Source organism: Oncorhynchus gorbuscha, linkage group LG19 (genome assembly GCF_021184085.1).
Source record: "Oncorhynchus gorbuscha isolate QuinsamMale2020 ecotype Even-year linkage group LG19, OgorEven_v1.0, whole genome shotgun sequence".
Taxonomy (NCBI): domain Eukaryota; kingdom Metazoa; phylum Chordata; class Actinopteri; order Salmoniformes; family Salmonidae; genus Oncorhynchus; species Oncorhynchus gorbuscha.
In genome coordinates this window covers 50864173-51008351 of record NC_060191.1, presented here as the reverse complement: position 1 = coordinate 51008351, position 144179 = coordinate 50864173, and the positions used below count along the sequence as shown (strand labels likewise).

The window sequence follows — 144179 nt, the reverse complement described above, 5'->3', positions numbered from 1 at the left end:
AGGAGGCGCTCGGTGAGTGGGGGGTACTGTCATGTTTGTCATTTATTATCATGTCTTGTCCCTGTGCTCCCATGCTATTCGTTTCCCTCTGCTGGTCTTATTTGGTTCTTTCCCTCCTTCTATCCCTCTCTCTCCCCTCCCTCTCACTCTCTCGCTCTCTCTTCTCTCTGTCGTTCCGTTCCTGCTCCCAGCTGTTCCTATTCCCCTTGTCTCTGACGTGTGGTAATGATAAATAGTGGTTTAATAACCTACAGTTTTCATGTCTCTGACATGTGGTAATGATAAATAGTGGTTTAATAGCCTACAGTTTTCATGTCTCTGACATGTGGTCATGATAAATAGTGATGTAAAAGCCTTTTCTTGACATTTTGTTTTCATTATTGTGATAGGTTCATGGTTTACTGGTACGGCGTACCCCCGCTATTTGTTTTGCCAGGACGCCACACTGTATCACCTTAAGCCTCATTCACATTACCCATAACCACTCCATTATGTTGCGCCGGATGTCATGCATTTCAATGGAGACATCCACAACTGAGTGAAAACGCAATGCCCCCTTGCGGTTGAAAACACATACTTTGACATTTTACTAACTTTGCGTCGACTTCAGTGCTTCGAAGAACAGGAAGTTACCAAAACACAGAAGAAGATGAAAATGTGGTTTTCAGTGATGGCTTTATGGGATAGCTAGCAACTTGTAAACAATTGCCCATTCCTAAGTGAGTACTATTTTAATAGTAATGTTAAATATTACACATGACCTGTGCCAATTCCAGGGCTTTCAGAAAGTATTCATACCCCTTGCCGTATTCCACGTTTTGTTGTGTTACCGCCTGGATTCACCCATCCACACACAGTACCCCACAATGACAAAGTGAAAACATGCTTTTAGACATTTTTGCAAATGTATTGAAAATTAAATACAGAAATATCACATTTACATACAGTGGAAAGAAAAAGTATGTGATCCCTTTGGACTTACCTGGATTTCTGCATAAATTGGTCATACAATTTGATCCGTGCTTCATCTAGGTCACAAACAGAGAAACACAGTCTGCTTGAACTAATAACACACAAATAATGATATGTTTTAATGTCTTTATTGAACACACCGTGTAAACATTCAGAGTGCAGGGTGGGAAAAGTATGTGAATCCTTGGATTTAATAACTGGTTGACCCTCCTTTGGCAGCAATAACCTCAACCAAACTTTTTCTGTAGTTGCGGATCAGACCTGCACAGCAGTCAGGAAGAATTTTGGACCATTCCCCTTTACAAAACGGTTTCAGTTCAGCAATATTCTTGGGATGTCTAGTGTGAACTGCTCTCTTGAGGTCATGCCTCAATCAGGTTGAGGTCAGGACTCTGACTGGGCCACTCCAGAAGGCGTATTGTCTTCTGTTGAAGACATTCTGTTGTTGATTTACTTCTGTGTTTTGGGTCGTTGTCCTGTTACATCACCCAACTTCTGTTGAGCTTCAATTGGAGGACAGATAGCCAAGCATTCTCCTGCAAAATGTCTTGATAAACTTGGGAATTCATTTTTCCGTCAAAGATAGCAAGCTGTCCAGGTCCTGAGGCAGCAATGCAGCCCCAAATCGTGATGCTCCCTCCACCAGACTTTACAGTTGGGATGAGGATTTGATGTTGTTGTGCTGAGGCTTTTTTTCTCCACACATAGTGTTGTGTGTTCCTTCCAAATAACTCAACTGTAGTTTCATCTGTCCACAGAATATTTTGCCAGTAGTGCTGTGGAACATCCAGGTGCACTTTGCAAATTTCCGATGTACAGCAATGGTTTTTTTTGGACAGCAGTGGCTTCTTCCGTGGTGTCCTCCCATGAACACCATTCTTGTTTAGTGTTTTACGTATCGACTCGTCAACAGAGATGTTAGCATGTTCCAGGGATTTCTGTATGTCTTTAGCTGACACTGGGATTTTTCTTAAGCTCATTGAGTATTCTGTGCTATGCTCTTGAAGTCCACTCATAGTTGTGCTCATCCACTCATAGGGAGAGTAGCAACAGTGCTGAACTTTCTCCATTTATAGACAATTTGTCTTACCGTGGACTGATGAACATCAAGGCTTTTAGAGATCCTGTTGTAACCCTTTCCAGCTTTTTGCAAGTCAACCATTCTTAATCTTAGATCTTCTGAGATCTCTTTTGTTTGAGGCATGGCTCACATCAGGCAATGCTTCTTGTGAATAGCAAACTCAAATTTTGTGAGTGGTTTTTATAGGGCAGGGCAGTTCTAACCAACATCTCCAATCTCGTCTCATTGATTGGACTCCAGGATAGCAGACCTCTGACTCCAATGATCTTTTGGAGAAGTCATTAGCCTCTAGGGGTTCACATACATTTTCCAACCTACAGTGTGAATGTTTAAATGATGTATTCAATACAGACAAGAAAAATACAATAATTTGTGTTATTAGTTTAAGTACACTATGTGTGTATATTGTTGTGACATATGAAGATCAGATCAAAGTTGATGACCAATTTATTCAGAAATCCAGGTAATTCCAAAGGGTTCACACCCTTTTTCTTGCCACTGTAAGTATTCACACACGAGTAAATACATGTTAGAATCACCTTTTGCAGCGATTACAGCCGAAAGTCTTTCTGGGTAAGTCTAAGAGCTTTGCACACCTGGATCACACAATATTTGCACATTTTTATTTTTTGAATTCTTCAAGCACTGTCAAGTTGGTTGTTGATCATTGCTAGACAGCCATTTTCAAGTCTTGCAATAGATTTTCCAGCCGATTTAAGTCAAAACTATAACTCGGCCACTCAGGAACATTCAATGTCGTCTTGGTAAGCAACTCCAGTGTATATTTGGCCTTGTGTTTTAGGTTATTGTCCTGCTGAAAGGTGAATTTGTCTCCCAGTGTCTGTTGGAAAGCTGACAACTAGGTTTTCCGCTAGAATTTTCTATTTACGACATAAAGTTAATTTCTTTGACACATTATTATTTATTGTTTTACTTTAGTGCCATTTATTGCAAACAGGATGCATGTTCTGGAATATTTTTATTCTGTACAGGCTTCCTTCTTTTCACTCTGTCATTTAGATTAGTATTGTGGAATAACTACAATGTTGATGATCCATCCTCAGCTTTCTCCTATCACAGCCATTACACTCAACTGACTTAATTTTTTACAATTAATTTGTAAACATAAAAAAACTGAATTCCACTTTGACATTATGTGGTATTGTGGGTAGGCCAGTGACAAAATATCTCAATGTAATCCATTTTAAATTCAGGCTGTAACACAACAACATTTGGAAAAAGTCAAGAGGTATGAATACTTTGTGAAGACACTGTATATTTATTATATGACGGTTGCCTCCCGTTTAAGTTGATTGTGAAGGTAATGACGTTTGTTTTTGATGATAGGCGGTCGTTGCTATGCTGGTATCTTCAACCTAGCTAAGTGACAAAATGGTGTCGAAGCAGAACACTGGCTCTTCTCCTCTACTCACCTCTCCCAGTGATGCTGCTGTGGTACTCAGGCATGGCTGCCTCCCACATTAGCGGGCAGATCTGCATTGATTTTGTGACAAGAACACCAGCTCTGCTCTAATTGGCTAAGTACGTCTGCAGTCCTCCTGGCTAATTGTGCGAGGCTACAGCAGCAATAAGATATGCTACTGGGACCATCATCACACTCCCAGCTACAGCCAGACACATCTGCCTTGATTTTATACTAACTTCTCCAGATCACTCTGCGGTTTCACTAAATGACATCTTTCAGGTCAGCGATAAAGGAAAACAAGGAAGGAACAGCTTTGGCATGTCGAGAACATGGATGTCCATTACCTACCACAGCTCCAGAGGTCCTTTACTTAACACATCCCCCCCCCAAACAATAAAACACAGCTCTGGATGTCCATTACCTAACCCAGCCCTGGATGTCCATTACCTACCACAGCTCCAGAGGTCCTTTACTTAACACAGCCCCCCCAAACAATAAAACACAGCCCTGGATGTCCATTACCTACCACAGCTCCGGAGGTCCTTTACTTAACACAGCCCCCCCAAACAATAAAACACAGCCCTGGATGTCCATTACCTACCACAGCTCCGGAGGTCCTTTACTTAACACAGCCCCCCCAAACAATAAAACACAGCCCTGGATGTCCATTACCTACGACAGCTCCAGAGGTCCTTTACTTAACACAGCCCCCCCAAACAATAAAACACAGCCCTGGATGTCCATTACCTAACCCAGCCCTGGATGTCCATTACCTAACCCATTCCTGGATGTCCATTACCTAACCCAGCCCTGGATGTCCATTACCTAACCCAGCCCTGGATGTCCATTACCTACCACAGCTCCAGAGGTCCTTTACTTAACACAGCCCCCTTAAACAATAAAACACAGCCCTGGATGTCCATTACCTACCACAGCTCCGGAGGTCCTTTACTTAACACAGCCCCCCCAAACAATAAAACACAGCCCTGGATGTCCATTACCTACGACAGCTCCAGAGGTCCTTTACTTAACACAGCCCCCCCAAACAATAAAACACAGCCCTGGATGTCCATTACCTAACCCAGCCCTGGATGTCCATTACCTAACCCATTCCTGGATGTCCATTACCTAACCCAGCCCTGGATGTCCATTACCTAACCCAGCCCTGGATGTCCATTACCTACCACAGCTCCAGAGGTCCTTTACTTAACACAGCCCCCCCAAACAATAAAACACAGCCCTGGATGTCCATTACCTAACCCAGCCCTGGATGTCCATTACCTAACCCATTCCTGGATGTCCATTACCTAACCCAGCCCTGGATGTCCATTACCTAACCCAGCCCTGGATGTCCATTACCTAACCCAGCCCTGGATGTCCATTACCTAACCCAGCCCTGGATGTCCATTACCTAACCCATTCCTGGATGTCCATTACCTAACCCAGCCCTGGATGTCCATTACCTAACCCAGCCCTGGATGTCCATTACCTACCACAGCTCCAGAGGTCCTTTACTTAACACAGCCCCCCTAAACAATAAAACACAGCCCTGGATGTCCATTACCTACCACAGCTCCGGAGGTCCTTTACTTAACACAGCCCCCCCAAACAATAAAACACAGCCCTGGATGTCCATTACCTACCACAGCTCCGGAGGTCCTTTACTTAACACAGCCCCCCCAAACAATAAAACACAGCCCTGGATGTCCATTACCTACGACAGCTCCAGAGGTCCTTTACTTAACACAGCCCCCCCAAACAATAAAACACAGCCCTGGATGTCCATTACCTAACCCAGCCCTGGATGTCCATTACCTAACCCATTCCTGGATGTCCATTACCTAACCCAGCCCTGGATGTCCATTACCTAACCCAGCCCTGGATGTCCATTACCTAACCCAGCCCTGGATGTCCATTACCTAACCCAGCCCTGGATGTCCATTACCTAACCCAGCCCTGGATGTCCATTACCTAACCCAGCCCTGAATCTTCATTACAGTAACACAGCCCTGGCGTGTCCATTACCTAACCCAGCCCTGGATGTCCATTACCTAACCCAGCCCTGGATGTCCATTACCTAACCCAGCCCTGGATGTCCATTACCTAACCCAGCCCTGGATGTCCATTACCTAACCCAGCCCTGGATGTCCATTACCTAACCCAGCCCTGGATGTCCATTACCTAACCCAGCCCTGGATGTCCATTACCTAACCCAGCCCTGGATGTCCATTACCTAACCCAGCCCTGGATGTCCATTACCTAACCCAGCCCTGAATCTTCATTACAGTAACACAGCCCTGGCGTGTCCATTACCTAACCCAGCCCTGGATGTCCATTACCTAACCCAGCCCTGGATGTCCATTACCTAACCCAGCCCTGGATGTCCATTACCTAACCCAGCCCTGGATGTCCATTACATCTAAATCTTAAAGGGGGGGTGAGAGGGATTACTTATCCTATCCTTAAGGAATACCTAGGATAGGATAAGTAATCCCTCTCACCCCCCCCCTCTTTAAGATTTAGATGCACTATTGTAAAGTGACTGTTCCACTGGATGTCATAAGGTGAATGCACCAATTTGTAAGTCGCTCTGGATAAGAGCGTCTGCTAAATGACTTAAATGTTAAATGTAAATGCATTACCTAACCCAGCCCTGAATCTTCATTACAGTAACACAGCCCTGGCGTGTCCATTACCTAACCCAGCCCTGGATGTCCATTACCTAACCCAGCCCTGGATGTCCATTGCTTAACCCAGCCCTGAATCTTCATTACAATAACACAGCCCCGAATCTTCATTACAATAACACAGCCCTGGATGTCCATTATCTAACACAGTCCTGGATGTCATTACAGCAACACAGCCCTGGATGTCCATTACAGTAACACAGCCCTGGATGTCCATTACAGTAACACAGCCCTGAATGTCCATTACAGTAACACAGCCCTAGATGTCCATTACAGTAACACAGCCCTGGATGTTCATTACTGTAACACAGCCCTGGATGTCATTACAGAAACATAGCCCTGGATGTCATTACAGCAACACAGCCCTGGCTGTCCATTACAGCAACACAGCCCTAGATGTCCATTACAGTAACACAGCCCTGGATGTTCATTACTGTAACACAGCCCTGGATGTTCATTACTGTAACACAGCCCTGGATGTCATTACAGCAACATCACCCTGGATGTCATTACAGCAACACAGCCCTGGATGTCCATTACCTAACACAGCCCTGGATGTCATTACAGCAACATAGCCCTGGATGTCATTACAGCAACACAGGCCTGGATGTCATTACAGCAACATAGGCCTGGATGTCATTACAGCAACACAGCCCTGGATGTCATTACAGCAACACAGCCCTGGATGTCCATTACAGTAACACAGCCCTGGATGTCCATTACAGTAACACAGCCCTGGATGTCCATTACAGTAACACAGCCCTAGATGTCCATTACAGTAACACAGCCCTGGATGTCCATTACATTAAAACAGCCCTTACCTCATGATAAGCTGTAGACCACACTATCTACCAAGAGAGTTTACATCTACATTTTTTATAGCAGTATATTTACCACTAGAAACTGATGTTGGCACTAAGACCGCACTCAACGAGCTGTATAAGTCCATAGGCAGACAAGAAAATGCTTATCTAGAAGCGACACTCCTAGTGGCCGTGGACTTTAACGGAGGCAAAATTAAATACGTTTTACCTCATTACTACCAACATGTCTTTTGTGCAACCAGAGGGGAAAAAAACTCTAGACCACCTTTACTCCAAACACCGAGACGCATACAAAGCTCTCCCCCGCCCTCCATTTGCCAAATCTGACTAAAGTTCTATCCTCCTGATTCCTGCTTACAAGCAAAAACTAAAGCAGGAAGCACTAGTGACTCGCTATATACGGAAGTGGTCAGATGACACGGATGCTATTTTGGACTACAGGACTATTTTGCGAGCACAGACTGGAATATGTTTCGGGATTCATACAATGGCGTTGAGGAGTATATCACCACAGTCACCGGCTTCAATAAGTGCATCGACGATGTCCCCACAGTGACCAGTACCAGTCAAAAGTTTGGAAAAACCTAGTTTTTCAAGGGTTTTCTAATTTTTTAAACTATTTTCTACATTGTAGAACAATAGCGAAGACATCAAAACAATTACATAACACTTATGGGATCATGTAGTAACCAAAAAAGTGTTAAACAAATCAAAATATATTTTATATTTAAGATTCTTCAAAGTGGCTACCCTTTGCTTTGATGACAGCATTGCACACTCTTGGCATTCTCTCAACCAGCTTCATGAGGTAGTCACCTGGAATGGAGGCATGTCTTGTTAAAAGTTCATTTGTGGCATTTCTTTCCTTCTTAATTCATTTCAGCCAATCGGTTGTGTTGTGACAAGGCATGGGTGGAATACAGAAGATAGCCCTATTCGGTAAAAGTCCATATTATGGCAAAAAAGCTCAAATAAACAAAGAGAAACTATAGTCCATCATTACTTTAAAACATGAAGGTTAGGCAAACAGGAACATTTCAAGAACTTTGTGCAGTCGCAAAAACCATCAAGCGCTATTATGAAACTGGCTCTCATAAGGACCACCACAGGAAAGGACGACCCAGAGTTACCTCTGCTGCAGAGGATAAGTTCATTAGAGGTACCAGCCTCAGAAATTGCAGCTCAAATAAATGACCGGTGGGAATCTGTCCTTTAGTCTGATGAGTGTTAATGTGAGATTTTTGGTTCCGTAACCGCTGTGTCTTTGTGACGCAGAGTAGGTGAACGGATGATCTCTGCATGTGTTGTTCTCACTGTGAAGCATGGAGGAGGAGGTGTGATGGTGTGGGGGTTCTTTGCTGGTGACACTATCAGAGATTTAATTAGAATTCAGGTCACACTTAACCAGCATGGCTCCACAGCATTGTGCAGTGATACGCCATCCCATCTGGTTTGCACTTAGTGGGACTATCATTTGTTTTTCCACAGGACAATGACCCGAAACACACCTCCAGGCTGTGTAAGGGCTATTTGACCAAGGAGAGTGATGGAGTGCTGCATCAGATGACCTGGCCTCCACAATCACCCAACCTCAACCCAATTGAGATGGTTTGGGATAAGTTGGACCGCAGAGTGAAGGAAAATCAGCCAACAAATGCTCAGCATATGCGGGAACTCTTTCTCAATTGTTGGAAAAGCATTCCAGGTGAAGCTGGTTAGAGAATGCCAAGTGTGCCAAGCTGTCATCAAGGCAAAGGGTGGTTACTTTAATGAATCTAAAATATATTTGGACTTGTTAAACAATTTATTTGGTTACTACATTATTCTATATGTGTTATTTCATAGTTTTGATGACTTCACAATTATTCTACAATGTAGAAAATAGTAAAGATAAAGAAAAACCCTTGAATGAGTCGATGCGTCTGGTATTGTACATATCCCAACCAGAAGCCATGGATTACAGGCAACATCCACATCGAGCTAAAGGAAAGAGCTGCCGCTTTAAAGGAGCAGAACACTAATCCAGACGCTTATAAGAAATCCCGCTATGCCCTCAGACTAACCATCAAACAGGCAAACCATCAATACAGGACTGACATTGAATCCTACTACACCGGCTCTGATGCACATCGGATGTAGCAGGGTTTGCAAACTATTACGGACTACAAAGGGAAACCCAGCCGCGAGCTGCCCAGTGAAGTGAGCCTACCAGTCGAGCTAAATGCCTTTTATGCTCGCTTTGAGGCAAGCAAAACTGAAGCATGCATGAGAGCACCAGCTGTTCTAGATGAGTGTATGATCACGCACTCCGATGTGAGCAAGACTTTTAAACAGGTCAACATTACCAGGACGTGTACTCAGAGCATGCGCGGAAACAACCGGCAAGTGTCTTCACTGACATTTTCAACAACTCCCTGACGGAGTCTGTAATACCTACATGTTTCAAGCAGACCACCAGTCCCTGTTCGCTTTCTTTAGAAGGTAACTTGCCTAAATGACTACCGCCCTGTTGCACTCACATCGGTAGTCATGCTTTGAAATGTTGGTCATGGCTCACATCAACATCATCATCCCGGAAACCCTAGACCCACTCCAATTCACATACTGCCCCAACAGATCACACAATCTCAATCGCACTCCACTCTGCCCTTTCCCACCTGGACAAAAGGAACACCTATATGAGAATGCTGTTCATTGACTACAGCTCAGTGTTCAACACCATAGTGCCCACAAAGCTTATCAATAAGCTAAGGACCCTGGGACTAAACAACACCCTCTGCAACTGGATCCTGGACTTCCTGACAGGCCACACCCAGGTGGTAAGGTTAGGCAACAACACATATGCCACACTGATCCTCAACACAGGGCCCCTCAGGGGTGTGTGCTTAGTCTCCTCCTTTTTCACCCACGACTGCGTGGCCAAACATGACACCAATACCATCATTAAGTTTGCTGACGACGCAACAGTGGTAGGCTTGATCACCGACAACGATGAGAAAGCCTATAGGGAGGAAGTCAGAGACCTGGCAAGGTGGTGCTAAGACAACAACCTTTCCCTCAATGTGAGCAAGACAAATGAGCTGATCATGTACTATAGGAATAGGAGGGCCGAACATGGCCCCATTAACATCGACAGGAGCTGTAGTGGAGCGGGTCGAGGGTTTCAAGTTCCTTGGTGTTGACACCACCAACAAACTATCATGGTCCAAATACACCAAGTCAGTCGTGAAGAGGGCACGACAACACCTTTTCCCCATCAGGAGACTGAAAAGATTTGGCTTGCGTCCCCATACTCTCAAAAGGTTATACAGCTGCACCATCGAGAGCACTGGTTGGATCACCGCCTGGTATGGCAACTGCTCGGTATCTGACCGTTAGATGCTACAAAGGGTAGTGCGTATGGCCCAGTACATCACTGGGGCCAAGCTTCCTGCCATCTACTAATACTAGGCGGTTTCAGAGGAAGGCACAAAAAATTCAAAGACCCCTGTCACTCCTGCTACTCAATGTTTATTATCTATGCATAGTCACTTTACCCCTACCTACATGTACAAATTACCTCGACTAACCTGTCCCCCTCACACTGACTCGGTGGCGGTACCCCTGTATATAGCCTAGTTATTATTTTATTGTGTTACTTTTTACGTTATTTTTTACTTTAGTTTATTTAGTTTAAAAAATTCTTAACTCTATTTGTTGAACTGCATTGTTGGTTAAGGGCTTGTAAGTAAGCATTTCACAGTAAGCTCTATATCTGTTGTTTTCAGAACATGTGACAAAAACAATTTGATTTGATTTGGCCAAGAGTAGGCGGGCCTTATTTGCATTAGGCTCCACTCAGAATCACTGATGAGGAACATGGGTGGTGCTAGATAAGGAAAGAGAATGATTGAGTGAAGGAGCGAGGGAGGGAGAAGAAACAGAGACAGATAGAGAGAAAGAGACATTGGGGAAAGAGTGGTGACGAGCCATGAACAGAAGGAGAAAAGTTGTCAGGGAAACATATGTGGAAGGAAGCTAACTTGCATTAACTAGTTGGAAGGAGAAGACTTAAATGAGGTTTCAGAGAGTGTGAGTGACAGATATTATAAATGGGAAGATAGATGGGAAGACTCAAAAACAGATAGAGAGAAGGAACAAACAAGATGGTTAAGAAGATGTAACTTCCATCTGAATTTTATGGCATGGGAAAACATCACATCTATCTCGTGTAGGCTAATGAAGTTTCGGAGAACATATGATAAAAATGTCAAAATAAATGTTCAGACTGTTTCCTTTTCCCCACTTGCTCCCTGAGGGTTTGAGATGGAAATGCAAGTTCCACGTCACGTCCCCACAGTGAGGTCACGAGGCGGCAGGAAGAGACCCCAACAAAACAAACATCCTCATCTGTAAGGTGAAATGCTTCTTGAGAGCTGCATGAACATGGTTAGATCTTACATTTTTTGAGGTGCAAAACTCATCAAGGCAAAGGGTGGCAACTTTGAAGTGTCTGAAATATAAAATATATTTTGATTTGTTTAACACGTTTTTGGTTACTACATGATTCCATATATGTTATTTCATAGTTTTGATGTATTCACTATTATTCTACAATGTAGAAAATTGAAAACAATTAAGAAAAACCCTGGATGAGTATGTGTGTCCAAACTTTTGACTGATACTGTATGTACTCTTAAAATCGAGAGCTTGGGGCTATAAGGATTAGGCAGCATTTTTGTCAAAAATGAGTTGACATATCCTTGTTCTGTTCAATGTTATCTAGCTATATATTATTTTATATCAGGGTTTCAAAAACTCCTGCACGTTTAGATTTTTGCCATAGCACTACACAGCTGATTCAAATAACCAACTCATCATTTTTATTTCACCTTTATTTAACCAGGTAGGCCAGTTGAGAACAAGTTCTCTCTTACAACTGCGACCTGGCCAAGATAAAGCAAAGTAGTGCGACATAAACAACAACACAGAGTTACACATGGAATTAACAAACGTACAGTCAATAACACAATAGAAAAGTCTATATACAGGTGCAATGAGCTGATGCTTAAAGTTAGTGAGGGAGATATGAGTCTCCAGCTTCAGTGATTTTTGAAATTCATTCCAGTCATTGGCAGCAGAGAACTGGAAGGAAACGCGGCCAAAGGAGGAATTGGCTGAAATATACCTGCTGGAGCGCGTGATATGGGTGGGTGCTGCTATGGTGACCGGGGAGCCGAGATAAGGTGGGGCTTTACCTCGCAAAGACTTATGGATGACCTGGAGTCAGTGGGTTTGGCGACGTATATGAACCGAGGGCCAGCCAACGAGAGCATACAGGTCGCAGTGGTGGGTAGTATATGGGGTTTTGGTGACAAAATGGATGGCACTGTGATAGACTGCTTCCAGTTTGCTGAGTAGAGTGTTGGAGGCTATTTTGTAAAATCATCAAGCTTTGATTATTGAATCAACTGTATAGTGCTTGGACAAAACCCAAAAGGTACACGAGTTCCAGAAACAAAGCTCTAAATATCCCAACCCATCATTACATTCCAATGAATACAATATAAAAAAACATGACACCATTCAAACCAATGAGGGTTCGAAACGTTAAAGCCAATTATCTCAAAATCCTCTTCTTGCAGAGAACCTTACAGGCCCAAGCTCACCAAATGTATTTTCTAATACCTTTTTCTGGAGGTAAACATCTTATTAACAATGCTCTCAATGTTGTGGTAGTGGGGCTCTGCCCTGAGGCTGCTCTTTAATACCAGACCAGAGAGAGAGACAAGTCCACACCATGCAAGCAAGGGTGACTTTAAGGTCCTTACGACAACTGGGATTTGCCAATTCTGAACTGAACACAAAACTTTCCCACTTCACACATTCCCTTGTATGCTCTTAGTCTGAACCCACAGTTGGTTAAGATGTGTACCCATAGACCTACAGAGAGTACTGCTAGCTGCCTCGAAGGTCCAGTCTCCATCTGTGCTCTCCTGTCCTGTGCTACTTGCTGGCCCAGACACTGTCCCTCTGAGGCCCTGAGCAGCAAATGCCACTTTTCTCCAAATGTATGTGTCTATCAACCTGCCTTTGTACCTCACTTTATTCAAAACACAAAGGATGAATAGGGGGACAAAGTTGGAATCCATCTCTCTCTCTCTCTCTGCCCTCTCTAGCCCCAACCTAGTCAATTAAATGCAGGCTTGATCAAACAGACTTTGTCTCCCTGCCACACATGCATAACAACCCCCTCTAGAATGAAGGGGAAGGGCTCTGGCTTAAATTCATGGTGAGGAGCGGATCCAGAGAAGAAAGCTGACATTTGAGGACAGGCGAGTGTTCTGCCCATAGATCCAATGACACACACACAGACACACACAACCCAGTGCGTCCCACACTGCTGCCCAGCAGTCAATTAGGAGCGTACTCTGTGAAAGCGTTTGATCTGCTTTTAGAAGCCCTGGACAGGGCACTCACACTATGCAAGTGTACACATACACACTCCTGCACGTGTAAACATGTCAACATGAGCGCATGAACACACTATATTGTCCCCAGGGAGCTGAAGGTTTTTCTGCCTGTTTTATGATAGACAGCACAGCGCGTTTCAATAAGTGCACAGTATCTCTTGGAATGAGTCCATGTGCTTCACACATTTTACTGTAGACCTAGATCTATCCCTTAAAAGCTATAAAGAATCATAAAAACTAGAGGAATTTGACAGCAATATACACAATGCCAAATGCATACACATTTCATCCTGGGTTACTAAAAGGCTACATTTATTTAAGTGAATACCCACTGTAACCATCTATTGCAACAAACAGAGTCAAGTATGGGTTGTGTAGAATGCATTATTAAACTAACTGCATATTAAAGCCAATAGAAATGGGTGTGACCTTAGAGTCCAATCTATTCTTGGACCGTCTGAAGAACAAGAGGGCACACTGATTTCACATAGCAACTGTCCAAAAATGATTTTACGTGAACCATGCAATTAGAAGATTCCAGATGCAGTGGAGTGATTAGTGTCATGATATCCAAGCGGTCGGTTCGTTCTATGGTTTCCTGGGGATTACGGATTCTCAATGCAGCTCTATCTGTGGAAACCCAGACCTTTTCTCCCAGTTAATCAAGTTAAATCTGTGCAATCCAATGATGTTTATAATGTCCTTACCAAAAGTAGGCTGAAACAAAAAGAAGAATGGGGGCTGTGATGCTTTCTCCTACATCTGAAGTACAAGAAGGCAAACTGCTGACAAAGCCTTTTCCTATGTGTTGCCGATGTCTCTTAAGTCGTAGCTTAACGGAATCATTAGAGTTTGAATGTAGTCGTCTCTTTACATGCCTGATTAGAAAGTAGTTGGAAGTGAACAGGCATATTAGATATCACCCCATAGAGATCCTATAATAGATTATTTTTCTGTGACTGCCTCAGTGTTGAAACTAGAAAAGGTTGCACTAGGTGTAAGCCTATTCTCTATGACAAGGTTGACTGATTTTCATGACTATTTTCAAGAAAACATTCTACAGTGTTTGAGTGTCCGAAGGTATACCTCAAAACTGGACAAAGCCACAGATTATCCAATTTATTGACCAGATACTCATGTGGCCGCTCTAACAATGAAAGAAATGTCTTCAAAGATGGAAGGCCGGGAAGCAAGATCAGGTGGGACCATTCTAGCCAATGAGATGGCTGATATGCATGTGAACAGGCACAACTCCGATATAAAATGTTTTTTTTTCTCAAAGTTGTCAGGATGTCACGCATCCTAATTATATCAGTACACTCGTAACAACCAAATCATTACGAAACTTCTATTCAATCAAATAAGTCACACCTAGAAAATAAGCCATTACATTTTTTTGTTTATCAAATTCAACACTCTCCCATTGACCTTCATGCAAAAACTATTCGCTTGGTCAAATGGGCGAGTATAAGAGAGTATGATTTCAAAAGCCAATGAATCTAAATCAGTACTGATGATGACACAGGTGAAATGAAGCAATTACCCGTCTACATTTTTTATTGTAGCTCACTGATATCATGAGAAGCAGGCAGATGCCCCTTGCATATTTGGAGGCTTAAAAATTAATATTTGTTTTTTTTGTCAAACTGGAGTGCAAGTTATAACCACAATTGGCAGCCAAAACAACGGTAGCTCATCTGAATGGAAAGCTTCTCCTGAAAGTTTATCCTCATACACCCATTTATGATAGCAGGGTGGTTGCTTGCATAATGAGTGTCGCTTTTTAGCTCAGCCAATCAGAACCTTGGAAATATTCCCAGGAACTCCACAGTGGCTGCAGAGCTGTCAGATTGGAGTTAAGTGCCACAGATTGTAGTAGGTGGTGAAATATGAAGAAATGAAACCATGTACTTTAAAAACAATTAACTGAAATGTCCTTGTTGAATATGTTGAAGAGGATAGCCTAACTCAGGATATTTTTATTTTGATGAAAAGCAAAAGAATAGGCTATACATACCTGTGATTAATTGATAGCAGGTAATTGCATAAACCCAATGAGTATAGCTGGGCAATATGGACAAAAATCCATATTGCGATAAATTGCCTGAGGCATTAACGATAAATAGAATGATAAGTTTAACATGAATGTGCACCAATTTGTTTTTAAATGATCCTTTAAACTACTACTAGTTTGATGGTTGTAGCCATCAATTGTCCCATTAACAATCACCCATATTAGCAAACCTATTTCAATTCAAACTTCACATTTCTCTAGTATAGGCTCCTTATCATAATAAACAATATCAGCAAAATGCCTGCGATAAGTGATTGGTATGGTCCGTGTTGATAATATTCGATTTATCGTCCCAGCTCTACCCATGAGTCATGTTGTTTACAAGGAGGATACATTTTTCAATGACACATTTCCACAGCATTCAAGAACATGTTAAGTGCAAATCTTTAACCCTCTTTTACAAGAGTCCATACTCCCTGTTTGTTGTAGGTGAGGCGTATGTGAATACAAACCATTGCAATGGAAAATCTGTTCTCTCTATGGGTCTTTAACTGTTAAGATCAACACAAAACACCACAAGCTGAATGCATATATGCATCATTGCTACATCAACTAGGGTAGCAAGGCTAACACACATGGGCTAAAATGAGTAGACTCCCTGTGTGTCTGGGTTTATCTCTATTCCTCATCTCCCTCATCCCGCTCCACCCTCCCCAACACAGGACATGGGGTCCTTGACATAATGACGCATGGGGAGGACATAGGGAGACACCCGGCTTTAAAGACATAATCACCCCACTGCTGTCAGAGATCAGGTCACACACACCCCCCACCTCTACTTCTCCCTTCACACGCCTGCCCGGTCCACTTAGCATTTTGTCGGTGTGTCAGCCACACACACATTCTACATGACAGAGGGTCGACACTTACACCGCGCCCCAGTGACTGCGCTCATCCGCTACCTTCGCCCCGGGAGGTGGGAGGTCCTCGTTCTGCCATTCACCACAACCCAAAATATGCTGTGACTGTCTTTCTGCCCCTCCAGCAGATAAGAGCTCCAGGGGTCGAGAGGAAGATGGTGGTGCTTCGACACAGGAGGCCAGGCCTAATCAGAGAGAGCTACGAGTGACTGAACCTAAATCAAATCAAAGCAAATGTTATTTGTCACATACACATGGTTAGCAGATGTTAACGCGAGTGTAGCTAAATGCTTGTGCTTCTAGTTCCGACAATGCAGTAATAACCACCAAGTAATCTAACCTAACAATTCCAAAACTACTACCTTATAGACACAAGTGTAAAGGGATAAAGAATATGTACATAAAGAAATATGAATGAGTGATGGTACAGAACGGCATAGGCAAGATGCAGTAGATGGTATTGAGTACAGTATATACATATGAGATGTGTAATGTAGGGTATGTAAACAAAGTGGCATTGTTTAAAGTGGCTAGTGATACGTTACATAAAGATGCAGTAGATGATATAGAGTACAGTCTATACATATACATATGAGATGAGTAATGTAGGGTATGTAAACATTATATTAAGTAGCATTGTTGAAAATGGCTAGTGATATATTTTACATCAATTTCCATCAATTCCCATTATTAAAGTGGCTGCAGTTGAGTCAGTGTGTTGGCAGCAGCCACTCAATGTTAGTGGTGGCTGTTTAACAGTCTGATGGCCTTGAGATAGAAGCTGTTTTTCAGTCTCTCGGTCCCAGCTTTGATGCACCTGTACTGACCTCGCCTTCTGGATAATAGCGGGGTGAACAGGTAGTTGCTCGGGTGGTTGTTGTCCTTGATGATCTTTATGACCTTCCTGTGACATCGGGGGGTGTAGGTGTCCTGGAGGGCAGGTAGTTTGCCCCCGGTGATGCATTGTGCAGACCTCACTACCCTCTGGATAGCCTTACGGTTGTGGGCGGAGCAGTTGCCGTACCAGGCGGTGATACAGCCCGACAGGATGCTCTCGATTGTGCATCTGTAGAAGTTTGTGAGTGCTTTGGTGACAAGCCAAATTTCTTCAGCCTCCTGAGATTGAATAGGCACTGCTGCGCCTTCTTCACGATGCTGTCTGTGTGGGTGGACCAATTCAGTTTGTCTGTGATGTGTACGCCGAGGAGCTTAAAACTTACTACCCTCTCCACTACTGTCCCATCGATGTGGATAGGGGGGTGCTCCCTCTGCTGTTTCCTGAAGTCCACAATCATCTCCTTAGTTTTGTTGACGTTGAGTGTGAGGTTATTTTCCTGACACCACACTCCAAGGGCCCTCACCTCCTCCATTGAACTGACAGAGCACAGCTAGAAACAAAATGGAGGAGCACAAAGAAGGGGTTACATGAGCCCATATCATTATTCATCACTTTGGCTGTAAAGATGGCAGACTCCAGCCTCAGAACAGACAGATATGAGTGGGCCAAGGGGATTGTTCAGTCATTTCTATATTACCATATGTCTGTCAGTAGGGGTTCTGCAGATAGCCAGTGAAGCATTCTCCAAAATTCCTACAGAGTATCAGAGAGACAACTCTCTCTGGACCTCCTGGGCTTTTCAAAGAGGGAGGTCAACACAATGAGAGCGTTCCACTGACTCCAGTACACTCCTCCTTCTCTACCCTTTATTTCATGGACCCCTGACTCCACCAGCACTAGGATTAACATCCTCTGCCCTGCGTTCAGCTAGGGGGAAATGACTTACTCAAAACCCCTCCATGTTTCTGCTTTCTTCAAGTCGACAGTGGAAAATGAGTAAAACATCTTTTGTCGTTTACAAAAGGCTGAAGTAATGTAAAGTAAGGTTGCAGTGATTCATCTTCAATCTTTAAAGAAAATGATGAGAACTCATATTACTATTTAACTATTTAAACAACAGTAGACTTGATCAGAGGCAGAAAAAGGGAATAGAGCCAGTGGGCCTTCAGCAGTAGTTCTGCATGGCTAGGCTCTGCTTCAGGCTATTGACTTCCATGAGAGGAATGTAGTGGGGAGGACATAGGGCATTAGACTAATGAGCAAAGTGGCCAATGTCCCAGAGCACTTCTCCATTCCCCAGGGGGAGACAGTCAACATACAGTTCATACCCACTGACCCTCAGCTTCTCTCCCCCTCTCATCTCTAAAAAACAGATGCTTATTCAACAAAGATAAACATACACAGTACACATAGGCACTCACACACATAGAAAATAGCAGAGGCACTTAAAAGCAAATCAGCCAATCAATATTAACGATAAACAGCTATGTGCTATGACAGGCCTTTTCTAATCCAGCCAGTAAAGGCCTGGTTAATGAGAGGGCATTTAGAGCACAGACACACATACACACGGCTGGGCATATCCAAACATCCGGCGACTGCCAGTAAACAATGCCAGGACCAAAGCAGAATTTTGATCAGCCTGGCATGGTCACACTGTCTCCATACAACAACCCTCTAATCAAAGGACCAAAGCCCAGGGGTGAGAAAAGGTTCGGGGGGGACCCTGACGCTGGCACTGGAGCTCCATTCCCATTTAAGAGGACATCAGTGGGTCAGTAAGGTTCAAAACATCCAATCAGGAAGGCAATTACAGTGTTATTACAATGTATTAGTTCCGTTGACACTGTTAGTAGTATGGGCTGTCCTGAATGAAAGCAAACAGGTTCAGAATGATAGGATGGTACTGTGTGTTTCATAGACTTGATACGGACTCCCTGACAGCGTTGTTGTCTTTGTGTCAACACAGTGTTCGAAAAGGCTTTTCTATCTCTGTCTTGTTCTTATCTGCAGTGAGCCATCACTGTCTTTTTTGTTTACCCTGCCCTCGTCTTTCAACCTTTCACATCTCTCCGACTCGGTTCATCCAAAATTGACTCCACCCACCCACTCTCTCTCTGCTTCTCCTCCCCCACTTAAAACCTAACAACCCATACTTCATCCTCATCACTCTATTTCTCCTTAGCCCATAATCCATTGAAAAGCCATCTTAAGACATAATCAATTACAGCCAGATCAATAATTGTTGTCAGAGGAGAGGATCTGGTGACAGGGGTCATTGAATTGTCAGTTAGACTGGCTGTTTGGTCCTCTCAGGCCACGCACTCAGACAGGGAAAGATCTCTGTAGTACAGCCATCAACAATAACAAGCAAACACTACACACACATATTTATTTACAGTGTTTTTCTGCAATGAATGTATTTCAGCAGATGACACATTTCAAATCAATTATCATAATTCATCTTCTAAATGTTGACTTGTAGGCTTACCACCACTAAAGCTGTTTTGAATAATTCTCACTTTACAGCTCCACTACACATAAAGAAGGTTTATTTCTAAAGGTTCATTTCTTACAACAGCCACAACAATTATTTAGGATTGTAATTAAATCATATTTACACTTGTTGTCAGAGAGAAGTGTTACCATGGTGAATAGGAATATATATATTTTTTAAAGAACATAGCTCTCGTTAGACAGCATGGCCTTTTGGTGTTTTGAGCAATCATATTCCATTGTAGTTCATTTTTCAGCAGTGTGTTTGTTGCAATGTCCCACACCTGCCTGGCAGACAAAGGGGAAGTAAACATAGTTGAAATTCTACTTTTATTTTCTATACCTACAGGTAATCGTTTATCATACAGTGGAAGTTTGCATACTTAGATTGGAGTAATTAAAATGTGCTTTTCAACCACTCCACAAAGGTCTCGTTAACAAACTATAGTTTTGGCAAGTCGGTTAGGACATCTACTTTGTGAATGAGTAAGTCATTTTTCCAACAATTGTTTACAGACAGATTATTTCACTTATAATTCACTGTTTCACAATTCCAGTGGGTCAGAAGTTTACATACACTAAGTTGACTCTACCTTTAAACAGCTTAGAAAAGTCCAGAAAATGATGTCATGGCTTTAGAAGCTTCTGATAGGCTAATCAACATAATTTGAGTCAATTGGAGGTGTACCTGTGGATGTATTTCAAGGTCTACCTTCAAACTCAGTGCCTCTTTGCTTGACATCACAGGAAAATCTAAAGAAATCAGCCAAGACCACAGAAATAAAATTGTAGACCTCCACAAGTCTGGTTCATCCTTGGGAGCAATTTCCAAACACCTGAAGGTACCATGTTCATCTGTAAAAACAATAGTACGCAAGTATAACACCATGGGACGACGCAGCAGTCATACCGCTCAGGAAGGAAACGCGTTCGGTCTCCTAGAGATGAAGCTACTTTGGTGCGAAATGTGCAAATCAATCCCAGAATAAAAGCAAAGGACCTTGTGAAGATGCTGGAGGAAACAAGTACAAAAGTATCTATATCCACAGTAAAACACGTCCTATATCGACATAACCTGAAAGGCCGCTCAGCAAGGATGAAGCCACTGCTCCAAAACCGCCATAAAAAAGCCAGACTACGGTTTGCAACTGCACATGGGGACAAAGATCATACTTTTTGGAGAAATGTCCTCTGGTCTGATGAAACAAAAATGTAACTGTTTGGCTATAATGACCATAGTTATGTTTGGAGGAAAAAGGGGGAGACTTGCAAGCCGAAGAACACCATCCCAACCGTGAAGCACGGGGGTGGCAGTATCATGTTGTGGGGGTGCTTTGCTGCAGGAGGGACTGGTGCACTTCACAAAATAGATGGCATCATGAGGTAGGAAAATTATATGGATATATTGAAGCAACATCTCAAGACATCAGTCAGGAAGTTAAAGCTTGGTCGGGTCTTCCAAATGGTCAATAACCCCAAGCATACTTCCAAAGTTGTGGCAAAAAGGCTTAAAGACAACAAAGTCAAGGTACTGGAGTGGCCATCACAAACTTCTGACCCACTGGGAATGTGATGAAAGAAATAAAAGTTTAAATAAATCATTCTCTCTACTATTATTCTGAAATTTCACATTCTTAAAATAAAGTGGTGATCCTAACTGACCTAAGACAAGGAATTTTTACGAGGATTAAATATCAGGAATTGTGAAAAACTGAGTTTAAATGTATTTATCACCGCAGCATTCCATGAAATGACAAATGATGTGGTTTTGGAGAAGCGTGATTTAAGTAGGAACATTGGCTAGAGGCTGGGAGCTAGCGAGGTGTCTGCTCCAGATAATTGCCTGATGTCTTTCAGGAGAACCAGGATGGCATCTAACGTCCTGCAGCTTGACAACCTGTCAACTCCCATTCACAGGGAACCAACATATCTCCAGGTTGTCGTTCCTAATAGAAAAGGAGAAGTACAACAAAAAGGTCTGTTCTCCTACAGACCTGCAGCCCACCTGGTTAAGTGGCATTACTCAGTGGCTAGTTGTCCCAGACTCCTTCAGAGGAATGCACAATGTGGATTGTTTGGAGATGGAATGGAATCCCAGCAGAGCTGAGGGAGAGTATTAAAGATTCAACATGCTGTCAACTGTGCCAATGTTTGTGTAAGGCTCAGTCTCTAAGAAGTCATGGGGGCTTTTATCCAAATAGACATTGACAACCCCTATTGACTATTCTGAGTATATCTGTCCAGCTCTGAAAAGGGCTGATTATTGATTTATACAGAATCCAGAGACTGTAGCTTCACATGACAGTCATGCTACATTACACCTCTCATCCTGATTCTAGGAAGATATCAAAGGAGGGGAGTTGAAAGCCCCTGAATAGAGTTAGAAGTTTGATATAATGTATGGCATGCCATCAAAAGACACTAGATGATGATTGGCACCTTTGAAGGCCTGCACGTGTTACAGGCTACAAACCCTACATCTCTATCTGAAGGCTTAATGAGGTTCAACATAATCGATATGTCTTTTTAAATCTCCAGTGGCAAAGTGCTCAGTTTACCTCAGGCCTTTAAAATTGTACCGGAAGCTCAGAAATATATATATTTGTATTCCTCTCAGAAACACACGGTCTCTCTCTCTTCCACTGTTCTATTTCTTCACTGCAGTAGAACAACAGGCATATTTAATCCTGGGAGGTTGAAGTATTGCCCTCAGTGTCACACATCCTTGGCTGCTCTTCTGTCTTGTCTCTATCTGTCAGGGTACGGTGCTCGGCTGGGGACACAGTCACCCCTCCACATCCACCGGAGCGTCCGGTGGGAGGGGGGCTGTCCAAGGCACCAGCGCTGAGAGGCATGAAAGGGGGATTTAGATGTCGCAGCACCCGCCGTTGCAGTGGGCTTTAAAAGCCCCTGAGTCAGACCTGGCGTTACATTGCCCTTCCGGCCGGCTCACCGAGGTAAAGTCCCCAGCACGCCACCGCTTAGACGACATCCTCACGATCAAAGGTGACATATCTGCCTCTCGCTCGTGTTGCATTCCAGGGTCTCAGAGTCTTAGTGATGTGGGGCTTGTGGCTATACACCACGCTTCAGTAATCTACAGACATCCCCCACACAAGCATGAATGCACGCGGGCACACATACACGTACCCTCACACACACACACACACACTTACCCCCCCCCCCTGCATGCGGGCAAAAACCCACACACTCCCCCCACACAAACACACACCCTACAGGCGCTTCATTAGCACACATCAAAGACCTGCCTGGAAACACTGGGGTCACTAATAGCCCAAACAGGGACTTCAATTAAGCAATTCCAATGGGGGGCTAGCTAGCCTGGCGTAGACCAGTGGAGGCTTCAGGGGACAGAGTCCTCCCATGCTGCTTTGCAGTGTTATCTGTGTCTATACAGACCTGCATGCAGCACCTAAAGCCCCTCTGAAGGATAGTTCTGACATCGCATAGCATCCTCTCTTTGTAATTATAGCACTTCAGAGTTTATGATACTACATACTAGCTACATTTTTCCTCCTTAATGTTTGTCACAAAAGCATTCCTCCCTTTGCTTCTCTCCCTTCCTTATTATATGCCCTGAGTTTGTTGTTTTTACTAGGGAAATGTGAGGCACAATGGTTGGTAATTAATGATCTAGAATCATGGCTGTAGGGTAAATATCATCTGCCTAGCGAGAGCAATTGACTTGGCTGAGTTAAAGAGGCATCTGGGTGGTGGGTTTGCTCTACTGCACCAGTTACTGTAGTCTCTGTAGGTTTTCTTCTCTCTCCTCTCTTTGAGTAGCAATAAAATGGTAGTCATTTAGAACGCTGGGGAGGAATAATTATTTCATGACTCCATATAAGCCTATGGCATCTCGGTAATAACTTGAGATGAGGTTATATCAGTGTGGGGAAGTACCGTTTCAAAATGGCAGAACATTAATAGAGGGAGTGGAACCTCCTAGCTTCTGTGTAAATACTTTTAGGAGGATTTGTTTAATTGAAAATCTCCATCCTTCAGTCTCCACCTGCCTGCCTGTCTTGCCTCCCCCCTCACACACACATGAAGGACTACAGGACTTCCTCACATTCAGCCCTGTCTTCAAGGGTCTGTAGAAAGATGACAAAATAAAAATCTGCAGCAGGGCTTGTGTAAAGCTAGATGTGCAGGCACTCTGTCAGCCAGCAAGACAGTACAGCCCTGAACACCCAGACTCCCATTTTCTTCATTTCATTGCAGAAAAGGTTGCACTGACAGTGAGTAAATAAGCTAAATGTGTGTGTGTATTGTAGAAGGCAGCAGGATAAATTACCCACAGGAGCACCAGGAAGCCAAGATCACTAAAGACAGGGAAAGGAGCACCAGGAAGCCCAGATCACTAAAGACAGGCCAGGGAGCACCAGGAAGCCCAGATCACTAAAGACAGGGCAAGGAGCACCAGGAAGCTCAGATCACTAAAGACAAGGCAAGGAGCACCAGGAAGCCCAGATCACTAAAGACAGGGCAAGGAGCACCAGGAAGCCAAGATCACTAAAGACAGGGCAAGGAGCACCAGGAAGCACAGATCACTAAAGACAGGGCAAGGAGCACCAGGAAGCACAGATCACTAAAGACAGGGCAAGGAGCACCAGGAAGCCCAGATCACTGATCACAGATCACTGTGGCACCCAAATTACTGCATCTCTAATGGAACCCTATTTCATATATAATGGCCTTGCCCTATGGGCCTTGGTCAAAATAAGTGAAATATATAGGGAATTCGGTGCAATTTGGGATGCACCCAGAGACAGGGTAAGGCCTCTAGCTCTCCCCAGGGCCGGCAGAGTTTCAGGGATTGAACCTGGACTGCTTGACATGGAAATAAAAACAGACCAGCATCCTGGAGACATACAGACAAATGCGCTCCTTTTCTGAGTCTAAGTCCCAAATGGCACCCTATTCCCTTCTACACTGTGCAGTACTTTTGACCAGAGCACTATGGGTCCTGGAAAAAGTAGTGCACTAGGAATAGGGTGACATTTGGGATGCACATCAAGACTTTATTGGTACATAAATCAAACAAATCGGTATGACTAGATGAGCTTCTGATCAGTTCCCATAATACTGTGTAGACTAGAGAGACTGTGTAGGGACAAACTCAAGCCTTTGAATGTGTGCAAATAGAAAAAGGTTGGCAAAGCTAGCAAATGTTCTGCAAATGTACTATTCTGTCTCTGAAGCCCACATGAATAAACCCAGCCATAGTCTCTCCCAGTCTCCCAGGACCAGCAGGCTAACCCTCATAACTAGAATAACATTGCAGGGAAAAACCCTTCGAAAAAACAAAACTACAATGTGTGAGAGAGACAGAGGGCAGGGGTGGAGAGGGTTGTGAGAGAAAGGGGGATCTGTATTGATGTGGAACAGCTTTCTCTCCAGTTGTGGTGTCCTCCCTACGCGCCCACACCCATGTCCCAAAGGCTCACACACTCTTTGGGCAGGAGGGGAACCCACTAGCACCACCAAACAATTAAAGGCCCTTAAACAATGAGAGGGAAAGAGAGGAAGGAGAGGAGAGAAAGAAGGGCAGCCAGCTAGCCAGCCACAGAGGCAGCATGAGAGCAGGGCCTTGTTATATAACCAAACAGCCTGTCCTAACCTCCACCAGAGGGACCTAAAAATACCTGTTTTTAGACAGAGGGAGGGGTGTGTCATGTCTTTACTGTCATTAACTGAAGACTGATAGTTTTTATCAAAGATTCTCTGTAATTAGTTATTAGACTGATTAATCATGTAACCGTAATTACTAGGAAGTTGGGGCACCAAGGAAATATATTCAGATTAAAGTTATAATTTCCTAAAATAACTTTTCAAATATTTTATCTGATCAATTAGTCTTCGAATTAATTAATTATTTACTTTACCTCACGTTAGTCTCATTCCAAACGTCGTAAATTGTTGGTTATCTGCACGAACCCAGTCTTCAATATGAGTCATCCATACATCAATTGTCTTAAATCATTTATTTATTACTAAGTAATTCACAGAAATGCATAAACAAACAAACAAACAAGGTAAATGTGGTTACATGAAATGATAGGAGATGGCGGCTTGTTAGACAAAAGGGGAAGTGGGGGTCGACTAAGAAGTCACTACAAAGTGATAATTATAACAATTGAAATACTAATCCTTTGCACATGAACGCTCACTCATTCGGGAACAATTGCAATCAATATATATATTTACACTCAGTGTGTCGTCTTGATCGCTGGTGAAAAGTTCGTTTATTTTGTTGAATTGTCCGTCTCTTTCCCTCTCTGTCGTGGTTATAGTGGATAGTTCCGAGTGATCTTCATTTGTTTCGTTATAGAATGGATGTTTCGGCGGTTGTCGTTCTTCGCATTCAATGATACCGTATTCCTAGCTGCAGATTAGTAATTAAGATCAAAGACTTGTTCTTATTCTGTCTGTGTCGATAGTCTAAGAGTTAAACCAAGTGTTATGGTTAAAAGACTCAGCAATGGTCTACAACCTTTGTCCTCCTAATGGAGAAAAACATGGTCTGCAACCTTAAGCCATCTCGCAATTGAGGTAAGCTCGGTCTACTGATCGAAAACCCGAGTGGGGGTTTTATTCGGAAGGGCCGAAGAGGGCTGTCCCAGGATGCCTGACCCTAACTGGGCTCACCGGCAGTCCTCTGATTTAGTTCAAATCAAAAGAGAATTGTATTTTTCTTAATTAAACAGTCCAAAATCATATTACACAATTATACAAACAGTATCATACTCACTTATTCATCTTATACAACAATTAGATATAAACCTCGTATATGAGGATTATATTATATAAACAGCTTTATGGTAATGTAGTCACATCGTCTCCCATGAACTTCCCCAAGTTGTGACAAACGGACCAGTTCATAGCTGGATTCTTCACCGATCTTTTATACTTTCTCCGGAACATGAAATCTGTTCGTACCTCAAGTTCAGTGAGGTGGAAGAAATTCCTTTGTTCTCTCTGAAAATTTACGCTCTCTATAGTGTGTGTCCATGAGGAGATTCTCAGGAATTTACGATGTCTCTCTGACCACAGCAACCTAGTTGAAGGAGGCAAGGGGGAGGCAGGGAGAGGGGGATGGGCTTGCTATACCCAAAGAGGCCAACGTCATGACAGGTGTGAAGAGGAGAATGGTGCAAACTTTGAAGCAGACAGGCAGGTTGGGAGGGATGGAGGGAGACAAGCAGGGAGGTAGACAAGCAGAAAGTAAGACAAGCAGGGAGGGAGAGAGGGATGGAGGGAGAGAAGGTGGTGGAGTTGGTGTGAGTGTCTAATAATAGTAGTCATCGGTGGGGTACTGGTGCACTTTTCCAAGTCATTTAACGTTAACGGCAGTAAGAGGGAAGGTGATAATAGATACACATCAGGTGGTACGACTCGCTGTTCTTCATCCTCCCTGTTACATCAGGGAAAAGAGAGACATTTCAGAGGAAAGCAGGAGAGTGGGTGTATGTCTAATATTCCTCTACTTGTCAATGAACTCTGACAGACCAAAGCAGTATTCACACCATGACCTTTCTGCTGTCTAATCACCTGTTATCTTGACACTTCAATGAGCTCCGACAGACCAAAGCAGTATTCACACCATGACCTTTCTGCTGTCTAATCACCTGTTATCTTGACACTTCAATGAGCTCCGACAGACCAAAGCAGTATTCACACCATGACCTTTCTGCTGTCTAATCACCTGTTATCTTGACACTTCAATGAGCTCCGACAGACCAAAGCAGTATTCACACCATGACCTTTCTGCTGTCTAATCACCTGTTATCTTGACACTTCAATGAGCTCCGACAGACCAAAGCAGTATTCACACCATGACCTTTCTGCTGTCTAATCACCTGTTATCTTGACACTTCAATGAGCTCCGACAGACCAAAGCAGTATTCACACCATGACCTTCCTGCTGTCTAATCACCTGTGTCATGTCTTTGGCATCATTAAATTGAAGATTAATCTTTATCAAATGACTCTGTAATTATTATTATGCGATTAAACTGATTAATTATGTAACTGTAATTAACTATGAAGTCGGGGCACCAAGGAAAATATTCAGATTACAAAGTTATAATTTTCCTCATATAACTTCTCAGATATTTTCATATCTGATCAATAGTATTCTGATTAATTAATTTTGCTTTACCTCACGTTAGTCTCATTCCAAACGTCGTAAATTGTTGGTTATCTGCACGAACCCAGTCTTCACTATGAGTCATCCATACATCAATTGTCTTAAATAATTTATTTATTAACTAACTAAACAATCATAGAAGTGCACACACAAACAAAGAGAGTAAATATGGTTACATCTACTCAAACCTCGGCCCTCTCGTTATCTAGGTAAGCTGGTCTGCAACCTTTGTTCTCTCGTAATTGAGGGAAACATGGTCTGTTGAGAAATTCTCAAAGGGGGGGGGGTTTATTCAGGAGTTGCAGAAAAGGGGCTGTCCCAGGATGCCCGACCCTAACTGGGCTCATGGGCGGTCCTCTGATTTAGTTGAAATCAAAAGGGAATTGGAGTTTCCTTCATTAAACAGTCCAAAATCACATTACACAATTTTACAAACAGTATCATCCTCACTCATTCATCTTATACAACAATTAGATGTAAACCTCATATCTTGGGTTGTTATATAAACAGCGTTATGGTAATGTGGCCTTATTGCCTCCCATGAGTGTCACAAAATTGTACCAAACGGACCAGTTCGTAGCTGGATTCTTCACCGATCTTTTATACCTTCTCCAGAACATAAATGTTGTTCGGACCTCAAGTTCTGTGAGGTGGAAGAAATTCCTTTGTTCTATATGAAAATTCACTCTCTCTATACTGTAGCCATGAGATAATCTCCTCCAGGAATGTAGACCTCTCTCTGACCACAGCAGCCTGAGAGGGGGATGGGCTTGCTGTACCCAAAGAGTGCAAAGTCATGACACCTGTTATCTTGACACTTCAATGAACTCTGAGATGATATCACTCCTCAGTATTCATTGATGAGCAGCTCCTTATTCAATGCAATGAGTCATCCAATTAAAAGAAGCCCAGACAAGGTCAGCTACACCTGTACACCCAGAAATACACCACATTGGTTTTCAAAGGGCCTTGTGTCAGCTTCAACAAAAGAGCAACATGAAACTTCAGTTATTTTGAAATACGAAGTCTTATCAGGCATAGCGGTTTCACTGATGTGCCAGACCTTTGATGTCCTCCCATTTGTTCTACAATTTTTTCTTTGTGATGTATGATTTATTGTGCACCTCAAAAATCTGCCTGCGCCATCCAAAAGCACTCTCTGACCATGTTCCTGTAACAGCCAACAGTTGTTGACAGGATCAGGATCCAAACACTGCATCTGTTAAACACAAGCATGCGCACACACACACAACAGCTTGTGATGTTTTAATCTATAAAACAGGGATGACCAAATATGATGATCTCGACCAGACTGGAGCTGAACAATAGACAGCCATGTGTTCTCCCTCTTAACTCTGGGTAAACATTTACCTCCAGTACCTCGCAACCCGGTAAGTGCATTCTGTTCAGCACAGCACACACACACACACACACCCCCATTCACACACACCACCCATTTAGAAAAAGGAGACTCGTGCTTTTGCTTCTCATGCTTTTGTGACTTTACCTTCAGTAAATATAGACCCTCTACTGGAAGCAAAGGAGACAATCAAGAGAGGGAGTGAGGAAGAGTCATTGTGATTGAATCCAAAGAAAATGTATTTCTTAAGAATACTAGCACTGGGAAAAAATGACAGGCAGGGAAACAGGCAGCAGAGAAAAATTACAACAGCAACTCTCTCCATCGCTATCAGCATGTTTTATTCATTGGCATGGCCTTATAATCTAGTGCTTGAGAAAAGCAGACAAAAAGCCCCTATCTATAACCAAATCCAATTAAAGTGGAAACAGGATAGGAGCCAGAGACACATTTCTATTTACAGATTCAATCTACAGCGCTTTTGACAAGCTACAATGGATTATTACTTTATTTGACCACAACAATAATTGCGAATATCTGCTTTCCACCTGCCACATTTGATTGTCAGAGAAATGTTCTGCACTCACTTGAGGAAGCAGGCAGGCAAGTAGATAGAGATTCTGCCAACTATCTTTCCTCTCTCTAAACACAGGCCTTGGCTGGGCAGCTGTTCTAGTGTTGAGCTGAAGCCAGTGCAGCAGGAATAGATCCCAGCGCAGAAACATACAACACTGCTTTTTGACTGTAACTCCAGTGTTAAACTGGTGTATACACCCTTATGTAATAGTAGAGAAATTGACATACTTGGTATTCATATCCCTAAAGATATAAATTTACTTCCAAGACTAATTTCAATAGTAAGTTATCCAAAATAGACAAGATCTTGCAACCATGGAGAGGTAAAAACCTGTCTATTTATGGAATAATCACACTGATTAACTCTTTAATCATATCACAGTTTGCCTATTTACTCATGGCGCTGCCTACTCCAGAGAACTTGTCTTTCAAATTAGATGACAAAATATACTTACATTTATTTGGAATGGTAAACCAGACAAAATGAAACGTGCATGTTTATATATTGAACATGAGTTTGGGAGGCTGAAATGATTCAATATAAAAGCATTGAACGTCTCACTAAAATCTTCACTCGTACCAAAGTTATACTTAAACCCAAAATGGTTCTCCAGTAGATTATTAAGAATAGTTTATCCTCTGTTTAAAAAGTTCAACTCAAATATACAGATACACTACCGTTCAAAAGATTTGGGGCACTTAGAAATGTCCTCGTCCTTTAAAGAAAAGCAAACATTTCTGTCCATTAAAAGAACATCAAATCGATCAGAAATACAGTGTAGACATTGTTAATATTGTAAATAACTATTGCAGCTGGAAACGGCAGATTGTTTTATGGAATATCTACGTAGGCGTACAGAGGCCCATTATCAGCAACCATCACTCCTGTGTTCCAATGGCACGTTGTGTTATCTAATCCAAGTTGATAATTTTAAAAGGCTAATTGATCATTAGAAAACCATATTGCAATTATGTTAGCACAGATGAAAACTGTTGTTCTAATTAAAGAAGCATTAAAACTGGCCTTCTTTAGACCAGTTGAGTATCTGGAGCATCAGCATTTGTGGGTTCGATTACAGGCTCAAAATGGCCAGAAACAAAGATCTTTCTTCTGAAACTCGTCAGTCTATTCTTGTTCTGAGAAATTAAGACTATTCCATGCGAGAAATTACCAAGAAAATGAAGATCTCGCACAAAGCTGTGTACTACTCCCTTCACAGAACAGCACAAACAGGCGCTAACCAGAATAGAAAGAGGAGTGGGAGGCCACGGTGCACAACTGAACAAGAGGACAAGTACAATAGTGTGTCTAGTTTGAGAAACAGACGCCTCACAAGTCCTCAACTGACAGCTTCATTAAATAGTACCCGCAAAACACCAGTCTCAACGTCAACAGTGAAGAGGCGACTCCGGGATGCTGACCTTCTAGGCAGAGTTCCTCTGTCCAGTGTCTGTGTTCTTTTGTCCATCTTAATCTTTTATTTTTATTAGCCAGTCTGAGATATGACTTTTTCTTTGCAACTCTGCCTAGAAGGCCAGCATCCCAGAGTCGCCTCTTCACTGTGTGTAATTTCATAGTTTTAATGTCTTCACTACTTTCCCAAAATATAGAAAATAGTCAAATAAAGAAATGCGCCATCGGTAGGAACCACAGGGATGTGTGCACACACACACCCAGGTACTAGTGACTGGGCACCAGTCAGGGTCATGAATCTTGAGAGATAAACACAGCATTCCATCCATTACAATTACAGCAGCACCCCAAAGGGCCTCCAGCCCAACGGTCTCCATGGTGTCAGGGCCATACTGGGGCCTGTGGGCCTTAACGCTTGGTTTCCTCAGCTCAGCACAGCTCAGCACAGCATGCATTACCAACCCACTGGGGCTCACCATGCACACGCTTAGAGGAGGAGAGGAGAGAGGAGAGGAGGAGAGGACACATGGAGCATCACAACAAACAAGGACTGGGGCTGTGTCCCCCAAATGGTAAACAGAGAGCTTCACAATGTGCAATTACTGCCAAAACAATGGTAGCCATCAGCTGACTCATACTCACTCATACATACACTGCACTAAAAGTTACATTGTTCGTCTATTATCATTAGATTACTTTATTTCGCCATTTCAGGGTCTCAATTAGAGACCCATTTTAAGATGAGACCGATAGATGATCAGATTAGATTTATTGGGGTCTTGGACTCAGTGATCAGATTTCCCATCCAGTTCAGTGCAGAGTGGACAGTCAGCCATGGAGCAGATTGTATTTCTCTAATGGCCCCCATTACAACGGTTTCTATGAATATATTTAATTGACTCCACGGAGAGTTAACAGTTTCTTACCCAGCATGAATGCCGAAGTGCTTGTCCTAGAAACAGACCATTCTTTCCCCTGAGTCAAATACAAACGTCTACACATGAATGCACACACACATCAGCACACAATTTTCTTATTCTTCACGTTCTCCACACACACTTGGTCCAGTGTGACACTCTGAATGTGTAAAACTGTTTCAGCAGTCAACCTTTAGCTACGTGAACACATGGACCCCCCTCAGTGACTGGTACGGTTTACATAAATGGCAATACTGTTCCCCTCATCCAACATGTTGGTAAAATGTCACCATTACTTAACACCAGCTAAAAGAAGGCAAAAAAACAACCGTAAACCTACAAGCAATATATTTGTAAATGCTCCAGGGGTAACCAGGTTCATACGGTTCACAGTGCTCCATCTATTGCATGGAAAATCAGCGGATCAACTGATTTCTCCAGTTTAAGTGTCCTCTACAGGTGCAGAACACAAATCTGAATATTTACAATTCATCTCACAAATCAAAATCCTCAATAAGAACCGAGACTCATCAAATTCCATCGGAGTGAAAGAGATGAGCAGCACCAGCGTTGGCAGTCAAAGGTTCTCACCAAGCAGCTGTTGATAACAGTGTGCAGCACTGCTCTACAACTCTATCGTATCCACCCATCACAGTATGCTTAGCCAGGCTGGGAGCACTGCACACACTATCTATAAAAGTCAGCCTTGTCACAGTTAGGAGGGCAGAACGGTACATGCCTTCAAGATAATCGGAGCAGTTTGCCATAGCAAAGGCTGTTTGAGGTCTTAACCAGGTTAAGATAGATGTCCTCTCTAATCTGAACCCTGTGAATGGAGGGTAGGGGAGGCCATGTCCCAGGCAGCCAGACAGACAGACAGAAGCAGCCATGTTGGTGTTATACAGGTCCCACTCCACCATTCTGTCTATTCTGTTCCACGGAGACTTGACGTCTTAGCAATTTGTAAGTCGCTCTGGATAAGAGCGTCTGCTAAATGACTCAAATGTAATGTAAATGTTAGCAGGGATATACAGTGCCTTCAGAAAGCTTTCAGACCGCTTGACTTTTCCCACATTTTGTTACGTTACAGCCTTTTTCTAAAATGGATTAAATAAAAACATTTCCTCAGCAATCTACACTAAATACCCCATAATGACAAAGTGAAAACAGTTTTTTTTTTTACATAGGTAAGTATTCAGACACTTTGCTACGAGACATGAAATTGAGCTCAGGTGCATCCTGTTTCCATTGATCATCCTTGAGATGTTTCTACAACTTGTTTGGGGTCCACCTGTGGTAAATTCAATTGATTGGACAGGATTTGGAGCCAGAGCAAAACCAAGCCATGAGGTGGAAGGAATTGTCCATAGAGCTCCGAGACAGGATTGTGTCGAGGTACAGATGTGGGGAACGGTACCAAAACATTTCTGAAGCATTGAAGAGTCTTGGTGGTTCCAAACTTCTTCCATTTAAGAATGATGAAGGCCACTGTGTTCCTGGGTCTCCAAGAACACAGCAGCCTTCATCATTCTTAAAAGGAAGAAGTTTGGAACCACCAAGACTCTTCCTGTCTGATGAAACGAAGATTGAACTCTTTGGCCTAAATGCCAAGCGTCACGTCTGCAGGAAACCTGCTGTGGGGATTTTATTCAGCAGCAGGGACTGGGAGACTAACATATAGTCACTGCATATGTATTCACCCCCTTTATTTTAGCAAATCTAAATGAGTTAATGAGTCAAATTTGGCTCAACAAATCACATAGTAGACTCATTCTGTGTGAAATAATAGGGATTTTTGAATGACTACCCCCTCTGTCCCCCATACATACAACATCTGTAAGGTCCCTCAGTCAAGTACTGAATTTCAAGCACAGATTCAACTAAAGACCAGGGAGTTTTTCAAAAGCCTCATAAAGAAGGGCAGTGATTGGTAGATGGGTAACAATAACACATAAGACATTGCATATCTCTTTAAGTATGGTCTAATTAATGGTCTAGTTAATAATGATGCTGTGGTTGATGTATAAATCACCCTGACGCATCAAAGATTAGTCATCCTTGTGAACTGAGCTGCAAGACAGGAAGGAAACTGCACAGGAATGTCACAATGAGGCATTTGGTGACTTTAAAATAGAGTACAATGGCTGTGATTGGAGAAAACTGAGGATGGATCAACAATATTATAGTGAGTCCACAATAAATTATCTAAAAGTGAAGAAAATAATGCAATTATACAGAATAAAAATATTCAAAAGCATACAAGGCGCTGAAATAATACTTTGAAAAAAACACATGGCAAAGGAACACACTTTATGTTTGGGGCAAATCCAACATCACTGAGCAACTGCCTCCTTATGTTCAAGCATGGCAGGGGCTGCATCATGGTATGGGTATGCTTGAAATCAGCAAAGACTGGCTAGTTGTTCAGGGTAAAAATAAACAGGATGGAGCGAAGCACAGGCAAAATCCTAGAGGAAAACCTGCTTCAGTCTGCTTTATACCAGACTCTGGGAGAGGAATTTACATTCCAGCAGGACAATAAATTGATGTCTAGCCATGATCCCAAAAATCTTAACAGTTTGAAGAAATTTGAAAAAAATAATTGTTAAGTATAAATATTTCACATTTCAGGTGTGCAAAGCTGACTTACCCAAGAAGATTCACAGCTCACTAATCACTGACAAAGGTGTTTCTAAAATGTAATGAGTCAGGGGGGTGAATAATTAGCTATTGAAAGGTATATTAGTATTATATTTTTCATGAATCGTAAAAAAATGTTTTTTTTACTTCTTCCGCTTTGAGAGTATTTTGTGTAGATCACTGACCAAATGTTGAATTAAATCCCACTTTGTAACACAACATGTGAAGAAATCTACATGTGGGGGGAGAGATGAATACTTATTACAATATCCACTGCAGCTCACCTGCCAACCCCCAGGTTCCCATCTGTAATGCCCATCTGTTGTCAAGGTAATTGTTCAGTGGGAACTACTTCTGAATATTACACACAAATGTCATTCAGTTTAATTGAATGGCAGTCGGCCAATGTCTGTCATGCTAACAAGTGTAAAATCTATTCTAAAAGTGCATTAATATCTAATTTTCTATCTAATTGGAAGTCTGCATGGCATAATGGAAATTGGAATGAAATAATCTAGCTAGGTGTAAACGGCTGGCATCTTGTGACGACTCCTCAGGGTAAGCTTGAATGAAGTGAATTATTCGTTCACCATGTTTTAAATGAGTAGTCTACATGCAGGATGTAAGAGCTATTTATAATGTGATAGACTTGACTCCCCAAAGTCGTCAAAATGTGCTTTGGTTTAATAGTCGGAGTGCCTCCCTCTCAGCTGAGTGTTCGTGCGTCACGAAATGAAGTGTTTGCGCTCAACGACAATCACGGGCTCACCACTCACAGAGCCCAGAGGCTGTATCCATGGTTACTTGTGTGACTGACAGTCTGGGAGCCGGGGGGGATTCACAAAGAGATCTGCTCTGCTTTGACACTAGTTCACTTCGGAACCAAAAGACAACAGCCACATCCCAGCCAACAAATGACAACGGTGTTACATGGTGGAAACCTCTAGGAATTCCTCCTAGGGGAAAACCACCACATAAAGAAGTAGAGGGTGTCAGTTGAGGTGGGGGGAGGAAGGGGGGAACGAAGACAAGATCGAGCGATATGAGGCACAGCTAAAAATAACCATTTTAACAGTGGGAAGACTGCTTTAATCCATCTACACACAAGGGGCCGAAGACTCAGCGTTCAGCGGAAACGCGATGGTTATCAGAAGAAAAACGGGGAAGAAGAGCTTTATTGATGTTCTGCTTTAATACAACATGGAAGTCAAGACTGCAGGAGGGAATCTGAGGCACATCTGAGCTCCACCTCTGGAGATCGATGTAAGTCCCAAATGGCACCCTATTCCCTACATAGTACACTACTTTGGACCAGAGCCTTATGGACCCAGGTCAAAAGTAGCACAGGGTAAAGGGAATAGGGTGCCATTTGGGATATACCCAGATACTGAATAAATATTTTAAAATGCAGCAACAAAGAAGCAGGCTCCAGACACGCCCCACGGCCGCCACCCCACGCCCTTCTCTTTAAATGGGCTGAGACCTGGTTAACCCGCCTGCTGTACATGGTTACATTCAGACATAGTGCATTCTAACACATCACATTAACCTGGACCCTTTATTCATATCTGTCAAAAGAAAAAACTGAAAATATTCATTTAAAAACACACCTGACGATTGCATCGCGTTTGATCACAAACAGGTTTATTTTTATGCAATCACCTGACCCAATAGATGTAAAGAAAAATGTCCAAAATATTTTAACTTAAGAGATAATGAAGTTAATGTCAAAAGGTCAACCATGCATCTACATAAATACAGTGAAGAGCATCTCCAGAAGTCTGCCTGCTCTGTGAGTGAGAGTGAATGGGCAGGTCCAGGCCAGGCATAGTGACGGTGGGAGCTCGCTACAGCACAGACCCCCTCTACTTATACAATACACACGTCCGACTTACGACAGACCACACAACAATGATTTCTGTGGTTAAGACCGTCCCATCTGAGTCTCCAGCCCTCCTCCTCCAAAATCCCTCTGTGGTTCCATTTTATCCACCACCCAAAACGTCAGCCGTTTCAGAAGACACCCCCCCCACACAACCCCATAACACAGAAGGATATAATACTGCCCCAGCAGCACTCACTCTAGATTACTGGTTGGTCCAAGAAAACAAACTACCAGTACATTAAGCATAAAAAACATATTCAAAGTTCGGTACATGGACACAGCTCAATAAAAAAATTAAAAAAGTATAGAAGAGTGACATTTTAGGTTGCGTCTGAAATGGCATGCAATTCCCCGTGTAGTGCACTACTACATACGGGATAGGGTGCCATTTGGGATGGAACGTAAGACTGGTTCACAGTCAGCCTGGCAGGTTGGGAAGAGCTGCAGATCAGAGGAAAGAGCGTGTATGTAGCCGAAGGGGCAAAGCGATCGTTCTTATTGGGTGGCAGCCATCTTCCTGATGTTCATGATGAGTCTCTTGCTGTACTCCTTGTGGTCCACAGGTTTCACTTCCATCACCGTGGCCTTGATCCGGGACTCGTCCTAAAGAGACAGGGGAACACATAGAATAGATGTAACATGGTGTCACCCTCCGTGGCCTTTCCTACACTAGCTACCTCTCAATTATCTCTCCTTCCTCCCAAAGTGTTAAATCAGTGAAGGGAAGTGAGTAAGTTAAAACTAAATGACTGGTCCAAGAAATGTGGTGGAAATTTCCTATAGCCCATATGCCTACACCAATCTAATGCTTTTAGAAATGTTGGAAGTAGTATATTATTGGGAAGCACCCACTGTGTTCGAGATAAGACGAACCAACACAAACCATGGCCATGTGGAATAGATAACCTGCTGGGTATAGGCGAACAGTGGCCATTCAACTATTAGAATCGTTGGGAAATTAACAGAAAAACATGGCTGATGTTCTGTGGTGGGAGGAGATAGCAGCCTGGTACCAGAGAGATTAGCCTACTTCTTTAACACATTAGAAGAGTTGATATTTTAATAGCCTGTATTTAAAATCATCAACTAAAATCTGCTGTCTGGCATTTAGATGGATGATGCAACCTCCCTGCACTGCGACGGATTCTAAATGTTTTCACCCCCTCCGCATCCGTCTAGACTAGAGAAGGTCATCCACCTGGTCCATCACTCTTTAAACAGGCGGCTACAGTCACCTGCTCGTCGCAAATGGCACCCTCTTCCCCTACATAGTGCACTACTTTTGATCAGAGCCATATCACTCCTGGTCAAAAGTAGTGCACCATGTAGGGAAAAGGGTGCCATTTGGGACGCAGTCAGTCACTTTGTCTCCATTAATCGCTCTGGAACCACTAGAGGTAATCTGGAAGACATGTTCCTGTCAATTGACTCTCACTCCTATTAGAGCCTAACAAGAAATCCCATCCTTCTAGCAGCCCTTACATAACACAGGGTCATATTCATAAGCGCACACTGTAGTAAAACGTTTTCCAACGGAAAGCTAATATGTGCATTCTCTCTGTCTCTCTGTCTCTCTGTCTGTCTCTCTCGATTTCTCTCGATTTTCTCTTCTCTCGAACTCTCTCGAACTCTCTCGAACTCCACAGAACAATCCTCAGGCATGGGTATTTCTATTTAACTAGGCAAGTCAGTTAAGAACAAATTCTTATTTACAATGACGGCCTACCCCGCCCAAACCCGGATAACGCAGGGCCAATTGTGCACTGTGCTATGGAACTCCCAATCACGGCCGGTTGTGATACAGCCTGGAATCATAGCTATGCTGCTGCTAAAATGCTAATTGTACACAGCGGACACAAAAGATCAAAATGCTGCAATCAATTGACAATATAGAATTCTCAGAGAAGAAATGCCCATTTCCTGTGCGGAGTGAGCATTGTTCTAGACTGCTAATGTATGTGCAGGTGGCAGGGCAGGGTGCAAAGCGGGGCGAGGGAGTGTCATGGGGTGCGTGACAGAAGGAAATGAGGGATGTTGAGACTGCGGGCAGTGAGTCAGGCCCACACAGCCATCCAGACACGAACGAATAAGACAAAAACACACCACAGGCTTAGTAGCCTGGACTGCCTGGCCCTAAATCACTAACAGTTCTGCTAGAGTACAGCAGCTACAACAGTCAGCCTCAACAGACCCACAGCACTGTGATTAACATCTGGCTAAAACTTTAGAGAGCTTCTGCTGCTTGGGGCTTGGCAGTCTGAGGAAGAAGAGAGGTGTTGTAGCACCTCTCTCTCACATGGGCTTGGAAAAACTTATGGGAAAAAAGGACTCTGTGCTGTTATCTGCCCTGTGGTTACGTCTCACTCCATTGGGTTCATCTAAAAAGTTAGTTATGCAGTCTGGATGTCAGTGTATTCATACTGGCCTGTCTGCCTTCTCCAACCAGGGCCAGATAGAACGCTTGAGAAAGTATACAGTAACCTTATGGTTTAGTGGATGACCTCGGGCATGTGGGGTTTGACTTCTGCAGACATATGCAGCCTGTGGTCCACTGAACACCTCACATTTACAATAGCAGATATTACTGTAATATTATGTTTTACAGCAAAACATTTTATGAACAATGGTTTGAATTTTCCACTGTTCGTTAAATAATTTGAGTGCTAGCTGCAGTGGATATCTTCTCATTTCTACAGCAAGAATGACGTAACCATGGTTGCATTGTGTCTGTTAACTTCTTGGTGACAGAGGGCAGTATTTTCACATCCGGAGAAATGCATGCCTTCAACTGCCTGCTACTCATCTCCAGAAGATAAGATATGCATATTATTAGTATAGAACACACACACACACACACACACACACACACACACACACACACACACACACACACACACACACACACACACACACACACACACACACACACACACACACACACACACACACACACACACACACACACACACACACACACACACACACACACACACACACACACACACACACACACGCTTAGGTTGGAGTAATTAAAACTCGTTTTTCAACCACACCACAAATGTCGTTAGCAAACTACAGTTTTGGCAAGTCAGTTAGGACATCTACTTTGTGCATGACAAGAAATTTTCCAAACAATTGTTTACTGACAGATTATTTCACTGTATCACAATTCCAGTGGGTCAGAAGTTTACATACACCAAGTTGACTGTGCCTTTAAACAGGTTTAAAAATGCCCAAAAATGACATCATGGCTTTAAAAACCTCTGATAGGCTGACATAATTTGAGTCAATTGGAGGTGTACCTGTGGATGTATTTCAAGGCCTACCTCTAAACTCAGTGTCTCTTTGCTTGACATCATAGGAAAACCAAAAGAAATCAGCCAAGACCTCAGAAAAAAAAAATTGTAGACCGTCAAGTCTGGTTAATCCGTGGGAGCAATTTCCAAACGGCTGAAGGTATTATGTTCATCTGTACAAACAATAGTACACAAGTATAAACACCATGGGACCACACAGCCGTCATACCGCTCAGGAAGGAGATGCCTTCTGTCTCCTTGAGAAAAACGTACTTTGGTGAAAAGACCTATATCGACATAACCTGAAAGGCCGCTCAGCAAGGAAGAAGCCACTGCTCCAAAACCGCCATAAAAAAGCCAGACTGCAGTTTGCAACTGCACATGGGGACAAAGATTGTACTTTTTGGAGAAATGTCCTCTGGTCTGATGAAACAAAAATGTAACTGTTTGGCTATAATGACCATAGTTATGTTTGGAGGAAAAGGGCTTGCAAGCTGAAGAACATCGTCCCAACCGTGAAGCACGGGGGTGGCAGCATCATGTTGTGGGCGTGCTATGCTGCAGGAGGGACTGGTGCACTTCACAGAATAGATGGCTTCATGAGGGAGGAAAATTATGTGGATATATTGAAGCAACATCTCAAGACATCAGTCAGGAAGTTAAAGCTTGGTCGCAAATGGGTCTTTCAAATGGACAATGACCCCAAGCATACTTTCAAAGTTGTGGCAAAATGGCTTAAGGACAACAAAGTCGAGGTATTAAGAGTGGCCATCACAAAGCCCTGATCTCAGTCCCACAGAAAATTTGTGGGCAGAACTGAAAAAGTGTGTGCGAGCAAGGAGGCCTACAAACCTGACTCAATTACACCAGCTGTCAGAAGGAATGGGCCAAAAGACACAAACTTATTGTGGGAAGCTTGTGGAAGGCTACCCAAAACATATGACCCAAGTTAAACAATTTAAAAGGCAATTCTACCAAATACTAATTGAGTGTACGTAAATGTCTGACACACTGGGAATGTGATGAAAGAAATAAAAAAGCTGAAATAAATCCATCTACTACTATTCTGACATTTCACATTATTAAATTAAAAGTGGTGATCCTAACTGACCTAAGACAGGGAATTTTTACTAGGATTAAATGTCAGAAATGGTGAAAAACTGAGTTTAAATCTATTTGTTCCTAGGCTGTCATTGAAAATAAGAATTTGTTCTTAACAGACTTGCCTAGTAAAATAAAGGTAAAAAAAAAAAAACACATGAAAAGGGCATCAGTCTCTCAGACGCAGCAGAGATGGTGGGGGTGGTCTAGAAATGGTCTCTCCTCATTCTCTACCGTCTAATGAGTGACTCCCTCAGGACTCTGCTCTAGACCCCCAACTAACTCAGCCCCACCTCTTCCTCCCCCCTAGCACACACACGGCTCTCTCAGGCTCACACACACACACCGCACTGCAGTTCCACAAGGGAGTGTGACAGTGTTTGTCAAGCGATTAGTGTTGGTCACATCTTGCCAGAAAGGCAGAATTTGTGGGCAAAGCGAGGCGAATCAGGCTGCCGCTTGCTATGCAAATCCATAGCACTTCTCTGCTTCTCCTTGCGTAGTAGTACTGCACTGGGCCCACCATGGGTGGGATTTGGATGGAAGAGCTATGAGAGCTTGACATGGTTTTATGTCCGATGTGCCCTCTTTACTAGTCACCCAGACAGACAACCAGCGGACACCCAGACAGACAACCAGTTACAAGGACTAGGCTGTCTGGGCCAAGAGAGGAAGGTGAGAGGTAGGGGAGGAGTAAGAGCACTGTACGACGTTATAGCTGGGTTACGATCACATATAGGCCAATCGTACTTACTTATTAACTATTATAACTTGAAACAAAATTCTGACTATGCTTCTCTCGCCTGATTCCTCAAACAATGATCAAATATATTGGCAGCAGAGATGGCTGAGCTGTATCTCTTCTATCAACACAAAATCATGTCTCTACTAGTCTGTCTGTGGTCAGTACAGCAGGTAGGTAGCCTCTGGAAGCGCTGAAAGGGACTTCGTATAATGAATCCAGTACCTCCGGAAAGTATTCAGACCCCTTGACCTTTTCCATATTTTGTTACGTTCCAGCCTTATTCTAAAACGGCAATCTACACACAATGTAATGTTTGCTAAAAAAATACCTTATTTTCAGAAGTTTTCAGACCCTTTGCTACGAGACACGAAATTGAGCACAGGTGCATCCTGTGTCCATTGATCATCCTTGAGATGTTTCTACAACTTGATCAGAGTCCACCTGTGAAATTCAATTGATTGGACATGATTTGAAAAGGCACACACCAGTCTACATAAGGTCCCACCATTGACAGTGCATGTAAGACCAAAAACGAAGCCATGAGGTCGAAGGAATTGTCCATAGTGCACCGAGACATGATTGTGTCGACGCACAGATCTGGGGAAGGGTACCAAAACATTTCTGCAGCATTCTTAAATTGAAGAAGTTTGGAACCACCAAGACTCTTCCTAGAGCTGGCCCGCCGGGATAACTGAGCAATCGGGGGGAAAGGGCCTTGGTCATGGAGGTGACCAAGAATCCGATGGCCCCTGTGACAGAGCTCTAGAGTTCCTCTGTGGAGATGGGAGAACCTTCCAGAAGGACAACCATCTCTGCAGCACTCCACCAATCAGGCCTTTATGGTAGACTGGCCAGACAGAAGCCAGTCCTCAGTAAAAGGCACGAGAGCCCGCTTGAAGTTTGCCAAAAGGCACCTAAAGACTCAGACTATGAGAAACAAGAGACTCTCTGGTCTGATGAAACCAAGAATGAATTCCTTGGCCTGAATGCCATGCGTCACGTCTGGAGGAAACCTGGTACCATCCCTACGGGGAAAGCATGGTGGTGGCAGCAGCAGCATGCTGTGTGGATGTTTTTCAGACTGGGAGACTAGTCAGGATCGAGGGAAAAATGAACGGAGCAAAGTACAGAGAGATCCGTGATGAAAACCTGCTCGCTCAGGACCTCAGACTGGGGCAAAGGTTCTCTTTCCAACAGGACAACGACCCTGAGCACATAGCCAAGACAATGCAAGAGTGGCTCCAGGACAAGTCTCTGAATATCCTTGAGTGACCGAGCCAGAGCCTGGACTTGGCGAGACTTGAAATTAGCTGTGCAGCCACGCTCCCCATCCAACCTGACAGAGCTTGAGAGGATCTGCAGAGAAGAATGGGAGAAATTCCCCAAATCCATGTGTGCCAAGCTTGTGGCGTCATAACCAAGAAGACCCAAGGCTGTAATTGCTGCCAATGGTGCTTCAACAAAGTACTGAGTAAAGGGTCTGTATACTTATGTAAATGTGAACTTTAATTAATTTTTTTATAAATCTGCAAATATATTGAAAAACCTGTTTTTGCTTTGTCATTATGGGTATTATGTGTAAATTGATGGGGGAAAAACAATTAAATACATTTTAGAAAAAGGCCGTAACCTAACAAAATGTGGAAAAAGTCAAGTGGTCTGAATACTTTCCGGAGGCACTGTCATTAGATGAGAAAACAATCTCCAATGACTGATGCAAACTGCTGCTTGAGAAAAAAAAAAAAAACTGCCGGTAATTTCCCCTGTCCAACACTACTGCTCTCATGATGCTAAAGTACTGACGCTGTAGTAGTGCTGGTAGGAGTCATTAACCATGGCAACCAAGAAAGAAAAACATGGGCTTTTTGTCAATTAGTGATGGGGGGTGGGGTAATCGATAGTTACCTATTTGAAGATATATATTATCGTTTTGACAATATTGCAATATCATTTTTCCACCGGCTGTACTTGTACCAAAACTCCTTCATAGCTTGTTCTCCATCTTTTTAAATAGGGGAACAATTTGTTTTCAGCACTTTTATTCCCATGACTGAGTCTGGGTCTCTTGTCCCTCTACAGCAGACCTATGGTGAGCAATATGTTTGGAACATTGAGTTGCAATAAAATCACAGAACCAAAATGCATTTCGAATCGTGAGTACAACAATACATATGGTTTCGGCACCAAAGTATCATGATGCTATCGTATTGTGAGGGCCCTGGCAATTCCCAGCCCTAATGTCAATACGAGAACCTTACATTGATCATCCTACATTTATTTTTTATTTAACTAGGAAAGTCAGTTAAGAACAAATTCTTATTTACTATGACGGCCTACCAAAAGGCAAAAGGCCTGCAGGGACGGGGGTCTGGGATACATAAAAATAAAAAAAAATTAGGACAACACACACACATCACGACAAGAAAGACAACACAACATAAAGAGACCGAAGACGACAACATAGCAAGGCAGGAACACATGACAACAGTGTCATGATGCTGGCCTGGGGGTAGGTTTATGACAGTCATAAATACCCCCCCCCCCTTTCCTCTCTCTACCCTACTGATGTGACTATTGAAAATCCTTTGGTTAACATAGAGATTCTGGGAACATCAGAAGGTGGGGTAGGGGAAATGAACCATAGTTTGATTAATCCGACCAGTTGAACACGTGCGTTGGTACTTAATGAATATGTCAGTTCGGTTGTCATCTGAGACAGACATTCTCATCAATGAAAGGATGACAAATGGTACAGTGGAAAGTCTACACATTATAGTTATCAGATTCACATGGAATTGTTGTGCAATTTAAATGTTTGAATATGAAAATATTTATGAGGAGATGAAATGTGATTTTAGCTTCCAAAATGTGAGAATTGGGTTTTCATGAGTGAATTAGACTTGTCTCAGTGGCCCTCCCACGTGAAGAGACATGGGTTATAAAACTATGAAAACACACCCTTCTCCCTCAACTTTATAAGCCCTTGACGAAAATATAACTTCCTGTTCTGAGGACAATGGCCCATGCGTTAAAAAGGATTAACATGTGCAACTACAGAACTAAGCCAACCTCAGCGTGAGCTTTGGTTGTGAATGGTATGAACTGTGAACTCTTATTCACTAAAGTAGTGAGACATCCTAGCCGTTGAGTTAGCAACAGCAGCTGTCAGCATGGGCTAGGAAAGGACAGACAGAGCATCCCTTCTACCACACAACGACGACACTGCAACGTATTCTGTTCACAACCAGAGACACTCTTCAAAGGACAAAGGACTGTTGGGCAACACGGCCTTCCATCTACCACAAACCTATTGAAGCGCAGCTCAGAGCAAATATTTATTGCATTTTCCTTTTCCAAATGGGTGGTAATTTAGAATGCATAGGATATTGTACTTACGATAGCACAGCTTCTCCCTTTGTTCCTCAGTCTTCCTGCTCTTTCACTCAAACCAAATCCACTTTCCTTTGTGTTGTCATATCTGCTCCGTCCGCTAGGGACGTTTTCCTTCATGACATAATTTCTAATCAAGGTATGATTCATTCTGTGTGATTAGTTAGGTATTTAGTAAATAAATAATTAAACCCAATTTGTATTGCTGATTGAACTTGTTAGCCAGGGTTCGTGAAGATAACCAATCATTTATAACTTTCAGATGAGACTGAAATAAGGTGACAATTAATATTGACTGCTATTGATGTAAAATATTACTAGGTCTTTAAGAGTTTATTCGAAAGTTAACAGCTCTATAAATATTATTTTGTGGTGCCCCGACTTTCTAGTTAATTACATTTACATGATTAGCTCAATCAGGTAATATTAATTACAGAGAAAGGATTTTATAGAATAGCATGTCATATCACTTAATCCGGCATAACCAAAGACACGACAACAGCATGGTAGCAACGCAACATGGAAGCAGCACAAAACAAAGTACACACATTATTGGGCACAGACAACAGCAGAAAGGGCAAGAAGGTAGAGTCAACTATATATCACGCAAAGGAGCCACAAGTGTCCATGATTGAGTCTTTAAGAGATTGAGATAAAACTGTCCAGTTTGAGTGTTAGTTGCGGCTCATTCCAGTCGCTAGCTGCAGCGAACTGAAAAGACGAGCGACCCAGGGCTTGTGTGTGCTTTGGGTACTTAAACAGAATGTGACTGGCAAAACAGGTGTTGTTTGTGGAGGATGAGGGCTGCAGTAGGTATCTCAGATAAGGGGACATGAGGCCTAAGAGGGTTTTATAAATAAGCATCAACCAGTGGGTCTTGCGAAGGGTATCCAGAGATTACCAGTTTACAGAGGAGCATAGAGTGCAGTAATGTGTCCTATAAGGAGCATTGGTGGCAAATCTGATGGCCGAATGGTAAAGAACATCTAGCCGCTCGAGAGCACCCTTACCTGCTGATCTATAAATTACATCTTCGTAATCTAGCACGGGTAGGACGTTCATCTGAATGAGGGTTAGTTTGGCAGCTGGGGTGTAAGAGGAGCGATTACGATAGAGGAAACCAAGCCTAGATTTAACATTAGCCTGCAGCTTTGATCTGTTCTGAGCGAAGGACAGTGTATTGTCGAGCTATACCAAGTACTTGTATGAGGTGACAACCTCAAGCTCTAAATCCTCAGAGGTAGTAATCACACAGGTGGGGAGGGGGGTATTCTTCTTACCAAACCCCATTACCTTTGTTTTGGAGGTGTTCAGAACAAGGTTAAGGGTAGAGAAAGCTTGTTGGACACTACGAAAGCTTTGTTGCAGAGCATTTAACACTAAATCTGGGCAGGGGCCAGCTAAGTATAAGACTGTATCATCTGCATATAAATGGATGAGAGCTTCCTACTGCCTGAGCTATGTTGTTGATGTAAATTGAGAAGAGTGTGGGGCCTAGGATTGAGCCTTGGGGTACTCCCTTGGTGACAGGCAGTGGCTGAGATTTTCTGACTTTATACACTTCATGCACTCTTTGAGGTAGTTAGCAAACCAGGCCAAAGACCACTCAGAGATGCCAATATTCCTTAGCCGACCCACAAGAATGGAATGGTCTACCGTATCAAAAGCTTTGGCCAAGTCAATAAAAATAGCAGCACAACATTGCTTAGAATCACGGGCAATGGTGATATCATTGAGGACCTCTTGAAGCTAGGGGGCACTATTTTTATGTTTGGAAAAATAACGTTCCCAAAGTAAATGGCCTATTTCTCAGGACCAGATGCTAGAATATGCATATAATTGACAGCTTAGGATAGAAAACACTAAAGTTTACAAAACTGTAAAAATATTGTCTGTTGAGTATAACAGAACTGATATTGCAGGCGAAAGCCTGAGACAAATCCAATCAGGAAGTGACTCTTATTTTGGAACCTATGTGTTCCTATGCATCCCTATTGACCATTGAAAGGGATATCAACCAGATTCCCTTTTCTATGGCTTCCCTAAGGTGTCTACAGCCTTTAGACAGTTTCAGGCTTTTATTTTGAAGAATGAGCGTGAACGACCACATTACGTATGTGGTCAGGTGGGGGCTCTCAAGAGTGAGTTTTGCGCAAAAGAGAGGCGGCCATTGTGAAAAAGCGGCCGCAGGGAAAAGCCAACTGTCCCGGTTGATATATTATCAAATATATATTTGAAAAACACCTTGAGGATTGATTATTAAAAAAACGTTTGCAATGTTTCTGTTCGATATTATGGATATAATTTGGAATTTTTGTCTGCGTTGTCGTGACCACTATTTTCGGTGGATTCCTGGGCATAACGCACCAAACTAACAGAGGTGTTTGGATATGAAAAATATCTTTATGGAACAAAAGGAACATTTGCTGTCTAACTGGGAGTCTCGTGAGTGAAAACATCTGAAGATCAAAGGTAAACGGTTCATTTGACTGCTTTTCTGATTTTCATGACCAAGCTTCCTGATGCTAAGTGTACATAATGCTATGCTAGGCTATCGATAGACTTACACAAAAGCTTGTATTGCTTTTGCTGTAAAGCATAATTTCAAAATCTGAGACGACAGATTTTGCTATATTTCACTTGTGATTTCATGTATATGAATATTTTCTAGTAATATTTTTTGACTGTTGCGCTATGCTATTCAGCGGTTGCTGATGACAAATATACCGGATCCGGGATGGGTAGTTCTAAGAGGTAAAATGTTGCAGTGACACATCCATAACCTGAGCGGAAACCAGATTGCATACCATAGAAAATACTATAGACATCAAGAAAGCCAGTCAGTTGCTTATTGACAAGCTTTTCCAACACTTTTGATCAACAGGGCAAAATAGAAATAGGCCTATAACAGTTAGGATCAGTTTGATCTCCCCCTTTAAATAAAGGACGATCCGTGGCTGCCTTCCAAGCAATGGGAACCTCCCCAGAAAGGAGAGTCAGGTTAAAAAGGTTGGAGATAGGCGTGGCGATGATCGGGGCAGCAACCTTAAAGAAGAAAGCGTTTAAACCATCTGACCCGGGGGGGGGGTTCAAGTTTCAGGAGCTCCTCTAGCACCTCGGAGTCAGTGACTGCCTGCAGGGAGAAACTTTGTAGCGGGGCAGGGGGAAAAGAGGGAGAAGCATCGGGGATAGTTGCATTAGAAGGGGTGGGAGATTAGGAAATGTTGGACGGCAAGGAGGCATGGCTGAGTCAAATAGGAATCCTGACTTAATGAAGTGGTGATTAAAGAGCTCAGCCATGTGCTTCTTGTCAGTAACAACCACATCATCAACATTAAGGGACATGGACAGCTGTGAGGAGGAGGGTTTATTCTCCAGGTCTTTTAACCGTTTTCCAGAACTTCTTGGGGTTAGACCCACAGAGAGAGAACTGCTCCTTAAAGTAACTAACTTTGGCCTGATTATTTGTGAGGATAACATCAAGAAGAGTAGCATTTTCTGGGTGTTTGGGAGTCATACCTTGTGGGATTAGTAATAACCTGAGAAAGATTTAGGGAGTCCCATTGCTTTAGGACTTGGTCAGGTGGTTTAAGCATGTCCCAGTTTAGGTCACCTAGCAGGACAAATTCAAACTTGGTGTAAGGGGCCAGGAGAGAGCTTCGGGCAGGTAGGGTACAGGCCAGTGCTGATGGAGGACAATTAGCACCCAGCAACAGTCAGCAAAGAGATATTGGAAAGTTTAATTCTTAAAACCAGAAAATCTAATTGACTGGGGACAGACTTGGAGACAACCGAGCTACATCAGAAAACATTCTCTACAACCTAGCTACACAACTCAACGTAAAAACAAACCTTGAAAAAAAAAGAAAAAAACAGAAAAAAAAACACTTCCTTTTTTTTTCTTAGGAAGAAAAATCCGCAGATGTGTTTTAAAACTTCTTGTCGCACTCATCCCATTAGCGGGATCATTTTCGTCAACATCCGCTGAATCACAAAAAAATATTTAATTTCCATGAAATCACAAGTGCAATATATCAAAACACAGTTTAGCTTGTTGTTAATCAGATTTCAAAAAAGCTTTACAACTAAAGCAAACTAAGAGTTTATGTAAGGACATCTCTCTCAGCAGACAAAACATTACAAACAGCAAAGTAGATTGGTCACGAAAGTCAGCAAAGCAATAAAATGAATCTCTTACCTGTGATGATCTTCGGATGTTTGCACTCACGAGACTCCCAGTTACACAATAAATGTTCCTTTTGTTCCTTATTTTTTTACATAAAAAAAAAACTCCATTTGGTTGGCACGTTTTGTTCAGAAATCCACAGGCTCGAGCGGTCACGATGGGGCAGACGGTAATTCCAAATAGTATCCGTAAAGTTCGTAGAAACATGTCAAAAGTTTATACATTTTTTATAATCAATCCTCAGTTTGTTTTTACAATAGATTATCGATAATATTTCAACCGGACCGTAGCTTTTTCAATAGGAGAGAAAATGTCTGCTCTAAGCTGTTGCACATGCAAAACTCTGCTGGCACCCAGCCATTCACTGACCCGATGTGATTGTTCTCGCTCATTTTTAAATAAAAGGCTGAAACTATGTCTAAAGACTGTTCACACCATGTGGAAGCCGTAGGAAAAGGAATCTGGTTGATATCCCTTTAAATGGAGGGAAGGCATGCAATGGAACAGGGAGCTTTCAAAATAAGAGGCACTTCCTATTTGGATTTTCCTCAGGTTTTCGCCTGCAATATCAGTTCTGTTATACTCACAGACAACATTGACAGTTTTGTAAACTTTAGAGTGTTTTCTATCCTAATCTGACAAATATATGCATATTATAGCTTCCATGCCTGAGAAATAAAATAGGCAGTTTCATTTGGGTACGTTTTTTATCCAAACATCAAAATACTGCCCCCTATAGTCAACAGGTTAAGGAGACATTGGGTTGAGGCAATGGTCAGGACATCCTTGAAACAGCAGAATCCTGTAAGCTCCCGAGGCTGAGCTGGCTGTGTCGTGTTCGCTCTCTCCCCAGCACAGCAATGGTGTGACAGATTGTGGTCTCGACTCTTCTGTTGTTAATGGGCCTCCCTGGCAAAGCTCCAACTCTCCCTGCTCACAGTCCCAACCCAATCAATTATTTTATGCTGTGCCCTCAAAACAAGGCTCCATCTGTGTAGTTTCCAGAAGAGGGTGACCACAAGTAATCTGTGTGCACCTTTCACATAGCCCCTGAAAACGAGCCGTCTAAAGAAAACACACGGTCTGTTCTGTGGGCTCTTTCTACAGACGAACGGATGGAAGGAGAGGGCAATAAGAGGTAAAGGGGAAGAGGCGGTAATACAAACAATGTAAGGAGAAATGTCACAGCCAACTGCTAATATTTGTCAGGCCGACTGGAATTTCAATGTCAAACAGGTGAACATACTGTACAATACCAGTCAAAAGTTTGGATACACCTACTCATGCAAGGGTTTTTCTTTATTTTTGATTATTTTCTACATTGTAGAATAATGGTGAAGACATCAAAACTATGAAATAACAAATATGGAATCATGTAGTTACAAAACAAAGTGTAAAACAACAAAATATATTTTATATTTGAGATTCTTCAAAGTAGCCACCCTTTGCCTTGACAGCTTTACACTCTCTTGGCATTCTCTCAACCAGCTCCATAAAGTAGTCACCTGGAACACATTCAATTAACAGGTGTGTCTTGTTAAAAGTTCATTTGTGGAATTTATTTCCTTCTTAATGCGCTTGAGCCAATCAGTTGTGTTGTGACAAGGTAGGAGTGGTATACAGAATACAGGCCTATCTGGTAAAAGACCAGTCCATATTATGGCAAGAACAGCTCAAATAAGCAACGAAAAACGACAGTCCATGATTATTTTAAGACATTAAGGTCAGTCAATAAATGTTCACTTTTTTTCCCAGTGCAGTCGCAAAAACCAGCAAGCGCTATGATGAAACTGTCTCACGAGGACCACCACAGGAAAGGAAGATCCAAAGTTACCTCTGCTGCAGAGGATAAGTTTGTTACTTGGGGTGGCAGGTAGCCTAGTGGTTAGAGTGTTGGGGCATTTTACCGAAAGGTTGCAAGATCGACTCCCCGAGCTGACAAGGTAAAAAGCCGTTCTGCCCCTGAAAAAGGCAGTTAACCTACTCTTCCTAGGGCGTCATTGTAAATAAGAAATTGTTTTTAACTGATTTGCCTAGTTAAATTTTAAAAAATACAGTTACCAGCCTCAGAAATTACAGCCCAAATAAATGCTTCATAGAGTTCAAGTAAGAGACATCTCAACTAGAGGTCGACCGATTATGATTTTTCAACGCCGATACCGTTTATTGGAGGACCAAAAAAGCCGATAACGAATAATCGGCCATTAAAAAAAAATGGTATTTCTAATAATGACAATTACAAACATACTGAATGAACAGTTATTTTAACTTCATATAATACATCAATAAAATCAATTTAGCCTCAAATAAATAATGAAACACGTCAATTTGGTTTAAATAATTCAAAAACAAAGTGTTGGAGAAGAAAGTAAAAGTGCAATATATGCCATGTAAGAAAGCTAACGTTTAAGTACCTTACTCAGAACATATGAAAGCTGGTGGTTCCTTTCAACATGAGTCTTCAATATTCCCAGGTCAGAAGTTTTAGGTTGTAGTTATTATAGGAATTATAGGACTATTTCCCTCTATACCATTTGTATTTCATTAACCTTTGACTATTCGATGTTCTTATAGGCACTTTAGTATTGCCAGTGTAACAGTATAGCTTCCGTCTCTCTCCTCCCTGGGCTCGAACCAGAAACACAACAACAGCCACCCTCGAAGCAGCGTTACCCATGCAGAGCAAGGGAAACAACCACAGGCTCAGAGCGAGTGACGTTTGAAATGCTATTAGCGCGCGCTAACTAGCCAGCCATTTCACTTCGGTTACACCAGCCTCATCTCGGGAGTTGACAGGCTTGAAGTCATAAACAGCGCAATGCTTGACGCACAACAAAGAGCTGCTGGCAAAACGCACTAAAGTGCTGTTTGAATGAATGTTTACACGTCTGCTTCTGCCAAACACAGCTCAGTCAGATACTTATATACTTGTATGCTCAGTCAGATTATACGCAACGTAGGACACGCTAGATAATATCTAGTAACCGATTTCCGATTGTTAAGAAAACTTGAAATCGGCCCTAATTAAAATCGGCCATTCCGATTAATGGGTCAACCTCTAATCTCAACATCAATTGTTCAGAGGAGACGTGAATCAGGTCTTCTGCGTGAATCAGGTCTTCATCGTTAAATTGCTGCAAAGAAACCACTACTAAAGGACACCAATAAGAAGAGACTTGCTTGGGCCAAGAAACACCAGCAATGGACATTAGACCAAGATTTTGGTTCCAACCACCGTGTCTTTGAGAGACGCAGAGTAGGTGAACAGATGGATTTCCGCATGTGTGGTTCCCACCGTGAAGAATGGAGGTGTGATGCTCCTTTGCTGGTGACACTGTCAGTGATTTATTTAGAATTCAAGGCACACTTAACCAGCATGGCTACCACAGCATTCTGCAGTGATAAGCCATCCCATCTTGGGACTAATAATTAGTTTTTCGACAGGACAATGACCCAACAACTCCAGGCTGTGTAAGGGCTATTTGACCAAGGAGAGTGACGGAGTGCTGCATCAGATGGCCTGGCCTCCACAATCACCCGACCCCAACCCAGATGGTTTGGGATGAGTTGGACCGCAGATTGATGGGAAAGCAGCCAATAAGTGCTCAGCGTATGTGGGAACTCCTTCAAGACTGTTGGAAAAGCATTCCAAGTGAAGCTGGTGGAGAGAATGCCAAGAGTGTGCAAAGCTGTCATCAAGGCAAAGGGTGCCTAGTTCAAAGGGTGCCTAGTTCAAAGGGTGCCTAGTTCAAAGGGTGCCTACTATTTAACACTATTTTTGGTTACTACATGATTCCATGTGTGTTATTTCATAGTTTATGTCTTCACGATTATTCTACAATGTAGAAAATTGTAAAAAGAAACTCTTGAATGAGTAGGTGTGTCCAAACTTGACTGGTACTGTATAAAGAAGCGGCTTACATGCAAATTTCAATAAATTGGCATTTTGTAAAACCTCTGAACAAGATGTGTGTGTCTGTTATTTTTCCTCCCATCTAGACGACTGGAATCGAACCAGACAACCTGGTATGAAGTAAAAAATGTCTGTTGGGCTTGGGAGGTATACTGGGGCCGTTGGAAAAAGCCACAGGCTGGTATTTCAATACCGTCAATAGCATTGAGACTTTTCTTTTACATTTTTTAATACTGGTTGACTGAAGTAAATAGTCAATTTGTGCAATACGTTAGGAGATATAGAACATTGCGTTCTTCATTTCACCTGTCAGATTATGAAGCATACGGTAGTCCCTAGTCACATGGTGTTTGTATACAGCATGTGCCAGGTGATCTAACTACAGTATGGAATTCACAACAGTTGTGCATTTGGTTTGCTAATTTAGTATCTTGTTAGCTATCTAGCTAAGTGGTTAGCTTCTTCTAAAATCAAGCATTCGCTTGGTAACAGCACCCTTCCTGAATAAACAGCTTTGCTGGCTAATATTTGTTTTGTGCATACAGCAAACAGTGTAGCATTTTTTTGTTACTTGAATAGTTTAGGTCAGAAAATGTACAACATGTTCGCAGTGTGCTCATTAGCATTTGGTTAGCATTCTATATGGAATTGGATTACAGAGTATTAGTTGGGTTTGAAAACAGCACCTCGTGTGTTCAGTGTCAGTATTACTGAATATTCCGGTATGGGTATTACAATCTGGATACTGCCAAAGTCTAATGTCTATTGGTTGACAAATATTTAAAAAAATATTAAAAATTGGGTGATACTGATCATAGCTATCAAAAATAACGTTCCCAAAGTAAACAGGATATTTTGTCAGGACAAGATGCTAGAATATGCATATATATAATTGGCAGCTTAGGATAGAAAACACACTAAAGTTTACAAAACTGTACAAATATTGTCTGTGAGTATAACAGAACTGATATTGCAGGCGAAAGCTTGAGAAAAATCCAATCTGGAAGTGACTCATGTTTTGAATGCTCTGCGTTCCGATGCATCCCTATTGAGCGGTGAATGGGCTATCAACCAGATTCCTTTTTCTACGTATTTCCCAAGGTGTCTACAGCATTGTGACGTAGTTTCACGCCTTTATGTTGAAGAATACACGTAAACGGCTACATTGCGCAAGTGGTCACCTGATGGGTCTCAGAGTGATTCTTGCGTAAAATACAGAGGTAGCCATTTTTCCTCTCGCTCCTACTGAAAAACCAATTGTCCCGGTGGATATATGATCAAATAGATATTTGAAAAACACCTTGAGGATTGATTATAAACAACGTTTGCCATGTTTCTGTCGATTATTATGGAGCTAATTTTGAATATTTTTCGGCGTTGTCGTGACTGCAATTTCCTGGTCGATTTCTCAGCCAAACGGGAAGAACAAACGAAGCTATTTCGCCTACAAAAATAATATTTTTGGAAAAATGGAACATTTGCTATCTAACTGGGAGTCTCGTGAGTGAAAACATCCAAAGCTCATCAAAGGTAAACAATTTAATTTGATTGCTTTTCTGATTTTCGTGACCAAGTTACCTGCTGCTAGCTGGACATAATGCTATGCTAGGCTATCGATAAACTTACTCAAATGCTTGTCTTGCTTTGGCCGTAAAGCACATTTTGAAAATCTGAGATGACAGGGTGATTAACAAAAGGCTAAGCTGTGTTTCAATATATTTCACTTGTGATTTTCATGAATAGGAATATTTATATCTGTTGCGTTATGCTAATTAGTGTCATCCCGTTCACGGGATGGGAGTTACAACAAGTTTAATTATTTTTCATTTTTCAAATGTATGCAATTACATTTTAAAGTGTCTTTGAAGATACATTTTCACTTGGAGCAAAATTTGTGATATTTTTTTTTTGTGTGAAAAAAATAACAATACTTTTTAATTTTACATTTACATTACATTTAAGTCATTTAGCAGACGCTCTTATCCAGAGCGACTTACATATCTTATATCTGAAAAACAATGCATCGGCCAATAAATTGCAACCAGTGTAGCCTCCCAAATATAAGTATTGTATCAGACCCAAAAATCCCATATATGTCAAGCGATACTTACATTGTAGGTCTCCAGCTTGACTCTGTTGCGGAAGATGAACGTGTGGAAGTTGGCCTGCTGAAAGATCTCCTCGAAGGCAGCTTCATTCTGCAGGAAAATTAACAAAATGTGATCAATTTAACTTTAATGACATTTCAAAAACTTGTCTTGTTTCCATTAAAAGGCCATTGTTTTAATCAAGATGGCAGGTTCTAAATCAAAGCCTCTTCCCATAGTTTTAAAAAATGATTTTTTTCATGTAGGCTATATGAGAGCCTACAGAGACCACAGGGTACAGCAGCCTGTTCATGCAGAGCAGAGGTAGCTGGAGCTGGTCGCTCGACAGTGCCTGGGGTTCAGCACCTCCCCAGGCCCTTTCCTCAGACCAGGCAGACAGGGAGGCAGACGGGTGGGAGAGTAAGGCTCACCGAGTCTTTGAGTTGCCCTAGGTAAGCAGCGTTCTGTCCCAGGATGGCTTCAGCACTCTCCTGGAAGCAGGTCACCCACTGGTTGTCCCCGTAGTCTGCTATGTTGGCCTGCAGGACGAGAGGAGGAACATAGAGACAGACACATGGTAGGAGTGAGTATTGGGGAAAGTCAAAAGGGAAAGGTCATCTGGGCTTTATTGATCATAGGTTGCGACACACATGGCACCCATTTCCCTTTATAGTGCACCTACTTTTGACCAGAGTGCAATGGGCCCTGGTCAAAAGAAGTGCGCCGCATAGGGTGCCATTTGGACGCAGGCAGAGTCTATTTAAAAGGTAGGCTTCTCAGGGATTTGGTACTCTGGTTTATTGTTGTGTATGAGGTCACGTTGCTACTGAATAATCAATGTATTGTCAATTGCACAAGTTTATATTGCTGGGAAAATCATTATTATAGAACTCTTCTGTTCTATACATTTGACAGGCAGGGAATTCAAACACCAGAAGATCCAAGGTGTACGTGTGATGCGAGCTGCGCACATTGGTAGCATATTCACAGCTTATGATCCAGCTCTGTGGAGAAAAGCAATATGCTGACTGGCGAGAGGTGCAAAACAAAAGGCACTTATTTTAGATGTCTGGCTGCAAGAGCTTGTTTGCTGACTAAATGAGGTAGTATTTGAATGCTGCTATTTTAAACAAACAGAGACAAAATGCCTCAGCATCAAGCAACAGCATTGAGGGGAAAATAGAGCAATTAACGCAACATAATCCTGACTTACACCCAACAAAACAAATAAAAATGAATCCTAAATAGCCAGCCACTATTTGACGCTTGCAGCAGCGACAGCAGAATGGATTAAATAATAATCTTCTTCAAACACGACTGTAAAGAGATCTGATGGAGAGTTAGTTAAGCACCGTGAGAGAAGAAGTACCATAAGGGAGACTGGCTGGAGGCCTATGAGAAAGAGAAGAGCAAAAGAAAGGAGAAAGAGCGAAAGGGAAAGAGCACACGAAAGAGAGCAAGAAAGAACGAGCGAAAGAAAGGAGGGGTGAATGAGAGAGCAAGAGTGAAAGGAAGAACAAAGACAGAAAGCAAACGTGTGCGTGCCAGAGAGAAAGAGGGAAAGAGCACACGAAAGAGAGCAGGAAAGAACGAGTGAAAGAAAGGAGGGGTGAAAGAGAAAGAGTCATGAGAAGCAGTAGATGAGTCCCCCAGAGAAAACCCTCAGCCACAGCCAAACCCATAACCACAGCAGCCACAGCCCCCACCCTCAGGGACCTGTGAGGATAGGAGAGAATGAAAAGAAGCCTAGGGGACGGGGTCAGGAGAGGGCAGGTACCCTGTAACAGTGAGGGTGAATGGGGTGGCAGAGTGGGACTCAGCGTGTGTGTGCATGCGCAAGTGTGTGTGTGTGTGTGTGTCATCTTTGTGACTGTGAAGCCAGAGAGTTTAGACAGACAGAGGTAAGTCACTCACAGAGAGGATGAGTCGGTACTTGAAGTTGGGGAACTCTTTGTCACACTTCTCACAGCGGAACATGCCGTTCTGCTGGTCCACCACCTTCTTACTGCAGTCCTGACTAGGGCACGCCTGGTACAGACAGTTCTCCTTACGGATGTACACTATGGTGGCGATGCAGCTGAAGTAGTCTGCCTGGAGGGACAAACACGCAACATTCCTGAACATACTTCTTAGTTGTTTTAAAAATGTGTACACCAGATGTTTTGTGGAAGACCATATTGCAATACATGAAGCTGAAGTAGTCTTCCTGGACACAAACACAAAACATAACAGAATTCTTCTGTCAATCGTTCTGAAGCGTAGATATTTTGTGGAAGGCAATATTGTAATGGACAATATGTGCAGGCTTGCTCCATGATTTCTATGTAAAGGTTGATGCCATTACATTACACGGCACAGAACTAACAACTGAGAAGCATAAAGAGCAGATCTGAGAGAACATCAACAAAAATATTCAAACTGTATTAAAGAGAAACATTACTGCAGTGGGATGAAAAAATTACAAATCAACTGCAACCTGCATAGCATAGCTCCAAACACAAATGCAAAACAGCAAAGGCAGGCTGCTTACTTTCAACCAGGGCTTATAGGCAATACCACATGGTAATACCTCATTATGTAAACACACGAGAACCTCTGAAGCCAAGCGCCTTCATCAGTCAGTCATTATGATTCATCCAGAGGACAAAACAGGGTGTGCTCTTGAAAAAATCATAACACTTCCTTACACCCCAGGAAGAGTTGCTGCTGTTTTGGCAGCAGCTAATGGGGATGCATAAAAATACAAAATAAAGACCTACTGTAGGATTACAAAAGAATTTTAATAACCTGGACATCCTGACTCATATTCATGGAGGGGAACATTGCCTGGCGTACCGAAAGGAAAGTAGGGGACAGGAAACAGGACATTTCTGCATGGTGCACTTCATTGTTCACAATCTAGATGGAGGTCCCAGGCAAAATCTTAACCTCCAGTTTTTGAAGGAAATAAATAGAAAAACAAAAGGGAATGTTTCTGCTGTAATTGACCCCCCCCCTCTCTCTACAAGCTAACTGCTGGCCTCTTTAAAACTAGCACATTTCCCCCAACATCAGACAACCCCTAACTTCAGACACTAGTGGTTGGAGGATTAAATCACTTCGAACTCAAAATTGAAATGTCCTGGAAAATAGCGGTACATTTTGCGACTAAAGACAACCTTCTAGCTAGCTGACCACCAATTTCAATTTATGTAAGTTAGGTTCAGAGTTTTCCAAAAAGAGATGTATATGATAACTATACACACGTCTTTTCAGTTCACTGCAGCTAGCAACTGGAACGAGCTGCAACAAACACTCAAACTGGACAGTTTTGTCTCAATCTCTTCAAAGACTCAATCATGGACACTCTTACTGACAGTTACGGCTACTTTGCATGATGTATTGTTGTCTCTACCTTCTTTCCCTTTGTGCTGTTGTCTGTGCCCACTAATGTTTGTACCATGTTTTGTGCTGCTACCATGTTCTCATGTAGCTACCATGCTGTGTTGTCATGTGTTGCTGCCTTGCTATGTTGTCGTCTTAGGTCTCTCTTAATGTAATGTCTCGTCGTGATGTGTGTTTTGTCAGATAAATAATCTCTATCTATCTAGAGATATATACAGTGCCTTGCGAAAGTATTCGGCCCCTTTGAACTTTGCGACCTTTTGCCACATTTCAGGCTTCAAACATAAATATATAAAACTGTATTATATTGTGAAGAATCAACAATAAGTGGGACACAATCATGAAGTGGAATGACATTTATTGGATATTTCAAACTTTTTTAACAAATCAAAAACTGAAAATTGGGCGTGCAAAATTATTCAGCCCCTTTACTTTCAGTGCAGCAAACTCTCCAGAAGTTCAGTGAGGATCTCTGAATGATCCAATGTTGACCTAAATGACTAATGATGATAAATACAATCCACCTGTGTGTAATCAAGTCTCAGTATAAATGCACCTGCACCGTGAGTCTCAGAGGTCCGTTAAAAATCGCAGAGAGCATCATGAAGAACAAGGAACACACCAGGCAGGTCCGAGATACTGTTGTGAAGTTTAAAGCCGGATTTGGATACAAAAATATTTCCCAAGCTTTAAACATCCCAAGGAGCACTGTGCAAGCGATAATATTGAAATGGAAGGAGTATCAGACCACTGCAAATCTACAAAGACCTGGCCGTCCCTCTAAACTTTCAGCTCATACAAGGACAAGACTGATCAGAGATGCAGCCAAGAGGCCCATGATCACTCTGGATGAACTGCATTTAGAGCTTTTATCTACAGCTGAGGTGGGAGACTCTGTCCATAGGACAACAATCAGTCGTATATTGCACAAATCTGGCCTTTATGGAAGAGTGGCAAGAAGAAAGCCATTTCTTAAAGATATCCATAAAAAGTGTTGTTTAAAGTTTGCCACAAGCCACCTGGGAGACACACCAAACATGTAGAAGAAGGTGCTCTGGTCAGATGAAACCAAAATTGAACTTTTTGGCAACAATGCAAAACATTATGTTTGGTGTAAAAGCAACACAGCTCATCACCCTGAACACATCATCCCCACTGTCAAACATGGTGGTGGCAGCATTATGGTTTGGGCCTGTTTTTCTTCAGCAGGGACAGGGAAGATGGTTAAAATTGATGGGAAGATGGATGGAGCCAAATACAGGACCATTCTGGAAGAAAACCTGATGGAGTCTGCAAAAGACCTGAGACTGGGACGGAGATTTGTCTTCCAACAAGACAATGATCCAAAACATAAAGCAAAATCTACAATGGAATGGTTAAAAAATAAACATATCCAGGTGTTAGAATGGCCAAGTCAAATTCCAGACCTGAATCCAATTGAGAATCTGTGGAAAGAACTGAAAACTGCTGTTCACAAATGCTCTCCATCCAACCTCACTGAGCTCGAGCTGTTTTGCAAGGAGGAATGAGAAAAAATTTCAGTCTCTCGATGTGCAAAGCTGATAGACATACCCCAAGCGACTTACAGCTGTAATTGCAGCAAAAGGTGGCGCTACAAAGTATTAACTTAACCTGTTACTCCTACCCCCAACTTTTTCAAACATTCTGTTAAAAATCGCACAACATTTCAGCGCCCTGCTACTCATGCCAGGAATATAGTATATGCATATGATTAGTATGTGTGGATAGAAAACACTCAGACGTTTATAAAACTGGTTAAATCACGGCTGTGACTATAACAGAACGTGCGTTTCATCGAAAAGCGCAGGAAAATCTGATCACTGAAAATGGGAAAATATATCCATGCGCCACTAGAACCCATTGTTGAATGTGATCCACATTAAATGGGGCCGAGCTTGCAATTACTTACAGCTTCCACACGATGTCAACAGTCTTGTCATTTGCCTATGATTGGTTTCTTGGTCAAACGGACACAAGGTAGCGCCTTTCTTCCGGTCTCCGGTTGAGATTTACCCGGACATTATTTCCAGACGTACAGCTATAGAATATACATCGCCTCGTGATCAATTTGATCGCTCATTAACGTTTACTAATACCTAAAGTTGCATTACAAAAGTATTTCGAAGTGTTTTGTGAAAGTTTTTCCTTGATCACACAGTCTTCATAAATCGATATCTAGGCTATATATGGACCGATTTAATCGGAAAAAAAGACCCAATAGTGATGTTTATGGGACATCTAGGAGTGCCAACAAAGAAGATGGTCAAAGGTAATGAATGTTTTATATTTTATTTGTGCGTTTTGTGTAGCGCCGACTATGCTAATTATTTTGTTTACGTCCTCTGCGGGTTTTTGGGGTGTTACATGCTATCAGATAATAGCTTCTCATGCTTTCGCCGAAAATATTTTAAAGATCTGACTTGTTGCCTGGATTCACAACGAGTGTAGCTTTAATTCAGTACCCTGCATGTGTATTTTAATGAACGTTTGAGTTTTAACGAGTGCTATTAGCATTTAGCGTAGCGCATTTGCATTTCCAGATGTCTAGATGGGACGCCTGCATGTCGGGTAGGAGCAAGATTAAGGGGGCTGAATAATTTTGCACGCCCAATTTTTCAGTTTTTTATTTGTTAAAAAAGTTTGAAATATCCAATAAATGTCGTTCCACTTCATGATTGTGTCCCACTTGTTGTTGATTCTTCACAAAAAAATACAGTTTTATATCTTTATGTTTGAAGCCTGAAATGTGGCAAAAGGTCGCAAAGTTCAAGGGGGCCGAATACTTTCGCAAGGCACTATATATATATATATATATATGGCAATCATTGTAAGTAAGAATTTGTTCTTAACTGACTTGCCTAGTAGAATAAAGGTTAAATGAATAAAAATATATAAAAATTTTGTGGGACAAGCTGTATATTATAATAGACCACACATCATTTAATATCCAACTTTTACCTAAATTATTCATACCCATGTAAATGTTAGTATTACATTTATCTACTTTCTCAAAACACTTAATCTGTAAAACAAATGAATCAAGTGAATACCTCAGAAATTAAAGAGTCACTCACCACAGAGAGAGAGAGGGAGAGATGAGACCGATGAAAAATGTTCCTCCTGACCCCCCCCCCCCCCTCCAGTCTTTGTCACAAGGCTTTACATACGCAGGCAGTGTCAAGGAATCGGGAGGGAGCGGGCTGTGGACGGGGTTAGCCATGCTGTCGAGAGGGCAAGCCGGTGTTGTGGAAATTTGAGATTGTGACAGAGACTTTGTGACAGGGACAATTAATTGCTGCTGACTTGCGGAGGGCCTTCAGAGGGTCGACCTTGTGACCCTGTGTCTCCACGGGCTGAGCAGGAGCGGTACCAGGAGAGGACAGACTGTGCTTGAGTCAGCTCCTCATTTCAGACACTACAGGCTGAACTAGAGCCCTGGGTCACACCTCTACCTTCCTCTCTCCTAGTGCCAAGAGAAATTGCCTTAACCCAACAGGATAGTCTGGAGGACTCTAATGAAGGTCAAGGGAACTAGTGAATCAGCAATGCTAATACTGGTTAGCATATAGTGCCAACAGCCTACTCTACAATGAGATGGTGAGTATGTTTACATGCACACTAATAATTCTATATTAAACCGATCATGGCAGTAGGCAGAGTATTGAAACAGTAATGTAAACACCTTACTCTGCTTATCTTAAAAATCGACAGAAGGCCAAAATCGAAGTAAGCATATGGCGATTAAAACACTTGGATTTCTGAACAACTTTGCAAATGATTAAGACATGTAAATAGCTTAATTGGCGTTCCAGTGGTGTATTTGATCTGTGCCTGTGCCAGCACCGGTAGCACAAGCCACCCTCTTATTTGCGAGTGAAGTGAGTTCAGAAAAAACTGAAAGCAGTCTTAGAAATAGTTCTCACATACAAACGTTACATGTTCGAACTCGGAACCAAAAAGATGTCGCAAAAATAACATTGTCCCTGTGGTAGAATATTTATTTCATTGGCGATTTCCTGAATTTATCAGAAGTCCCATCAGGAAGCCTGATGTCAGAAGGGTCCATGTAAACAGGATTATTAGGGAAATTGTTATTCTTGCAAGTAAACGTTTTAAACTATTATATTAATCTGACTAACCATAATAATGGCATTACTGCAGTGCATGTATCCTACAGAATCTACTTTACAATGTGAGGGGAGTGTCAAGTAACTGGTTAGCCTATATAGGTGTCCATACACTTTACAATGTGAGGGGAGTGTCAAGTAACTGGTTAGCCTATAAAGGTGTCCATACACTCTACAAAGTGTCAAGTAACTGGTTAGCCTATATAGGTGTCCATACACTCTACAATGTGAGGGAGTGTCAAGTAACTGGTTAGCCTATATAGGTGTCCATACACTTTACAATGTGAGGGGAGTGTCAAGTAACTGGTTAGCCTATATAGGTGTCCATACACTTTACAATGTGAGGGAGTGTCAAGTAACTGGTTAGCCTATATAGGTGTCCATACACTCTACAATGTGAGGGGAGTGTCAAGTAACTGGTTAGCCTATATAGGTGTCCATACACTCTACAATGTGAGGGGAGTGTCAAGTAACTGGTTAGCCTATATAGGTGTCCATACACTCTACAATGTGAGGGGAGTGTCAAGTAACTGGTTAGCCTATATAGGTGTCCATACACTTTACAATGTGAGGGGAGTGTCAAGTAACTGGTTAGCCTATATAGGTGTCCATACACTTTACAATGTGAGGGGAGTGTCAAGTAACTGGTTAGCCTATATAGGTGTCCATACACTCTACAATGTGAGGGGAGTGTCAAGTAACTGGTTAGCCTATATAGGTGTCCATACACTCTACAATGTGAGGGGAGTGTCAAGTAACTGGTTAGCCTATATAGGTGTCCATACACTCTACAATGTGAGGGGAGTGTCAAGTAACTGGTTAGCCTATATAGTGTACAAGTGTAACTGGTTAGCCTATATAGGTGTCCATACACTTTACAATGTGAGGGGAGTGTCAAGTAACTGGTTAGCCTATATAGGTGTCCATACACTCTACAATGTGAGGGGAGTGTCAAGTAACTGGTTAGCCTATATAGGTGTCCATACACTTTACAATGTGAGGGGAGTGTCAAGTGACTGGTTAGCCTATATAGGTGTCCATACACTCTACAATGTGAGGGGAGTGTCAAGTAACTGGTTAGCCTATATAGGTGTCCATACACTTTACAATGTGAGGGGAGTGTCAAGTAACTGGTTAGCCTATATAGGTGTCCATACACTCTACAATGTGAGGGGAGTGTCAAGTAACTGGTTAGCCTAAATGAAATCAAATCAAATTTGAGTTAACCAACAATGCAGTTCAAGAAATAGAGTTGAGAAAATATTGACTAAAACTAAAGTAAAAAAAGAATATAAAAAGTAACAGAAAATACCAATAACGAGGCTAGATACAGGGGCTACCGGGACACCGAGTCAGTGTGCGGGGGTACAGGTTAGTTGAGGTAATTTGTGTAGGTAGGGGTAAAATTAATATGCATAGATAATAAACAGTGACTATCAGCAGCGTAAAAACAAAGGAGGGGGGGGGTCAACCAAATGCATGCTCTTCAACCGTTTGTTGCCCGAACCTGCCCGCCCGACTAGCATCACTATTCTGGACGGTTCTGACTTAGAATATGTGGACAACTACAAATACCTAGATGTCTGGATAGACTAAACTCTCCTTCAAGACTCACATTAAGCATCTCCAATCCAAAATTAAATCTAGAACCGGCTTCCTATTTCACAACAAAGCATCCTTCACTCACGCCGCCAAACATACCCTCGTAAAACAGACTATTCTACCGATCCTCCGCTCTCTCCACTGGCTTCCAGTTGAAGTTCGCATCCGCTACAAGACCATGGTGCTTGCCTATGGAGCTGTGAGGGGAACAGCACCTCAGTACCTCCAGGCTCTGATCAGGCCCTACACCCAAACAAGGGCACTGCGTTCATCCACCTCTGGCCTGCTCGCCTCCATACCACTGAGGAAGTACAGTTCCCGCTCAGCCCAGTCAAAACTGTTCGCTGCTCTGGCCCCCCCAATGGTGGAACAAACTCCCTCACGACGCCAGGACAGCGGAGTCAATCACCACCTTCCGGAGACACCTGAAACCCCACCTCTTTAAGGAATACCTAGGATAGGATAAAGTAATCCTTCTCACCCCCCCCCTTAAAATATTTAGATGCACTATTGTAAAGTGGCTGTTCCACTGGATGTCATAAGGTGAATGCACCAATTTGTAAGTCGCTCTGGATAAGAGCGTCTGTTAAATGACTTAAATGTAAATGTAATCCTCGACGATGTAATTTACAAAATGACTTCCAATACTCTACTCAGCAAACTGGATGCAGTCTATCTCACTGCCATCCGTTTTGTCACCAAAGCCCCTTACACCACCCACCACTGCGACCTGTATGCTCTAGTCGGCTGGCCCTTGCTACATATTCGTCGCCAGACCCACTGGCTCCAGGTCATCTATAAGTCTATGCTAGGTAAAGCTCTGCCTTACCTCAACTCACTGGTCACGATAACAACACCCACCCGTAGCACGTGCTCCAGCAGGTATATCGCACTGGTCGTCCCCAAAGCCAACACTCCTTTGGCCGCCTTTCCTTCCAGTTATCTGCTGCCAATGACTGGAACGAATTGCAAAAATCGCTGAAGCTGGAGACTTATATTTCCCTCACTAACTTTAAACATCAGTTATATGAGCAGCTAACCGATGTCGCACTGCTTTGCTTTATCGTGGCCAGGTAGCAGTTGTAAATGAGAACTTGTTCTCAACTAGCTTACCTGGTTAAATGAAGGTGAAATAAAAATTATTTTGACAGGGTAGGAACCAAAGTGATGTTCCGTGTTTCCTAGGTGGACCCTATATTCTTTGGCTACATTAAATCTTTATTCATATAGAAAACATATTCATGCTTCACCTATTTCTCTTTGATTTAGAAGACTGTTAGCTAGCCAGCGATTAGCATTAGTGGCTAACACGATTTAGGTTAACTTGCTAAGAAAATACAAACTAGCTGTTTGCAGATCTAAGAAACACAAACTAATATTGTAATTATAGAACGCTTGTGGATTTATATTAAAATCAAAGTGGAAACAACATCGTTGTCATCAACATTGTTGCATGTGCTGCATTGACCATGCAGACTGAACTCAAGTGTCTCGTGGTCAAGCAAAAGCGCTCCTTGAATGACGGGGTGGGACTAGGTCTGTGTGGAAAGCGGCGTGGAGAGAGAGTGGAGAGGGACTACTCAAGTAGCTGAGTCACCTTTACAAATGTACATTACACACGGCGTATCACATTTAACAAACCAAACATTCAAATATCGTTATAGAAGGTAAAAACCCAAACCGGGCCGTGCATCAATACCAGTATATATATAAAAAAAATATATAAAAAAATAATCAGCTATATGAGCAGCTAACCGATGTCGCACTGCCGTAAAATACGGTATAACTTCCCAGCCCCATCCTACCTCTGTCCTGGGCTTGCGCACTATCCCCTCTCCATCCTCACCTCCCTCCCAGTGCTGTTCTAACCCAAGGACTCTCCTCAGACAACGTCAGTCAAATAAACCTAATTCAAATCCTCTCGTCCCTCTTACTTACTCCAATACAGAGGTTAAAAATCAAGGCCCAGGATAAATTACTATAGCTTTATATTCCAAATATCAAAGGAAAAATCAGTTTCCATAACCATAAATTAATTTATCCACCTTTTCACCCTTCCTCCATTTCCATGAAATGTAAATAAGAAGCTGAAATTACAAGCACATTTATTACTTGACTTATCTGAGTGCAACCACTTCATTACCAAGCTGAATGAATGGAGCCCTTCTCTTCACAATCAATATGGGAGACAAATGTGACTTCACATTAAGCATATACCTAGGTAGGGAGAGGGATGCAGAGGACACCTAATGTTGGTGATTAATGATGGAGAACATCAGAACACCATAGGGTTGCATCCCAAATGGCACCCTACTCCTTATTCAGCACTCTACTTTTGACCACGTCCCATATGGCAGAGTGCCATTGGGCCCTGGACTAAAGTAGAGCACTATATAGGGAACATGGTCACATTTTGGACACAAACAATCCAGCATTCTGCTTTAAAAACAAGCTTGGGAACCAGCAACGCAGTCATTTAATGAGTCGCTCTGATTACAAATATTTAACATAATGACTGTCAGCCAAGACAAGAGAATCCTGCTCCATAGTGACTGAGATGCTGTATGGTATGCTGCCTGCTGTCTGTTGGATCCACAATGCAGGTTGGTCAACCTCACACTTTTTAAAATAAATGATGGCTTGTATTCAATATTGTCTTTCAGGTCGTCTTCGAATATTCTTGCTTCGAATCAAGTCAACAAAGAAAAGCATGTAGGACCTTAAAATATTTGAAAATATTTGGATGTACATGTGTTTATCTACATAAAAGTATGTGTGCGTGCGTGCCGTATGTGTGCATGCCTTATGTGTGCGTGCATGCCGTATGTGTGCGTGCGTGCCGTATGTGTGCGTGCGTGCCTTATGTGTGCGTGCGTGCCTTATGTGTGCGTGCGTGCCTTATGTGTGCGTGCGTGCCTTATGTGTGCGTGCGTGCCTTATGTGTGCGTGCGTGCCTTATGTGTGCGTGCGTGCCTTATGTGTGCGTGCGTGCGTGCCGTATGTGTGCGTGCGTGCCGTATGTGTGCGTGCGTGCGTGCCTTATGTGTGCGTGCCTTATGTGTGCGTGCCTTATGTGTGCGTGCGTGCCGTATGTGTGCGTGCGTGCCGTATGTGTGCGTGCGTGCGTGCCTTATGTGTGCGTGCCTTATGTGTGCGTGCCTTATGTGTGCGTGCCTTATGTGTGCGTGCCTTATGTGTGCGTGCCTTATGTGTGCGTGCGTGCGTGCCTTATGTGTGCGTGCGCGCGTGCCTTATGTGTGCATGCGTGCCGTATGTGTGCGTGCGCACGTGCCTTATGTGCGTGCGTGAGTGCCGTATGTGTGCGTGCGTGCGTGCCTTATGTGTGCGTGCGTGAGTGCCGTATGTGTGCGTGCGCGCGTGCCGTATGTGTGCGTGCCGTATGTGTGCGTGCGTGCCGTATGTGTGCGTGCGTCTGTGCCGTATGTGTGCGTGCGTCTGTGCCGTATGTGTGCGTGCGTGCGTGCCGTATGTGTGCGTGCGTATCAAACCTTGTCTCCGTGTCCGAGGTGCTCCGTCTTGATGTCAGTCAGGGTCTTCCAGTTGGTGTTCCCTCCACCTCCACCTGTCCTTGCCTCCGTCAGAGACTGGCCATCCATAGAGTGGCCTTCCTTGTCATACCTGGACGAACACACACACACACACCCCCCACGTCGGTCAACATCAAATCTCATTTATTTATAAAGCCCCCCCCCCCCCACCTTCCTTTTTTTTTTTTTACATCAGCAGATGTCAAAGTGCTATACAGAAACCCAGCCTAAAACCACAAACATGTCACTGCAGAAACAACCCCATCAATCACAATAGAAGAGACAAAGTGTAATACATAGAGGTGCCCCGCAGACCACTGCCTTGTAGCCTCGTGCCCTGCGGACCACTGCCTTGTAGCCTCGTGCCCTGCGGACCACTGCCTTGTAGCCTCGTGCCCTGCGGACCACTGCCTTGTAGCCTCGTGCCCTGCGGACCACTGCCTTGTAGCCTCGTGCCCTGCGGACCACTGCCTTGTAGCCTCGTGCCCTGCGGACCACTGACCACTGCCTTGTCAGTTGTCTAGTAGGGGTTTAATAAAATCCATCCTGGCCAACATAGCCTTCCCTGTTTGACAAAGCTGAGATAGGTTGCATCCTAAAAGGGAACTCTATTCCCTATATAGTGCAATAAATAAGGAATATGGTGCCATTTGGGATACAGATATAGTCTGTGCAGAGAGCAAAGCAGGCTGAGTGGCAGTGAAATGAATCTACAGCAGTGATGGCGGAATCAGAAACCAATTTTCACTCAGCGTTACCTCTAGGTGATTCACACAAGACAAGTGGGAAGGAGAGAGGGATGGTGAGTAGGGGGAGGGGACAGGGGTAAAAAGGGAAAAACTATAGAACACTCAGGTTGGAATGGTGCAAGAGATCAATAGCGCTTATTAATCTATTGCTAGCAGGTATTGTGTAGTGCTTGGGGGGGGGGGGCAGTAAATACAGGGAGCCGGGCCTTGCTCTTAGAAGCATGACTAATTGAAAATATCCCCATTAATGGCCTGTGAGCATGTGGCCCGGCCACTATGGCCTCTGCCAATTTCCCCTCCACTGAAAAATGTGATTAATTCTTTCCTGTGTCACCTATTCCCTCATCTCTGCACTAGCATCCCTGCTTTGTTATAATTGTACCGGTGTTCGTGCAGATAGGTGGTAACAACAAAAACACCTGGCTGATGATGCATTAAAAACAACATCAACCTAGTTCTGAAATCCACCTGAAAATACTTATTTGTTTCTGATGAACAATAACTCCTTTCATGAAGCTGCTGGTGTTTCGCCAAGAGAAATAGGCTGGAATAGAATGAAAGGAATTAAACATTTGTGGCGTTTTCAGACCCAGACAGGGCCAACTCCTGGTAGGTAGGCAGATTATCATTAATGTACAGTATACCTTATTTCTCAAGACGTTCTTTTTGAGTTACAAAATGCTAAACAAGTTACCCTGGAGACTATGTAACGCAGACTATAAAGGCAGACAAACAGAAGATTTTTCTGTAGGAAACCACTACAACAGGCAGAGTACAGTAAGTCAGTGGGCTTGATGGAGGAGACAAAAGGAGGACAAATTGGAGCTGGCAGAAGATGTGCAACAGTGGTCTGACAGACAGGCAGGGAGACGCTCCGAGCGTGGATGAAGTGAGACTAACCGACTGGAAGAGAGACGACAACGACAAGAAGAAGGGAAGGGAAAAGAACAGATTAATGTGCATAGCATGGCACCGTCACAACGAGCCATACAGCCAAGTAGAGGACAGGACTGGCAGGACAGTGAGCATGTGACAGAGCAGCTGAGCATGACAGAAACCCTTCTGTAAGCACTGTTTTGTTCCTTCCCTGCCTCCAGCTATGGCTCTCATGGTGCGTCTCTGACTGGCGGACAACATAAAACAGATATGACTAGTCATCCCATGAGGTCTGCTCAAGAAACCAGTCCCTGTAGATGTGGAGTTGAACAACACAGTACATGAGGTCATGTTCAATAGGAACGTGGTTGTAAATATGACTACGTATTCTATTCCAGCATAACATTTCCAAATTGTCAATCTCAAAACAGTTTTTGATTTCACAAAAGGACATGCGCCAGGCGGGAACTAAGGTGGGACAAACTACTGACAACAACAAGAGGGAATAAGAGGAGAGAGATCAAGTAGAATAGCCACATAGTTAAGCTACTTGTTTAACTAAAAAATATTAAGTGTTATTTTGGAACACAGACTCAGTCGGAATGAATGAGAGAAATAAAGTAGTGGACAGCAGCACAATCAAGGCACAACTACTGGACTGGAGAGCAGCGCAGCAACTACTGGACTGGAGAACAGCAGCAGCAACTAGTGGACTGGAGAACGCAGCACAACTAGTGGAGAGCAGCGCAGCAACTACTGGACTGGAGAGCAGCGCAGCAACTACTGGACTGGAGAGCAGCGCAGCAACTACTGGACTGGAGAGCAGCGCAGCAACTACTGGACTGGAGAACAGCAGCACAACTAGTGGAGAGCAGCGCAGCAACTACTGGACTGGAGAGCAGCAGCACAACAGGTGGAGAGCAGCAGCACAACTACTGGACTGGAGAGCAGCGCAGCAACTACTGGACTGGAGAGCAGCAGCACAACAGGTGGAGAGCAGCAGCACAACTACTGGACTGGAGAGCAGCGCAGCAACTACTGGACTGGAGAACAGCAGCACAACTAGTGGAGAGCAGCGCAGTAACTACTGGACTGGAGAACAGCAGCACAACTAGTGGAGAGCAGCGCAGCAACTACTGGACTGGAGAGCAGCAGCACAACAGGTGGAGAGCAGCAGCACAACTACTGGACTGGAGAGCAGCGCAGCAACTAGTGGAGAGCAGCGCAGCAACTACTGGACTGGAGAACAGGAGCACAACTAGTGGAGAGCAGTGCAGCAACTACTGGACTGGAGAACAGCGCAGCAACTACTGGACTGGAGAACAGCAGCACAACTAGTGGAGAGCAGTGCAGCAACTACTGGACTGGAGAGCAGCGCAGCAACTACTGGACTGGAGAACAGCAGCACAACTAGTGGAGAGCAGTGCAGCAACTACTGGACTGGAGAACAGCACAGCAACTACTGGACTGGAGAGCAGCAGCACAACTAGTGGAGAGCAGTGCAGCAACTACTGGACTGGAGAGCAGCAGCACAACTAGTGGAGAGCAGTGCAGCAACTACTGGACTGGAGAGCAGCAGCACAACTAGTGGAGAGCAGCGCAGCAACTACTAGACTGGAGAGCAGCGCAGCAACTACTGGACTGGAGAGCAGCGCAGCAACTACTGGACTGGAGAGCAGCAGCACAACTAGTGGAGAGCAGTGCAGCAACTACTGGACTGGAGAGCAGCAGCACAACTAGTGGAGAGCAGTGCAGCAACTACTGGACTGGAGAGCAGCAGCACAACTAGTGGAGAGCAGCACAGCAACTACTGGACTGGAGAGCAGCGCAGCAACTACTGGACTGGAGAGCAGCAGCACAACTAGTGGAGAGCAGTGCAGCAACTACTGGACTGGAGAGCAGCAGCACAACTAGTGGAGAGCAGCGCAGCAACTACTGGACTGGAGAGCAGCGCAGCAACTACTGGACTGGAGAGCAGCGCAGCAACTACTGGACTGGAGAGCAACGCAGCAACTACTGGACTGGAGAGCAACGCAGCAACTACTGGACTGGAGAGCAACGCAGCAACTACTGGACTGGAGAGCAGCAGCACAACTAGTGGAGAGCAGCAGCACAACTAGTGGAGAGCAGCAGCACAATTCCAGCATGTGAGCGGAGGAGGGCAATAAAAAGGTTATTGAAATCACTAACTAGCGTGCTGCTTCATTGGTAGAGGGTCCACACGCAAAAGGTTTATGCTATTTTATTCATTGGGGTAAAAAGTGAAAAGGACAAATATATTTTTGCTGTGAGCAGAGCAGCCCCACTAGTGGGTAACAGTGTGTCCACTTACCAAATGGCACACTATTCCCTATATAGTGCACTACTTTTGACAAGGGACCATACCACTCTGGTCAAAAGTAGTGTACTATAAAGGGAATAGGGTGCCATTTGGGACACATTCCAGTCTGTATGTAGTGTGTAAGGGAGATCAGATGACTCTGAGGAGGACTGCAGGAAAACAGAAAGAGTGAGTGGCCAAGTGTCCCTAAGTGAGAGATGGCAATAGGACTGAGGACAACAAGAGGAAAGGAACAAGAGGTTGTGTCAGGAAGGGGAGGAATGACAAGAAGATGGAGAGACAGACACAGTTGTCCAGTCAGCTAGGAGAGCGAGGACAAGAGCCACTCCAGATGTGTCTGATGATGCCATCTAATGGACAAAGGCTGCTACTGTATGGCCCAGGTGGATCAAAATGAAACATTTTACGTTCAGGTTTGCTTATGAAACAAATTAGCACAAAATGAGATAAACAAATTAGATTTTATTTTATGTGGATTTGATCAAAATGGTCTCAAATAGCAACTGAGCAGGCAGGCATTTTCAGGGTACATTACTAAACTCAGCAAAAAAGAAACAACCCTTTATCAGGACCATGTCTTTCAAAAATAATTCGTAAAAATCCAAGTAACTTCACAGATCTTCATTATAAACGGTTTAAACACCGTTTGCCATGCTTGTTCAATGAACCATAAACAATTCATGAACATGCACCTGTGGAACGGTCGTTAAGATACTACCAGGAAGGCAATTAAGGTCACAGTTATGAAAACTTAGGACACTAAAGAGGCCTTTCTACTGACTCTGAAAAACACCAAAAGAAAATAGCCCAGGGTCCCTGCTCATCTGCGTGAACGTGCCTTAGGCATGCTGCAAGGAGGCATGAGGACTGCAGATGTGGCCAGGGCAATAAATTGCAATGTCCGTTTCTGTGAGACGCCTAAGACAGAGCTACAGGGAGACAGGACGGACAGCTGATCGTCCTTGCAGTGGCAGACTACGTGTAACAACACCTGCACAGGATCGGTACATCCAAACATCACACCTGCGGGACAGGTACATGATGGCAACAACTGCCTGAGTTACACCAGGAACGCACAATCCCTCCATCAGTGCTCAGACTGTCCGCAATAGGGAGAGAGAGAGGCTGGACTGAGGGCTTGTTGACTTGTTGCCAGGCAGGTCCTCACCAGACAACACCAGCGACAACGTCGCCTATGGGCACAAACCCACCGTCGCTGGACCAGACAGGACTGGCAAAAAGTGCTCTTCACTGACAAGTCACGGTTTTGTCTCGCCACAGGTGATGTTCGTATTCACGTTCATTGTCAAAGGAATGAGCGTTACAATGAGGCCTGTACTCTGGAGCCGGATCGATTTGGAGGTGGAGGGTCCGTCATGGTCTGGGGCAGTGTGTAATAGCATCATTGGACTGAGCTTGTAGTCATTGCAGGCAATCTCAACGCTGTGCGTTACAGGGAAGACATCCTCCTGCCTCATGTGGTACTCTTCCTGCAGGCTCATCCTGACATGACCCTCCAGCATGACAATGCCACCAGCCATACTGCTCATTCTGTGCGTGATTTCCTGCAAGACAGAAATGTCAGTGTTCTGCCATGGCCAGCAAAGAGCCCGGATCGCAATCCCATTGAGCACGTGTGGGACCTGTTGGATCGGAGGGTGAGGGCTAGGGTCATTCTGCTCAGAAATGTCTGGGAACATGCAGGTGCCTTGGTGGAAAAGTGGGGTAAAATCTCACAGCAAGAACTGGCAAATCTGGTACAGTCCATGAGGAAGAGATGCACTGCAGTACTTAATGCAGCTCGTGGCCACACCAGATACTGACTGTTACTTTTGACCCCCCCCTTTGTTCAGGGACACATTATTAAATTTCTGTAGGCACATGTCTGTGGAACTTGTTCAGTTTATGTCTCAGTTGTTGAATCTTGTTATGTTCATACAAATATTTACACATGTTAAGTTTGTTGAAAATAAACGCAGTTGACAGTGAGAGGACGTTTCTTTTTTTGTTGAGTTTACATACTGGGGAAGAGCAGGGTAATTTACTAGATTAAGCTATAATTAAGTAGATGTGCTTTATGATAAGGTAAATAAATTATAGTTAAGCATCTTTTAAATGCCTAAATAATGAGAGCACCAAACGAGCATGTACCAAAGTTGCAGAAAGCAAAGGTAAATGCAGCGCCAGTTGAGTAAGGAACCCTTAATTAAATCGAGCTAAATTAATCTTTAAGCATTTAAATTATGCAAGGGGCTAAGACAGTGCTCTAAATTACTGCAGCACCACAGAAATCGCATTTGATGCTCTCCATAAAGACAAATCCATGTTTCTTTCATGCACAGTAGTTCATATTCCCAATTTTCCCCCAAAAAAGAACACAGATTTCATGGCAATCTGTAGAAGTCTATTTCAAAGACAAAAAGGGAATCATATAATATATATTATGGAGCTCAGAACCAAATCAGGGCTCAAGATAATTGCTGCGTAGTGCGGCATACTTGTTTGAGGAAATTAAACACTTTCTCTCCATAAGATGAATTAGATTGACATTAAAGGGATAGAAATGTTTTTTTTCAGTCCAGCACACACAGGGATAGGCTGAGCGGAACCCCTGATCCACTGCATGGCTTTCAGTCAACAGCTTACCCAGGGTAGGATAGATACTTACGGAAATCCAAAGAGTCTGCAGCAAAAAGCATCAAATTAAAGATACCTGCACTTTGCAAAATTATGCTTTTCAAGAGCCTGGCTCTGACAGAAGGCTCTCAGAGCTCCACTTCATTTTCAGTTGTAAATAGGCTCTGGGTTTTCTATGCTTGCAAGATGAAACGATCACATAAAAGACCTCATTTGTGGACAGATCGGTTACATCCCAAATGGAATCCTATTCCCTATAGAGTGCACTTCTTTTGAGCAGAGCCCCATGGACCACTATATTTGGAATAGAGTAAAATATGCAATGCAGACTCAGACTGCTAAAAGCATGGCTCACTGATGATCAACATCCTTCTCTCCCAGAGAACTGAATGTACTCAACAAGCACTGATGTGCTAGGCCTAAAATCACTAAATCATTCACTACTAACCTAGTTTTAAATCAACATATTGCTCCATACTACTTGAAAAGAAAATATACATTTGTTCTCCGTACAACCGTTTACTTCCTTACAATACGTGAGAGTCTTCCATATTTAGACAGTAGGCCGTCATGTACAGTAGGGCTGGGAATTACCAGGGACCTCACGATACGATATTATCACGATACTTAGGTGCCGATACGATATGTATTGTGATTCTCTATGTATTGCGATTCAATACAGGGTGGCAGGTAGCCTAGCGTTTAGAGCTTTGGGCTAGTAACAAAAAGTTTGCTGGATCGAATCACCGAGCTGACATTGCAAAAATCTGCTGTGCTGCCCCTGAACAAGGCAGTTAACCCACTGTTCCCCGGTAGGCCGTCATTGTAAATAAGAATTTGTTCTTGACTGATCAACCTAGCTATATAAAAGTTAAATAAAAAATAAACTGCAATTTGAAGTCTCAAACATATTACTCACTATATGTCTGCTGCAGAGACAAGAGAGCATGACAAAATTAGTTTTGATCCGTCAGGAAAATAAAAGTGCTGAAAACATGTTGGCTCATTATATAAAAAGAAGACGGATTACAAGCTATGAAGGAAAAATACTGAAGTTTTGGTGTAGGTACAGCAGACTAGTGGTAGCTAACACTACCTATATTAGCAAAAAAAAGCTATACTTTGAGTCAATCGATACATACACTGAACAAAAATATACACATTAAAGATTTGACTGAGTTACAGTTTATACAAGGAAATCAGTCACTTGAAATAGATTAATTAAGGAACTAATCTATGGATTTCACATGACTGGGCAGGGATGAGCAGCCATGAGAAGTACCCAGCACAAGGTGCACCTGTGTAATGATCATGCTGTTTAACCAGCATCTTGATATTCCACACCTGTCAGGTGGATGGATTATCTTGGTAAAGGAGAAATGCTCACCAACAGGGATGTAAACAACGTTGTGCATAAAATCTTGAAAGAAATACGCTTTTTGTGCGTATGGAAAAGTTTCCAGGTCTTTTATTTCAGCTCATGAAAAATGGGACTAATAATTTCCATGTTGCGTTTATATTTTTGTTCAGTATAATATTATAAAGTGCTGTTTGGGTCACTGCCACACGCAAAACAGAAGTGGTATATAGGACTTAGTGCACCACCGTCTGAGAAGAATGGCTGAGGTCAGGACTCATATCAGCAACCTCTGAACTGTTTGCTTAATTGATGGATGCCTGCGAACTTGCAGGAGCCCACTGGTCCTTGAGGACCTGCATAATCCCATGGCAGCCAGGCTCTGCACTGGAAAACATATCAACACTTAGCCTCGTTATCTCTGGTTGTCCATGTGAGAAGTGACTGAGTGTCTGCATCCCAAATGGCACCCTATTCCCTATGTAGTAGACTACTTTCGACCAGGGGCCATAAGGTTCTGGTCAAAAGTAGTGCACTATATAGGGAATAGGGAGTCATTGAGACACATGTGAGAAATTGAAGGAAGCTCCCACAGCTCAGAGGGTGTGGGAGTGGAACACCTGCGTTGTTGAAGTGAGCAGGTGGAAGATTCACGTAAAGTCTCTCTACTACATCCACATCATTATCCAAAGCCATATTGGTAAACAAGCTATACGATTTAATGCAAAATGCTTGAGACAGGCTACCACTCAGACAATGGCCGAGAAGCATTTAACACTCCTACCACATTATGCTTGGAGAATGACCTCTTTGTAATGGCCAAATATCATTCAAAATACCCAACTGGTCCTAATTCTGTAAAGAAATCACCCCAGCCAAGACACCCAGTGAAGTGGCAGAAATTAGGATATTGTGTGGACTTGCCACCCCTCTCTCCCTCCTGCTATGTAGTCACATTTCACTTCTCTCATTATGCAGACCAAGGCTTCTGATCAGCTCAAAAATAATTACAGCGGCCCAACTTTTTTTCAAGGCACAGGAAAGTAGAATTTGAGCACATGTCAAGACACACAGGACGTGCCAGAATATAAATTGGAATTGTTACTGGGTCCTTTTCCCTTTCATTCCTCAGCCTCCTTTCATCTTATTTCCCTGTGGAGTGTGGGGCCGGTGTTGCTGTTGGAAGGTAAATAAAATAAAGCACCTTGGGTGAGAATCGATTGGATCTCCACTTTTGAGACATTTTGCCTTAAATTTCTGACTGGGAGGCCTGGTCTGTTGTCAGAGTGGAGCAGAAGAGGAGAGGACGTAGAAGATGGAGGGACAGATCAACCAAGGTGCCAGAAATCTGAGGTAAAGGTTAAGTAGGAGCAATGACTGTCCCTTCAGTCCCTATGATCACCCCACCTCCTCCATCATTCCCTTTGAATTACAAGATTAAATTTTATGCTTCTACCCAGCCATTAACAAGACATGGCTTTGATATAAACTTAAACAAAACTGCTGCCTAGTTTCCAAACTAGATATGTGATTGGTAAAGCAGAGTATTTATTTTGGGATATGGTACAGAGTGAATAACATTATTTAGGTAATGAATAACGGGAATTGGCAAGACAACGCAAAGAAAAGATGAAAGCATGAGTCATAGTAACTGTTTTCCCATTGCTTTGCTGGAGCAGCCAATAAGGTATCTTCAAGGGATAACAGCCTGTTCCTCTGTGTATGCTATCTTAAACCACTGCATGTGGATGTGCTTCTTACCTACCTCTTTACCCAAACAACTACTCTCACATACTAAATCTGGGCCTACATTCACTATATTTGTTCCAATAAAATATAGGCTTTAGGTTTACTTACAAATATTTTTTCAATGTAGTTGTTATTGTCATTAATATAAAAAAATGTATGTTCTGCCCATCAACATGCTAAAAACACAAATGCTCCCAACACCACAATCACACTCTGGTCTGGAGAGCTGCACCCGTTATATGTTGCTTCTTTGAAGGGCAGATTAGAAGGAGAAAAAGGGCATTTTCTGCAGGTAAAGAATGATTAGCATTCATATGTAATGCTTAATTGAAGTAACCTCCTCCCACATCTTCACTAATGGGAGATAGGCTAATCTTGACGAACAAAGCTGGAGCACGCACCCTCACTGAGTTTGGGGATCTGATATTTAACATTCAAATTCCTTTAAGTCCTTTAGAATTCTCTCAACGGTGGAACAGAGGATGTGAGATTCACTCCAGGTCTTGGAACCCAAAATATGACCTAGTAGCAGCACCATACATATACAAGAACGGCCTGGGTAACACAGTTACGGAGGCCTTTAGCACCTAAAGCTATGTGGCTCCAGACAAGAGAGAGACACTTACCAGCCCCGCAGCTTGTATGCCTCAGGGATGTCGGGGTTGACCATGACGGTGCTGCTGAACGAAGCAGACAGAGATCTTCCCCCATAGTCCGACAACTTGGCCCCTTTGATAGCCAAGATGGGCTGCCCAGATCCATCAAAGTTCTCTGCCTGCAAATAGAACAGATAGGTTGACTGAGGATACCAACAAGATACACTTTATATGCAAAACTACATGGCCAAATGTATGTGGACACCCATTCAAATTTGTGCATTTTTCAGTATTTCCACACCCGTTGCTGACATGTGTATAAAATCATGCACACAGCCATGCAATCTCCATAGACAAACATTGTCAGTAGAATGGCCTTACTGAAGAGCTCAGTGACTTTCAGTGTGGCACCGTCATTAGATGCTACCTTTACAACAAGTCAGTTCCTCAAATTTCAGCCCTGCTAGAGCTGCCCCGGTCAACTGTAAGTGCTGTTACTGTGAAGTGGACATGTCTAGGAGCAACAATGGCTGAGCGACAAAGTGGTAGGCCACACAAGCTCACAAAACGGACCGCCGAGTGCTGAAGCGCGTAACAAATGCACACACACACACAAAAAAAGTGCCTGTCCTTGCAACACTCACAAGCCAGTTCAAAACTGCCTCGAGGCAACATCAGCACAAAAACGGTCCGTCGGGAGACTCATGAAATGGGTTACCATGGCCGAGCAGCAGCACACAAGCTTAAGATCGCCACGGCAAGCGTTGGATGGAGTGGTGACGCGTTCTCTGGCATGTTGAATCACGCTTCACCATCTGGCAGCCCAACTGACAAATCTTGGTTTGGCGGATTCCAGAACAACCTGCACCAATACAGTGCCAACTGTAAAGTTTGGTGGAGGATGAATAGTGTTTTGGGGCTATTTTTCATGGTTTGAACTAGGCCCCTTATCCCTTCACTGGAACGGCCCCCTTATCCCTTCACTGGAACGGCCCCCTTATCCCTTCACTGGAACGGCCCCCTTATCCCTTCACTGGAACGGCCCCCTTATCCCTTCACTGGAACGGCCCCCTTATCCCTTCACTGGAACGGCCCCCTTATCCCTTCACTGGAACGGCCCCCTTATCCCTTCACTGGAACGGCCCCCTTATCCCTTCACTGGAACGGCCCCCTTATCCCTTCACTGGAACGGCCCCCTTATCCCTTCACTGGAACTGCCCCCTTATCCCTTCACTGGAACTGCCCCCTTATCCCTTCACTGGAACTGCCCCCTTATCCCTTCACTGGAACTGCCCCCTTATCCCTTCACTGGAACTGCCCCCTTATCCCTTCACTGGAACTATCTTAATGCTACAGCATAAAATTACATTCTAGACTATTCTGTGCGTCTAACTTTGTGGCAACAGTTTGGGGAAGGCCTTGTCCTGTTTCTGCACGACAATGCCCCCGTGCACAAAGCGAGGTCCATACAGAAATGGTTTGTCAAGACCGGTGTAGAAGAACTTGTCCTCACTAATGCTCGTGGCTGAACGGAGTCCCTGCAGCAATTTTACAACATCTAGTGGAAAGCCTTCCCAGAAGATTGGAGGCTGTTATAACAGCAAACCAACTGCATATTAATGACCATGATTTTGGAATGAGATGGTCGACGAGCAGCTGTCCACATACACTACATGGCCAAAAGTATGAGCAGCGGGGAAGAAAAACTAAGTGAAAAATATTAAATGCAATTCTGCATTTACTAAAGCTTATTGTTCTTTATGAACTATACATGTTGCGTACCTCTGCAAGTCCCCCTGGATAGGGGATATCTGCAGAACAAATAAAGAGGGAACATTGTGTTGTAGTTGTCAGAATGAAAGAAATGGAGGCAAACTAAGCATAGCCACGGCCACATATAAAATCAAATGCTGGAGCTGGGTTCTTTCATCACAATGTGACATGGTATTTACTCAGTGACTTCAACCACATCAGCTTCTATTAAACCCACAGAGAGAGCCCACTGCGCAAATCTCCTCTGCCTATTCAAATTGCTTAACAGACATTTCCAAACACAGGGAGGCATACGGCTCATAACACCTTTTCAATTAGGAGAGGTGTACTGTACCCCTTCCTGGGACGCTGGCTGACAGGACAAAGGGACACAAATCATGAAGGTGCAACAGCATGTCACCCAGCATGAGAGAAAGTGACTTTCATCCTCTCTTTATCAAGCAGGACTGTCCCCTTGTGTCCAGACGCATATAGACCATCTATATGGCTGTGCTGGTCTTTCCCCCAGTCCTCACCTCCTCTCCCCACAGGGTGACCTCCACCATTTTACCAGACTGGTCCATCAGGTTGAGCGTCCTCTTGGAGACCTCACGGTTGTTCTTGGTGGTGAGGCGGGTCACATCAGCCACGCTCTTACACACTCCAATCACATCTGGAAAACACACACGGTCAACTTATTAGCACAGTAGACTATGAGCAGCATTACTATGGAGAACCTTGAATGACCCACGAGAAAAAAACAGACTTATAATATAAGTATTGATCACGTACGTGGAATGTCCATAGATAGGTGAATACATTTTCAACACAGTTGACATCATGAGTACAGTACAAATTTTTCACTCCATTGAAGTCCGACACACTGACTGATCTAAGTCACTATACATCCTAAATAATTATCCTAACGGAGCAGCAGGGAGCCTAGAGGTTAAGAGCGTTGGGCGTTTAATTCCCCGAGCCGACTATGTGAAAAATCTGTCGATGTGCCCTTGAGCAAGGCACTTAACCCTAATTGCGCCTGTAAGTAACTCTGGATGGAAGCTCAAATATAAATAATTTATAGATCAGTCAGTGTGAGTGATGCTCTCTAACACAGCCTCTCATCACTCTCCCAGCCTGACGGATGTAGCCTATTCATTGTTAATATTATCACTGTCTCAAGATTTTTTACATAAAACTACAAGCAGTCAATTCTCCTTTATGTACTCTAAACAGAACTCAGTGTATTTTTGTAGAACCCTTATAGGGGAAGTGTAAAGACAAAATGACAAAGTGCTAAATAATATCACATTGAAGTAACGGAACAACTTGCGTTACGGGTGTGAGGGAAAAGGACAGTCTTTCGGGAGAACAGACATATAGGAAAAAGTCAGAATCTCAAAGTCTTACAGTAAAATATAAAACAGACACTTTGAAAGGAAGGCTTGGCTACACACAAAAACAACAATGAAAATATTAACATTATCATATATACAGTACCAGTCAAACATTTGGACACCTACATCCAGAGTTTCTTTATTTTTACTATTTTCTACATTGTAGAACAATATTGAAGACAACAAAACTATGAAAGAACGCATATGGAATCATGTAGGAATGAACAATAGTGTCAAATCAAAATATTTGAGATTCTTCAAAGCAGCCACACTTTATCTTGACAGCTTTGCACACTCTTGGCATTCCCTCAACCAGAATCACCTGGAATACTTATCCAACAGTCTTGAAGGAGTTCCCATATGCTGAGCACTTGTTGGCTGCTTTTCCTTCACTCCAACACATCCCAAACCATCTCAATTGGGTTGAGGTTATCGGATGCAGCACTACATCACTCTCCTTCTTGGTCAAATAGCCCTTACACAGCATGGAGGAGTTTGGGTCATTGTCCTGTTGAAAAACAAATGATAGTCCCACTAAGTGCAAACCAGATGGGATGGCGTATTGCTGCAGAGTACTGTGGACACCTTGCTGATTAAGTGTGCCTTGAATTCTAAATAAATCACTGACAGTGTCACCAGCAAAGCACGCCCCCACCATCACACCTCCTCCTCCATGCTTCACGGTGGGAACCAAATACGCGGAGATCATCCGTTCACCTACTACACGTCTCACAAAGACATGGTGGTTGGAACCAAAAATCTCTCATTTGGACTCTTCACACCAAATGACAGATTTCCACCGGTCTAATGTCCATTGCTCGTGTTTTTTGGCCCAAGCGAGACTCTTCTTATTGGTGTCCTTTAGTAGTGGTTTCTTTGTAGCACTTCAACCATGAAGGCCTGATTTCAAGCAGTCTCCTCTAAACAGTTGATGTTGAGATATCTCTGTTACTTGAACTCTGTGAAACATTTATTTGGGCTGCAATTTCTGAGGCTGCTAATTCAAATGAACTTATCCTCTGCAGCAGACTTTGGGTCTTCCTTGCCTGTGTCGGTCCTCATGAGAACCAGTTTCATCATAGTACTCGATAGTTTTTGCGACTTTTTATTTTATTTAACCCCCCCCACCACCACCACCACCACCACCTTTATTTAACCAGGTAGGCCAGTTGAGAACAAGTTCTTATTATTTCTAAGTCAGAACCATCCAGAGTAGTGATGCTAGTCGGGCGGGCGTGGGCAGCAGCCGTTTGAAGAGCATGCATTTAGTTATACTTGCATTTAAAAGCAGTTGGAGGCCACGTAAGGAGTGTTGTATGGCATTGAAGCTCTTTGGAGGTTTGTTAACTTCTTAAGGTATAGGGGGCAGCATTTTCACTTTTGGATAAATAGCGTGCCCAATTTCAACTTCCTGCTAATCATGCCAAGAATATAAGATGTGCATATTATTATTAGTGGATTTGGATAGAAAACACTCTGAAGTTTCTAAAACTGTTTGAATCATGTCTGTGAGTATAACATAACTTATGTAGCAGGCAAAACCCTGAGGACTAACCGTTCAGAATGTCTTTTTTTGAAGTCTCTGTCTGTTCAGTGAAATTCTAATTGGGAAACGATATTTCATAGGCACTTGTTTTCAGTTCCTACCGCTTCCACTAGATGTCACCAGTCTTTGGAATTTGGTTGAGGTTATTAATTTGTGCAATGAAGAAGTAGGGCCATCCTGGAAAAGGGTAAAGCTGTTGAGAGTTGCGCAAGACTTGAAAAGTAGCGTTAGTTTCCTCTCGTCCTCTATTGAAAACAGATAGACCAGTCTTCAATTTTATTGATTATTAACATTTAAAATACCTAAAGTTGTATTACAAAAGTAGTTTGAAATATTTTGGCAAAGTTTATAGGCAACTTTTGAAATATTTTGGAAGCTCTTTTTTTCTGGATCAAACGCATCAAATAAATTGGCATTTTGGATATATATGGACGGAATTAATCGAACAAAAGGACCAATTGTGATGTTTATGGGATATATTGGAGTGCCAACAAAAGAAGTTCGTCAAAAGTAAGGCATGTTTTATATTTTATTTCTGCATGTTTTATATTTTATTTCTGCGTTTTGTGTAGCGCCTGCAGGGTTGAAATATGCTACCCTCTTTGTTTACTGTTGTGCTATCATCAGATAATAGCTTCTTATGCTTTTGCCGAAAAGCCTTTTTTAAATCTGACATGTTGGCTGGATTCACAACGAATGTAGCTTTAATTGAGTATCTTACATGTGTAATTTAAAGAAAGATTTTTATATCGATTTATTTGAATTCGCCGCGCTGCATTTTCCCTGGTTTTTGGCCAAGTGGGACGCAAGCGTCCCCTATACCATAAGAAGTTAAAAGTGTCCAAAAGAAGGGCCTGCTGTATACAGAATGCTGTCGTCTGCGTAGAGGTGGATCAGAGAATCACCAACAGCAAGAGCGACATCATTGATGTATACAGAGAAAAGAGTCGGCCCGAGATTTGAACCCTGTGGCACCCCCATAGAGACTGCCAGAGGTCCGGACAACAGGCCATCAAACTTAACACACTGAACTCTGAGTAGTTGGTGAACCAGGCGAGGCAGTCATTTGAGAAACCAAGGCGATTGAGTCTGCCGATATGAATACGGTGACTGACAGAGTTGAAAGCCTTGGCCAGGTCGATAAAGACTGCTGCACAGTACCTGTCTTTTGTCGATGGTGGTTATGATATCGTTTAGGACCTTGATCGTGGCTGAGGTGCACCCATGACCAGCTCGGAAACCAGATTGCATAGTGGAGAAGGTACAGTTGGATTCAAAATGGTCGGTGATCTGTTAACTTGGCTTTCAAAGACTTTAGAAAGGCAGGGCAGGATGGATACAGGTCTGTAAGAGTTTGGTTCTAGCCCAGCTGATGTGTAGGGGTCCAGATTTTGCAGCACTTTCAGAACATCAGCTATCTGGATTTGGTGGGTGAAGGAGAAGCAGGGGAGGCTTGGGAAAGTTGCTGCGGGCGGGGGGTGGGGGTGGAGAGCTGTTGGCCAGGGTAGGGTTAGCCAGGTGGAAAGCATGGCCGGCCGTAGAAAAATGCTTGTTGAAATTCTCGACCACCGTAGATTTATCGACTGCACTTGAACAAACTTTCAAAGTTCTTGTAATTTTCCAGAATGACTGACCCTCATATCTTAAAGTAATTTCTCTTTTCTTATTTGAGCTGTTCTTGACATAATATGGACACACTCTTCTACCTAATAGGGCCATCTTCTGTATACCACCCCTACCTTGTCACAACACAACGGATTGGCTCAAATGCATGAAGGAAAGAAATTCCACAAATTAACTTTAAACAAGACACACCTGTTAATTGAAATGGATTCCATGGCACTACCTCATGAAGCTGGTTGGGAGAATAATAAGAGTGTAAAGCTGTCATCAAGGCAAAAGGGTGGCTATTTGAAGACTCAAATATAAAATATATTTTGATTTGTTTAACTCTTTTTTTGGTTACTACATGTGTGTAATTTCATAGTTTTGATGTCTTACATACAATCACTCAAAACCATCTACAATAACTTTTCTTCAAAAACATTACGATGTGACACTTCCTGTCCAAAACAGCGTTCTATCTTAGCACTCAATGGACTAAAAATGTGTTTGATATTGAAACACAGCCATTGCCAAGAGATATGAAATCTGATTGACTAAAAACATTTTTATTTTTACTTTGTATCCTACATTATAGTAACAATAACACTACATTAGGAAAACAAAGGCCAACTGTAGTCTGAACTTCAAAAAAAATACAAAAGTAGTTGAATTAGGAAAAAGCTATTAAGTGTTTTCATGCTCAGGTTGACCTTACTATGTAATTGCCCACCACTAGTCCTTGAAAAGACCCTGACCAACTATCTATGGAATAAGTCAGAAAGACAAACACCCATTCCCATTCTAAACAAATCACATTTCCACATATAAATATTGATCGTGTGTGAGTCTCCTGGGTCACTCAAGGTCCTACAGCTCTCCACAACACATTCACTCAGGGAAATGGGGCAATTTATCCTGTTCAGATTAAGTGCGAGGTCACTGCCTATCCAGCATCTCCTGGTCACTTGGCACATGCATTACTAATATGTTTATCATGATGCATATATTGGAATGGGAAACAAAAATAAAACAAAATCGACATTGCTGCTAATTTACCCTGAGTATAGATTCATGTTAACCTGCTATCAGGGTGAGCTGATGCATAGCCATGGATCCCTGCCAGGGGACCAAAGCCAATGAGACGTTATCGGTGACATTACTATTTTATTGGCTGCGTCCCAAATGGTTCCTGGATTCATCCGATGGCATTGAGTACACATTAGTCATTAGCTTCATCAATAAGTGCACGTTTACAGGCAACATCCGCACTGAGCTAAAACGTAGAGCTGCCGCTCTCAAGGAGCAGGAATCTAACCCGGACGCTTATAACCCTCCGACCAACCATCAAACAGGGAAAGCGTCAATACAGGACGAGGGATGAAACAGTTACACGATAAAATTCCCTACGATTAGTATTACCGTTTCAAATTTGAATTCTCATTAAAACCGTGTTTGATTACCACGGTTTGAAAAACCCACAGTAACTGTCCAGCATCAACCAAAATTAGCGGGCGCAGCATGGAACTTAGGTTTTGTTGTGTGTGAAAACATGGTGGAAGGCAGTGACAGCGCTCGGGAGATTTTTCAGCCTTCTAAGAGGACCAAATTAGAAGGGTGGTCGTATTTTGGGTTTTACAAGAGTGCGGAGGGAAACTTAATTGAAGATGGTCACCCCGTCTGCAGAACACACAAAAACATAAATAATAATCGCTGTGAAAGGGGCAACACTTCCCACTATTTTATAGCGAATGCAAGGCAAGTTAACTTTCAGCTCAATGCATGATGTGGGGACTTCGGAACGGGGGAAAATGTCATGGTTTGTTTGTCTAACTTGCAAATAGCTTGTCAATAATGTAAACTGAAGATTTCAGTGTTAAAGACTCTTGTAAAAACTACAAGTTTTTATGCTGCTGTATGCAGACTATTCGCCCATTGCACACGATAACACATTATGTAGTTTAGTCACCCAAACAACATATTTTGTTCATTTAAAATCCGACAGACTTGGTTATAAGTGCTCCAACGAGAGAAACACTATAGACTCCTACACAAGTCAAATTGTTGTGCTCATTGCAATTACTATCACGGTCTTCTTGAGACTAATTTGCATTTATGGAAATTGTGCATGGGGTCATTGCATATACTCAAATGCAACACAGAAGATAGACTGTGTGAATAATAATAAAACATTTGCTATTCCCTTGTTTACAGTGTGGACATGCAGCAGGCAAACCCAGTGATGCTACCGGTCCCTCCTCATTTACAGTTGTGACAGACACTGAGCAAGCATTTAAAAAGGCAGGCTGCTTATGCACCCACATCAAAAAATGTCAAGACCTCACTGCAGCCCTTTCATATATCATTGGACAAAGGACATGATGTCATTTCAAATTGTTGAGAGGCCTGGCTTTCTGAGGCGGATGGTTGCCGTGCCTCACTACAAAGTGAGTGCTGCTAATTGTATTTGTTGTTTGTTTACTTGATTTGCTTACTTAAGGTTATGTTAACTTAAACCTGCAAGAGGGAAACGTTTACCTCTCATGGCCACATGGTGCCATCTTTAATGTTAATGCTATTATTTTAATGATTAGGCACACAAAAAGTGCATAGTGCTGCTAATTGTATTTGTTGGTTTTCAATATAAAACTTGGTGACGATTTCAGTGTGTGTATTAGTACATTTTAAACATCTCCAGCACGTTTTAACAACAGGGCGATAATACTGATAACCGTGATCATGTCACTATAATCCTGATATGAAATGTTCATACTGTTTCATCTCCATACAGGACAAAGATCGAATCCTACTACACTGGCTCCGTTGCTCGTCGGATGTGGCAGGGCTTGCAAACTATTATGGACTACAAAAGGGAAGCACAGCCGCGAGCTGCACAGTGACACGAGCCTACCAGTCGAGCTAAATGACTTCTTGGCACACTTCGAGGCAAGCAACACTGAAGCATGCGTGAGGTTACAAGCTGTTCCATACGACTGTGATCACACTCTCTGTAGCCAATGTGAGTAATACCTTCAAAAACATGTCAACATTCACAAGGCCAGAGGATTACCAGGACGTGTACTCCGAGAATGCACTAATCAACTAGCAAGTGTCTTCCCTGACATTTTCAACCTCTCCCTGAAAGAGTCTGTAATACCAACATGTTTCAAGCAGATCACCATAGTCCCTGTGCCCAAGAACACTAAGGTAACCTGCCTAAATGACTACTGGCCCATACCACTCATGTTTGTAGTCATGAAGTGCTTTGAAAGGCTGGTCATGGCTCACATCAACACCATTATAGCAGAAACCCTAGACCCACTACTATTTGCATACCGCCCCAACCGCTACTGCCCTCCAGACTGCCCTATCCCACCTGGACAAAAGGAACATCTATGTGCTTGTTACGGATACAGTTATCCTGTGTGTGTGTGTGTATCCTGTGTGTTTCTTTTCTCTCCTTCTCCCCTCACAGGTGAAAACCATCACTCCCCAATCAATCATCAATCAGAAGACACACTGGTAAAGCCCAAGAGGTTTTGTCAGCGTTACCTCTGGAGGACAGTTTGAATTACGAAGTGGTCAAAGCTACTGTTCTTCGTGCCTATGAGCTTGTGCCTGAGGCATACAGACAGAGATTTAGGTCTCATAGAAAGTCTTCTAGTAAGACTTATGTGGAATTTGCGGCGCAGTCGTTTATATTGTCTGATGTGTTGCCCTTATCTGACGATACATACTGTGGTTCCAGTGTGTTAGTGCAGGGTATTGAAATGGGTTTTGTCCCAGTGCCATTGCACTTTGTGAAAGTACACTCTGAGTTAATCAGTGGAATATTCAGAGTGGGGGTACGTCCTATGTTGCCAGTGAAAGGTGTGACCTTTATAATGGGTAACGATATTGCCGGAGGAAAGGTAGTACCCGTATTGGAAGTATTGGATAAAAGTGAACACTCTCTCTCTAATGAGCTGGCACAGAGTTATCCACATGTGTTCCCCACTTGTGCTGTCACTCGTGCTCAGGCACTACAAGAGGGTGACGAGATAGATTTGTCGAACACTGTACTGTTCAAAAGAGGTTGATCAAGAAGATGGATTGTGTGATACCTCTGAGAAGCTGATCACCTCTGACAAACAGCCCAGGAAAGAATCAAAGAACGTTGAACTTATTGCTGATGCAATACAGTTACCAGTCACTCGTGAGCAGCTGATTGCTAACCAAAAGGTTGACAACAAGCTTGCTAAATGTTTTTCTAGTGTTGTCTCATTGGAAGATGTGAAGAAGAAGAACGTGGCTTACTTCATTGATGGTAATCTCCTCATGCGTAAATGGAAATCCCATGTTGACGCGGATGGAGATTGGAATGCTGTTTACCAAATAGTGATTCCTACAGCCTTTCGACAAAATGTGTTATCCCTTGCTCATGATCACCAGTGGTCTGGTCATTTAGGAATCACAAAAACTTATGATCGGATCCTTCGACATTTCTTTTGGCCGGGTTTAAAACAAGATGTGGCTCAGTTCTGTCGGACATGCCACACCTGTCAGATAACAGGAAAACCAAATCAGGTTATTCCTCCCGCTCCTCTTTGTCCCATACCTGTCATAGGTGAACCATTCGAGCATGTGGTGGTTGATTGTGTCGGACCGTTACCGAAGACAAAATCGGGTAACCAGTTTTTGTTAACGATAATGTGTATGGCTACAAGATACCCCGAGGCCATTCCTCTGAGAAGGATTACAGCCCCGGTAGTGAGTAAAGCCTTAATAAAATTCTTCACGACATTCGGGTTACCTAGGGTGGTACAAAGCGATCAAGGAACCAATTTCCTATCCAAGCTCTTCAGGCAGGTGTTAAAATCCTTGTCAATTACGCACCGTGTGTCAAGCGCCTATCACCCAGAGTCTCAGGGTGCACTTGAAAGATGGCATCAGACACTGAAGTCTATGCTACGTAAATATTGTTTAGAATCTGAGAAAGATTGGGATGAGGGAGTTCCTCTAGTTTTGTTTGCTGCTCGTGAAACTGTGCAGGAGTCCCTAGGTTTCAGCCCGGCTGAACTGGTGTTTGGTCACACAGTGAGAGGACCAATGAAAGTCCTTAAAGAACAGTTCTTGTCCCAAGAGTTGTGTACCAGAGATGAGAATGTGTTGGACTACGTTAGTCGCTTTCTTGAGCGCCTACACCAAGCTTGTGCTCTCGCAAAGGAAGCTCTGTCTTCCTCACAGAGGAGCATGAAAAGACACTATGATAAAGAGGCTGTTTCTCGTCCACTACAGCCAGGTGACCAAGTACTGGTGTTATTACCTGTTCCAGGATCTTCACTGTCAGCTCGTTTCTCGGGTCCTTATTTAATTGAAAAGAAAATAAGTAAAACTGACTATGTGCTTCAAACTCCTGATAGACAACGCCAATCTCGTGTGTGTCACATTAACATGTTGAAAGCTTACCACACCCGACCCATCACACAGTTAGAGAGTTCAAAAACAGAGGAAGGTACTGCTGTCCCCTCTGCTACTACTGCTATGATAGTGGACTGTCATATTGATGATGTTGATGGCTTGGAGTTGCGCAATACTCAGCAGCAGTGTGTTAGATTGCCCAACTCAGAAATGCTGCTGTCTATCCAATCCAGTCTGGTTCATTTAACGGATGGACAGGCCAATGATATTGTGAAGCTACTACACAGTTTTCCATGTCTCTTTAATGACGTTCCTACTCGCACAAATGTGTTGGAACATGACATTAATGTTGGAAATGCTACACCTATCAAGCAACACCCATATCGTATCAATGCTTCCAAGAGGAAGATAATGAGGGATGAGGTGAGATATTTGTTGGAGAATGACCTGGCTAAGCCAAGTTCAAGCCCTTGGAGTTCTCCTTGCATTCTGGTTCCTAAACCTGATGGTACGTCCAGGTTATGTACGGATTATCGAAAGGTAAATTCTATCACAATGCCAGATTCGTTCCCGTTACCCCGACTGGACGACTGTATCGACACTATTGGTGCTGCTAAGTATGTAACTAAGTTAGACCTCTTAAAAGGTTACTGGCAGGTTCCGTTAACTTCACGTGCTTCTGAGATTTCTGCCTTTGTGACCCCAGACAACTTCCTAAGTTGCTTGGGGCATGTCTCTATCAGTTTTGCACATCGAGAGACTGAATTTTTTTCCCATTCCTCCTTGCAAAACAGCTCGAGCTCAGTGAGGTTGGATGGAGAGCATTTGTGAACAGCAGTTTTCAGTTCTTTCCACATATTCTCGATTGGATTCAGGTCTGGACTTTGACTTGGCCATTCTAACACCTGGATATGTTTATTTTTGAACCATTCCATTGTAGATTTTGCTTTATGTTTTGGATCATTGTCTTGTTGGAAGACAAATCTCCATCCCAGTCTCAGATCTTTTGCAGACTCCATCAGGTTTTCTTCCAGAATGGTCCTGTATTTGGCTCCATCCATCTTCCCATCAATTTTAACCATCTTCCCTGTCCCTGCTGAAGAAAAGCAGGCCCAAACCATGATGCTGCCACCACCATGTTTGACAGTGGGGATGGTGTGTTCAGGGTGTTGCTTTTACGCCAAACATAATGTTTTGCATTGTTGCTAAAAAGTTCAATTTTGGTTTCATCTGACCAGAGCACCTTCTTCCACATGTTTGGTGTGTCTCCCAGGTGGCTTGTGGCAAACTTTAAACAACACTTTTTATGGATATCTTTAAGAAATGGCTTTCTTCTTGCCACTCTTCCATAAAGGCCAGATTTGTGCAATATACGACTGATTGTTGTCCTATGGACAGAGTCTCCCACCTCAGCTGTAGATCTCTGCAGTTCATCCAGAGTGATCATGGTCCTCTTGGCTGCATCTCTGATCAGTCTTCTCCTTGTATGAGCTGAAAGTTTAGAGGGACGGCCAGTTCTTGGTAGATTTGCAGTGGTCTGATACTCCTTCCATTTCAATATTATCGCTTGCACAGTGCTCCTTGGGATGTTTAAAGCTTGGGAAATCTTTTTGTATCCAAATCCGGCTTTAAACTTCTTCACAACAGTATCTCAGACCTGCCTGGTGTGTTCCTTGTTCTTCATGATGCTCTCTGCGCTTTTAACGAACCTCAGACTATCACAGTGCAGGTGCATTTATACGGAGACTTGATTACACACAGGTGGATTGTATTTATCATCATTAGTCATTTAGGTCAACATTGGATCATTCAGAGATCCTCACTGAACTTCTGGAGAGAGTTTGCTGCACTGAAAGTAAAGGGGCTGAATAATTTTGCACGCCCAATTTTTCAGTTTTTGATTTGTTAAAAAAGTTTGAAATATCCAATAAATGTCGTTCCACTTCATGATTGTGTCCCACTTGTTGTTGATTCATCACAAAAAAAATACAGTTTTATATATTTATGTTTGAAGCCTGAAATGTGGCAAAAGGTCGCAAAGTTCAAGGGGGCCGAATACTTTCGCAAGGCACTGTAGTTCACAGGTAGTGCATTGCCATTTGGGATGCTGTCTATGGTTTCTTATTCTCCCTCCTCTCCTCACCGGGCTCCGCCATAGGGCCCAAAGTCAATCTGCGCCACAGGACACTACCGTCATCAGCATTATTAATGACTTTTATCCCTGCTCTTATAATTACCTAAACCACCGAGCACAACCCCCTGCTACCGTAGCATCCATTCCTATGATAGGATAATAATAAGCTAAGTGTGTTGACGGTTATCACGCCCCGCCAACCCTGCCTGGACCACCCTTCCTCTTTGCTCCGTCCCTTGCTACACCTGCACCTTACCCAAAATGGCGTCCTTTTCTCGGGCCTCCAGGTCAGCGATGGAGATGAAGTTGCACTGCACCATGGGTACGTCCTGGGTGTCCTCACAGGGGATGATGGTGGATTCTCCATTTAGGGTCATCTCATAGTCATTCTTCAGGGACGAGTACTGCTTGTTGGCGATCTTCAGTGATCCCTTGGAGATGTAGAACACCTGGGCATGAATAAAAGTAGGTTTAAATCTAAAGTGGATTTGGGCACAGGATTAATTTCTGTTGAATATTGATGTAGGAACTAAATCAAGCCTGGCAGAGGATCTGTAGCATAGGATCATTTTGCTACTGTCCTTTGACTCAATTTGGAGAGAATCATTCATCATCTCATTACACCAAATCATATCCAATTCAGCACATTGTACAAATCAAAAAGTATTGGCAATAGCACATTGAGATGAATTACTCAGTTGCCCCAAATCTGTGAAAGTGACAAGCATATGGTAGATAAGCATCCTTAATAGGAGGCAGTTCCTCTCACCTTGCCAGTCTCGATGATGCTGTAGAACTTGTCCACCTCCTGGGTAAAGGCAGTCACTCTGATCTCTCCCTGCATCAACACACAACACAGTCAGCAATGGACTAGCTCCACACGATCCAATACGGCAACATGAGAAAATGCAAACAGAAAGGGTTACTCACACTTTCATCCACAATCTCCATAGAGAACAGCTTGCCATCCCCACGAGAGTTGCTCCAGGTGCGGATGCCGCTCTTGTTGGTGACACGTGCTCGGATGGTCCACCTGAGAGAAAATAACCAGTTTATGTTGCTGTTGGATAGACCTCTATTCCTTGAAAATACCTTGACCAACTATCTATGAAATAAATCACAAAAACATCCCCAAATACAAATCAAACAAACAGTCATTATTCCATTCTATGACTAAAGAGTATGGAATAACAGGATTATCATGACTTAAGAATAAACATTCGGGCAAGAGATCATGTTGTTTGAGATGTTCGCCAAAGTGATAGGTTGCATCCCAAAAGGCATCCATTCCCTATATAGTGCACTACTTTAAAGTAGTACACTATATTGGGAATATGGGGCTATTTGGGACGCAAACCATAGACGGGTATAAGAAGACTACTCACTTTGACTGGTATGGGTTGAGGCTGGCAATGGGCACGACTTTGGAGGATCCCCCAGGAGTGCTGGGCATTGCAGACAGAGGCATGGCCTTCTTCCCCCCAAACTCTCTGCTGGGACCTTTGTTCATGGTGCCTAATGATAGATAGGAAAATGAGAGAACAGAGAGCTATTAGTGCATATAGAGAGCAGTAAGAGTGGCAAACTCAACAAAATAGACATCCATAACTTATCAGGGCTGAAACTCCCTGATCACTGTAATTCTCACTTCATGAGAGTAGTCTCACATAACAGAAAAACTTATATCAGGAAGAGTAGCCGATTTATTGCGGTAGATTTGGGATAGTAGGAGAGCGGAAACAACACCCCAGACCAACTAAGTTCTGAGTTTGTGAGATGGTGTTTTAGTGAGAGATGATTCTTGTATCAGACTCAAAGCAGACAGAAGTGTGAAACAACAAACCAAAGCTGCTCTTCCCACACGAGATTGGTGCATACGGCCTGACTGAGGGTTCTCTGTTCGGACAAGCACTAACTGCACATTTGATTTGTGTGCGTCTCACACTGTGGATTACAGTTCAAAGTGTCAACTTTGCCAACAACTGCATTTCTAGTAATTAAGCCCCCAGATCCAGCAGCACAGCACAGTCACACAACTGAACAATAACAACTGTGCTGATGAGGATGAAGCTCACCATCACTACTTCAATTCCCTAACTCCAGATTAGTGGGATGAATACCTACGACCCAGACCATAAAAATAAGATCCTGAAGTCATAGATTGGGCTAAGAGTTTATCGGACGTGGTTCACAAAATGCCCTATAATACTGTAGGTTAGCACTAAGAAACCATTCCTTGAGCCATGCACATTTTCATGAAATCCCTGCTTAAACACTTGTACTGTGTAATGATTAGAAATGTTTGTCACGAGAGATGATTAACATTTATTTAGTTACCTGCAGCCTTCTTCTTTTAGCTATTTAGTGAGAATATGTATTTAAAAAATCCCATTTAAAAAAATGTAAAAGCAAAATTCAAGTAGAATAACTAAATACACAGTACCAGTCTGATGTTTAGATGTTTAGACACAGCTACTCATTCAAGGGTTTTTCTTTATTTGTAGTATTTTCCACATTGTAGAATAATAGTGAAGAGATCAAAACTATTAATTAACACATATGGAATCATGTAATAACCACAAAAAAGTTTCACAAATATAAAACATAATTTTGTTTATCTTATTATGGCAAGAAAATCTCAAATAAGCAAAGAGAAATGGCAGTCCATCATTACTTGAAGACATGAAGGTCAGTCAATCCAGAACATTTCAAGACCTTTGAAAGTTTCTTCAAGCGCAGTCGCAAAAACCATCATGCACTCCGACACTGGCTCTAATGAGGACCACCACAGGAAAGGAAGACCCAGTTACCCCTGCTGCAGAGGATAAGTTCATTACTTGGGGCGGCAGGTAGCAGAGTGGTTAGAGTGTTGGGGCATTAACCGAAAGGTTGCTAGATCGAATCCCCGAGCTGACAAGGTAAAAATCTGCCGTTCTGCCACTGAGCAAGGCAGTTTACCTACTCTTCCTAGGCCGTCATTGTAAATAAGAATTTTTCTTAACTGACTTGCCTAGTGAAAAAAAAATACAGTTACCAGCCTCAGAAAAAGCAGCCCAAATAAATGCTTCACAGAGTTCAAGTAACAGACATCTCCAAAATAAACTGTTCCAAGGCGACTGTGTGAAAATCAGGCCTACGTGGCCGAATTGCTGCAAAGAAACCACTACTAAAAGGACACCAATAAGAGACATTGGACCGGTGGAAATCTGTCCTTTGGTCTGATGACATTTTTGATCTTTGTGAGACAGAGTAGGTTTACAGATGATCTCAGCATGATTGGTTCCCAACGTGTGGTGTGGGGTTGCTTTGCTGGTGACACTGTCAGTGATATATTTAGAATTCAAAGCAAACGTTATCAGCACGGCTACCACAGCATTCTGCAGTGATATGTGATCCCATCTGGTTTGCACTTAGTGGGAATCTCATTAGTTTTTCAACAGGACAATGACCCTAAACACACCTCCAGGCTGTGTAAGGGCTATTTGACCAAGAAGGAGAGTGATGGGGTGCTGCATCAGATGACCTGGCCTCCACAATCACCGACCACAACCCAATTGAGATGGTTTGGAATGAGTTGGATCGCAGAGTGAAGGAAAAGCAGCCAACAAGTGCTCAGCATATATGTGGGAACTCCTTCAAGACTGTTGGAAAAGTATTCCAAGTGAAGCTGGTTGAGAGAATGACAAGAGTGTGCAAAGTTGTCAACAAGGCAAAGGGTGGCTACTTTGAAGAACCTAAAATATATTTTTTATTTGTTTAACACTTTTTTGGTTACTTCATTATCCCATGTGTTATTTACAAGGTAGAAAATAGTAAAAAATAAAGAAAAACCCTTGAATGATACTATATGTATATTTTGGAATCAATGTCAGTAGCATATTATCTCTCATGGTATGATTACCATTTTAATCTGGTACTAATTATAACTAAGTGCTTAGCTAATTACTTGATGAAAAGGGAACTGTCGGAGTTAAGATTAAGTTAGTGTAGCTCAGTTGATAAGAGCATGGCGCATGCACCAGGGTTGTGGGTTCGATTCCCATGGAATCCCTTATTCCCTTATGAAAATCGTATGAAAATGCATGCACTCACTACTGTAAGTTGCTCTGGATAAGAGTGTCTGCTAAATGAAACATGTAAGGAGCTGAAACTTATCAGTCAATAGTACGGTATATTCAGATCATATCCAATTCAAAACCAGATTTATAGTGTGACTGATGAGCACATCAGGACTACTGGAAATAACCAGTGTGGCGTACAGATGGTTCACCCGCAGCATGTCTGTTTTATACATACTCTCTAAGACTGATTTTAACACCTTATTTGCAACAAAGAGGAGACAGAATATATACCTAGTATTTTGTGTTTAACAGCATCACATTGGTCAACCACCATCTTATCTTAGTAAGATCAGTAGAACGTTACAGATGACAATATACCCAAGAGGCAAATGTTTTTTAACTAAGCATTCTGACAAAAACAGTAGCAGTGTCATATGTTCAGTAGATCTGAGGATTTTAACCAAGATTTGTCCATTTTGCATAAATGTTGCCATCTACTGGAAACAAACAGAATTACCTATTCAATAACCTATATTGAAGTGTTTTGCAAACTTCAAACCCACTAAGAATTAATATAGCTGCAAAACATTAGGATTTATCTTGAGAATACAGTCCATTAATGACCCAATCTCTCAATTCAAATCCTGCTACAGGATGTGAAAATGCATTAGGATTTAAAAGCACAGTGGGTGATCTAGAATTGTTTACCATAATTTCCATTCTGGGGCTGCAGGGGGTGGACTGAGGGATTGGGGGCTGACTGTGGGGCTTTACTCTGACCTGCAAGGGAGGTGAGGGAGTGAAAGGTAAAAACTCAAGTAAGCTGCACATTCAACATTGTAGGTTATATGCATGTCTGGATTCAAACATTTGTTCATCTTCACTCCCCCTAAGCCTTATGATATGGTGATGGGAGTATGGGATGAAGACTCGCCTTCCACGTAAGGCGTGGGCTCTCCGATCTTTCCAGCCACCTCATCAGCAGACTTCACCACCTCCATGTCTAATATGACCACCACATGCCTGAACAGAAGAACAGCAATAAACAGATTAACAATTGCATTGCAAATTATATTCCAAAGACTAAACACATGGTTGATAAACAACAAAAAGTGTGTCTGTGCATATCCATTGTGTGTCCATACTGACAGCTTTTAAAGTATAAAAATGGAGAGAAAAGGGTTTGTCATTCTGTAGGAAAACATCAAAAGATAGAAGCACCATACCGTCCATCCTTTAGGACATTGGTCACATTCCTCTTCAGCTGACAGATACAGTTTGGGGCCAGTCGGTTGTCCTCAGCCATTGAGTTGAGTTGGGTGGAGAGCATGAACGCTACAGGAGGGATTGGGAGAGGATAGGAGATGTTAGGGACAAGCTAGACCAACAAGCACATGGGCAGTGCAGTAGAGGACATCCAAGTGCTGCACATCCACTGCACATGGCCATTGCGTGTGCTAGTCTGTCTTGTCTATGAGATGATGATATGCATCTCCCAACTAATCCCCCCCACACACAGTTCCAAACAACATGCCATCCTTGTTAATAAACATGGAAGGGCCAAATGCAGCCCAGTTTAGTCTGGGATGAGGATCAATTTAGACCCCAAAAATATGTTTCTAAATATGTCTTAAAATATACTATTTTTTACGACTTTGTATGGTATCACAACACTTCTTCAACTTCGTCAAATTGAAAGGAAGAAATTTATTATTTTTCTTTGATGATTTCCAGCTCTCTATTCATTTTACTGAATCCTGACTACCTCCTGCTGGTCAGCCCCAGGCAATCCACAGCATAATACACATCCACAGCATAAAAACAAACTCACAGCATAAAAACACACCCACAGCATAAAAACACACCCACAGCATAAAAACACACCCACAGCATAAAAACACATCCACAGCATAAAAACACATCCACAGCATAAAAACACATCCACAGCATAAAACACTCCAAAGTGCCCCGTTGCTACGGTCAGCTATTTACCTTGCTATTTTCTGGGTGAGACTATGGAGAAGGACTAAAACAACTTTTAATTAGCCCCGTTGTCTTTTTAGTCTACCTCCTGGTGGAATTCAGATTACGACTATTGCACGCCATATGGATTTAAAACAATGGGGTGCAGTTTCTCAAAAGCTTCATTTGGCAGGTCTAACATCTCGATTATGAATATCCTTGACTTTTAATTTAAACTGATACCTTGAGCATCATGACTGGTTGCATCACCGCTTGGTATGGCAACTGCTCAGCAACTGACCGCAAGGTGCTACAGATGGTAGTGCGCATGGCCCAGTACATCACTGGGGCCCAGCGTACAGCCATCCAGGACCTCTATCCTACCGATCCTCGACTTCAGCGACGTCATCTACAAAATTGCTTCCAACACTCTACTCAGCAAACTGGATGCAGTTTATCACAGTGCCATCCGTTTTGTCACTAAAGCACCTTATACTACCCACCACTGCGACTTGTATGCTCTAGTCGGCTGGCCCTCGCTACATATTCGTCGCCAGACCCACTGGCTTCAGGTCATCTACAAGGCCATGCTAGGCAAAGCTTCGCCTTATCTCAGCTCACTGGTCACGATGGCAACACCCATCCGTAGCACGCGCTCCAGCAGGTGTATCTCATTGATCATCCCTAAAGCCAACACCTCATTCGGCCGCCTTTCGTTCCAGTACTCTGCTGCCTGTGACTGGAACGAATTGCAAAAATCGCTGAAGTTGGAGACTTATCTCCCTCACCAACTTCAAACATCAGCTAGCTGAGCAGCTAACCGATCGCTGCAGCTGTACATAATCTATTGGTAAATAGCACACCCATTTTCACCTACCTCATCCCCACAGTTATTTATTTATTTACTTTTCTGCTCTTTTGCACACCAATATCTCTACCTGTACGTGATCATCTGATCATTTATCACTCCAGTGTTAATCTGCAATATTGTAATTATTCGCCTACCTCCTCATGCCTTTTGCACACATTGTATATAGACTCCCCTTTTTTCTCTGTGTTATTAACTTGTTAATTGTTTACTCCATGTGTAACTCTGTGTTGTCTGTTCACACTGCTATGCTTTATCTTGGCCAGGTCGCAGTTGCAAATGAGAACCTGTTCTCAACTAGCCTACCTGGTTAAATAAAGGTTAAAAAAATATATATACCAGGCAGTGTCAGAGGAAGGCCCTAAAAATTGTCAAAGACTCCAGACACCCTGTTCTCTCAGCAAGCGGTACCGGAACGACAAGTCTAGGTCCAAGATGCTTCTAAACAGCTTCTACCCCTAAGCCATAAGACTGCTAAACAGTTCATCAAATGACTACGCTGATTATTTGCATTCACCCAACCCCACTTCATTTAAAAATATATATTTTTAACAATGCTGCTTCTCTGTTTATTAACTATGCATAGTCACTTTACCCCTAACTATATTACCTCAATTTGATATTTACTGTGTGTGTGTGCAAAAATAATACAGTTGTAACCTTGCATTCATTTAAAATACTGCCATATATTATCCAAATATTACACACTTGTTTTCTTTACATGCCACTTCTACAAAGCAATGCTATGCATTTGCTACCTGTCATGGTCGCCTGCCTCGTGCCAAACAACCATTTCTGTGTGTACTTTGAACAGGTGGTGGAGTGGATTTTGAATAGTTCTACTCACAAGACATTGAGTGCTGTCCATCACTCATCATCAGACGAAAGCGGGCTGGTCCACTGCCTCCATCAATTTTACGGATGTTCTGAAAGAATATGAATACAGGAGTGCGGTAGACATCAGATTGGTCAATTTCGACAAATGTAGCAGTGGTCCAAATCCGTATTACCATCTTGGTGAATATCCTTGTCTTAAATGTTGGTCTCTAAAACATGGCTCGATACTGTCCAAGTTAGCTAGCTAACTGTTGACCAGGCCAGTAGCCATTCTTCTACAGTTGGCCTACAGTAACTTGGCCAACTAATTCGCTACTTCCACAAGAACATACACTCATACGCACCACTAATTGAAGAATGGGGTTCGGTAAATTATTAGAGCCTTTGGTTAGATCCTGTTGAAAAAGCAGAAAACAGCTTGAGACAGATGGCAAATATATCTAGTTAGCTAGCATTGTGGCTGGCTAACTAACGCAACAAAGCATTCAGCAGCACTCCGTGCAGTCCCTGTCCGAGATCCATCTTTCTCGATGCTAAGTAAACTTTGTTTACATGCTTTCTGTAATGTCATAAAATGCCCCACCTACCTCTATAGCTCCCTTTGTCAGCATGTTATTCATGTTGAAGCTGGGTTTATAGCTATGTAGAGTGAAAATGTACGTTTTAAAGCGAACTCGGAGAGGACAATCTCACTTCTACAGTGACAACGCTTCCTCCGTGTTGTGTCTGTGGCGCCAAATGTATCCCTGAACGCGCGAACTGTTCATAACGTCATCGCGTAATTTACTGCTAAGCCTTCCGGTTTCTCTTATAGATCTACGATCATTTTACACTCGCAAAAACCCACAGTTAGCAACAGGGGGTAAAACGTGAAACTGACCTTAGACCAGGTTGCCGAGCCAACGTGCCTCTATGGAACTTGCCATTGGTTAAACGTGTAAATAAAAAAAATGTTTATATAGTCGGCGTTACAATGTCTAAAATTGCTTTATAATAAGACACAAAATAACTGTTGTATGAATAGCTGCTCCTTTTATTTAGATGTCCTGCAAATTCTGCAACATTTATGAACAACATTTATTATCCTTTAACATTTTTTTTTAAACATTTATGAACAACATATTTGTTGAAGAAAAACGAGCGGATTTAAAGGCGCTTCATGGTCAGTCTGACCTCTGCATTGGCTATGCAGTATTTACGGTGATACGGTTCTGCATAAGTCAGGGCATTCCTACTTCTTACGCATTGCGGACAACGCAGAGCGCGTCTTTTCTTTTTCCCAACGCAGGTAAGCCAAAACCACGCCCCGTTATTCAGAGGGGCGGTCTACAAGTCCGGAAGTGAATATCACGGGGCGCGAAATTTCAGTCACTGATTAATAATGTTTGCCGTTATATTTAAACTTTAACAATTTTATAGAAATTATTAGCTAACAAATATTTCACAAATTATAAATAATAAGCATGTGCTTTTACCTGATAATAGACAACTAATGATAATATAACAACTTTTACATACCGAGCTAGTAACATTAACTAGCCTAGGTTAACTTAGCTGACCTTCAATTGAGGGAATTTCAGCAGAGTTCTCTGAGACATTTTTACAACTCATTGAAACTCTGCAAATAAATAAATGGACAAATGTGGCGTTGTGTGTTCGTCCATGTCTCTCAACAGGCTGTGAGGCAAAAGTTGCCGTGAGCGAAAAAAACGCTAGCCAATGGAAAGCGTAGTAGAACCCCCCTCTGATTAACGGGGCATTCTACTATGCTTTCCATTGGCTAGCGTTCGTTTGCTGGTTTTGGCTTAACTACGTTGGGGAAAAGAAAGACCTGCCGGCACCAAAGCTGTTGTCAAGGAAGTGAGTTTGTGTTTACACAGGACCTCCCGCCCCCACCTACCTTCAACCAATCATGTCAATGCAGAGCTATATGAAGCCCTCCGCATTGTTACAACATGGAATGGAATGTGCGCATCATGTGGTATAGTGCTCAATTTGGCCTCTGCATGCCTCTGGAGGCTCCGTATTTGCGTCACACCCTCCATACAGGGGTCTCTGACCACACATTTCAGATCATGCAATTGTCTTTTAGTGATTTGGAGGCCCCTGCCCATGTGTTTTTACTTAGTTACTTTACACCACTGTGGTTTTGTCACAGTCCATTCTAACGTGTCCTGCATTGCTTATGAGCGTTGTAGGAAAATGAGCGTTGTAGGAAAATAGAAGACATAGAAGACATGTTTGTGTCCCTAAGAGTATTAGCTTTCAGGCATGGGGTCATAATAGTCCCAACCGTTCAAAAGCTAGCGCCAAATTCGGTAGGGAGAAAACAGAAACGGATATATTTTCCACATCAGAGATTACTCACGAGAAGAGGAGGGCCTCAAGCGGAAGAGGAAGACAAGATAACAGAAATCATGTATTATTAAACAAAATTATACCAAGTTCACGAGGCCCCCTGGTGGTGTGAGGCCCCAGGCAATTGCCTTAGTTGCCTAATGGTAACTCAGCCACCGTTCACAAGCTGCTGCTACAGTATGCTTGCACTCCGTATTAAAACATGGAGACCATATTTTCTTTACGTTGATTGGAGTCAATGCAATGCAAAGCAGGAATTTGCTCTGAACTTATTGTTGAGTTTTAAAGGTATCCTACTTTTCTCCCCATCCAACAAATAGCGTCATATATGATATAAATGTACAGAGATCTCAAACCAAAGGGACTGTTGAGTGCTACATCCCGAGGGGTTCGAGCTGATTGTACGGAGATCGTGACCGGCAGTTAAATGGAGTCCCTTGAGAAGGCAATTGAAAGGAGTGATTACTGGGGTAGATGTAAATGTGAAAGCTGACCAACTGTAGGGAAGATTCCTGGTGTTTGTGATACTCATCTTTGGTGCGTCGCAGACAGGGTGGTGTGAGTGGTGAAACAGAAGAGTCTTTGTCTGTTCTTTAGAATTTTGATGTTGAGTCTTTGCCCAACATAGATGTTAGGATATATAAATTAGAGGTTGACTAATTCTGATTTTTCAACGCCGATACTGATACTGTTTATAAAAAAAGCAGATACCGATTAATCGTCCGATTTTATATATATGTATATATTGTATATATATATTTTTAATACTGACAATTACAACAACACTGAATGCACACTTTTATTTTAACTTAATGTAATACATAAATAAAATATATTTAGTCTCAAATAAATAATGAAACATGCTCAATTTGGTTTAAATAATGCAAAAACAGTGTTGGAGAAGAAAGTAAAAGTGCAATATGTGCCATGTAAAAAAGCTAACGTTTAAGTTCCTTGCTCAGAACATATGAAAGCTGGTGGTTCAATATTCCAAGTTAAGAAGTTTTAGGTTGTAGTTATTATAGGAATTATGACGCGTCAACTATTTCTCTCTAAACCATTTGTATTTCATAGACCTTTGACTATTGGATGTTCTAATAGACACTTTAGTATTGCCAGCCTAATCTCAGGAGTTGATAGGCTTGAAGTCATAAACAGCGCTGTGCTTCAAGCATTGCAAAGAGCTGCTGGGAAATGCAGTAAAGTTTGAATGAATGCTTAAGAGCCTGTTGCTGCCTACCACCGCTCAGTCAGACTGCTCTTTCAAGTCATAGTCTTAATTATAATATAATAACACACACAGAAATACAAGCCTTTGCTCATTAATATGGTCGAAGCCGGAAACTGTCATTTTGAAAAACAAAACGTTATTCTTTCAGTGAAGTATAGAACCATTCCGTATTTTATTGAACAGGTGGCATCCCTAAGTCTAAATATTTATGTTACATTGCACATCCTTCAATGTTATGTCATAATTATGTAAAATTCTGGCAAATTAGTTCGCAACGAGCCAGGTGGCCCAAACTGTTGCATATACCCTGACTCTGAGTGCAATGAACGCAAGATAAGTGACACAATTTCCCAAGTTAATATTGCCTGCTAACATGAATTTCTTTGAACTAAATATGCAGGTTTAAAATATATACTTCTGTGTATTGATTTTAAGAAAGGCATTGATGTTTATGGTTAGGTACATTCATGCAACTATTGTGCTTTAGTTAAATCATCACCTGTTTGGCGAAGTAGGCTGTGATTCGATGATAAATTAACAGGCACCGCATTGATTATATACAACGCAGGACAAGCTAGTTAACCTAGTAATATCATCAACCATGCATAGTTAACTTGTGATTATGTGAAGATTGATTGTTTTTTATAAGATAAGTTTAATACTAGCTAGCAACTACCTTGGCTCCTTGCTGCACTCGCGTAACAGGTGCTCAGCCTGCCACACAGTTTCCTTGTGGAATGCAATGTAATACACCATATTCGGCATCCAAAAATGCTGAATACCGATTGTTATAAAAACTTGAAATCGGCCTTAATTAATCAGCCATGCCGATAAATCAGTCGACCTCTAATTAAAGTTATCCTGTCCAAGCTTTTGTGCCAAATACATTATGTTGTTACAGGTGTCAAGCTTATGGGCATGTGGCAGCAGTGTGTAGGAGGGATGTTCCTAGGTGTGAGAAGTGTACAGAAGGGCATGAGACAAAGAAATGTGTAGCATTGTGGAAATTAGTGTTATGTGTTAATTTTAGGGGTGCCGATGGTGCTGGGGTTCAGAAATGTCCAGTGCGAAAGAGGCAGGTTAAGGTTTCCAGGGTTAGAGTAGTGTAGATGTTGTCATATTCTGAGGCAGTGAAGAAAGTAGAGGAAGATGGGGGAGGGATCCTGAAAGGAGTGATGTGAGTAGTAGATCTGTACCAGTACAGAGGGATAAACCAACAAGTGGTATATGTTTCAGTAATATTGGATTTTTTTGCATTCATAGCAATGGCTATTAACTGTACTGTAGGGATGGAACAGTAAGTCACAGAAAATGTAGGCTGTGGTGGCAGCTGCAGAGTTATTTGGGTGTGTGAGACTTGACGTCAGAAGAGCTACAGGGTGTGTTAAGTGGTGGTGTCCCATCCTTTCAGGCTATTTAAATAGTGGAGTATGTTTTTTTTGTGAGTGTAGTGTTAGATGGTAGGGTATTTATTTATTTTCAAGTAAAGTATAGGGTAGTTATACTCCAGTGTAGTAGGTGGTGGTAATGCAACGTTTTATTGGATGCCAACTGCCGTTAAACCGTATCGAAGAAGAAGAAGGAATCACATGAGCGCGCACGGAATAGGGAAGGGGGTCATGTGAGTTATCGGATTCAAAACATCCTCGACTGGCTACTTCTTTCCTGTTACCCAATTAACCGAAGTTGCTTCTGAAAGAGTGAGTATACTTGTGCATCCACACAAATAGAACATACGAATTGATTTCGGACTCAGTATGGAACCAGACGTTGTATAAGTTACTGTCACAGGTACGTGAGGAGCTCATACAAGCTAAGTTAGCTAGCAAAATAAATAGGGAGCTAAGTTAGGGAGACAGCTTGCAGCTAGCTAACGTTAGCTAATGAAATTGCTGGCAATCTTTTATGTCTTGTATTTTAAGTTAGCTAGCGAGTGTCTCGCTGAATGCATTTCAGTTTCTGTGTATGCATTATTATAAAGTTTCGTAGGACTCGGAGACTGAAATTGAATAGTTATAGTAGCTAGTTACAACACTGACATTGCTAGTACTATACCAAAGATGGTGGATACATGAAGGTAGTTCATTAAGGCCATTTACCATGGGGAAAAACTCTATGTATCACATACACACTAAAGCAATGGCACCTGACTCTTGTCTACTTAGCTATTTTATTGACTTTCATTGAACCAGAAAAAAACAGCGAGTGGTGCCTCGCTTCCTCCTCTGTCTCTGGTACCAGTCACGTTTAGTAATGTCTATGCAATACTGGTTAATACTACATGCAGCGCCAACTGCGGTTGAGGCTGCTAGCGCTGTCTCTGGCCCACACTCCAGTACATTAGTTGGCGGTAACGTAATGCACCAACGTTGAATGCCAACCGCCGAAAAAACCCACCAAAGAAGGATTTTAACTTTAAAATAACTACTTTTTCCCTAATACTAGACAGCTGATTGAAACAATCCAAGCTTGATCATGAGTTAGTTATTTTAATCTGTTGTGTAGTGCTTGGGCAAAAACCGAAAGGTGCGCCCAGGGAGGGGCTCCAGGACCTAGTTTGGGAGACCCTGTCCTAGCTAGCGAGCAGTCTCAATGGGAGACCCTGTCCTAGCTAGCGAGCAGTCTCAATGGGAGACCCTGTCCTAGCTAGCGAGCAGTCTCAATGGGAGACCCTGTCCTAGCTAGCGAGCAGTCTCAATGGGAGACCCTGTCCTAGCTAGCGAGCAGTCTCAATGGGGAGACCCTAGCTAGCGAGCAGTCCTGGGAGAGCTAGCGAGCAGTCTCAATGGGAGACCCTGGAGACAGTCTCTGGGAGACCCTGTCCTAGCTAGCGAGCAGTCTCAATGGGAGACCCTGTCCTAGCTAGCGAGCAGTCTCAATGGGAGACCCTGTCCTAGCTAGCGAGCAGTCTCAATGGGAGACCCTGTCCTAGCTAGCGAGCAGTCTCAATGGGAGACCCTGTCCTAGCTAGCGAGCAGTCTCAATGGGAGACCCTGTCCTAGTCTCAATGGGAGACCCTGTCCTAGCTAGCGAGCAGTCTCAATGGGAGACCCTGTCCTAGCTAGCGAGCAGTCTCACTGGGAGACCCTGTCCTAGCTAGCGAGCAGTCTCACTGGGAGACCCTGTCCTAGCTAGCTAGCAGTCTCAATGGGAGACCCTGTCCTAGCTAGCTAGCAGTCTCAATGGGAGACCCTGTCCTTGCTAGCTAGCAGTCTCAATTAGAGGTCGACCGATTACGATTATTGGAGGACCAAAAAAGCAGATACAGATTAATCTGCCCTATTTATTTGTAATAATGACAATTACAACAATACTGAATTAACACTTATTTTAACTTAATATAATACACCAATAGCCTCAAATAAATATTGAAACATGTTCAATTTGGTTTAAATAATGCAAAAACAAAGTGTTGGAGAAGAAAGTAGAAGTGCAATATGTGCCATGTAGGAAAGCTAACATTTAAGTTCCTTGCTCAGAACATGAGAACATATGAAAGCTGGTGGTTCCTTTTAACATGAGTCTTCAATATTCCCAGGTAAGAAGTTTTAGGTTGTAGTTATTATAGGACTATTTCTCTCTATAAAATTTGTATTTCATATACCGTTGACTATTGGATGTTGTTATAGGCACTTTACTATTGCCAGTGTAACAGTATAGCTTCCATCCCTCTCCTTGCCGCTACCTGGGCTCGAACCAGGAACGCATCGACAACAGCCATCCTCAAAGCAGCGTTACCCATGCAGAGCAAGGGGAACAACTACTCCAAATCTCAGAGTGAGTGACGTTTGAAACCCTATTAGCGCGCAACCCGCCAACTAGCTAGCCATCGGTTACACCAGCCTAATCTCGGGAGTTGATAGGCTTGAATTCATAAACAGCTCAATGTTAGAAGCATTGCGGCGAGCTGCTGGCAAAACTCACGAAAGTGCTGTTTGAATGAATGCTTACGAGCCTGCCGGTGCCTACCATCGCTCAGACTGCTCTATCAAATCATAGACTTAATTATAACACACAGAAATACGAGCCTTTCGTCATTAATATGGTCGAATCCGGAAACTATCATTTCCAAAACGAAACGTTTATTCTTTCAGTGAAATACAGAACCGTTCCGTATTTCATCTAACGGGTGGCATCCATCAGTCTAAATATTGCTGTTACATTGCACAACCTTCAATGTTATGTCATAATTACGTAAAATTCTGGCAAATTAGTTCGCAATGAGCCAGGCGGCCCAAACTGTTGCATATACCCTGACTCTGTGTGCAATGAACGCAAGAGAAGTGACACAATTTCACCTGGTTAATATTGCCTGCTAACCTTTCTTTTAGCTAAATAGGCAGGTTTAAAAATATATACTTCTGTGTATTGCTTTTAAGAAAGGCATTGAGGTTTATGATTAGGTACACATTGGAGCAACGACAGTCCTGTGCACCGCATCGATTATATGCAACGCAAGACACGCTAGATAAACTAGTAATATCATCAACCATGTGTAGTTATAACTAGTGGTTATGATTGATTGTTTTTATAAGTTTAATGCTAGCTAGCTACTTACCTTTGCTTCTTACTGCATTCGCGTAACAGGCAGGCTCCTCGTGAGGCAGGTGGTTAGAGCGTTGGACAAGTTAACCGTAAGGTTGCAAGATTGAATCCCTGAGCTGACACGGTAAAAATCTGTCGTTCTGCCCCTGAACAAGGCAGTTAACCCACAGTTCCTAGGCCGTCATTGAAAATAAGAATGTGGTCTTAACTGACTTGCCTCGTTAAATAACGTTTTTGAATAAATAAATAAAAATCTCATCCAAAAATACGGATTTCCGATAGTTATGAAAACTTGAAATCGGCCCTAATAAATTGTCCATTCTGATTAATCGGTCGACCTCTCGTTTCAATGGCAGACCCTGTTCTAGCTAGCTGGGAGTCTCAATGGCCGTAGTAAGTGATGCGTGGCATGTAGACTGTTCTCGTCTTATTTGGCTAAGCTCTGCTCACATGACTACTACTGCTTATCCAATGGCTCAGTGGGAGATGAAGTATAATAAAAGCTAGCAGCTGTCACTTCATATTCCTTCATTTTCCACCGAGCTTTCACTTGCTGCACTTGGGTTGATTAGCTTGCTGGATCAATTTATTTCCTTGAGAAGCCATTAGATAGGCAGTAAGAGAGTCACTTGAGTAGAGCTTAGCCTAACGAGTGAAGTTGACAACCTCACAGCTCAAATTTTATTTGTCACATGCTTTGTAAACAACTGGTGTAGACTAATATTGAAATGCTTACGGTCCCTTTCCAACAATGCAGAGAGAAAGATAACACAAGGAATAAATACACAATGAGTAACGCTAACTTTATACAGTACCGAGTCGATGTGCAGGGGTACGAGGTCATTGAGGTAGATATGTACATATGGGTAGGGGCCAAGTGACTAGGCAACAGGATAGATAATAAGCAGTAGCAGCTTAGCTATCATTCATGTCAGCAGCACCACCCCTGGACAAGCTCACTCGTTAGTTTTACTGTATAATGAAGTCTTTTTATATGCAGATTTTTATTTAAACCATTAAAACCAGGTCCATCTTACCAAAATTCTGTTTATATTCTGTTTCAAATGTGTTCACAGGAAACCTTGTCAGTCACAACCCTGCTCCTACAGGTCAGCACTTACGCCTTCCATGGAAGGGTGAGAGAGGCATCCTCTGTGCTGATAGTGAGGGGGGAGTGGGACGACAGCAGGACAGTGTGACTCTTGTCTGTCAGGTCTGAAGAGTAGGTCACCATGGAGTGGCTAGTGTCGGCTGTAGAGAAGGACCTAGGGGTGGACCGTCGGCAGCTAGGTCCAGGGCCCCGGCCTCAAGAGCTGGTGGCCCTGGTCCCCACCCGCTGGGTGATGGGCCTAAGGGAGAGGAGGGTCATCCGTTGTGCCCGTTCAGAGAGCGTTAGTGAAGCAGAGATTCGCACTTACCTCCAGTGCTCCCTTGTGAAGCTACCTCCTGGCTGGACCCGAGTGTGCATCCAGGGCCTAAGGAAGATCAAGCTGAGCTACAGGCTGACAAGGGACCCAGGCTGCCAACTAGTCTCCCAGGATTCTTTCATGAAGACCATGCAGGGTGTATCACAACGTAATTTCAGGTATTTTTCCAATTTTAATGGCATAAATACTTTAATTGTGAAATAATGTTATACAGTATTTTAAGAATTTCAATATAAGTTCTAATGTTAAACTCCTAATAAATTAATTTTTAAATGTGACTCTCAAAATGTAATACATTTATAGATATGTCTAATAAAACATGATTGAGTCTCTACCGTACTCATATCTGTTTTGGTCCTTTCACAGAAATCTGTGGTGCGATGCTCATCACAGCCACGTGCAGCCCTATTCAGGGGCTACAGAGCAGATGCATGTAGCAGCCATAGATGCGGTGCGCCAAGCGCTGCAGAAGCTCTTCTGCTCAACATTTGTCTCCATCCCCGTGTCGCCATCCCTCTCCCCTGCCAGAGATAAGGACAAAGACAACCCATTATCCCCAAGCAGCTCCTCCTCTAAGCACCCCTCAGATCAACTGTGTCCTAACGTCCTCCCTGCTGAGTGCCTACTAGAGTCAGCAGAGATGCTCTACGTGGTTCTCCCATACACCCAGTACTCACTCCACGACATCGTCACCTACAGCCCAGCCAAGCTGGCCAACAGCCATGCCAAAGTGCTGTTCATCCTCTACCAATTACTGATCGCGTTGCGGGCCTGTCAGTCATCAGGGCTGTCCTGTGGAGAGCTCTCCCTGCAGGACATAGCGGTGGACGAACAGCTCTGCAGCCGCCTCAAGGTCACCCTGGCCCACTATGAAGTGTTGGGGGATGACAGAGATGCTGAATGCTATGTTACTGAGGGACAAGCACCAAGAAGCATCAAGGAGAGGGACCAGGGCCAAGGTGTGTACAGTGACCGTGATAAGAGGCTGTGCAGAGATTGTTTTGATGAGCTAAAGTCCTTGGTCCTGGACTGGGTCCATGGTAGAGTCAGCAACTTCCGCTACCTGATGGAGCTGAACCGGTTAGCTGGACGGAGGGAGGGAGACCCTAACTACCACCCGGTCCTGCCCTGGGTGGTGGACTTCACTGTGCCATATGGGAGGTTCCGTGACCTCAGGCGGTCCAAGTTCAGGCTGAATAAAGGAGACAAACAGCTGGACTTTACCTATGAGATGACCAAAGAAGCCCTTGCAGCAGCGGTGGCTAATGGAGGTGGGGCAGTCAGTATTATAGGAGACCTGGGTCTGGGGGGATCTGTAGGTGCCGGTGGTTCAGGGCAGTCTGAACACCTACACGTGCCCCATCACATCTCAGATGTGTTGTCAGACATCACCTACTATGTCTACAGGGCCCGGCAGACACCCAAGTCAGTGCTGTGCAGCCACGTCAGGTCTCAGTGGGAACCGAATGAATACCCAGCCAGTATGGAACGCATCCAGAGCTGGACCCCGGATGAGTGTATCCCAGAGTTCTACACAGATCCCTCCATATTCCGCTCCATCCACCCTGACATGCCAGATCTGGAAGTTCCCCCGTGGTGTAACTCCTGTGAGGAGTTCATTGAGGTTCACAGATGCCTCCTGGAGAGCCGAGAGGTGTCTCAGCAGCTGCACTACTGGATAGACCTGACGTTCGGCTACAAGCTGTCCGGTAAAGAAGCCGTCAAGGCCAAGAATGTGTGCCTGCACCTGGTGGACAACCACACCCATCTGACCAGCTACGGGGTGGTCCAGCTGTTTGACCAGCCCCACCCGCCCCGCCTTGCACCTTACCAGTACTCGCCACCTGAACCCCCTCTCCTGGGCCCCGCAACTCTCAACGTGCCACCTCTACAGACCCCAACGCTAGATGCCATGGTGGACGGAATGGTCCCAGAGGCCATGGGGTGTGAGTCCAGTGGCTGGACCATGGTGGACCGAGATGAAGAGCTAGAACAAGGTATGGAGGCTCTGGACTCACTCAGTGGAGGGATCTCTACTGGCACCTCCAGTACCTCCTCTGTTCCTCTACCTCTCATCAGCACCGCAAGGTCTGGGGGGAAGACTGGAGGAGAGCACCCAGCCATGGTGGTGTCCCAGTCTCCCAGCTCTTTCCCTGGGGAGGGGACAGCAGGTAATGCCACCAATGCCCTGGGCTCTGGCATACGGAGTGCCATGCTACAGAGAGGGGGCATCATAAACAAGAAGCATGGAGAGGGGAGTTTGAGTGGTGCCACCAACACAGAGGACTTGAAGATCACCCTGCCTGAGGGCTTCAGCCCCCTTCAACCTCTGGAAGAGCTGGAAAAACTTGACAACTTCCTGGTGAAGAGCCTGCATGCACAAGTATGGCACCAGTCTGACTCCAGGAAGGAGAGGACAGGAGCTCCACAATGTCTCCCCTCGCTAGCAGAACTCTACCAGAGGGACATGCAGGCTCTTGGTGTCCTCATAGCTGAGATCTTCTACTCGTCTAAACTGCGGGGTGTGAAATCAGGCACTCCCCTGAGTGAGCGGTTCCAGGCTGTGATAAAGTTATGTTCGGCCAGCCTGCGTGATGTGCCCCTGCCACTGCATCATGCTCTGGAGACACTGCTACTTCTACGCCAGCACTCCTCCAAATCCAAAGTAGAGAAACCATGTGGTCCTCGACCTCTTCTTTTTAAATACGACCCCATTTATGAGGGTCTCCCGCCCCCAAACCCCTGTCAGTTACTGAGCCCCATCCTCTCCCCGTTGCCTTTCCCCACATATTTCCCTGCCCTGCACCATTTCATCTACTCCTACCATTCCAAGATGGAGACCACCTGCAGCCTTCAAGGTCGCGATGTGGTCTTCCACCTATGGCAGCAGCTGGAGACACTGTTACAGGGAGTCATCACAGCTGAGGGGTTGGAGATCCTCCTGCCCTTTGTACTGGCGCTCATGCTAGAGGAGTCCACTGCTGTGTATGCTGCCTGGTACCTGTTTGAGCCCATCTCTAGGGTACTCGGGCCTCGAAATGCAGCCAAGTATCTCCTGAAGCCCTTGGTCAGTGTGTATGAGAACCCGCGGTGTCTCAGAGGTCGCTTCTACCTCTACACAGACTGCTTTGTTCTGCAGTTGATCGTCAGACTGGGTCTGCAGGCCTTCCTGTCCAGCCTCCTGCCACATGTGCTCCAGATCATATCTGGCTTCGAGAGCTGCAGCTCGGGCTCTGAGCCCCAATGGGAGGCCAGCAAAGGCCTGAGGGGAGGGGCATGTGACCTAGGAGAGGAGGAGGAGGACTACCAGGAAGGCAGGCTGTCCTCAGGCTCTGTGAGTGGGAAGGTGGGAGGGGGCAGTGGAGGGGCTGGGGGTGTAGGAGTGGGGGGAGACCCAGGGCTGGTGGACTACTCCTCAGGTATCAGCCTCAACGACCAGGTGTTCCTCTCAGAGGGGGAGGACTTCCAGAATGGCTTTTATGTCAACAATGGAGCAGGGGGAGCCACTGGGGGGAAATTGCAGAGCCAGAACTCAGCAGCAGGAGGCAATGAGCAGGACCAGGAGTCTTTGAGCGTGGGGAGACTGAGCGACAAGAGCAGCACTAGCGAGGTCTCTATCGGAGACGCCGACTCCACTCGGGACCGAGCCAGTCTGAAGTCAGCTGACAGCAGCCAGGACCTGAAGCAGGCCAGTGAGGGAGAGGAGGGAGGGGAGCTGGAGGAGGAGACTGAGGAGGGGAAGGAGAGGAGGACAGGGGAGGGCAGTGGTCCCAGCCTAGAACTGACTCTATCTGGCTGCACAGAGGAGACAGTGGCCACCCTGGAGGGAGAGTTTGTCAATGGCATGGAGCTGGAGGATGCACAGAAAGACATGGTGGAGGATGAGCATGACTCTTCAGAGGATTCGGAGGAGAAAGAGCACAAGATCCTTCTAGGTGAGATTCTACTGACATACCATAACCACACTGTGTGGTGTCTCTTAGACACTGGAGCTGCCTGCCAGGGATGTTGGACTCATTGTCTTGCTGGCCACTGTGGACCACAGGATGTTGGTGGCACCTTAATTGGGGAGGATGGAATTGTGGTAATGGCTTGAGTGGAATGGTATGAAACACATGGTTTCCATATATTTGATTCCATTCACTCCTTTCCAGCCATTATTATGAGCTCCCCTCCCCTTAGCAGCTTCCACTGCTGTGAACATGTAGGTTGGTGTGTAAGCACTGAAGACACTACCTGTGGTTTGGTTGTAGCCCTTGCCAATGTTTGAGGACGGTTTTGTAGACCAATATGGTTTCACTGTTGAAGGGTCCGACATGCATTGCTCCCGAGTTAGACAAAGAGGTATAGAATGCCACCATGGGTCTGCCTGCTCAGCAGACACAGGCGAGAACACAACATCAACAATTGTAACTATTGTCCAATTCATCCTGTTTGTTCAATAAATCATGTTCAATGGGATTTATTGAACAATAGTTAATTGTTTGTGTAAAATTGGTGTTAAATTCACATCTGTTTTACCTGCATTCTGTCTTCAGATCCCATACCTGGCTCTCACTGGTTGTCATTCTGGCCTCCAAGGCTAAAATGACAAAGAAAGGCATTCAACATTGAGAAGCAATTAGGCCTATTTGCTCCAAAGTGCACTTGAAAGACATTCCACTGTTGCAGTCTGAAATATACCCTACCCTTCAATGTTTGTAGCAAATATCTGATGTATGAACGCCTAGACTGTTACTACAGATCTTTTTACTACCATCACCCAAAAGTAGTCTTGCTAGAGTATCCACCCAAAAGTAGTCTTGCTAGAGTATCACCCCAAAAGTAGTCTTGCTAGAGTATCACCCCAAAAGTAGTCTTGCTAGAGTATCACCCCAAAAGTAGTTTTTTTAAATGATATTAAATAGACCTAATGTTGACATTTTCAACTTCTAACGAGAGTTCCAGTAAAATAATCTTTGCCGTTTGTGTGGGAGAAAAAAAGTTTTGGACTGACAGTAAACAGTCATATGATATCAACCCAATCTGTGGGTGAAAATGCTCTTTGGCCTTGAAGTTTCACTACTTTATGTTTATAAAATACATGTTGCCTAGAAAAATAGGATTCTTCATGTTCTGTATCGTTCAGTGCGGTGTTGCTCTAACACATCATTAACATATCAGTTGAGACAGCTGTTGAGGATTTTGCATTTTGTGGGTCATCTTCAAAGTTGTTTTCTGCGGGTCGCAAAAAGATAAGTTATCATGACACAATCTGAATAAAATATAATGCTTGTTATGCACTCCGTTGACAGTTCAGAGATACGCTTGTTTTTATGAAATCTTCTAAAAAGAACAGGATTTTCAAATGAACATAAAGCATAAACTAAAATATGAAAATACTACATGTAATGCCTAAAAATAAATATCAATCTTACCTCTTTTTAAAATTTTTTATGCCCTGCTGATTGGAGAAGTGAGTTCAACGGGAAAATGAGTCTTGCACAGAATCAAACCTAGCTAATGCAACGCAATTTTCCTGAATTAATTATTATTTTTTATTTTAGTCACAAATTCTGGCCATCCTACTATAAATGATCTCAACATCTGCCACTGTTTGATGTTGATGTTCTCTCACGTCACTCCTTGACTACAGTAGATGTATCATACACTGCCGATGATAAGCACCTTTGGTTTGCAGTAGTGCTCCCTTCAGTATACGTCCTATGGTGACAGATTACCTGTGGTCTCTCTTCAGCTCCTCCACCTGTTTCTCACTGTCCCTCATTTTGGCCTCCATGTTTCTCAGCTCCACTGTCTGTTCCACCACCATGTTTCTCAGCTCCACTGTCTGTTCCACCACCATGTTTCTCAGCTCCACTGTCTGTTCCACCACCATGTTTCTCAGCTCCACTGTCTGTTCCACCACCATGTTTCTCAGCTCCACTGTCTGTTCCACCACCATGTTTCTCAGCTCCACTGTCTGTTCCACCACCATGTTTCTCAGCTCCACTGTCTGTTCCACCACCATGTTTCTCAGCTCCACTGTCTGTTCCACCACCATGTTTCTCAGCTCCGTCCGGATGTCAGGGCTGGTACTTTCAGTCCCTTTGACCCTCCCTCCACGTTCCCCCTGAGCCCATTCCCCAGACAGACAGACCAGCAACACCAACAGAGTTACAGCAGCATGTTTTCACAAACACTTAAACCCAGGCTATGAAAAATGAGTGCTGAACCGAACTTTACCCCACATGAACAGGCATGGCAGCAGAGTTCAAGTTTTAGTTGCTCAGTGTGTTTTGATATCTCATCCCCCACTGGGAATGGGCTTTGGGAGAGGCGATGGGGATTTTGTTAGGAGAGATTGGAAATCTTTTTCCTCCAGAACTCAAATTAGCAAGAGATTTGGTTCTGGGTGATGAGAATATCAATTGTCAATATTGTGTTGACTGTATTTAACTGATTTCTCTCTACAGATACGGTCTGCAAGACAGTTAGATGGCTGTCTGCAAAGCTTGGACCAACAGTGACGTCTCGATATGTGGCCAGGAATCTTCTCCGGCTGCTCACCACCTGCTACATTGGTGAGTAACTGATCAAGAGTTGGCACTGAAACTACAGGATTTTAAAATACTGAGGAGTTTGCTGTAACGGGTCATACATACTATATTACAGAAAACACCAAGTCACAGCACTCTCTATTGTCCTGGTTGAGTTATGACACAATCAGCCAGTTCACACTTCAAAATAAATGTGATTGTGTATACTACAGAGATCCTTATCAATTAAGATATCCATATTAAATCAGAGGTTGTCATTCTGTAGTGCCTACTGATTGAAATGGCTGTTTTTTTCCCTCAAGTGTATGCACTCTCTCTCGTTTCCCTCTAACCAATCAGGCCCGGAGAAGCACCAGTTTGTGGCTCCGGTGGTGTCGGAGGAGAGCAGCCTGGAGAGTGTTGGGATGGGCAGTGTGTATGAGAAGAAGCCTGTGGTTGGAGACCAGACAGCAGGACCAGTTCTGGACTGTCTCATCTACATCGCACACCTCTATGGAGAGCCTGTACTCACCTACCAGTACCTGCCCTACATTGGATACCTGGTAATACTGTCTTTTATTTCATTGTCCTCGCTATGGGTGCATCCTAAATGGCTCCCTATTTCCTATTTGGCTGACTAATTTTGACCAGTGGCTGGTGCCATTTGAGACGCAATCTATATATACTTAGTTTTTTATGGTAATGGACTTCAGTATTTCCTGAAAGCTCTACAGTCTCACTACTCTGGAGGTCATTCCTCTATTTTGGCTCACAGTTGTAACCCTGTATGGCATGTTTTCCCCCCAGGTGTCTCCCCCTGTGTCCTGTCGTCTGAACACCCGTAAGGAGGCAGGTCTGCTGGGTGCCGTGGTTCTGACCCAGAAGATCATTGTGTTTCTGTCGGACTCCACCCTCATGGACATGCTGATGAAGATCAACCAGGATGTTCTGCTGCCCCTGCTGGACCTGCTCACCTCACCCAGGATGGGGTGGGTAAACCACACGCACACTAACAACTCAACAAGATCTTATAGCTTCCCTTGGGAATTCAATGTATTCTGGATGAACGTCTTTATTCTTTTATGCATTATTTCCAAATGGTCACAGGGTTAAGTTTAGGTATTCATTCTGAGTGGTTATGACTATGGTTTGGGGAAGGCTTAAAACCAAATCATTAAAACGCGCTATTACCATGTATCACGTATTCTCACGGCTTGCTAGAGCATTTAAAAAAAAAATGTTTAACCTGTATTTTACTAGGCAAGTCAGTTAAGAAAAAATTCTTATTTTCAATGACGGCCTAGGAACAGTAGGTTACAGATTTGTACCTTGTCAGCTCGGGGGTTTGAACTTGCAACCTTCCAGTTACTAGTCCAACGCTCTAACCACTAGGCTACCCTGCCGCCACAATGCTAGAGCATTGTGAACTGCATTGGTCTAAGCAGTGTTCTCTGGCTTGGAGCACAATGAGTTCGCTGCTGGTGCCTGGCAATCGGTTTTTAGAAGGCACATATAAACATTCTAGGGATCGAGGTCTTTCTAGTGGCCAGGCTGAACAACTAACCCTATGGAACGGCTCACCTAGCCCAGGATGGTTAACCTCATGCACCTTAATGCACCTCACAACACTCTAAAGGCACTTTTTACTGTAGTTTCCATTTATATACCAGAAGTTTAATGTACAATTAACAAAAATATAAATGCAAAAATGTCAAAGATTTTACTGAGTTACAGTTCATATAATGAAATCATTCAATTTAAATTAATTCATTAGTCCCTAATCTATGGATTTCACATGACTGGGAATACAGAGACCTTAAAAGAAAGGTAAGGCTGTGGATAAAAAAAAGTATATCTAGTGTAACCACCATTTGCCTTATGCAGTGTAACACATCACCTTCACATAGCTTTGATCAGGCTGCTGATAGTGGCCTGTGGAATGTTGTCCCACTCCTCTTCAATGGCTGTGTGACGTTGCTGTATATTGGCAGGAACTGGAACACACTATCGTACATGTCAATCCAGAGCTTCCCAAACATGCTCAATGGGTAACATTCCTGAGTATGCAAGCCATGGTATAACTCTAACATTTTAGAGGCCGTTGGAGGTGGCTTATGGTAGAGAAATTAACTTTTAATTATCTGGCAAAAGCTCTAGTGGACATTCCTACAATCAGCATGCCAATTGCACGCTCCCTCAACTTAGAGACATCTGTGGCATTGTTGTGTGACAACTTCTTGATATGCCACACCAGGTAGATGGATTATCTTGACGAGAAATTCTCACTAACAGGGATGTAAAGAAAAAAACATTTTAGAGAAATAAGCTTATTGTGAGTGGAAAATTCTGTGTTTTATTTCAGCTCATGAAACATGGGACCAACACTTCATATGTTTATATTTTTGTTCAGTGTTACATTGGACCTTGGAGACGGAAAATTATTTCCCCACATAAATTCACATAGTGTTACATTGAGTTGAAATAGACCATATGAAAGAGTTCTATTGAATCTGCCACTCTGTTCTGTCCTCAGGTTCCCCAGTGGAGTGCAGACACGTTCGGCTGTGTGTCTGAAGACCCTCAGCCTGATGGCACTCATCTGTCTGCGCATCGGCAGGGAGATGGTGCAGCAACACATGGTAGAAACCCTGAAACGCTTCTTCACAGTCTTCTCCCTGCTGCAGTGCCTACAGGGACAGGTATACACTTCCCTTACTGGAAAACAGGCAAAAATGTTTATGTGAAGTTAGGCTGGTTAAAAGCCAGAAAATTCAAATGTATTAGTTTTCATGTGAGCTCGATCTTTTAGCATATGTTAAATGGTGAGACTTTTATTTAATTCCATTGTTCTGTCCTCTCCTCTGTGTGGTGTAGATGGAGAGCGCCCCCCGCAGGGAGGTGGGAGAATACATCTTGTTGGATGTGCGTACGCCGGACGGGTCAGAGGTGACGTGTGAGCTGGGGGTTCTGGAGGAACTGCAGGCCGTGTTTAACCCTGAGATGGCATACGCCTCCTACATCCCCTTCTACTGCCTCATAGGTGACACACACACACATACACAGACAGGTAGACACACACACAAACCAGTTTATAAATACATACAATCCATCTTAAAATCTGAATTCTACCTGTTCCTTATATGTCCTTAATTGTACTCAAAGCATTGTGTCCTTTGGCCCTTCAAGGCGACGTAGCGATCCGTAAGCTGGTTTCCAACCACGAGCTGGTCTGGAGTTTGGCCCAGTCCTACCACTCCAGGGTGAGCCCTGGCAGTCCTAATGCCAACCCCCCAGCAGGGTCCAAGGACAGGGTAGAAATGCCCCCCACCACCTGCTCCATTGGCCCCTCCCCAGGTCTGGGACGCCATGTGGGCCGCAGCCCTTTCCCTGCCCCCTACAGCTCCTCCACACCCCTGGGCTCAGACACCCTCCCAGAGTCCGGCACCTTCGGCAGCCATCTGGTGGGCAACCGCATCCAGGTGGCCCGTGACTCTGAGCCAGCGTGTGGGAGCCCCAACCTGGGCTCGTTAGACAACTGGGGCCACCCCCGGCCTAGTCATACTCAGCCTGTCATCACATCTGCCTCTACTTTCACCACTCCATCCCTGGGCCCCTCCTTCTCCTCTTACTCCTGGATGGTGGGTCCTACCCCCGAGGACAGCGCTCTGAAGCAAGAGCTCCCTCGCAGTGGCCGTTCCCTGCAGGGCAACTGGCTGGCCTACTGGCAGTATGAGATCGGTCTCAATCAGCAGGATCCCCACTTCCACTTCCACCAGATCCGCCTGCAGAGCTTCCTGGGCCATTCGGGCGCGGCTAAGTGTTTGGCACCACTGGCTGGAGAGGACTACTTTCTGTCTGGCAGCAAGGACAAGACGGTGAAGCTGTGGCCCCTCTATAACCACGGCGACGGGACACGGGAGGTGGAGCCAAGGCTGACCTACACGGATCATAAGAAGTCTGTGTTCTATGTTGGCCAACTGGAAGCGCTCCAGGAGGTGGTCAGCTGTGACGGCACCGTGCACCTCTGGGACCAGTTCACAGGTCAGTGGGGAGGAGACCTGTTGAGTTGAATCTCTGATTCGGTTCTGTTGGAGTACACAATGTTTTCCATTTAACCGAGTGATTTTTATTTTAATACCACTACATATTTAATAAGAAATTAGGTAAATAAAATGTGAAGGCTTCTGAACATACAGTATTGGGAAATAAAGCCCTCTCTGTGTGTGTCCAGGTAAACAGATCCGCTCCTATGAGGCCCTGGATGGAAAGAACCCCATCACAGCAGTGACCACCATGCCTGCTCCTCACTGTAGTGTGGTGTTTGGCAGTGCAGACTCTGTCCTCCGATTCATCGACCCACGCAAACCAGGCCTGCAGGTACCTACCAAACCCAGCTGGAGAATAACTACCCTGCTCACTTCTTCCCTGTTTAGTCTCCATCCTTTTTATGTTAATCTCCTGGTCTGGTCAAAGTAGTGCACGATCTAGGGGATAGTGCCATTTGGGATGGATTCATGAATTTCTTTCTATCCCATGTTATTGATCAGTGTAATGGAATAAAATAGCTTTTGCCTATTGCTGCTTCTTTGCCTATTCTTGGCCTGCCAAAGACTATGCTCTTCCCATAAATATAGAGCACTCTTATTTATACACTTATTCTTATATTGTCTATGGCTTTCCCTGTGTGCTCCCTTTGGACAGCATGAGTTCCGGCTGGCGTACAACAACGTGAGTGCCGGTCTGATCCGCTACCTGGCCGTAAGCCCTGGAGGGCGCACCGTGGCTGCAGGCTTCTCCTCTGGCTTCATCGTGCTACTAGACGCACGCACAGGCCTGGTGCTGAGAGGCTGGCCCGCTCACGAGGGAGACATCCTGCAGATTAAGGTGGGTGTAGGTGTGTGTTCAGTCTGTGTATTGGTAATTTCACAGTGACTATGGCTAGAGCAATGGTTCCAAATAAATACACATTCATGTTCCCGTTGAATAGTGATGATTTTTTACTGCGGTTAGCTATTGGATTTCACCAGCGGCATAAACAAAGAATATTGAGAGATATAAAGTGGACCTTGTCTCCTACCACTGACTGCTCCCACTCTGTCAGTTATTTGGCCTGCGGGGCTTTGGTACATAATGGGCCTTTTCCCATCAACATGTTTCTGCTGCTAGACATGCTTTGCTGTGTCCCAAATGGCACTATATTCTCTCCCTTTGGGCCCTGGTCAGAAGTAGTGCACTACACAGGGAATAGGATGCCATTTCAGACGCAGGCACTATCTCTGGCCAGTCAGTCCTTCACATGCTCCTCAGGGAGTATGTAGGGCTATGAAATGTTCATTGGCCAGTCAGCTGATTATAAACAAGAGGCAGAGTTGCAGCTTACTCTTTTGTTCTGCTGTTGCATATTGGCGGGGGTGGTGAAATTTTTAACATCAGTCAAGTTACAGTTGTACCCAGAGGGTTTGTTCAGAAGCAGTCAACAAACCACTAGAGCTGAGCAAACTTGATTTAGCCCTGATTGGTGGGGTCAAGGATTCTCTGGCTTTAGAGGCTCAAGTTCAGGTAAATATGGACAGGAGTTACTCATTAAAAATTCTATACTGAGTCTCACTGATCCATCCAGAGCTGACCCTTACTCCTCATTGCTGTAATATGTATGTATTACTCTCAGTACCCCCATATTTGAGGTGCGCCTTTGGCGGGGAAACTCTTTCAATCTAACACACCTCAATAGCACTGATGATAGAAATGTCCTGGCAAAGAATATTAGGACACAAGTGCTCTTTGTCTTCTAGTTATGCAAGTGTGGGTGTGAGCGTGGCTTTGTGTTTGTGTAAACACACACGATGCCCTGTTGCTGTTGTCTCTGGCTGTGGTATCTGACTATGGACTTGTGTATTTTGCAGGCTGCTGGGGGAAATCTGATCATCAGTTCGTCCACTGACCACACTCTGACTGTGTGGAAGGATCTGGAGCACAAGCCCCTCCACCAGTACAAGTGTCCCTCTGACCCGGTCCATGCCTTCGACCTGTACGGGGCAGAGATCGTGGCGGGTACCTTGGCCAACAAGATAGGGGTGTACTCCATGATGAACATCTCTGCCAGCCCGGCCAGCAGCACCAAGCTTAGCTCAGAGAACTTCCGTGGGACTCTCACCAGCCTGGCTGTGCTGCCCACCAAGAGGCTCCTGCTGCTGGGTTCAGAGAACGGGGCCATCAGGCTGCTAGCTTAGGGGCTAACACATAACGCACTGGCTCAGCTAGCTATAGATTCTGCTGTTGACTTTTGCTGAAGGTGTCCTATTCCTAAAGCCTTTTGCCTGTATCCTGAGCCTCTCAGCTCCTCCCTGTGTGGGATCGAGGCTAGACCCACTGAGGCAAGTGGTGGGGTCCTCAAAACGTCCTTTTACAAGGGTGAGGAAGAGAGGAGCACCAAGACAATAGTTATGAGCCTCTAACTGAGAGCACTTTGCTTGTCTTCTCTGCTGTAGTCAACGACCAAAATAAAGATGAAGTGTTACGTCACTGTCGAGGATAGATCTACCATACGGGGCAACGAAACACTTGATTATGACCATCTATAGATCTTATATTATGAAGAAGATTCTTATCTGTGACTAGGTCAATATTCTGTTCAAAAGAATGGATCTGAGGAACTGCTCAGGAAGGTGGAGCCTAAAATGACTCTGATGTAGTGTTTTCCCTTTCCAAATAGATGCATACCTACCAACCAAAAAGACTGACATTTCACACACACAAACATACCATCATTCTCTCCCTGACATTAGATCGCACTGAATAACTATGCAGTATTCATAGATAAAATAAATAAAAATGTAAGTCTGTTTGCCATGTCTTTCTAAAGAAGTAATGCTTTCTCACCTTTTATTTAATTTAGAGAACTGTAAACCTACACAAGACCTTTTCATTTGACAGTGTGCATCTTCTCCAGCTTATAGCTTGACGAGCGGGACGGCGGTCACAATGTGATTCTACAACCTGTTATTGCTGTGTGCCAAGGTCACATGGTCAAATCCTACTGCACAATTAAGGAGCTCCATTATCAAGCTATTCTCATAGATCACATTTTAAGATTATTATTTCACAATGAATCATTGGTTTAATGTTAGTGTTATTTCTTTTGAAAAACCCTAAACCATGTTTGCCGAAAGATTAAACTGTTGATAGAAATAATCAGTTTGTGTGATATAGGCCCAATTAAAGAATGTTGATTTGAAGTAGTGTATCATGATGAAACCAACTCAGACATCAAGCAAGCAATGTGTTTGGACTCTTGTCCATAGCATAGACTAATGAGCATAGCCAAGACACAATGTACTTTTATAATGTAATAAGTATGCCTTGTATGTAATCACAAATTGGCAGTGGAAGAAAAGAATGGTAAGAAAAAGCCATTCAAAAAAGAAATATCTGTATATTGATTTGTGATCGAAACTAACTCCTGATGTATTTTCAGTACTTAGGTGGAGGCATTTGTTATCTGACTGAATTTTCTATGTACCTTGTTATCCTGTTGCCAATGTTTTCACTCTTGTTCTTGGTCAACCTTCAAGACAGTCTACTCTGCGCACAAGGGTGTCTATGCTCTTCTTCACTTTTATGACGTGCATTACCATCCTTGACCTCAACACAGTCCTATGGTTGGTTTTAGGAGAGAAAGGTCAACCTTGACTCATCCATTTGTTTAACAGGCCACAAGTGTCACCATGTTCCCACGAGGCTCGCTCACTCAGATTGATTTTATTTTATGTTTCCTGTGACTTTTCTATTCTAATAATAAAACATGTACTTTGTTTTCAAAAGGAATCAAGTACCACCTTGACATTCAGAAAAAGGTCAAACTGATGTCCATTACAACATTTTGATGAGAAGTACACAAAGTTCTTATTTTATTTAACAGGTTTAATAAAATATTACCTACACAATGTGCTTGTTTCAGGTTAAATCAAATATGTCTGTTCAATGTCAGTCTTCACCAAATCTTACTCTCTCATTCTTCTCTCTGTTTCAAGTGACTCCGAGTGAGCAATATTCTTGGTTTTTATTGGACAAAGTCCCCTCTTGATTTTTGTAGAAAAATGCCTGTCAGCTCAGCTGCAGTCATGTGATCTGATAACACCTACTGTTTATGTTGAGTGGTAAAAAGATTTGTCTTATGCAGTGTAGCAACATTCAGATTTGATCAGGTTTGGAGTTGCTCTATACCCAGATGGCTACTTCTTGTACGTACAATTGTAAATTGGGAATCAGCGATTCCATCCACATTAGTTTTTATCTGCTTTTATTTATAGTCCCACACAAACACTGTTACAACTCACTCATGTAATCAAGCCATATGACATGTTGCTTCACACCTAGTCCTAGTGTTTCAGTCTGCAGATTTGCCAGTATGCTTTGATTCTCAAAGTGTCCAGCTCTGTCAGGCTCACTGTTTGACCCCTGAATCGGTCTCAATATTTACATTTACAAACAAGTAGTGACATATATGAAGCACAGATCAATGAAAGTTGAAATTTAACAGCCTGCTGAGCAACTGGCAGTATTTTGCAAATGAGAATTCTGCCATTGCACGTTTAGTGTGTATGTCGCTCTCTCTTTTTAGACAGGATAGCAGGTGTCCCATCTTCATTTTGTCAAGGTAAGATCAAACATTTGGGAATTTATGTTATGGCTTATGATTTAACTGATTTACACTTTCATTTATTCAAGTAATGTTTCAGCTAAACCTTTGCCTCAGTGTAATAGTAGTAGGCCTAATAGTAAGAGATAGTTATAGTAATAGAGTAACACTTGAGGTTGCCCCTTGATTATGTGTTCATCTAAACCAAATATCACTAATTGTCCAATTGCCAACAGTTAACATTTTGTTTTCCTGTTTTTGGTATGTGATGAAGAAATAGCAAGTAGTTCATGTACTTGGTCATAAATTATTAAAGTAAATCCCCTCAATGTGTATTTGTGGCAAGGCTTGCCATTATGTAGATACGCAGCTAGCTAGTGTTCTCAACTAACCAGATTTACCAGCTGCTGGTCTTGCTAACCAGCTTTACCAGAACAAGAGAGCCCAAAATGTTACTGTCTGTACTAAGTCACCATCTTTCAGGTGGTCTCTTTAAATTAAGAATCCATATAGAGGGGGAGACATGGGATTATGTACTTCTAAATTAAATGTGCATCACAATTTTTATTTATTTTTTATGTTTAACTACAGGTGTGAATGTTTTGTATGATATACCTTAGTAAATACATGTTTTCTTCAAGGGAATAGTCTGTTTTGTAATGTTTTATATTTTAAAAGGAGATACACTGCTGTACCATACTAAATAAGTTGATACAACAGTTTTTTGTTTGTCATTGCGAAAGACTATTATCTATCCTAAATGTCAGGTTGCTGTCGTCCTTCAACTGTGATTCATTCCATTGACAGGAATTGAATAGGCCAGCCTTATTGGGTAATAGCTTGTTACCCTCTGTTGTTTCAGGCTGGCTGTTCATGGACATGGACCTTCGTCTACTATCACTCCTGTTGTTCTGTGTCTGCAGACAAGGACTAACTGTAAAGCACTGAAACTAATCATCAACATCAATCGTGCTTTTTCTGAAAGATGTGCAACATTCTCATATCACTGTTTTTCCCTTCAAGCAGAATGGAGAAGTGTCAAATGATGCTCCAATCCCTCTGGTCCCTCTCATCCCATTGATGCCCAGCCACCCTAAAGAGGTCTGTTGCCAAAGCAGAATACACAGCTTGCATACCCTCCATGTGCCTTTTCACTCTACATTCTCTTAACCCAACACAATCCACTCTTCCAGGAATCAGGGACTTCAGCCCCTAGTACACAGGAGCCTCCAAACACAAGTCCCACCTCATATACGTGCACAGCACCTCCCCTCGTGACGACCAGTGCCCCAGGTGGGAGCTCGTCTGAGGAGGATAATCAACAGCAGGATGGGGGTTGTAGGGCCCAGGCCCGCAGGCCAAAATCCAGGCAGGCCTTAGCTGGTGCCATCCAGAGGTTGGGCATGAAGCTCTTGGGCCAGATGAAGACAGGACCTGAGCAGCCCAATGTCATCATATCCCCCCTCAGCATATCCCTGGCACTCTCCCAGCTGGCTCTGGGTATAACATGTTCTGTTTTTGGTGTTTTTGTAGGAGTGATTAAAACGTTTTAGAAATGTAGGTGTTGTGCATCTATGCTCTTTCAGTATCAACTGTACTTGGCATGGTTTACAGTACCAGCATCACAACCTCTTTTGCTCTGTCCCAAATGGTACTCTATTCCCTATATAGTATGCTACTTTAGACCAGAGGACAATTAGACTCAACATAACCTGTTAGGTACTTGTTTGCTGTAAATGTTGAGCTCAAATCAAATTGGATTCGTCACGTGTACAGTTTAGAGCAGGAGTAAAAGGTGCAGCTAAATGCTTGTGTGCTAGCTCACTCAACGTTGCAGTCCAATAATCAATAACACAGTCAATAAGCTGCAGCATGTTGCATCATCATCATGTCTATCTATGTATGCCTCTCAGGTGCCATGAATGAGACAGAGGAACTGTTGATGCACCATCTCCATGGTGACACGCTGCCCTGCTACCACATGTCTCTACACAACTTCCTGGAACGCCTCCGCAAGAGCGACCTGCAAGTGGCTACACGCCTCTACCTGCAACCAGGTCAGTGTTCACTGCTTCAGGGTTGGGGTCAATTCCATTTAAATTTCAGTCAATTCAGCAAGTACACTGAAATTGCAATTCTCTTAAATGCTTTTCATAGAGGAACATTTGGAATTAGAATGTTGTTTATTTCTTAATAACTGCAGTGGGCTGTATCAGGATCTTAAACAAATCTACTTTGAAACAAAAGTATACACCTCACACATGATTAGGAGCTTAATAAAGAAGACGACACCTGTACCATGTCAGATATAGAGTTGAAATGTAATTTTGAGTTTGCGTCCCAATATTACACTTCATATACATCACAGAAGAGTGAAGTATAACAAAATCACATGGAAACACTGGATTGTCAACGTTTTCGACAAAATAATGTGCATTGATTATGAAATGATAAAAAATCTGAGTAACATTCCACCCATGAGGCCACCAGAGTGTGATTTGGTCATTTGACTGTCGATAAGGGGTTGAAATGGAATTGACCCCAACACTTCACTGCTTACTTGAGTAAGAGGGTTAGGAAGTTAATGGAACATAAAGGAAACAGACTTGGAAATGGAAGGAAGATAAAGACAATAGACACATATTAGGCTTGAGTGTACAGAAGTTCAAACAAGTGACATTGAATGAAACAGTACTTCAAATGGCCAGATATAAGAAAGTACTGATGTGTTACTGACTTTGTGACTTCACAATAACATTATTGAAAGAGTCTTTTGATGTCTATTTCAGGGTTTGAGCCCAAACCAGAGTTTGTTCATCAGTCTCAGGACGTATATGACTCAGAGCCAGTGACCTTGGAAGGGCTGGCTGAGGTCAATGAGTGGGTAGAGAGGGCCACTAATGGAAAAGTGACCGACTTTCTGACCAGTCTGCCACCCAATCTGCTTCTCATGCTCATCAATGCTGTTCACTTCAAAGGTTTGTCATAGTATCTATATACTCAATTCACAATTATATTTCATGTCTGGCATTATCAGTCTGTCTTTCCTTAAATGCTTTTTTCTAATATGATCTCCATAATCACCCATTTGTCCTAAACAGGAGAATGGAAGGCTCGCTTCGACCCACGATTTACCTCCAAAGATGTCTTCTACGTTGACGACAAGCACATGGTCAATGTTGACATGATGATGGGGCCCAAATACCCCTTGAGTCTGCTCATTGATAATGATCTGGAGGCTCAGGTAAGACTCTCACTCCCTCTTGTCCCCTCCTGCTTGACCATTTATGTTTTTCATACTTTTTTTTATGACATATTGTCTTCCTTTTGTCCTTTCTCTCCTGGAATTTCTCTATTCACCCTCCTATTTTCCTGAGTCACAAAATTGTTGCACACTATATTACCTCACTTCATAATTGTCCTCGTCTTCCTGTGCAGGTGGCTCGCTTCCCCTTCAAGAATCAGATGAGCCTGCTGATAGTGATGCCCATGAATGGCCAGGTGAATGTGTCATCCCTCACAGCAAAGCTCAACATCTCTGACCTGTACAACCGCCTGCCCAGAGAGAGACCCATGCAGGTCAAGCTGCCCAAATTTAAACTGGACTACAGCCAGGACCTGCAGGAGGCTCTGACCAACATTGGTAAGTAGTAGAGGATCCATAAGCAGACGAGATTAATATGTGAGGTAGGTATACTAGTGAAAACATTCATACTGTAGATAATAAGGCTTAAAGCACAAGGAAAGGTGAGATACAGATTTTTAAAAACAATTGTACATCTTATTCTTCAACAAAACTGTTGAAAACTTTAGAACTGCCACTCTTTCTCATATACTTAAGTGTGTGATTTGTTCTATTCTCAGGTATGGGGGAATTGTTTGCTAGTCCCAACCTGGCAGCCATAGCTGAGGGCCCTCTGCTGGTGTCCAGTGTGCAGCACAAGTCCAGTATGGAGATCACTGAGGAGGGAGCAGAGGCTGCTGCAGCTACCAACCTGGTCATCTCACGGTCCAACCCCTCTTTTAGCCTCAACCAGCCATTCTTCTTTGCCCTCATGGACGATAAGACACAAGCACCAGTCTTCCTGGGCGTCATCACCAACCCTAACCCTGGAGCTCCTGCTATGCAGAGTAGTGGAGGGTCTGCCAACCTAGATAAAGTACACTACCCCATTGATGACAAGAATGACAAGAATGACAAGAATGACAAGCATTATAGTCACTCTTTTGGTGGGCCACCCAAGTAAACCGAAACCTCTTTCAATGAGGGGAGAGGTAATGGTCTTATCTATTGACCTTGAACTGTACTGCTGTCTGTCAGAGAGGAAGCAAATCCAGATGAGCAACTCAGATGTATGACAACAGCCCAAGTTATCCAAATGGTCAGCTGGATTGAAATGTAACCATTTTTCTAAATGTGAAACTTTTTTTTTTTTTTTTAAATACAAATACTTTTTTATTTTTTCTTTATTTTTATTTTAAATACACAACACACTGAGGTGCCCCACATTCTCTAATGACGTTTACTGCTGATTAAAAATACTAGTATTTCTATCTGATGTTTTGGATTAAATGTATCATGAAAATGCAATATTGTGTATTAGGCTACATGATAAGACATTAAACATGTCAAAATCCTATGTGAGTTTTGGACATTTTTGCCCTGATTCATACATTTTTCATAATTTATGAGTGATAAACATGTCCTATCAATGATTTAGGTCAACTCTGTAGTGATTTTGTACGTCTAAATTAGAAGAAACCAACAAATGGATATGAACAAATGATCATTTCATGTCTAGCTTATTCTGTCCAAACTTAGGTCAAGCACTCAGCCAGTGGTTGTAGACTAGAGACATACACAATAATCCTCACAAACATTACAAAGTGCTTATTCCCTTATATTTACTGTTAAATTCTGGTATTTTCAGAATTCAAATCATGCCACACAAATCCAGGTTCGCAAACAAATGACCTAATGATCACTGAACTGCAGCTAATCAGAAAACCCACAAGGTGGCGATATAAGATCCTTTGAGATCACCTCAGGGTTGTCAGGGTTGTCAGTGATCCTGGATCCTATGGGTCTTATGTGGTGGGAAAAAACTATGTATAATTTGTAACTAATAAAACACTGACTGGAATAAAGTATTGCACTGGACAGATACAATTACCTCATATATCCATATCTTCTGCATGTTCTGTTGTGCCTCTCGCAATCTCAATGAGCTACTACTAAGATAAAGTTTAATCTTGAGAATGACACGTATGGTACACTCCATATGTTTTAATGTTATAAGGGCAATGACTAAGCACAAAAAAATAATCTTGTCCAAATAGTTATGGCATTTGCTGTAATGACATGTAAGAATTGGCTTCAAAAGAAGCAGAAATGTGACTGGGCATGATAGTGGAAAGGCCATATACTGGGTCATAACCCACAGAGCTTAGGAGACCAAAGGGAACATCATTACTGCTGTCTGTGTAGACCCAGAGGACTGTACAGGGAAAGGTCACTGAACAGCATGACACTTCATGGCTCATCAGGCATAATTGCAAACACTATCAATTTTAGGGAAGTAAGGAAAGTTAAGTTTCTAATTTTTGTTAATTTTTGTGCTCATACTTTAAAAAAAAACATATTTTAGGTGTCCTGCTAGTACAGGGTTTCATTTCTCTCTCAGAATCTTTTTTTAAATGGATGTTTATTGAAAGCGTTGTGGTAAAGGTATTCAGGATCCCACCACCGTTAAATCTACGTTTAGCCTTCTCTCTCCATCTTTCTCCCATCATTATATGTTCGTGAGCTCTCTTCCCTCTCCTATTATCAGCTGCGGGACTCCCCCTTTCACTTCCTCCCCTCCCCCGACCTGCTCGAAGTAAAACGACCGTCCCTAGTGCTCTAACTTTCTTTGCCTCTGCATCTCCTAAAGTCATAGGATGGCAGCATTTCTGAAATCCCTTCGGAATCTGAAGAATGAGATCGTTCTATTCTCTACCCCGTTACTTCTTCTCCCGCTTCCTTTAGTCATTGGAACAAAGGTATGTCAATTGTCACATTTGTTTTGCACAGATTCATACAAACGTTTTTATGTTTCAAATATATTTTATGTATCTTGAAAGCGGTTTTATATTTTTGTTTAATTATATTGTTTGATTTGTAAAATGCAAAAGTGGTTGGTAATTTATGAATACTTTACTTTATTACAAATATGTTTGTATAATTAAATTGATCCTAAACCTTCAATTAGACACTTTTTGGAAAATGTATTGAAGCAGGTCTAATCTGTGGTTGAGAGACATTTAGTCATTGCATAGGTTTTGTTCAGCTTTGCACCTGTTGATGCAGCCTGAACAGTGAGTTGCAGCATGGCAGAAGCTATGTAGAACCATTTTTATATTTGTTTAGCAGACACTCTTATCCAGAGTGACTTACAGGAGCAATTAGGGTTAAGTGCCTTGCTCAAGGGCACATTGACAGATTTTTCACCTAGTCAGCTCAGGGATTTGAACGAGAGACCATTCGGTTACTGGTCCAATGCTCCTAAACACTAGGTTACTTGCTGCCCATCATCCCTGTGCCCTGAAACGGTGTCAAAGACAGTTGTTTTAACAATATATGGCAGGTAATTTCCAGCGTGGGAACACTGGTTACACTGAATCCTCCTGTCATAGGTTCTTCAAATGCCACCCTATTCACTATAGTGCACTACTTTGACCATAGCCCCTAGTCTAAAGTAGTGCACTACATAGGGAATAGGGTGCCATTTGGAACATAGACTTTACATGCCACCGAAGTGGAGACTCGGTCCAAGTGTTGCCACCACTGCATCATGTGTTCTCACCCATGTGGCTATAAGCATGTTATCTTTGTCTAATTCTTGGTGTGTAGTTTCAGTGTATCAGAATCAATACTAACTACGTCATCATACCTAATCTGTCATGCACACACACACACACACACACACACACACACACACACACACACACACACACACACACACACACACACACACACACACACACACACACACACACACACACACACACACACACACACACACACACACACACACACACACACACACACACACACACACATCATAGAGGACTGCTGAGTAATACGTGTGGACTGATCAGTGTACAGTAGAGACTAGCAGGTGCTGCCATAGACTACAACACAAAGTGATCTTTAACCCCAATCAACATACCTCGGTACCAATCAACTATAATCTCTCCAATTTAGGATTATATAATGTAACTTTTGTGTCATATAATTTTCCTGTCACTAACAGCAGTACAGATCTGCTATCTAAATTTGATCACACTGTTGTCGCAGAGAATATTCCTGCACAGAAGGAAATGCAAATTGTAGTATATTCAAGGCTTGAAAAAGCTTCTAAGGTTTGTAATTTTCATTTTGAAATGTCAGACTTGCCCTAACAAAAAATGTATCCACCCCTAAAAAAAATTATATGAATTCAGATAATAATGAACATTTCCTGTCTGCAGGATTATTTTCCTGCTGTGAGAAGCAGGGTCAAATTAAGATATTGCATCTGTATGAGCCAGCAGTATTCATTCCCAGGTGTTGTGGTGTGTTGGATGTTCTGACCTGTTGGTGACCTGTTAGATCTTATGTATGTGTTGTGCAGGAGGCAGCATGTGCCTATGTGATCATCCTGATGGCAGTGTACTGGTGTACAGAGGCCTTACCTCTGGCTGTCACTGCCCTGCTCCCTGCTGTCCTCTTCCCCATGTTTGGCATCATGCAGTCCAAAGATGTAAGACAGCCTCTATTTCAAGCCATCTTTCAATAACATGATGAATGAAACTACTATAAAACTGTCTAATGAAACTGTACTATAATAGCCTACTAATATTAAATATATACTGAACAAAAATATGAACGCAACATGTAAAGTATTGGTCTCATGTTTCATGAGCTGAAATAAAAGGTCCCAGAAATGTTCCATAAGCACAAAAAGGTTATTTCTCTCAAATATTGGGCACAAATTTGTTTACATCCCTGTTAGTGAGCATTTCTCCTTTGCCAAGATAATCCATACACCTGACATGTGTGGCATATCAAGAAACTGAATAAACCGCATGAATTACATAGGTGCACCTTCTGCCAGGGACAATAAAAGGCCACTTTAAAATGTGCAGTTTTGTCATACAACACAATCTCACAGATGTCTCAAGTTTTGAAGGAGCATGCAATTGGCATGCTGACTGCAGGAATGTCCACCAGAGCTGTACCCAGATAATTTTATGTTAATTTCTCTACCATAAGCCGCCTCCAACGTTGTTTTAGAGAATTTGGCAATACGTCCAACCTGCCACAGAACCTCAGACCACGTTTAACCATGTCAGCCCAGGACCTCCACATCCGGCTTTTTCACCTGCGGGACCGTCTGGGACCAGCCACCTGGACAGCTGATGAAACTGAGGAGTATTTCTGTCTGTAATAAAGCCCTTTTGTGGGGAAAAACTCATTCTGATTGGCTGGGCCTGGCTCCCATAGCTGCGCCCCTGCCCAGTCATGTGAAATCCATAAATTAGGGCCTAATGAATTTATTTCAATTTACTGATTTCCTTATATGAATTGTAGCTCAGTGGAATCGTTGAAATTGTTGTGTTTATATTTGTGTTCAGTATACTTCACAATGGTGTCTGCACATTGTTTACAGTATTGGTAGATGTTTGCATATGCTTACACAAATACACTGTGGACCCATGAGTCACTTGTCTGTGTGTGTCTTCCAGGTGTGTATGCAGTACCTGAAGGACACCAACATGTTGTTTGTGGGAGGACTGATGGTGGCGGTGGCAGTGGAGCACTGGAACCTGCACAAACGCATTGCCCTTCGAGTGCTGCTCTTTGTAGGGGTGCGCCCCGCTCTGTGAGTGACCCTCAACTAACTAACTGACCGACCGACCGAACGAAAAAACGAGCTAACTAACTAACGAACCCATCAATACAAATCCTTTGCTATTGTTGGGACTATATCTATCTCTAGAGAAGGGAAATCAGTTCATCTGTCTGACTATCTACAGATATAGATATAATATTGTATTGACCCTGCCGTTATACATGATGAGGACATATTACCTAACATTTCACTCTCTCCGTGTCAGAGTGTATTTAGCCTTTTAACTGATCATTTTTTTTGTCTTATGACCTTCTAAAAGCTCATACATGCTTATAACAAGTTATAAAGCATTTAACCTGTATGCTATGCCTGAAGTAAAGTGTTACAGAATATTCTTATTCCACATTCTTTGGTTTCCTGTCTCTCCAGTCTGATGCTGGGCTTCATGGGGGTGACAGCCTTCCTGTCCATGTGGATCAGTAACACAGCCACCACAGCCATGATGGTGCCCATCGTCCAGGCTGTTCTCGAGCAGCTCAACAACTACACAGAGACTGAGATGCCTGTGATCCTCAGCACTGAGGAGGACATCCAGCCTCAGGAACCCACTGACAGCAAACAGACGGAGAAACAGGCAGAGGGACATGGTGAGCACTGAGCAGAGGACTAATTAATGAACAGTTCATTTGTGTTTTTAATGAAAGAGTTTATTATCCGTTGAATGAGCTCGAGGACCATGTAAGCATATTATGGGGCATCTATATGAGAAGTGTGCATTGGAAATGTTTGCTTTGAGACTATTTATGCTGTTAACGTTTCTATTTGGACTGTGTTTGTCCAGTTGTGGTGACCTGTTTAGACCCGTTTGTGGAGGCTATCCGGCGTAAGGAGGCTGCAGACAAGAAGAAGATGTGTAAGGGCATGACGCTGTGTGTGTGCTACGCTGCCAGCATCGGGGGCACTGCCACCCTCACAGGGACTGGGCCCAACCTGGTGCTCAAGGGACAGATGAACCAGTGGGTACCTTCAGCTATGGATAGTGTCCTCAGTGTATTTCAGTACTTTCAAGTCATGTATCTTTCAAATAATATTTTTCTTTATGTGTTAATGTTACTCATTTTTTATGTTTCCCTCAGGCTGTTTCCTAACAATGGCGATGTCATCAATTTTGCGTCCTGGTTCGGCTTTGCTTTCCCCAACATGATCCTGATGCTGACCCTGGCTTGGCTCTGGCTGCAGTTTGTCTTCATGGGATTCAAGTGAGTTTCAGATCAAAATGTGATGTTTTATCTTTCAGTCAGAGATCATCCTCATTTGAATCACTCTACTGAATTAAATTTACTACTGAAGTCACCCTTTAAGCCTCAACCCCTTTCTCTCCCTCCATTCCCAGTTTTAAGAAGACGTGGGGCTGTGGGGCAGTAAAGACAGAGAAAGAGATAGCTGTGTACAATGTGATCAAGGAGCAGCATCGTCAGCTGGGCTCCATGTCTTTTGGAGAGCTGAGTGTGTTGGGTCTCTTCAGTTGTCTGGTGGTTCTGTGGTTCACCAGAGATCCTGGCTTTGTGGCAGGCTGGGCCACATACATCTTCAATGCTGACGCAGAGTACGGCCCTTTATTGTTCATGCATACTACACTGTACATACACAGCATATTTCACAGGCCTGGTATGCTTTCCAAATGGCATTCTATTCCCTTTATAGTTCACTACTTTTGACCAGGGGCCATATTGCTCTGGTCAAATGAGCCATTAAGGGAATATGGTGCCATATGAGATGCAGCCTTATTCAAAACAAAGAAGACTTGAGACCATTACAAAAACATTACATTGACCAATTATACACTATATATACAAAATTATGTGGACACCCGTTCAATTAGTGGATTCGGCTATTTCAGCCACACCCGTTGCTGACAGGTGTATAAAATTGAGCACACATCCCTGCAATCTCCATAGACAAACATTGGCAGTAGAATGGCCTTACTGAAGAGCTCAGCGACTATCAACGTGATACTGTCATATGCCACCTTTCCAGCAAGTCAGTTTGTCAAATTTCTGCCCTGCTTGAGCTGCCTTGGTCAACTGTAAGTGCTGCTATTTGTAAGTGCTGTTATTTTGAAGTGGAAATGTCAAGGAGCAACAACGGCTCAGCTGCGAAGGGGTAGGCCACAAAAGCTCACAGAACGGGTCACTTCACTACCGAGTTTCAAACTGCCTCTGGAAGCAACGTCAGCACAAGAACTGTCGATCTGGAGGTTCATGAGATTGGTTTCCATGGCCGAGCAGCCGCACACAAGCCTAAGATCGCCGTGTGCAATGCCAAGCGTCGACTGGAGTGGTGTAAAGCTCACTGCCTTTGGACTCTGGAGCAGTGAAAACATTATCTGGAGTGATGAATCACACTTCACCATCTGGCAGTCCGGTGGATGAATCTGGGTTTAGCAGATGCCAGGAAAACGCTACCTGCCCCAATGCATAGCGCCTACTGTAAAGTTTGGTGGAGGAGGAATAATGGTCTGGAGCTGTTTTTCATGGTTCAGGCCCCTTAGTTCCAGTGAAGGGAAATCTTAATGCAACATCATATAATCACATTCTTCCAACTTGGTGGCAACAGTTTGGGGAAGGCCCTTTCCTGTTTCAGCATAACAAAGTCCCTGTGCACAAAGCGAGGTCCATACAGAAATGGTTTGTCGAGATTGGTGTGGAAGAACTTGACTGGCCTGCACAGAGCCCTGACCTCAACCCTATCGAACACCTTTGGGATGAATTGGAATGCCAACTGTGAGCCAGGGGTAATCGCACAACATCATTGCCCAACCTCACTAATGCTCTTGTGGCTGGATGGAAGCAAGTCCCTGTAGCAATGTTCCAACATCTAGTGGAAATTCTTCCCAGAAGAGTGGAGGCTGTTATGGCAGCAAAGTGGGGACCAACTTCATATTAATGCCCATGATTGTGGAATGAGATGTTTGACAAGCAGGTGTCCACATACACCACATTACCAAAAGTATCTCACTTCCCATATGCTTCAATAATTCACAAGAAAAAATAAGCAAGAAAACATTAATTGTATGTCTGAATGCTGACAGATAACCACCCTATCTTTATCCATTCTTCCCTCCAGGTATGTAACTGATGCCACAGTGGCAGTGTTCATCGCTGTCCTTCTCTTCGTCCTGCCTTCCAAGCCCCCACGCTTCTGTTGCAGGAGGTCCCAAAGCTTTGACACTGGTAAACCATGTTTTAAAACACATAAAATGTAACAAGCACAGTACCTGATCTTGAGTATGCTACTTTAGTATCTAAGGATATGAAGACTTGAAGACCATTACAATAGCATATCTGTAACAGTGATTCGTTAACCCCTCTACAGAGCATCAACACCCAGCTGGCCCCACACCAGCTCTGCTGACCTGGAAGGTGGCCCAGAAGAAGTTACCCTGGAGCATCGTTCTCCTCTTGGGGGGAGGGTTCGCCCTGGCCAAGGGCAGCGAGGTGAGAGACAAGGGCCAGTATGTACATACAGATGTAGGATCACCCTGTTGCAGGGGAACTTTCCGGACATCCTGGCAATGCAAAACCTGTAGTGTATTTGAGGTTTATTAATGAATTATAATCAAATATAATAGGTCTGGGACAGGTAGCACGTCCGGTGAACAGGTCAGGATTCCATAGCCGCAGGCAGAACAGTCGAAACGGGAGCAGCAGCACGGCCAGGTGGACTGGGGATAGCAAGGAGTCATCATGCCAGGTAGTCCTGAGGCATGGTCCTAGGGCTCAGGTTCTCAGAGAGAGAGAAAGAGAGAATTAGAGAGAGCATACTTAAATTCACACAGGACACCGGATAAGACAGGAGAAGTACTCCAGATATAACAAACTGATCCTAGCCCCCCGACACATAAACTACTGCAGCATAAATACTGGAGGCTGAGACAGGAGGGGTCAGGAGACACTGTGGCCCCATCCGATGATACCCCCGGACAGGGACAAACAGGAAGGATATTACCCCATCCACTTTGCCAAAGCACAGCCCCCACACCACTAGAGGGATATCTTCAACCACCAACTTACCATCCTGAGACAAGGCCGAGTATAGCCCACAAAGATCTCCGCCACGGCACAACCCAAGGGGGGGGGGGGGCGCCAACCCAGACAGGAAGATCACATCAGTGACTCAACCCACTCAAGTGATGCACCCCTCCTAGGGACGGCATGAAAGAGCACCAGTAAGCCAGTGACTCAGCCCCTGTAATAGGGTTAGAGGCAGAGAATCCCAGTGGAAAGAGGGGAACCGGCCAGGCAGAGAAAGCAAGGGTGGTTCGCTGCTCCAGAGCCTTTCCGTTCACCTTCACACTCCTGGGCCAGACTACACTCAATCAGATGACCCACTGAAGAGATGTATAAGGGTTTTCCTCCTCTTCGCCTGAAGAGTGTAGCAAGGATCGGACCAAGATGCGGCGTGGTAAGTGTCCATGGTTGTTTATTTAAAAACATAAACTGAACACTCAATGAATACAAAACAATAAACGTGAACAAAACCGAAACAGTACCGTGTGGCGAACAGACACAGAAACAATCACCCACAAAACAGTGAAACCCAGGCTACCTAAGTATGATTCTCAATCAGAGACAACTAACGACACCTGCCTCTGATTGAGAACCATACTAGGCCGAACACAGAAAAACAACCTAGAAACACAAAACATAGAATGCCCACCCAACTCACGTCCTGACCAACTAAAACAAACAAATAACACAAGAACCAGGGTCAGAACGTGACAAGATGAGTCTTCAGTAAAGACTTAAAGGTTGAGACCAAGTTTGCGTCTCTCACATGGGTAGGCAGACCAATTCCATAAAAATGGAGCTCTATAGGAGAAAGCCCTGCCTCCAGCTGTTTGCTTAGACATTCTAGGGACAATTAGGAGGCCTGCTTCTTGTGACCGTAGCGTACGTGTAGGTATGTACGGAAGGACGAAATCAGAGAGATAGGTAGGAGCAAGCCCATGTAATGCTTTGTAGGTTAGCAGTAAAACCTTGAAAACAGCCCTTGCCTTGACAGGAAGCCAGTGTAGGGAGGCTAGCACTGGAGTAATATGTAATATGATCAAACTTTTGGGTTCTAGTAAGGATTCTAGCAGCCGTATTTAGCACCAACTGAAGTTTATTTAGTGCTTTATCCGGGTAGCTGGAAAGTAGAGCATTGCAGTAGTCTAACCTAGAAGTAACAAAGGCATGGATTAATTATCTGATTTTTGCAATGTTACGTAGATGGAAAAAAGCTGTCCTTGAAACAGTCTTGATATGTTCGTCAAAAGAGAGATCAGCGTAGAGAGTAACGCTGAGGTCCTTCACAGTTTTATTTGAGACGACTGTACAACCATTAAGATTAATTGTCAGATTCAACAGAAGATCTCTTTGTTTCTTGGGACCTAGAACAAGCATCTCTGTTTGGTCCGAGTTTAAAAGTAGAAAGTTTGCAGCCATCCACTTCCCTATGTCTTAAACACAGGCTTCTAGCGAGGGCACTTTTGGGGCTTTACCATGTTTCATTTAAATGTACAGCTGTGTGTCATCCGCATAGCAGTGAAAGTTAACATTATGTTTTCAAATGACATCCCCAAGAGGTAAAATATATGGTGAAACAATAGTGGTCCTAAAACGGATCCTTGAGGAACACCGAAATTTACAGTTGATTTGTCAGAGGACAAGCCATTCACAGAGACAAACTGATATCTTTCCGACAGATAAGATCTAAACCAGGCCAGAACTTGTCAGTGTAGACCAATTTGGGTTTCCAATCTCTCCAAAAGAATGTGGTGATCGATGGTATCAAAAGCAGCACTAAGGTGTAGGAGCACGAGGACAGATGCAGAGCCTCAGTCTGATGCCATTAAAAGGTAATTTACCACCTTCACCTTCATAATCCACATAGTAATTAATTTCCTGTTGCTGCAGGATTATTTTCCTGCTGTAGCAAACTGGCTCACATTAAAATTCTATATCTCTACAATATAATCTTTGTTCGCTTTCCACAGAAACGTTTTAACCAAAAAAGGCAGATCCTCACTGAGAACTGAATCATCCCATATTTCATCAGGATCATTGTGACAAAGGGACATTTTTGATTAGTCAACACAGCAACACCCTGTTCACTTCCCAAGTACGATGAAACGTAGGGCATATAATGTGGGATGATACAGGTAACATATTAGCTGCTTACTTAGCTACTAAAGTAGACTAAAATCAACCTTTCTGTTTTTGAAAAACTGTACACAGTATGTACAGGTAACTGCCAAAATAAAGGAAACAAAACACCATCATAAAGTGTCTTAATAGGGCGTTAGTCACCAAGAGCACAATGTGCCTTGACATAGTTTCTACTATTGTCTGGAACGCTATTGGAGGGATGCGACACCATTTTGTTTTGTTGATGGTGGTGGGAAACACTGTATCTGGCGCCACTCCAGAATCTCCCATAAGTGTTCAATTGGGTTGAGTTCTGGCGACTGAGACACATACAAACACAAATATACACACACAAACACTTTAAACCCCTTATGCCACTTTGAAACCTCTCTTCTAGCCATGGTAGCCAAAATAATGGACAACTGGACATTTTTAAACACGACCCTAAGCATGATGGGATGTTAATTGCTTATTTAATTCAGGAACCAAATCTGTGTTGAAGCACCTGCTTAATTTACTCGAGTGTTTCCTTTATTTTGGTAGTTACAGTGCCTGAACATGTGTAGATGTATGTGAGTCTGGTTATGTATCCGACACTAAAAGAAGAGTGCCATGGTTGTTTGAGACTGATTGCATGGTTTTGTACATGCCCCTGCAGGAGTCAGGTCTGTCTATGTGGATGGGGGACCAGATGACTCCCCTCCACACCATCCCACCCTGGGCCATCGCTGTCATCCTGTGTCTGCTGATCGCCATCTTCACAGAGTGCACCAGTAATGTGGCCACTGCTACTCTCTTCCTACCTGTCCTCGCCTCAATGGTAAGACTCAACACACAGCTCTGTATTAATAACACAATACTAGGCAATTGTTACATGGAGTGGAACAGGGGAACCCAAGAGCAGACTCAGATGAGGAGACTGAGATGAAGTAACCAAGGTATTAATTGAAACACAGGGGGAAGATGAAGTGCAGGTCAGGGGAAGCTCGGGCAGGTTGCAGGAAACAAGGTGCAGAGGCTGAGGCTGGAGCGAGAGGAGTTGGGACAGGGTAAGCAGGTCCGTTGGGGAATCCAAGGGAGTAGTAGAGTGGGGAATACAGGACAGAGTAGCAGGATGAAGAGACGTGGGACTGGAGACAGGGACCAGAGTCCGAGCGGGCTGAACTGTAGCGGAGAGGAAAACAGCATCAGGCAAGGAAAACAGGCACAACAAGCTAACAGGATCTAAATAGTAACAAACGGCTAGAAGCGTAGACTGACTGAGCAGAGATTACGATCTGGCAGTGTGGAAGTGGCAGGACTGGGTATTTGTAGAGGTCTTGATTATGGAACAGGTTGCAGCTGGTGGCGATCGGCTCTGAATCCAGCACACCTGTCTCCGCCCACACTATCTCACAGAGAGCGAGAGAGAGAGGGAGAGAGCACTGGGGGAGTGGCGGCAGGTCAAGGAGACACAGGATGAGCATTAGAGGGCGTGGCAGAAGCAGATGTAACAGCCCTACTACACAATACCACACCACTACACAATACTACACAATACTTCACAATACTACTCTACTGCACAATACTACACCCTACTACAATCCTAACCAATACTACATTATAATACTACAAAATACTATACTACTATACAATAGTACACAATACTACACTACTACACAATACTGTTCAATACTACACAATATTAAAATACTCCACAATACTGCACAATACTACACTACTGCACAATGCTACACTACTACACAATATTACAGTATTACACAACTGGAAGCAGGAATACAATAGCTATCCAGTCTGGTAAACTGCTCTGTCACACGGATACGTATAGTACATGCAGCAGCAATACTTTCAATAGCCTGAACACTGTAGCTCCTTGATATGAAGTACAGTGCTTACCAGTGTAAACCCATTCAGAAATCTCCCCTATAGGAGTGCAGCATTGAAACTACTCCCCGTGGAAGCCGGCCTACATGTCCTTGTTTGGCTGCCCTGGCCTGTGTTGTTAGTAATTTGAGATGAATATATTTGGTCCCCTTCCCTGGGCCCCTCCTTCTATAGCCACCCTGCCAAACACACCAATTGAGTTCTGTGACTTGTCCTGGTGCCCACCCCCATCTACACTGATGAATGGTATCACTGTGCCCAGTGCCCAAGCACTCAGAGAGGACCCAAGCTGGGCCATGCCGGAATGTGCCAAGCTTGGGTATAGAGAGAAGGATTTATTAAGGTCAAAGCCAACAGGAGTGCATGAAGATGACATAAGTATAGAAAAGGGTGAGTGAAAGAGGGGAAGGAGAGGAAGAAAAATGGGGTTAGTGAACCAACTACTAGTTACAGTGAAGTCTGGGAAAGAGAGGATGCTAAGATGTGTGATTTTGTGTCTAGCTGCTTGTTTTATGTCTGTATTGTCTTTCCAGACTGCTACAAAAATAAATCCAACTAAATGATATAACATCCATTATATCTGTTGAGGAAGGTCCTGACAGAGGAACTCATTACTGTCGTGTGAATTTTTGGGGGATAATATTCAACTCTACCGAGGCTTACATTCTAATCTGTGTTTTGCTATTACAATGTGGTTCTACACCGTTCTGGATGCGTTTCTGTGGTGCGTTTCCATTTTGCCTGCCATGACTCAGACCCCAAACAACATAGCATGTATAAGAATTACATCTTAATTACACACGCCTAATGGACGATTTTGAACCCTAGAATTACAAACACTAAAATCAGAGATAGTGTTATGAGCCAGTGATTACGGTGCAGAAAAGCACCAAAGCAGACATGAGTGTTGTCATTAGGGATGCGTCCCAAATGGCGCCCTATTCCCTATATAGTGCACTACTTTTGACTAGTGTGCATAGCCTCTGGTCAAAAGTAGTTCACTATGTAGGGAAAACGTGTGCCATTTGGGACTCATAGTAAGAGTGTCCTCCTCAGCCCTGGCTCAGACAGCTAAAGATGTGTGTCTGTCTGTGTTTTTATTTCAGTCCCAGTCCATTGGAATGAATCCTCTGTACGTCATGGTGCCTTGTACTCTCAGTGCTTCCTTTGCCTTCATGCTACCTGTGGCCACACCGCCCAATGCTATCGTCTTCTCATACGGCTACCTCAAGGTTTCTGACATGGTGAGTTACAGTACATCATTTTATAAAAATAATATAATCTAGTGAATTGTCTATCTTATTATTCATTAACAAAAATAAATAATAGCAAACAAATCCTAAATCAATTTAGGAAATTTCTTAATATGTCATTTACAAATCATTTGAGGACAATTGTCCTGGGCCACAGATCACTTGATTGCCTTCTCTTGTTTGAATGATTGCTAACAGAACTTGAAATTAATTGCACCTCATTTTACTTTCCTGCTCTCTCCCAGGCTAGGACAGGTATAGTGATGAACATCATTGGCATCCTGTGCATCACTCTGGCCATCAACAGCTGGGGCAGGGCCATGTTCCACCTAGACACCTTCCCTACTTGGGCCAACACTACTGGGGTTTGAGGGCACCGAGGGGCCACGGTCCACACCATGAGGAATGCACATAGAGGGCCCTTAATGTGCCATGGACCTCTGGTGAGAAAGGCAACAACGTGACTGGTCGTGATAGGTTGTTGGGAGAAAAGCCACATGGCTTCCATTACAAAGGACACTTGAATAACCCTGTGGAAAGAGAGGATGGATGGATGGATGGATGGATGGATGGATGGATGGATGGATGGTGGGTGGGTGGGTGGGTGGGTGGGTGGGTGGGTGGGTGGGTGGGTGGGTGGGTGGGTGGATGAGTGGGTGGGTGGGTGGGTGGGTGGTCAGATGGGTGGGGGGATTGGAGGATGAGTTTAACTGGAGAGATGAGGTTAAAAGTAGCACTACTGTACTTTTAATGCTGTAATGTGTTATACAGTGTATGTCCAGTTCCATTTAAAATGCCCAAGTATTATCTCCATCAAATTATCATGTTCTCAACTTCTCACTCTCAGAAGAAGGTTCTGCCTCATATTTGTTGGTCTGTTTATATCTAAAGACCCATAGTTCAAATCCTTTTGGGGTTTAAATTTTTTTGATAAACTGTTAATTTGCACAAAATAGCTTCTGAACTATGTTTCCATGACCAAATAATGTATGCCATCTTCTCTTTTTGCAAATCTATAGTCTTATATTAACTTGTTTTAATCTTGCTCGTAGTCAATGGTGAAACATGGTGCATTGTACTTCCGACCCCATTTGAACTTTGAATACTGTATGACTGTATAACTTGAGATCCCTCTGTACACACTTTTCTAAACTTGAATCATTGGGGCTGGAAAATGCAAACATATTGAAAACTCAGATATGTGAATACACTGTACAATGGTTACTGTGTGCGGACACTGACATTTCTCCTTTACTATAACAGTAATATAATATGTAATTCAATACTTTTGATTGAATTATTGGTATGTTATCTTGATCAAA

At 43.2% G+C, this 144179-nt stretch overlaps 4 protein-coding genes across 6 annotated transcripts; 3 read left to right on the top strand and 1 right to left on the bottom strand.

Annotated features, from left to right (window-relative positions):
• Positions 1–36409: 36409 nt before the first annotated feature.
• On the bottom strand, positions 36410–100684 carry LOC124005678 (replication protein A 70 kDa DNA-binding subunit-like). Of its 2 annotated transcripts, XM_046315125.1 has the most exons (17): positions 100524–100684; positions 100281–100331; positions 99947–100025; positions 97496–97604; positions 97204–97292; positions 96978–97049; positions 93594–93723; positions 93139–93241; positions 92978–93046; positions 92465–92657; positions 80666–80802; positions 78408–78556; positions 68034–68163; positions 57305–57481; positions 55822–55929; positions 55415–55501; positions 36410–37275 (listed from the first exon to the last, which is right to left on the bottom strand). In XM_046315125.1, exons 1-17 carry the CDS (start codon positions 100554–100556, stop codon positions 37168–37170), a joined length of 1824 nt encoding a protein of 607 aa, XP_046171081.1. In that variant the 5' UTR covers positions 100557–100684; the 3' UTR covers positions 36410–37167. The 2 variants fall into 2 exon arrangements, with proteins under 2 accessions (XP_046171081.1, XP_046171082.1); XM_046315126.1 differs by lacking the exon at positions 96978–97049.
• A 4419-nt stretch (positions 100685–105103) lies between these two features.
• Positions 105104–123960, top strand: wdr81 (WD repeat domain 81). Of its 2 annotated transcripts, none has more exons than XM_046314047.1 (12): positions 105104–105225; positions 109147–109655; positions 109864–113432; positions 115953–116060; positions 116376–116578; positions 116823–117004; positions 118549–118714; positions 118890–119055; positions 119202–120056; positions 120247–120392; positions 120717–120899; positions 121919–123960. In XM_046314047.1, the coding sequence occupies exons 2-12, from the start codon at positions 109303–109305 to the stop codon at positions 122243–122245; spliced, it is 6258 nt and encodes a 2085-aa protein (XP_046170003.1). In that variant the 5' UTR covers positions 105104–105225; positions 109147–109302; the 3' UTR covers positions 122246–123960. The 2 variants fall into 2 exon arrangements, with proteins under 2 accessions (XP_046170003.1, XP_046170004.1); XM_046314048.1 differs by lacking the exon at positions 105104–105225 and adding an exon at positions 107240–107302.
• Positions 123961–124459: 499 nt separating this feature from the next.
• On the top strand, positions 124460–129291 carry LOC124004850 (alpha-2-antiplasmin-like). The gene is made up of 9 exons (XM_046313678.1): positions 124460–124671; positions 125516–125589; positions 125680–125754; positions 125847–126153; positions 126567–126710; positions 127443–127631; positions 127755–127897; positions 128092–128296; positions 128518–129291. The coding sequence occupies exons 2-9, from the start codon at positions 125527–125529 to the stop codon at positions 128898–128900; spliced, it is 1509 nt and encodes a 502-aa protein (XP_046169634.1). The 5' UTR covers positions 124460–124671; positions 125516–125526; the 3' UTR covers positions 128901–129291.
• A 934-nt stretch (positions 129292–130225) lies between these two features.
• On the top strand, positions 130226–143444 carry LOC124006355 (solute carrier family 13 member 5-like). Its single transcript, XM_046316329.1, has 12 exons — positions 130226–130695; positions 132309–132437; positions 133423–133559; positions 133959–134176; positions 134371–134545; positions 134666–134788; positions 134923–135135; positions 136656–136762; positions 136905–137026; positions 140379–140540; positions 142711–142848; positions 143103–143444. Exons 1-12 carry the CDS (start codon positions 130594–130596, stop codon positions 143226–143228), a joined length of 1752 nt encoding a protein of 583 aa, XP_046172285.1. The 5' UTR covers positions 130226–130593; the 3' UTR covers positions 143229–143444.
• Positions 143445–144179: the final 735 nt, after the last annotated feature.

Coding starts and splice junctions, on each gene's coding strand:
- LOC124006355 (XM_046316329.1), top strand. CDS start 130,594: ATGGCAGCATTTCTGAAATCCCTTCGGAATCTGAAGAATGAGATCGTT. Junction 135,136..136,655: donor ATCTTCAATGCTGACGCAGA/GTACGGCCCTTT, acceptor TCTTCCCTCCAG/GTATGTAACTGATGCCACAG. Junction 137,027..140,378: donor CCCTGGCCAAGGGCAGCGAG/GTGAGAGACAAG, acceptor ATGCCCCTGCAG/GAGTCAGGTCTGTCTATGTG.
- LOC124005678 (XM_046315125.1), bottom strand. CDS start 100,556: ATGAATAACATGCTGACAAAGGGAGCTATAGAG. Junction 97,050..97,203: donor GCCCACGCCTTACGTGGAAG/GCGAGTCTTCAT, acceptor CCTCCCTTGCAG/GTCAGAGTAAAGCCCCACAG. Junction 93,724..96,977: donor GCCCCAGAATGGAAATTATG/GTAAACAATTCT, acceptor ATCTATCATTAG/GCACCATGAACAAAGGTCCC.
- LOC124004850 (XM_046313678.1), top strand. CDS start 125,527: ATGGACATGGACCTTCGTCTACTATCACTCCTGTTGTTCTGTGTCTGC. Junction 125,755..125,846: donor TGCCCAGCCACCCTAAAGAG/GTCTGTTGCCAA, acceptor CCACTCTTCCAG/GAATCAGGGACTTCAGCCCC. Junction 127,632..127,754: donor CAATGCTGTTCACTTCAAAG/GTTTGTCATAGT, acceptor TGTCCTAAACAG/GAGAATGGAAGGCTCGCTTC.
- wdr81 (XM_046314047.1), top strand. CDS start 109,303: ATGGAGTGGCTAGTGTCGGCTGTAGAGAAGGACCTAGGGGTGGACCGT. Junction 113,433..115,952: donor AGAGCACAAGATCCTTCTAG/GTGAGATTCTAC, acceptor TTCTCTCTACAG/ATACGGTCTGCAAGACAGTT. Junction 120,057..120,246: donor CCTCTGGGACCAGTTCACAG/GTCAGTGGGGAG, acceptor GTGTGTGTCCAG/GTAAACAGATCCGCTCCTAT.